The following is a 121,896-nucleotide window of genomic DNA, read 5'->3' on the forward strand; positions in this document are numbered from 1 at the left end:
TCTTTTTTTTCTTTATTTTGATTTGTAAACTAAAAAATATTTTTTTAATTTTTACTTTAAAAAAATCTTTATGAATTAGTTATTATAATTTGTCCAAGTTGTAATCAAAGGCGTTAAAATTTACAAAAGTAACTAACATTTTGCATTACATGGTTAATTTAGAAAAACTTAAACGCAAACATAATTTCTCAAAACGATAGGAATTAATTTGTAAAGTATTTTTACGTAAAGAACAAAATATATAACTTTTTTATGTAAGGTCTAAGATAAAAATGAGGTATAAGGACCAAATTTTAATTTAAGATTTTTGTTCATCACGTGTACCACTTTTATAAAATAATTAAATAAGAAAATACACATGTCAATATGCTATTATGTCTATCTTTGTAATTTCAATATAAAAGTAAAAATTGTTACAATCGTATGTCTGATAAAACAAAAACACGCTTTTTGAGGAGATGCCTTGCAGAAATAGGAATAGTTAGTAAGTTATGCAAATAGTAAGAAATTAATGGAGTTCATTGTCCAAACGGTGACTGCTTCTCTAACGGTTAATAACACAAATTAAACTACCAAAAACTATAAATACTTCACGTAATTATCAAAATTCCGAATTTAAAAAATGAAAAGATTAAAATCAAAATCTCATAATATGTAAAAATTACAAAAATATATTTAAGCTTTTTCTCAAGAGAAGAAATTTGTGTTAATTAGGAATGATCATCGCACCATTTCAAATTTAGAATCTTCATTCGCTCACATATTACGTACTAGAAATGGACCACAGCACTATTAATGTGATGAATGGTAGATGAAAATAGATCGAACAGTATTGTGAGGTGGGCCTGTTAAACATAAATTTGGCGAGTGTGAACATGAGAATTTTAAGCTTTGCTTCTCCCCTTTTACTGCTAATTTTTCTTCCCCTAAAGAATAAATTCGGGGTTGAACAGTAGTAGGTTCCAGCCTCCAGAAAACAAAGAGGAGCTTCTCATGTTAGTTTGGATGGTCCAAGCTTTTCCCTGTTACATATGTGATAATGATATGATTATAGTTTTTTCTTTTCGTGGCTGTTAAATTTACTGTCAAGACTCCTTGTTTTGCCCCCTTCCAACAAAAGTGCTTCTGCGGTGGTAACTAGCGTAGGTTGCAACTGTTGCTTGGGATCCTGAATTTGTGTGCCGCTCATATATATTTTTGTATTGCATTCATTGCGAACATTAAACTAAGCTCCTTACATTGACCCTGGAAATTTAAACGACCCAAATAGACCTACCTATATGGGTATGGGGCATGTAGTTATATAATGGTATTACACTGCGATAATCAACCATGATTTCAACGTCAATTCGACGATCCTAAATTTTCTGACCATTTTATTATTCAGAAGATTTAAGATTTTGGGTCCTTAACCAATGACCACATTCTCAAGTTCAGAACTCAAATGTGCATTATGCATACATACGTAACACATGTCATAACAGCGCATAAGGTGCTGAATGCAAACAGTCCCTAGAAAGAGCCATCTGAACCCCATCGAAAAACATTGGGTGGATTTGCTTCACGTTAAAATTTAATCATATACGCATTTTGCAAAACTAGCTACGCATGCACAAGTTTTTACTTCCCCGAAATGCAACATTACAGCCAACCAAAAAGAAACCAAGAACATCCACGTTGCGTGTCAACAAGTTATTCTTAGCTGTACGTGCTACGGTCAATACTATTCAAAGCTTTTCCCCCACTTTACAAATCTGTGGTCAATCTGAGGGTACATTTCTCATGTCATTTAATCATATATTCATATGACAAAGAACCAATGGTTTGTATTACCTACTTACAATTGAAAATTACGAGTCCCATTTCTAAGATATCCATTTTCACGGGTCAACTTCTTCGTATAGTAGGGGATTGATTAAAAAAATACAGAGAAGAAGAAACTAAAAGTAAAAAATTAAAGAGTTTAATGCTGCATTATTATTATAAAAAATTCTATACCATTAATCAATTGAAGTACATAATACGTATAATTTTTAAATTTACTGTTGTCAAAATTAATTTTGCTCATTTAACGATTTATGATTCGATAACATTATCTTTTCCAATTAAATTCAAAATGAAAAAATGTAAATAGAGAATCTGCTTTTACCTTTATTTAGTCCTGTCAATGAAAAGTAGAATAATAATATAACACAAGATCTGCAACGATTTCTACATGTATATTTCATTACATGTGCAATACATCAAAGATATTGTTGAATTTTGACCACGATGCCACAGCAAAAGCAGAGGAGGCATATCTCCTCTGCAACTTGCAGTACGAAGAACAGATAATTAGCAGCAATGAGGAAGAGGGGTTGGTCACAAAACTAAAGTGGAAGAAAGTGAAAACACAAGCTGCTTGAGAGACAAGAAATGTATGTGGCCCTTCAAGTGAAAAATTGGAAAAGGGCTAACACATTTTAACTTTAAGTTAAAATAATTTAATATATGTAACCCAGAAAAGGACAAAACTTAAAAATACATAACCAAAGGAAAGCACACACCGACGGGTGACCTTACTGCTGCCACAATGAACCCTCAAAGCCACAAAGAATCACACTTTCTGAGTCTTGCATTGAAATCTGATCCCCAATAAAATACCCCCCACAATCCCTGTCATCATAAATGCCGTGACACCAAGGGTGAGAATAGGGCCACCCATCAACCGGGTCAAAAAACACCAACTCGTTACTCGGGTCGGGTAGTTCAAAACTCGTTCCCAGACTCGGAAGCTCCACTATTTCATCCAACTCCTCCGGAGTGGACGGGTCGCCGGAGCCAGAAGACACCGCTAATGACGAAGACGAAGAAGAAGACTGCGACAGCGACGAAGACGACGATGAAGAAGAAGAAGAAGACAAATGCGACGTCGTTTGGGGATCAAAAACATCCATGGCGGCGGCTTTAGCGGCTGCGGCTTGAACATCTCGAGGCGAGTTAGAGTCGGGTCGAGGCAACGAAGCCGCGAGTTCGGGGAAGTTAAGGATAGCGGAGTTGCCTTTAATAGTGAGCGCCGCGACGTCATGGGCACGCGCTGCCATCTCCGGGGTGGCGAAGGTGCCGAGCCAGATCCGGTTCTTCTTTCGGGGCTCGCGGATTTCGGATACCCACTTTCCCCAGGCCCGCATCCGTACGCCTCTGTAAACCGGGTGTTTGCTGGTGCTATCTCGGGCTCGCCTGGGCTTCTTTTGATCCGGGCCCGGTAACTGGGCCTCCATGGATGAGTGCTTATGAGACTCGATAGTGACGATTGGTAAACATGGTTGCGATGATGATGATGGTGAGCTTGGTAGCTCAGCCATTACGTTCACTCAGTTTGTAGCTTGACAATGAGTTGTATATGTCTCTCCTTTTGGTTTTGGTTTAGATTGGATTACTGAATGCTACTGTTTAAAATTTGTATGTGTAGTTTGATTAGAATGAAGATGAGAGGTAGTGTGAATGAAGAAAGTTGACGAGGTAGACGAGAGTGATGACTGATGGAGGGAGAAGGAGTTGGGGGGGTTTTAGTAGAGGGAGAGATATGAAAGAGAAACGTGGGGCTTTATTTGTATGTGACCCCCACACGAATGGCTCTGCCTTGAAACACCCATCATGCCTTAATGAGGGAGCATGCATATGCATATGAAATACTACTATAGCACATAATGGTACATGCACATCTTCAAAGATCTAAGAGAGAATTTATGACAACCCAAAAAAGAGGTTTCTTTTATTTTATTTTTCTAATGAGGGGTGTGTGTGTGAGAGAGAGAGAGACAGGGAGATAAACCAAACCCTAGGGTGGGTGTGGGTGAGTTGAAAGGTGGCGAGGGAAGGAAACAACAAGGGCCAGGTGCCCTTAATAGCTTGACCATTGTCATAACAAACACAGCCTGGCAGAGGAGGAGATGGGAATTTTCCTTGAACGCTGACATGCCCTAATAATGCCTGCGCATGCCTTTCCTCTATGTTCTACTTCCATTCCTCTAAATTCATCTTTCCAATTTTCTTTTACCCTCCTATCATTGTCCCATGCTCTTTTTGTTTTCCTTCTACTTCTCCCTATAATAATTCTAAGTATATTGTTTAGTAAATTAATACTTCCAACTTTCTATTCAAACTATATTAATAATGTTAAATGCTGTCTTCTTTCTTGTCTCTTTTTATAATTAGATTTTTTTTATTTTTAAAAAATATAATTTCACTATATCTAGTCTCATTATAAATACTTATTTTTGTTAAATTTAATTCAGATTCTCATTAAATTTGTTCATTAAGATCAAATTAAAAATTATCTTACAAAAATACTACTAATTTTTAAAAAAAAATATGATTTATAAAAAAAATCAGATTAGTATTCACTCATGAAAAATAATTATTTAATTAATATATTTGAATGTGTTGTTTGACAATTTTTTTATTTTTATTGTTATTATTCAATATGTTATATGTGAATTGATATGACTAATTTGCCCTCTGGTCGGGGGTTGTTTCTAGTTTCTGTTGAAGTTACCTTGGTTTTGTCATCTTGCGAAGGAAGGCTGGGAGAAATAATGTAAAAGGCACGGCTACTGTCACTATATTCACATTGTCACCCACCTGACAGCAAGAGATAAGGGACTAGTTTTCACTTTTCAGTGAGCTTGGAAAAAAACGTTGGCGTTTTCATTTGTTGTATTGAGTTCACGTCTGCTGAGGCTTAGGTTTGTTTATCTATTTTTCTTGGAAAGCATGACAGAACAAGAACAAAATCTACTGTTTGGTTTTATCGTTTCACTAATAGCTGAATTCCGAATAATATAGAATCTAAGCTTTAAAATAATTGGCCCCAGCTTTCGAAAAATCCAACAATTCACCTAGCTCTTTTTTGGATATTTTCCATCTACTTTGTTAGTATGTACGGAGGGTCTGTCTAAATATGTCATAAGTTAATAAAGTTAAAAAAATTATATTTATATCAAATTTTTTAAAAGAGATTTAAGATGAAATTATTTATTTCATTAAATAATTCACACAAAATGAATCGTGATTCTTTATGAGTTAAAAGTATTCTATAACCTTTTAGAAACGGTCACAAGTTCAGCTAAACGGAATTTTCTAGCATTAAATTAAGGAAAAGGGAGAGAAACTTTGTGATTGAGGAGTTGGTGATATAATTGATGAGCAAAATTAAGACCCTTTTTCTATTTGTTTCTGGAAATCTTAATTAGGGTGAATGGTGATTATGATTGATACTTGATAGAGTTGACGGATATTCCACGTTGTTGTTCCCCATCCGTTTCCCTGTATCCGAACTCCGAAGTTCCAACAATAACGTTGATTCTATGCTCACAAATAGCAATCCACGAATTCATTGCGTGTTTGCTTGTCATGAGATTGGCGGAGATGCCGATTACTAGAGAAGCTTTTTTTTATCTTAAGCCAAGCACAAACATTAGATTAAATTACATTAAATTAAATTGAGCGATGAAATGATATATGACATACAATATTGATGTTTATACAATGTATACTAAAGTTTTATACCAGTGAAATATTTTATTATGGAGTATATTATTAATACAAACTCAAATATTGTACATTAATTATTTAACTTTTATTAAAAATATGTTAACAAAACTTAGGCTAAGATTAAATTATTAACCAATATCATTCTTTTAAGTATTACTTTTGCAATAATGGTCTTGTTGTTGACAAAAGTTTAGTGCAAATATTTTTTAAGTGTAACTCGATTTCTCCTTCCGTTGCACTCTTGGATGCCATTTGAATAGAGGAGAGAGAAGTAACATCTTCTGTTTGGTTGGGGGAGAGGTTAGAGAGGAGGGATTTTTTTTAAGTGTAAAAAAAAACCCATTTTAAAGTGAAGAAAGAAAGAGGAAAATAGGAGGAACTGTTTCATTTTAAAATTTTAAAATATATTATAATAAAAACTATATATTTTTTTTATAACTGCTTTTGATACAATTAAATTACATTTTCATTTTTTATCTCCTATTTTAATCTATTTAAATATTAAATATATTATCATTCGATTTTTTTATTTTATATTTCAGCCTTTAAATTTGAAGTACCTATGCAGAACAAATCATATTAAAAATAATTACTGCATTTTGTTTAATGATTTGTTTAACACGTGTTCCAGTATTAAAAAATAATTTATATATAATAAAATTTTATTAAAAATTATAAGACGTCATAAAATTTAATGAATTAATAATATTAAATGTTTACAATTGTTAATATCTTTTTTTATTTTGTAACACATTTTTAATACAGATTAAAAAAATATTTATTTAATATTACATTCTGATTTGTCATACCTTAATTTTTATATTTATTTTATAATTTTATTAATCTTAAAAACTAAATTTAATCATCTACAAATAATTTTCTTTTATAAAAAAAATACTGTTATTATATTAAAGTTATAAAAATATAATTAATATTCTTTTATAATAAAATTTTATTATTATTAACTGCTTATTCTCTACTATAAAAAGTTGAGGTTAACAAAATTATTTTTATTATTTTATTTATTTTTCATGATATTACTTATATACTAATATATGTTACATATTTAATTTCAAAATACTGGACTAACTGAACTTGTTTATTCTCTCTTTTTAAATAGAGTTTTTTAGTTTTTAAAATTAAAAAATAGAAAAACTTATTTGTTAATGTAAGTTTTAAAAACTATTTTTAAAAATAATTTTTTTTTAGTTTTTAAAATTAAATAACAGAATTATTTTTTAGGTTTTTTTATTTTTGTTTTTCTGTTTTTTTTTTCTAAAATTAACAAAAGTCTAACTAAAACAGTTTTAAAAACTAAATTTTCAAATAAAATTTATTTTATTTTATTTTTTAAAAAAATTTATAAAATTATTTTAAAAATTAAAAATTAAAACTAAATCAAACAAACCCTCACTTTATTTTAAAAAGGCTAGCACAAATAATCACGAATTTAGATGGCAAAGAAAACTCTCACTTTGTTTTTATTTGTACAGGTTTAAATTTTTTTAAGTTGTCTAAAATATTACAGAATAATTTTTCCACTCTAAGAAAATGTCATAGTGTCTAAGGATTTATTGGATAGTTATAATTGAGTAAAATTACTTACCATTTAAGTTTATATAATAATCTTCTGCTCTTTAGATTAAGTTTTTTATGTTGATCTCCTCAAGACATAGTGAACGTCTTATAATATCAAAATACATTTGTAAAATAACATAAGTTTTTCACTTATTAGTTAGTTAATTCTTGTATTTCGGGAACCTTTGAAAAAAAAATTTATCTACTAGAAAGAGAACACCAAAAAGTTTTTTATATGACAACACCAAAATCTTTGTTTCCATACTATTTGACATTTTTTTAAGCCAGAGAATTTGGTATCTTTATTAGGAAATAAGCAAAAGAATTCTCCAATTTAAAAAATAGAATACTCACATACTCAACAGCTTTTTGACTAACTGCGAGATGATAAATAATTAAATAACTAACTAATTATTGATTATAAACAATTAACTCACTATTAAATTATCTACCACACTTTTAAAATTGAATCAGTAATTAAATGGATAAAGGCACTGAACCGAGTAACAATTAAGTATACACGTTTAATATTATATAATATATTTAATAATAATAAATTAATATAAATCATGTAAAATTTTGAATGACATAAAAAGATCATATTATCTTTTAAATGATTTAAAAATAATAATCTATAAATATATTTCATATATGAATTATTAATTTTGAATTAAAATATTCAAAAAGAAAAAGAAAAACAAAAGAATATTTTTTGTTCTTCTGAATTTACCGGTTGAACCAATTTTTTGGCTTAACTTCTACCAATTTTAAACGGTTTGTGACCTTGCTCCTCCAATTTTTTCTGGTTATCTAAACTTGTGACCCAATGACTCCATTTCGATTTTTAAAACGACAATTATCTAACAATTTTCAGAATATTTTACCTTTTTCATTGTCCGCTAATTCATCGAAATTTATTCTGTTGTGTGAAATGAGGTATCCTTCCATCAATAATAAGAAAATAATATTTTTAAAAGATAGAAAATAAAGTTTATCCCTTCTTCTAATAAAACTTCTTGAACATATATAATTAAAAATTGAATCTTGATTAACTTACTTTGTAGATATAACTATTTGGTAATTCTATTGGATGTTATCTTTAATTGAATGAACCCAATGACTTTTTGTTGCATTGCTCCTTGTCGTAGTCTTGTAGAACCATATGATCAAAACCACAAAAATGGCCACGAGATTCATAAATTCAAGTTCTTTTAATGCAGTTACGTATTATCTCATTTTATCAGACATACCAAACAAAAACATTAATTTCTTTATTTTTTAAATAAATATTTGTTCTCAACAATAAAATGTCAAACGTGCTATAATATTTATAAATATTACTAAAATAACATTTATCTAATTTTTTGGTTACAACATTTAACTTACTAAATTAATTGTAGAAATTTTTAAAATGAAAATTTCCACACATTTGTACTTTTTATTGATTCGTCTTTTTTTAATAGTAAAATATTTTAAATTTATACGTTTTAATATTTGTTTGTATTTATAAATATACGTGCAATAGATGAGATAGTTACAACTTAAAATTACAACCAACTAAATCCAAACTCTAGTAAAGTGCTCGATCGTCTAATTGTTTCCTGAACAATTTATTGCGCTAGTAATCATTTGATTCAATTCATCATATCGTTATCGATATTCTTACTATTCATTTATTAATTTAATCTATAAACATAATGAATGTGGCATAAATTAATGTTTAACAATTAATACAAATATCTAAACAGTAATCAGGTTGGTACGTTAATAATTCTTTGAATAAACTTTCTATAGAAGAGGCACTGGTTCCGGCACGAACAGTGTAGACATTAAAGGTTGAAAAACCACGAAACTTCTTTTATGTTGGGAGCTATTAATGTTATGTATGTACTTAATAAGAACTTGTAAGAGGTTGGAGGTGAATAACTACTTCGACAAAGAGAACGACTCAATTTTACCCAAGTTTCTATCTTATTTAACTCCCTTTGTCACTGGATTTAGGGTCAAGAAATAATGTGAATCTATTAGAATTGGAAAATATTTTTTGGGAAACATGTAAACGTATATTCTCTTTCTTTTTTTTTTGTTATTAGATTAGTATTGTGATATAAAATATAAAAATACGATATAAATGCTTAAGGACAATTGTTCAAATAACAAAACTCGGTAGACAGCTATAGTTACCATTGGTACGAAACCAGCCGTACAATTTGGAGCACTTTCTTACGGCATGAGTTTGAAACATTTATGCCTAAACCATTAATGCTTCTTTTATAGGTAAAGGGAGAGGCCTAATAGCCCCTAAAACAGCTACTATTGTACCACTCTCGTAAGGACAGAAAATGCTCAATGATTATCTTCATGTAAAAATAAATAAATTTGAATCTATAATGATTCGTAAACAAATAATTTAATAGCAATATAAGAAGTAGATTAGATTTTTTTAAATGTATTATTAATATAACAGTAAAATTAGCATTATAAAATAAAAAATTAAATAAAAATAGTAAAAGATAATTACACAGAATTTAATCAAAAGTCAAAATTTTTATAAAGATATGCTAAACACAAACCAAATTGTAGAAATAGACATAAGCAAACTAAACTAAAACAAGTGTAGAATGTAAAATGTTGAAAGGTAAATATGCAGAATGTAAATGTATGACTCATTAGCAACAACGAACAACGACAATTGTGTGTCTCCAGGGTGTCTCCAGGGAGCTGGTGTTTGGCGTGATGTAGAGTTTTAGTGTGCGAAAATTTTTAGGTGCGGTGTCTGGATGCAAAAAATCATTCTCTATAGAATAAAACTCTGAGGTATTTATAGGCAGGCAGATCACTACTGTCCACTTTCTTTTACGAGTACTTTCTTAGTAATTGTCTTCTGTGCATGCTTACTTCCAACTGTTGCTGCCTATTATCCACATTTGCTTATGATCATGCTGGCAGTTGAGGCTCTTTCCATAATTACTATCGCCCATGATCTTTCTTCATGTTGTTGGATCTTCATTTGATGGTAACTATTGATAACCATTTCTGACCTTTGCATTAACCTTTCGAATCCTATCATGACTCTTACGGACTTTTCTATTTTTTGAGCAGTTCTGGGAGAAATCAAATAAGCTCATTTAGCTTTGTGGACTTGGAGTAATTTTACTTTTAGTTTTTATTTTTTGACTAAGTTTGGAGGGACTTAGAGCTCTTTTTTTGTCTCGTGAACTTTGAATATTTCTCATTCCTATTTTTCAAGCAACTCTGGAGGAAATATGAAGCTCAATCAAATTTGTGGATATAGAATATTTTCTAATCGTTTCCTGATTTTTGAGCAACTCTGGAAGGAATTTGAAGCTCTGTTAGGTTTGTGAACTTAGAATATTTTCTCTACTCATTCTTATTTTTCGAGCAACTTTGGAGGGAATCTGGAGCTCAACCAGATTTATAGACTTAGAATATTTTATAACCGCTTCTTGGTTTTTGAACAATTCTGGAGAAGATCTAGAGCTCTGTCAGGTTTGTAAACTTAAAATATTTTCTGGCTACTTTTTGTTTTTTGAGCAATTTTTGTGTCAGAAACTTAAAAACTATCAAAAACTCCTTGAAAGACTTTCAATTTTGAAGACTTAGAATATTTTTCTGTTATTCCTATTTTTTAAACAGTTTTGGGTGTAAAGGACTTGAAAACTCCTCAAAATATCTCAAAAAGCCTTTAGTTTTGTAGAGTTAGATTAATTTCTTACCAGTCCTGTTTTTTGAGCAATTTTGATTGTAAAGAATTTAAATTTTTTTTGTAAATATCTTGAAAAGTATATCTTCCAATATGATTTTATAACTTAACAATTTTTTCTTGCCTCAAACAAAGTGACAAGAATTCAACCATTTAATTTAAATTTAAAATTCAAAATGGAGTCTAAATTTGAGTGAAGTTTACTAAATTTGTTTAAGTAAATTGTATATTTTTTGTGGTTCCGAACATGCAAATTCCTGTTTAGAAGAAATAAGAACTTTTTTGTGTAGAGATGTCAACAAAAACAAAAGCTTTTTCACTCTCTTTGTCATTATTATTATTATTATTATTATTATTATTATTAGTCTCTTTCAGTTCACCTCAATATGCGTATTCAAATTCTAAAAAGGGATAGCAATTTTCATTCATGTCAATGTTTCACGTCTCTATCACATCTCTGAAAAAAAAAATATTGAACCTGAAATTATATGCCATAGAATTTGAAAGTCTGTTATCGAAGAGGTAAACTCCGCTAAAGATAGGAAGGAAGGCAAGTGACAAAGGGAGAAGACCAGCAATAGCACTTGGCAGCTCTTATGAATCACAAAATGTTGCAAAATTCATTTAAATGAATTAAATTTGCTTAAATAAATTTATATGTTTCACTTAAATTTATCTTCTAATTTTGATTTTACTTAAATAAATTTCAATTAAATGATATAATTCTACCACAACAGAATAAGATCCATATCCATAAAAAAAGTTAGGAATATATTTTTTGAACATCTTAATGGGACACATTTAAGTATTTCTTTATTTTTTAATGTTGAATTTTTTAAAGATTTGCATATATAAAAAACAAGTGAAAATAAAAATAATTATATACAATATTTTATGTGGTATTAATTTTTAATGATCTATAAATAATGAAAATTTTAATTTTAAAAAAATAATGAAGAAAATTTAATAAAAAGAGGAGAGAAAAAAATTATGGCTCTTTGTTTCTGTTTTGATTTTTAATTTTTAAAAATTATATTTTAAAAAACTGTTTTAAGAAGAAAATGAAAATAAAACTTGTTTATTAATTTTGCTAAGAAAATAAAAAAAAAACTTAAACCAAAACACTTTAGAAGCAAATTTTGTTTTTAATTTAAAAAAACAAAAAAAAATTTAAAAATAAGTTTTAAAAACTTGATTGACAAGCAAGTTTTTATTATTTTTATTTAAAAAACTGTAATTAAAAAGAAAAAGAAACTCACTCTTATTTTCTTTCCTTTTCTAGTAGCTATTATTTTGAAGAAAATATTATGTCATAGTTATATAATTAGGCCATGTCGCCAAATAGCCTGGCTATTAGACACTGACAGTTGAAAGGAGAATGGCCGTTAAACTGGATAGAGTAAGAAGTTGAAGTGTGCTGTTGCCAGTTACTAATTAATAGCAGGAGCCATCCAATTTTTGTTCTTAAAATAATAGTTTGGAATGTTAATATATCATGTTACCACCCAATCTTCCCATAATGGGCTATATTGTAAGACAAAATCAAATGTTGAGAGTCCAAATGTAAAACATACATGCACATTCACTTACCTGTCTAATAATTTTTTTATTTCATAAAATAAATAGCAAATAAAAAATTCACACTTATGAGCTTCTTCAAGCTAATCCTTAACATAATTAATATAAATTATTTATCTGACAAATTAACTAAGAGAAACTAAAAAACAAAATAGAAAAAATCAGTGGGCACAATTTCCTGGGCCTTAACTGAGGAATGTGGATGGGCCCAAAACATATGTATTAAATGAATGGAGCCACATGCTATTGATTGTTATTCATTTATCTTCTAATTAATTTGTTTTTTATGCATAGAATCTGACTACCTCATCTTGCTCACGTGCATTTCAGGTGCCACCCATACTCCTCAGTTTCGAACCTCTTGTGACTTGGGGTACTACTGGTTATCACATTTTTTATTTTTGTTGCTTTCTTTTCGATTTTCGTCTAATAATATATTGTTTTTTAAAATTTTACTTCATAATATGATACACGATAAAGGACGTAAATTTCCCAAGAAAACAAGTTATTATATTGTTCCTTTAAAATTTTAAAATGCCATTCTATTTTTTTAAGAGTTAATTTATCATTAAATTGGTGCCTCAATGGTTTAAAACAAAATAATAACAAATAACTAAAAATACATTAATGTATTTTTGGTTTTTAAAAAGATAATTTTTTTTTTAAAAAAAGGAAACAAACATATCCTTAATATTTATGTTTTGTTAGGGCATTGTTACAAGTTTACTGTACTGTTAATTTGTGACTTACGTAAAAATGTTAGTTTTAAAATTTAGTATTAAGTCTAAGTAATTAATAATATTATAATTTTGTTAAAAATACTTATTACATTTTTATAAATTTAATATAAAAATAATTTTTTAGTAATTTTTATATTTTTATATACTTAAATTAAATTATAAAAATTTAATGTAATAAAATATTATAATTTTACATTTTTTAGAAACAATATATTGTGTAACTTTACAAAAATATTTATTTTTTGGTATATATATATAGATGAATTCAACTCCAATATATTCATTCGACTAGATTTGTTCCTGTTCAGGTTCATAATTCGTGTTATTGAAGACTGAATTTTGACATGTGTTTTATCCAAATAGTCAAAAAACTTTTGTCAGAATTTAATTTTTGGAGAAACAAATTCCATTTAGGATTTTTTTTTTTGAAATTTGGTTTTTTATTTTTATATAATAAAATAGTTGTTGTGTATTTTTTTATATACTTATATATTGTGAAATTTAATAAATATTTACTTAATTTTAAATAATAAAATAAGTTTAATTATTTGAATTATATATTTTTATATTATGTGAAAATGAATATTTATATTATGTTAATTTGTGTGAAATAATATTTATATATTTATGTTATGTGAAATAATAAAGAATATTATGTTGATATATTTTATTGAATACGTAAATTTATGTTATGATTTTTAATATTAGTATGATAATATTATTTTGAATAAGTATTTGATTTAAAAAAAAAATAAAATTTGTATATCAAATGAATAAAAATAATAAAGAATATAAGGGTATATATTTTTTGAGTATTAATATGATAAAAAAAATTAATATTTTATTAAATAAAATAAAATTTGTATATAAGATGAATAAAAATAATGAAGAATATTTTGTTTACATGTTTTTTAAAATTATGGTTATAATATTTGGATATAAAATTTATTATTAATATTAATAAAATGAATAAAGAATATGATGTAGATATATATATATATATATATATATATATATATATATATATATATAAAAGAAATAATAATTTATTAAATATTTAATAAAAAAAATACTTAACACAATATTGATAACAACATTCATTAGTGATTTTTACTATCACTATCTTTGTAATGATGTCCAATTCTACAATTAGGGCAACATCTGTTACGTGCTGAGTTACATTATTGTAGTTGTTGCTATGAAAATTCAAGATGAACTTGTGGAGAATTTTCAAGGTCTAGTTGTTGGAATGTTGCTAAAGAACTACCAGATTTATTAGCAAAATCTAGTTGGTAAAGAGACTGCATGTAACTCTGTGCTGAAAATAGAGTTGTAAAATAAACTTCAAATAAATTTATAAAAAAATCCTCTCAAATTGTTGCAAACGAATGTCTTCTGTCCATTATGTTTGCATCTGGCGTGATATTCAGTGAAAGAATTGATGTAGTCTCGTAATACGACGGTGTAGAAATCATACCGGTGGCAAATGTTATGATAGTCCTTAACTGTTGGTGGCTCCTCCTTGGATCTTGTAGTAGTGGTGGCATAGATAGAAAATAGATGGAATTGACAATGTACTATTCCATGTAATTTTTGTGTGACACAATGGGCCTGACATTAGATGACCTGTTAATGTCAGGTCACGTCTGTTCCACACATTGATCCATCGAGCATGTCTTGTGATCTAATTTTTATCCTATCTTTCTCTCATGTTAATTGTGTGAAGATCATCCAAATTATTGGATGGAGAAGGGACTTCTTGTAAGAGCCAAAACTGTAATTTGACTCTATCTGATTAGTGTTATTCAACAATAACAAAACAAAGGATGACGGTACATGAAGTCCACATTTGGACATCTCTGTATTCTTACATAGGCATTGATGTTTGCAACTCTTGATATGACGCCCATAAAAACTACAAATAAATTTAATTTTATTAATTAAGATAATATGTAAAACAAAATAAAACAAGAAAAAAATTAAAATTTTAGTTATGAAGATTTACCTGATTAGCTTGAATGTGGTCAAACATTATTAGGTTTATTCCGAAAGTTGAGGACTCTACACTCGCTCCACCTGCACACCAGAGGGTATGTTGGTGGATTACTGAAAATTGGTGCAATATATGGCATTTGATACTATGCTTAGGACATTAACAGTGATGCACAACCACCCATTGTTTTGCTCTCGACTTTTGTGGCCCTGCAAATTTTCATGTACAACATAGTTAAACAAGCAGACCGCCAATTATATCTTTTAGTTTTTCTAAGATTAGTTAATAAAGCTAAATATATAAGATGAACTTTGTTGCTTGTTTTGTCAGATATCAAAACACCTCCAATCAAACCCAATATATATGCCCTAACATAGGTGTGAACTTGCTCTTCAAATGGTTCATCTGGTAATGGCAAAATGTTGTCTCTCAATCATTTCAGTTTTACCATAGAGCCAATAAGTATCTCTCCCTTAACTGACATGATGCCAAGATATATGTCACACGCATCCTCCCAGTCAAACATTGTTGGACCAATGACTGGTAATCCATCAACTCTTAGCCCGAGTTAAAGTGCAACATCCTCTAGGGTTATGATGCACTCCCCAGTTGAAAAATGAAATGTGTGAGTTTTAGTTCTCCACCTCTCGACCAAAGTTGTCACCAATGTTTGATCCACTTTAAGATGCCTTAGCTTTGTAACCCCAGCAAAACCAAGTTGTTCAAGAATAAGAACAATTACGGGGTTGGGTTCTGGCATTGAAGAACAGGCTATTGTGAGTCTCTTTGATCCTTTTAGCGAAGACGAAGATAAAATTATGTCACAATAGCAGGATGATGAAGAAGACTCCCTCCCACTTCCAAATATTTTACCATCACAACCATTAGCAGTATACAACCCATCTCCACATTTTCTAGACTTCTCTAGTCAAATACATGAACATGACTCTGAGTTTGGCCATGTCCTTGATCGTGAAATGGTAGTGTATCTATCAGGTACACTATTTATTGGCCAACGCTTCCTGACAAAAGAACAATGCAAGGTGCCATAAACAAATTTCATATTGTGAATCACTGCACTTACAAGGTGAATATGTTAAGCACAACTAGGCTTGTTGTGGAATGCGTTCACAAGAACTGTGAGTGGAGATGTCGAGTTATATTGCGCACCAAAGAGCAACACTGAAAAATAATGAAGCTTGAAAGGTGCCATACATGTGTTTTCCCACTCATTTCACAGGATTATAACAAGTTGGGATCACGAATGATTTCTCAAACTATTTGTGAAATTATTGAGCTGATTCATCTACACTCATCGCAACTATCATAGTCCACATAAAGTCTATGATGGGTTACATAATCAGCTACATAAAGGGATGGCTGAAAAAACAACATGCATTGAAAATATCTTTGTAAATTGGGAGGAGTCATACCACAAGTTACCTCAATGCAACTGTATGTTCCGGGCTTCATCTGGAAATTGGGTACACAATCAACATACCATAGTGACTTGTTGGATGAGGGAAATGTGTTCTTCAAGAGGTTGTTTTGGACCTTCAAGTCATACATTGATGGTTTTGCCTTCTGCAAAACCAATTGTTCAAATGGATGGAACATTTTTGTATGGCAAATATAAAGAGACTTTATTAGTGGCATTTGCACAAGATGACCCCAACAACATAATTTCTACTGTGGTTGAAGATGAAACCAGTGATGTATAGTTCTTTTTTTTTTAGAAAATTAAGGAGGTATGTAACCCCGCAAGAGAGGTTGTGCCTCATTTCAGATCGTCATGAGGCCATAAGAAGTACATACTCCAGAAATGGAAGTGGTTGGACGGAAAACAATTCTGTCTATGTCTATTGCATTAAACACATTGTACAAAACTTCATGCGATGATTCAAAAACGTTGCACTTAAGAAAGATGTCGTCAATATGGGTAATTTTAATTTTTTTATGTACTCTATATTATCATTAATATTTTATACACTTACTTAGCTAGTTATATTAATTTAATTTGTAATCTTTTTTTCAGCATATAGAATGACTGAACTAAGATTCTTTTACTATTACAACAAAGTAAAAGATGATAATTCTGCAGCTGCACAATGGTTGGATAACATCCTAAGAGAAAAATAGACGCTGACATGGGACAACGGATGATGCTGGAGACACATGACAACAAACCTAGAAGAGTCAATTAATTCAGTCTTGGAAAAAAAATCAGAAATCTTCCAATTTGCTCCATGGTCATGGCGACATACACCTATTGCAACAAGTTCTTCATTGAGAGAGGCAAGGAAGTAGATGCAATGATTAATGCTAAACATATGTACTTGGAGGTTACAACTAAAGCAATTCAAGATGCACAGTCAAAGACGAATACTCATAGAGTCATCACCTTTGACAGAACAAGCACTAAATTTTTAGTCGAAGAAATGCAACATCCAAGACAAGTTCGATTATAGTACAGTTAGATGAAATGTGGTGTGATTATGGCAAGTTCTAAAAAGTTCACATCTCATACTCGCATGTACTTGTTTCATGCTTACACGCACACCACAACTTTAATATTTACATATCTCCCGTGTATATCTTACAACAAGTTTCTAAGGTATACAAAGGTCAGTTTGGAGAACGCAGACACGAAGGCTATTGGCCAACTTACATTGGCCCAATTTTGTGTCCAAATCCAGAATTGAAAGAAATTTCAAATGGTCGACCCAAGTCCAGCGGGATAAAAACAGAGATGGACATTAAAGAATAACAAAATTATGCAAAAAATTGTTCCTATTGTCACACCCCTAGTCACACAAGGAAGATATGTCCAAACATTGGTCATGCATCTAGTTTTCGCCATTGATTTCTTTTGTTGTAACGGATTATAAAAAAAAAAAAAAACCTAACTTGAGAGGATGTTGCATTAATATATGTCATAGTTTTACTTCCCACGTTACCGCCCCTCGAATCATTTTTGCATATTAATATTAAAAATTCCCACATTGCATTTAAAATGAAATACTTATTCAAAATAATATTGTCATATTAATATTAAAAATTCATAACACAAATTTACATATTCAATAAAATATATTAACATAATATTCTTTATTATTTCACATAATATAAATATATAAATATTATTTCACACAAATTAACATAATATAAATATTCATTTTCACATAATATAAATATAATTTAAATAATAAAACTTGTTTTATTATTTAAAATTAACTAAATATTTTAAATATTTATTAAATTTCATAATATATAAATATATAAACATACAAAATACATAAAAAAATATTTTATTATATAAAAATAAAACTAAATTTCAAAAAAAAAAAATCCAGACCAGAATTCAGTTCCTCGAAAACCAAATTCCAATAGAGAAAATTTGGCTATTTGGACAAAACACATGTTCGGTCTCTAGGGATACAAATTCTGAACCTATACAGGAAACAGGTCTAGTTGGATAAATATATTGGGGCTGAGTCCATCTATATATATATTTATTTTTTTAATATTTTTTTTGTAAAAAATTCACATTTTGCTAATTTTTTTAATAAATTGTTAAATCTAACCATGGAAGAAAAACTAACTCATATACATTGTTACATATATGTCTCTTTCATCATCATAAACATGATGTGATGTCTTTATTTCTGTGAGAGATGTTTAAGTTTATATGATTTGATTCTACTTAAGGCATTGAGCTTGAAAATATATATAAAACAAATCTTAAAGACATGTCCACAAAACATTCTATTATGTTGGAATATGAATTATGATACTGATTTCTTAATATAACTTTTATAAATATTTTGGTATTGTTTTTCTTTCTCATCGTTTGTTATAAAGTAAAACAATTTAAACTAAAGATTGAACCAATAAGGGCTTAGCAGTTGGAGAGCAACACCTTCAATTTCAAGCCAAAAAGTGAGCGGAAGCGAACATGAATGAATCCTTTTAACAAAAATTTTATTAGTAATGCAGAAAACTGAAATATAAATCCTCTGTCGTATGAAAGGATCTCAGGAGTTGAACATTTTCTACTATTTGAAAAGCTGGGAAGGGAACGAAAGTAAGAATTGCACAACATTTATAGCAGAAGTATTGATACTGATAAACTGTAGAAAGAATCACCAAATGGTAAAAATAGCAAGTATATAGATGATAACAAGTATTCAAAAACATAGGAGAGAAAAGATTAGAACGAGATCAAGACTAAGAACAAGAAAACGATGGAAGAACACCGTCAAGACCATAAACAAGAAAACAAGACCAAGACCAAGACCAAGATCAAAATCAAAAGTTCACGACCAACAGCGAGAGCAAGAAAATGAGACGAAGAACAATATCAAGAGCAAGAGCAACAAAACCAGACCAAGAGTAGGAACAAGAAACCAAGATTAAGATAAAAAAATAATACATGAAAACAAACTAGACCAAGAACAAGAAAGGACGAGATCAGGAACAAGATCAAGAATAAAAACTTGAACACAAATGAAAGTAAGAACAAGACCAATAGCAAGAACAAGAAAAACAAGATCGAGATAAGAAATACGAGGAAGAGCAAGAAACGAGATCAAGATCAACACCAAGAGTAAGAACAAGAAAACAATATGAAGAATAAGAACATGAACACGAACAAAAGAAAGAATAAAAAACAAGATCAAGAACAAGATTAAGAAAAAGAAAGATTAAAAAACATGATCACGAATGAAACAGAAACAAGACCAAGACCAAGATCAATAACACAAGTCTAAGAATAAAAGCAAGACTGAGAGCAAGAACAAGAATAAGGAAACAAGAAAGAGCACGAACAAGAAAATGAAAGGGAGAACGATGTCAAAAAATCAAGAGCAAAAACAAGAAAACGAGAAAAAGATCAAGGCTAAGAGCAAGAAAAAGAAAACAAGATCAAGATACAAGAAAAGCAAGAAACGAGATCAAGATCAACAACAAGAACAAGAAAACAAGATCAAGATACAAAAGAGAACATGAACACAAATGAAAGCAAGAACAAGACCAAGATCAAGAATACAAGTCTATGACTAAGAACAAGAAAAACATGGAAGAGCAAGAACAAGAAAATAAGATCAAGAATAAGAATAAGAAAGCAAGGAAGAGCAATAAAACAGAAGAGACCCAATGCTTCCTCAACCCACTCCATTCCTCAACCCACAAATTATTCCTCAGCATATTAGTAGGATATTTTCTGTTATGTTGCTGTAAATATCAGAAGCTTCTAGTTAGTATTAGCTGTATATTATAACAATATTCCTTTATTTTGTAGCTATATTTGTTTTGTCCTTGCTGATGCATATCCTCTTGTATATATATTATCCACGTTGGGATTATCAATAGTGCGAATATTCATCATTCTATTTTGTCCTTGCACATTTGTCCTTTTATCTTATATGGTATCAGAGATCACTCCTGGAGCTCTGCTAATATCCTTTTTTTTGCTGACATGGCAGCCTCTATTTTTGAATCTGGGTCCCCTCACAGTGATTACACCTTAGACCCACCTTTTATTGACCCTAGCCAGAATCCATCAAGTCCCTTTTACATACACCCTAGTGAGAACTCCTCCTTTGTCTTAGTCTCTCCTGTTCTCTCCGGTGGTAACTACCACTCTTGGTCTCGTTCCTTTCGCATGACCCTCATTTCTAAAAACAAAATGGGGTTACTCACTGGTTCTATTCCTATTCCAAGTCCTGATGATCCTACTTATTCTCCATGGGAGTGCTGCAACACATTGTTAATGTCATGGCTCATAAATTCTGTCACCCCTTCGATTGCACAAAGCATCATTTATTTGGACCGTGCTGTTGATGTCTGGAATGACTTACGAGAACGTTTTTCTCAAAGCAATCTTTTGCGTATTACCGAGCTCCAAGAGGAGATTTATGCATCGAAACAAGTCTCACTCACTGTCACAGATTTTTTTACTACTCTGAAGGCATATTGGGAGGAACTTGATAATTTCTGCCCTCTTCCACCTTGTGATTGTCAAACTCGTGTCTACCATCAACAAGATTTTATTATCCGATTTCTCAAGGGTCTTGATGATAGATTCAATGTTGTTCGTTCCTAAATTTTACTAATGGATCCTCTACCCTCTGTTAACAGAGTCTTTTCCATGGTCATTCAAAATGAACAACAACATGCTACTATCGTTTCTCCTTTAGATACGCCCAATGACTTTGCTAATAATATTGTTTCCTCCTTAGCAAATGTCACCGAAGCCCGTTCCTTTCAAGGCAAAATTCGCGGTGCTGGAGGTGGTAGACCAAGTGGCAGAGGCGGTGGTGGCCAAACCCAACAATCCAAATCTTCAAAAGTGTGTGTTTATTGTAAGAGAACAGGACACACCGTTGATATTTGCTATAGCAAACACGGTTATCCTCCCGGACATCCACGATATCTGGGTCGACCACGTTTCTACAACTCCAATGCTGATTCTTTTTCTCCTGGTGGCTCTTCCTCTGTCAACTATACTGCCATACATGGATCAAGTCTTAACTTTACCCAGGCCCAATACCAGCATTTGATGTCTCTAATCCAACAAGCCACAGGTGGTGCCAACAGAAATGAGCCTCATTCTTCCACTCGGGCCAATCTCATTCAAAAAGGCCCAAATACTCTTTCTAGTCCCAGTGGTAACACGCCTTTTTATTTTTTGTAGTTTCACACCACAAATCTCTCATGTCCTCTCTTTTATTTCATTACATAATTCTTCGTCTTGGATTGTGGATTCTGGAGCAACAGATCACATTAGTTGTTCTCTCAAAAATTTTCAAGTTTTTTTAAAAATAAAACCCATTAACATTCATCTACCCGTCTCTTCTGTTTGGGAATTTCATGTTCAAAGTAACTTGTCCTATATTGCGATAATCAAAATGCCCTCCATATTGCTGCCAATCCAATTTTTCATGAACGCACAAAACATTTGGAAATTGATTGTCATCTCGTTCGTGAGAAAGCTCAGTCTGGTATCATGCGATTGCTACCCGTTTCATCCTCCAACCAACTTGCTGACATGTTTACAAAGGCCCTTCCTCCGCGCTTAATCACTGTTAATTTATCCAAGCTAGAGTTGCTTGATATTCACTCACCTCCAACTTGTGGGGGGTAAAACAGAAGAGACTCAGTGCTTCCTTAGCCCACAAATTATTCCTCAACATATTTGTAGGATATTTTCTGATATGTTGCTGTAAATATCAGAAGCTTCAAGTTAGTATTAGCTGTATATTATAACAATATTCCTTTATTTTGTAACTATGTTTGTTTTGTCCTTGCTGATGCATATCCTCTTGTATACATATTGCCCACGTTGAAATTATCAACAGTGCGAATATTCATCATCCTATTCTGTCCTTGCACATTTGTCCTATTATCTTATAAGTAAGAAACAAGACCAAGATCAAGAACAAAAGACCAAGGTGAAGAGAACAAGAATAAGAAAACAAGAAAGAGCAAGAACAAAACACGAATACAAATGAAAGCAAGTACTGTTAGAAATTGCTTCAGGGCTGAATATGCCCACGTGCAGTTTTTTCTTTTGTTTTGTTTCAGTTGTTAATTTGTTATCCTAGTCTTTAAGAAGTAGTTATTTTTTGTGGCTTTATTCTAGGATCATGGTGTTAGTGGGAAGTTTCTTTTTTATTCTTTAAATTGAATGTTTCAGAAGTGAATAATATAAGTTTAGTTATTCCATTCCTCTGTTGTAAAACTCATTCGCTGTTTCTCTGTTTTGTTAAAACACTTAGTATTGTAAACCTACAATTGGTATCAAAGAGCCTTATTCTTGAGAGACATGAGAGAGAAAAATCTGAGTATTTTCAAGTGAGTTGAGTGCCACCAAACACCACATCTCAACACTAGAATGTCAAGCATGGAAGGAGATTCAAGTTTCTCAGCAATTGCACCACCAGTCTTCGATGGTGAAAATTATCAAATCTGGGCAGTACGAATGGAAACCTACCTAGAGGCTTTGGATATATGGGAGGCAATTGAAGAAGACTATGAAGTCCCTATGCTGCCTAACAATCCAACCATGGCTCAAATCAAGAATCATAAGGACAGAAAAACCAGAAAATCCAAGGCAAAGACGTGCCTCTTTGCTGCAGTCTCATCAGCAGTTTTCACTCGAATCATGTCTCTAAAGTCAGCCAAAGCCATATGGGATTATCTCAAAGCAGAATATGAAGGAGATGATCGAATCAAAGGCATGAAGGTGCTGAATCTCATTAGACACTTTGAATTGCAGAAGATGAAGGAGTCAGAAACCATCAAGGAATATTCTGAAAGGCTTTTGAGCATAGCAAACAGAGTAAGACTACTTGGTTCTAAATTTAATGACTCTCGTATTGTTGAAAAAATTCTAGTTACTGTACCTGAAAGATTTGAGGCTACCATAACCACGCTGGAAAACACCAAGGATCTATCCAAGATCACCTTGGCAGAGTTGCTGAATTCCTTACAGGCACAAGAACAACGAAGGGCCATGAGAGAAGAAGGCTTTGTTGAGGAAGCCTTGCATGCCAAATATGAAGATGGTGGGAGAAACAAAAAGAAGAAGAAAAGGAACCAGCAAGCAAACGAAGAAGGTGCTATCAGCAATGAAAGCAAAGCAGGAAGCTTAAAGGGAAAGTATCCTCCTTGCAAGCATTGCAACAAGATGGGCCATTCTCCATTCAAGTGTTAGAGAAGACCTGACGCTAAGTGCACCAAGTGCAATCAACTTGGGCATGAAGCTGTCATATGCAAGAACCAAACTCAGAAGCAGGAAGAAGATGCTCAAATTGCAAATGAAGAGGAGGAAGATCAACTTTTTGTTGCAACCTGTTTTTCAAGCAATTCTTCAAGCGAATCTTGGCTGATTGATAGTGGATGCACCAATCACATGACTTATGACAAGGAACTCTTCAAGGAGCTGCAGCCTTCAAAAATTTCAAAGGTCAGGATAGGTCATGGCGGTTATATTCTAGTAAAAGGAATAGGAACCATTGCCATTGCAACACATTTAGGTACTAAAACAATTTCTGATGTGTTATATGTACATGACCTAGACCAAAACTTGTTAAGTGTTGGTCAGCTATTAGAGAAAGGTTTTAAAGTATTTTTTGAAGATAATTAATGCTTAATCAAGGATACTACAGGTCAAGATCTGTTTAAGGTGAAAATGAGAGGCAAAAGCTTCTCACTAGATCCAACTCAGGAGGAGCACGTAGTTTTTTCAGCAAAAGAAAATGTTGCTGAGTTATTGCACAAGAGGCTTGGGCATTATCACTATCAAGGGCTTCTCAAATTACAAAAATCTAAAATGGTAAGGGACTTACCTGATTTCGAAGTAATCTCTACAGATTGTCATGCTTGTCAATATGGGAAGCAACACAGACTTCCATTCCCAACAGCCACTTGGAGAGCCACAACGAAGTTGCAGCTAATTCACACTTATGTGGGAGGGCCTCAAAGGACTCTTTCCCTTAAAGGTAGTCGTTATTACATTATTTTTGTAGACGATCTAACCCGCATATGCTGGATTTATTTTCTAAAATTCAAATCACAGGTTGGGAACGTTTTTTGGAAGTTCAAAGCAAAGGTGAAAAATGAGAGTGGCTGTAAAATTCAGACTTTAAGGTCTGATAATGGCACAGAGTACACTTCACATCAATTTAATTCATTTTGTGAGGAAGCAGGAATTGAACGTCAACTTACAGCTCCTTATACTCCAGAACAAAATGGAGTCAGCGAGAGAAGAAACATATTTATTATTGAGATGGCTAGATGCATGTTGCATGAAAAAAATATGCCAAAGAAATTCTGGGCAGAGGCAGCAAATACAGCTGTGTTCTTGCAAAATAGACTTCCCACAAAGGCAATGAATAATAAAACTCCTTTTGAAGCATGGTATGGGTACAAACCTCAAATGCATTTTATTAAAGTGTTTGGTTGTCTTTATTTTACTTATGTTCCCCAGGTTAAACGAGATAAACTAGACAAAAAGGCTGTTGCAGGAATTTTCATTGGTTATAGTGCAATGTCAAAGGCTTATAAAGTCTTCCAATTTGAAACTGAAACTGAAACTGTAACTATCAGTAGAGATGTGCACTTCATAAAAAATGAAGAGTGGGACTGGAAAGATTCAAAAAATTCTATGCCAAAGACAAGCTCGTGGCTAGATGAAAGGGAGGATGATCCACCTGTCAGAGGCACTCGATTGCTCTCTGAAATATATCAAAGATGCAATGTTGCAGTATGCGAACCTGCTAATCATGAAGAAGCTCTCAAAGACCCCAAATGGAAAAATGCAATGAAGGAGGAGCTGTTTATGATTGAGAAGAACAAAACTTGGGAGCTTGTTGATAAACCCCAAGGCAGAAAGGTAATTGGGGTGAAATGGGTATTTAGAACCAAATTAAATGCTGATGGTTCAATCAATAAGCATAAAGCAAGGCTTGTAGTTAAGGGGTATGCATAGATTTTTTGTGTTGATTATTCTGACACATTTGCACCAGTTGCTAGGCTTGATGCAATCAGGCTACTTCTTGCTATTTATGCACAATTTGGCTGGAAAGTGCATCAGATGGATGTCAAATCAGCATTCCTTAATGGGATCCTTGAAGAGAAAATTTATGTTGAGCAACCGGAAGGTTTCATTGTGGAAGGCAAAGAAGACAAAGTCTATCAATTACATAAAGCTCTTTACGGCCTAAAACAGCCCCCAAGAGCTTGGTATAGTCGAATAGATGATTATTTGCTTGGTCTTGGTTTTAAAAAAAGTCTTTCAGAATCCACACTTTATGTTAAACACAATAGCAATGATATTCTTGTTATTTCTCTTTATGTGGATGACCTCTTGATTACTGGGAGCAATACAAAGCTTATTGATGAGTTTAAACTAGATATGATGCAGGCATTTGAAATGACTGATCTTGGTCTGATGACATATTTTCTTGGAATGGAGATTAATCAAGGAAAAGACCAGGTTTTCATTTGTCAAAAGAAGTATGCAAAGGAGATTCTGAAAAAATTTAAAATGGAGAATTGCAAAGAGACAAATACTCCCATGAATCAAAAGGAGAAGCTATGCAAGGAAGATGGTACAAATAAAGCAAATGAAGGACATTTTAGAAGTTTAATTGGTTGCTTGATGTATCTTACAGCAACTCGTCCTGACATTATGAATGCTGTAAATATTTTGTCTCGGTTTATGCACTGTGCAAGTGAACTCCATTTCCAGGCTGCAAAAAGAGTGATTCGATATGTGAAAGGCACAAGTGGTTTTGGTGTTAAATTCATAAGGAGCAAGGAGTTTAACCTGGTTGGTTTCTCTGATAGTGACTGGGGAGGTTCTGTTGATGATATGAGGAGCACTTCAGGCTACTGTTTTACAATTGGATCTGCTGTTTTCTCGTGGAACTCGAAGAAGCAAGAAACTGTGGCTTAATCCACTGCTGAGGCAGGGTTCGTTGCTGCAACAACTGCTGTTAATCAAGCTGTATGGCTGAGGAAGATTTTAATTGATCTTAATCTAGAGCAGAAAGAAAGTACAAAGATTTTTGTAGACAATCAAGCTGCTATTGCCATTTCCCAAAATCCTGTGTTTCATGAAAAAACGAAGCATTTCAACATTAAATTGTTTTTCTTAAGAGAAGTGCAGAAAGATGGAGTTGTAACTTTAATTTACTGTAAATCTGAAGATCAATTGGGAGATTTCTTTACCAAACCACTTCCAGTTAACAAATTCAAGCTTCTAAGGCAAAAAGTTGGTGTTTGTAGCCCCTAAAGCAAGGAAGAGTGTTAGAAATTGCTTCAGGGCTGAATATGCCCACTTGCAGTTTTTTCTTTTGTTTTGTTTCAGTTGTTATTTGTTATCCTAGTCTTTAAGAAGTAGTTATTTTTTGTGGCTTTATTCTAGGATCATGGTGTTAGTGGGAAGTTTCTTTTTTATTCTTTAAATTGAATGTTTCAGAAGTGAATAATATAAGTTTAGTTATTCCATTCCTCCGCTGTAAAACTCATTCGCTGTTTCTCTGTTTTGTTAAAACACTTAGTATTGTAAACCTACAAGTACAATATCAAGACCAACGTACAGCAAGAGCAAGAAAACGAGACTGAGATCAAGGCGAAAAGCAAGAGCAAGAAAACGAGACCGAGATCAAGGCTAAGAGCAAGATCAGGAAAACAAGACCAAGATCGACAAGAAGAACACAGATAAAACCTATAAGGCCAAGAAAACAAGACCAAGAGACCGATAATAAGTTTAGGACTATGACCTTTCAAGAACACATGACCAAGACTGAGAACAAAACCAAGATACCACGAACAAAATGATGCTAAATACGTGAAATTTCATGCAAAATCAGAGCACACATAAACCATAATTGAGTATTCAATTAACAAATCCTGGGTCTGAAACAAAGCTATCGCGACGTAAATTTTTACAGCAGAATATCACCAGAAAGTATTCTTTGAATTGTGCTGTGACATTGTCATCATTGCCATAACGCAAATAAACAAAGAAGAAAAGACCCCAACCAAAGATTATGCAAAACATACGATATAATATCTGCAACGATATCAACCAAAGATTAACGATGCTATGCACCATCATGCTACATATGCTACATTTTTGCTCACCTGTTTACACTCATACGTATACTTTGTACGCTTTATAATCAACGCATAATTCGTTATATTTTATTATAAAGTTTATATCTCCTTTCAAACGCATATAACCATTATTTTATTACAACAAAAGGTTAAAATAATTATTTGCACATAAGCAAAATTTCAAATGAAATAACGTGTATCAGTGATTAGATAGAAAAAAATAAGAAAAGAAAATAATGATTGATTGATATTGTATCAACTATGTTAACTGTATTTTTTAACAGAAATATGAATTTAAAAAGAAATATGAATTTTATTCAAAATAGGAACTTATATGTATAAAAAATGAGAATGCATTGACGTAAAAATGACAGTACATGCGAAAGTTATCTCTTTTAAAAAAAATTGTTTAAATACAACAATGCGTTGTTATTAATAAATAAATATATAACACAAATACCAAACAATATATTATTTTTAAAATATCACATGAATAAAATATTATTTAGAACTAAATTCAAAACCAAATTTTAAGTTTTTTTCATCATTCGCTTCTTTCACACATTCTTTCTTATTTTAGAAATATATTTTTAAAATTTGAATTACCTCATTCAATACAAATGACATTTAATTGAATGAGATTGGGTCGTATTTGATATTCCTTTTAAATCAATCAAAACCAATTTGCAATATTTTTTTACTGGATTGAATGGTTTTTTCCCCCTCAAAACCAATCTAATCTGATATGTGAACATTCTTAACAATGATCACTAAAATTAATAATTTAGGAGTGGATGACATGTAGCTCAATTTTTCTTAATAAAGGTTCTACCTGAGTTTGAATTGATTTTATTAAATTCAAACATATTTTGATGAGATAGAAAAAGAAAGATATTAAATAAAATACAATACTTTTTTTTTCTTTGATCTTGTTATTAGACATCACTTACAAGATTTGGACAGTCTTTAAGATACAATGTCACTTTTAATGTTATTTTTTCATTAAAGCAAAACATTTTCCTAAAAATCAATGCGGATCTTTAATGCCTAACTTTTCTATAAGCAAATGTCAAACTCAGCCTAAACAAAGACATTATTACTTTTAAATATTTTAACATGCCATTTTGTAATAAAATGGCACAGCTGTACGAAATGCCATTTTATTATTGCTAGATGTTGAGCCATCATGTTAACAAGAATTATTGATTTTGTAATAATTAATACAAAAAATATATTTACAATGGGTTCTAACTGGTGACAGTGTAAAAGGTTATACTGATACAGCAAAATTAAACTCATTTTTAATGCTTTTTTGGCAAATGCAACAAATTGTGAGTGTTTTTATTATAAGGGTTTTCAAGTGAGTCCAAATCAAGAATTCAAATTATTCACATATATTTAAGTACAATAGAAGCTAGCATGCATGTAGCTGAAATACTAAAACATGGACTTGAGAAAAGTAAACTGTTAATAGCCTGGTAGCTCAAACTATGCAACCAAAGAAAAATGAACAATCAACACAACCATGTTGCCAAATATTTGAAGCATATCTCATCCATTATGATACTTGAACCACTTCCCTTTTTGTGTTACCAAGCTCTACAAGTAAAGTCAATAGAGCTTCACTCATTTCACGAGCACCAGGTTCACTAGGACTTTTCTTCTTTGAAGAATACACCATCCAGGCATGATCAAGTTTCATGCTTGGCCTTACAACAAATGATCCTGGAACTTCAGCATCACGGCACGTCACTAGGCCATCACTCTTTTCTCCATATCTGAGCTGCAAGTGGAGAGCACAAACAGCCATAGCCGCGGATAAAGGAATCAACACAGGAACTTGGTGTCCTGATTCAGCAAATGAATGAGACTCCTCAGTCCAAAATTTTGGTAGAAGGCGCCAGGGAAGTTCTGCATGAGCTATCTGGGTCATTGTTGCAAGAACACCAGGAGCAATGCTTGCTTCAGAGTGGAAGGAGATAAGAGGAAGATCCCGGGGGAGCTGGTGCTTCATGATAAACTCCTTGCGCCTCTCATATGTGAGATCCTCCAGGGCCCGTATGTCGCCCTAAAAGTATGTATAATTCGCACACAATGAACAACAAAAAGGGAAAGCAAAGGTTGTCCTTGTGGAATTTGGATTTAATACTTTGAACTTGAATTATGTCTATTAACTGAAAAAGGGACCGAAGTCATATGCAGTTAGGACACGTTAAGATCACGGCACCAAAATGTGAGGAAGTTGAAGCAAAATGCAACATTTGATTTGGTACAGAGAATCTCTGTATAGTAGGAACAACAGCATATTCTACAACCATAATCAGCAACTAGCTTATATCATATTTCTCCTAGAAGGGCAGATATAGCCCCAACTCCCTGCACTAACATCAAGTTTCATTGCGTCTAAAGCGAAACAGTTTCCTTTTCTGCTATCATTTTTAGGTAATAAAGTAAGCAATCAGTACTCTCAAATCCACAAATAAATTTTATAGCATTGGAAATGGTACCTTAATTATTTTGCATATTATAAGTTCCAATATCCTCCGGGTTTCTTTGTCACCAATTTGGCCTTCACGAAGAATATCAGAAGCTATAGGGGTGCCACCATATGGACTCTGTACCAGAGCCAAACCAGCAACTTTGTCCTTCAGGTCAGACCAGTATATAGATACTGCAGCTGCAGCATCAATCCCACCCTTACTGTGTCCAAGTAGCATAACAGGCTTGCCAAAACCCCAGTAAATCTCCTCAATGTATAGCTTCAGTTCCAAGGCATTGTGTTCTACTGATGCCTTAGAAGAGAAACAAGAATATATTGGAAAGTCAGACTCCAGAAGAACACATTTTTTATGGTGAATAAAGGAAAAGAAAAAGAGACCTCTGAAAAGAAGTTCAAGGGGGAAAAAGTGTTTTACAGTAGAACTGAAAGTTAAATGCATCACAGCGAAAAACAACTACAGAATCAGGTTCTGTAATGTGAAATGAAACTTGTGTGCTTTGCTTAAATCGGTTGAATATATTTTTTTTGGGAAGAAAATCGGTTTACTAATGATCAATTACCTCACTATGAACTTTTGCAATATGGCAAGCTAGGCCCATCTTTGAAAAGAACCTCTTAATGGCAACAAAATACAAGGGTCCATGGTTGCTAAAAAGACCTGTAACATGTGAAGCTTCTAATCTTAGGATGGAAATATATGTTTATCTCAACCGCAGAGGTAGATGACATGGATATTGACATACCTGGAATCAACAGATAAACAAACGAACTAGGTAGATAGTGCTCACCATTCCTGTAGAATAAAACCCAAAGAGAGTGTGTGTTAACAAACACTCCCCCCAAAAGAAAAACAGATTAACAAGTAACCTACTAAATTTTGATCGACTGTGGGAATAGGAAGCATAATTTTAAAATGACAGAATGATATAGATCATCCTTATTTTACTTTTTGTTCAAAAATTGTGAAATATAATTACATGAAAAAACAAAACAAGCAATACCAAAAAATTGTATAATGGGAAACTTAAAGAAGTAATCAAATGTACTAACTTAAAATGGGGAATAAGCTAAACTTCTATCCAGAGTTCAACCGTACGAGAAACGGCATATGAAAAAATGGCAAGAAAATCATGGTCTTAATAATGTTAATGAGAATTACAGAAAGATATAGTCCAGTGACACCGGTCTATTTCAACATAAACCTTATAATAAAATGGGGACCTTATGTCAGAAAGCAATTCCAAGAATCTTGAAGTTCCATCCTGTACTAGAGGCATTCCAGGAGTATGCTGCAGCCACCCAATATCATCAGAAGAACCTCGCAAGGTTTTCACCACACGAGATGTAGTTCTGTGAGTGCCAATATTTATTAATCATCATTTCATAGCAGTATTCAGTAACACAACCACCAAAAAAATATCTATACAGTTAACTTTTTCTGGCTAAAAGATGTGAATCACAACAAATAGGCTATCAAGAATTAAGAGAATTTGTAAAAGAAGCAAACTATTTTTTTTTTAAATATATCATTCCTACTAGTTTGCAGAACAAACCTACTTGTTTTACCAATGAACATTAAGTTGGGCACATTTAATGCATGAAAAAGAATATCTCCAGGAGACCATTCCCAAACTCCAAACATACTGTATACCGAATAATGGGAGTGTCAAACTGCACAAATATGAGGATAATACAACAGCAATGACATAATTACAAAATGTTGGTTTGCAAAGAATTATCAAAGAATGAACAATTAGTCCCAATATTTAGGTGAAATTAAAAATAAATAAATAAATTGATCGATCGAATTCATTTAATTTGAACATTTAATCTGATGATTAAAATTCATTAGCAGAGTTCATTAGTAGTGTTGTTAAGCATGGAAAATAAAAGGTTATAACCTTTTTAATAAAAAGGAAGGAACAGATGCAGAGATAGAACTGGCATATAGAATTGAAGATCTCGAATCTTCAAGCAGTTCTTTACTATTGCTAAAGGCTCTTCTTTCACAGATTCCATGGTTTTCACCTTCATTTTGAGGAGGTTGCAAAGAGGTGCTTCTTGTACATCCTGTTGAACAGTGAACTGAAGAGGTGACCACTGGAATAACTCCAAAATTTTCTCTGTGCCTAACTATGTCTTTAAGTACCAGATCCTCTGCAGTATTGTCATAAAATGATGATAGGAAAATCATAGCTTTCTATATTTGGGTAATACACCTCAATTAAAAAGAGAATGATACAATGCAAGCATGTATGCGAAATAACTCACCTATAAATTGTATAAATCGGTCACTAATATAACTTGTCAACCTCAAAAGATTGATGAGTATGTCATCCATGAATTAGCATAATCCAATCATATGGTTACCATAGGCCTGAAATGAGGAGCCACGTCACTGACATATACATCAGTGTCACAAATGATCAAGCTAAAGCCAGAAACAATTCCATCTTATGATCTCTGATAAAATTTAACAACGAATTAGAAAAGCTAAATACTATGAGTATGACTATGATTTGTTAAATATTTTTTCTATTGGCTAAAGAAAAACAATTCATAACGATGAACAGTGAACTACCCTGTCTATATTTTCTTTTAAAGAAGCATAGATTGATCCAAGTAATCATAGCCAGATCTTAAAGGAGAAGACAAAAGGAATGAAGCACTGATAGAGTGGCTTACGGTTACCAAGTTACAACATATGGTTGGAACTTTTTGAAGCCTGGCAATAGAAGTGGCAGCACCCTGCAAATACAGACACAAATTTTCTCCAAAGTTAAGATCAACGATGAATTTTTATATATATAATAATATAAACAGAGTAGGGGGCGATAAACGGATAGCCATGTGATTTCAGCAATGCGTGATCGTTACCCAGTTGCTTTAGTATATCAATATCTGTTGAACATTTGACTAAACCTCAAAAATTAGTTTAAGGAAGGAATGAGAATTATCCAAATGAATCAAATTTATTAAAAGTATTTTTATTATATCGTCTTCAGACCAGGACATTTATCAGTGACAAGTATTAAGACTAAATAGATTTGATTTTAATAAATATTAGAAATGAAGCTAGTTTAAGTCACTCTCAAAAATATATTTTTAACTAAAGTGGCTCATCTAAAAATTCCTCGTTGTGGTTGACCCAATATTAGTTTTCTTTTTATAGCATGCAATATAAACACATATAAGTACCAAATTTTGTTGTCAATTTTTGATTCACAATAGAATGGAGCAATCCACTGTATCTTCTTTTGGCTGATTTTCTGAAATTGAGGGACACTTTGACTGTGAGTCAGGTATACCATGAAATGTGTAAGTTAAAAGCAGCTACTGTTTCTATCCAAAAGTACAGGATAATGGTAACAACGAGATTGGAGCGTGGGACCCTGAAAGTTTTCAATCTCACTGCTCAACTCAACACCAATGGATAGGATAGAAATGATTGCATTTGCAGCCTTCCCTCTGAAGAAGGACGGGACACGTGGCGTGGAGTGTTGGAAGCAAAATCGTCGGCCATGCACCATTGACCTTTCGGAATTTCGTGAGGAGAATCACGCAGTTAATGTGACCGCTGGTTTCTGTTACATGTGGCGATGAACATGCTAACGATGAGAGAAAAATTTACACGTTACCTCTATGCATAGTGACTCAGAACAACACACTATTTTGATTAAATAAACTACTTTATATCCAATAGTGTGATAGTAATGGTGATAAGTTGGTAACTTGCCCATATTTTTATGATTAATATGATCTCATTTGTGGGTATTTTTAAGACAGAGAGTAGATAAGTGTTTGTTCTAAGTTTATAAAAAACTGTGATTTGAAATAATCTGTATAACTACATTATACATGTATTACAGCCAAACATACTTAGGCCATAGGAACAAGATAAAAAAAATAAGACTATCAACAATATCATTCTAAAATAAAACTAAAATCAATCCCTAAGTCAGAGCTATAAATGCGTCTGCAGTAAAAAGTAAGAAGCAAAGATTATTTTCATTCCTTCCTAGCCATTACAACAAAGGGAAAAATATAGCACTAAAGAGATCAAACTCACTGAGATGAAAAATAGAAAAAGGATGTGAAGATCTAAAACTCCATCTATTAGATACAACTATTTATCGACTTGCTCTGCTATCATATTTATATTCTTGAGATCTTTGGCATGTTGAGCGAATTTAGCCTTTCACTACCACATTATGTACTAAAAAATTTTAAACTACTAATTCAAGCTCTTTTTTAAATTCTTTTTAGTGTGACGGGGGAGGGGTTATTGGTTAATCATGGATTTCTTTTATGCATTGAGGAGAAATACGTACAGCGTTATAAAATATACAACAGAACAAGCTAAGACTGAACACAAATTCCTAGCTCATACTATATTCACAAATTCCCTCTACAGCTCCAGAAGCCACGTCCCTCATAATTAAGCACCTTTTTCTTTTCACAAGCTCTTGTCAGATGTGCTTCTGCTAGAGTTCAGAGGGCTCGCATGCATCATCGTCTTACGTTTTACATTTATTTGAAACACTCTATTATACCAAACTGAATGAAGGGTCATGTGGAAGAGGTCATACTTGGAGGGTTTTGTATGCCAGAAAAAATGTTTCTGAACCTTTCTGACCCCAAGTTGCAACTTGATATACTTCTCTTGAGGCACTAAAAGAAGTATCTGTTTCAAATTGGGAATATCTTTTTCTGCAAGGATTAGTGAGAATGCATCCCAATTTAAAACCTCAAAAAAGGGTGGCACGAAATTGTCAGATATAATCACAGGCACACACTCATAAAATATGGCTTCAACCACCCGTGGACTGTTGACCTCATACCCTTTAGGGCATATACAGTATTTGCTGTTTTTCATGTGCTGTATGTAATTCATTTTACTTGCAACACCAGGAGGCATTGGGCCATATATCTTCATATCAGGGTCTCTTCCCTTCCAGTGCTTCAGCAATATTGGACGCAAATAACCGTGCATATTTCCAGCATAGAAAGCAAGAACGGGTCTTTGATGCGGAGGCTTTCCTCCCAGATCTCTCTGAGGATTTCTTGCTGACCGGACATAAGCTTCTGGAAGAGAAACATCCCTTCCTATTTTAAAGCCTTGAGTTACATCAGCATTGCAAAGGGCTTTTATGCAGTATTCCATATGGTGCCTTGTTTCGTATGGAGCCTGCATCAGTCCAGTTGTTAGTCTTCTTGCCATATAAATAAAAGCATAGTGTTAGGCAACACACACACTCTGCTGATCATGCAAACTACATAACACAACTAAAGATGATGTAGTTAGGCAAATAAGATCTCCTTGAAGCGAATATGTCCCATTAAGGCATTAAAGAGGCATCCAAATCAATTATCATAAATAAAAGATGTAGGAAGGTTGGAAAAGTACATGGTTATTGTGCAAGTGGAATTAAGGAAAAAAGAAAGGAGCTTGCAGCATACCCAATCATGACAAGCAACAAGAAAATGGTCAGCACCACCAGTTCTGTTGAAGTATTTGTATTTTGCAGAAATTTTATCAGTATACTCCTTCAAATATCGACGGAGATTAGTCCGATTGTGAGAGTTACGTACATAAAGGGAGTACTCTAACATACGTGAACTGAATGGCATATAAAATAGGTGAGCCTTTGCAGGATCCTTCACAACAAAATGCTTATTTTCCTCCATCAATTTCATAAACCAACCTTCCGAGGCATATAGCCCCTTAAGTATAGGTTGATGAAAGATGGGTTTATTTCCATCCATGTATATGTAGACCTTGAGCGTCCGTTCCATGAGTTCATAACTCCTGCAAATTCAACAACCAAAAAGTCAAGTGATCATGAACAGTCGTAATAGTAGCTCCGACATAAGTCACATAGAAGGACAAAGAAAAGGCATGTAGGAGCAAATAAGTGAAGCCCAATGTCATACTTAGAGAAAATATTAAGATGACAATGTGATTAAGGTACATTTCAGAATTACCATACCATTAAGGGGAGGTGCCAGAGCCACATGTTTAAAGGAACAAATAGAAGAAGCAGGTGTATGAAAAACATGGTTGAGTCAGAATATATGCATGTCAATGAAGGACTTATTTTACTTGAGTTCATATTTCCTTTAACAGCTCCATCAGCTTACCTTTTGAACATAGAAAGGTTTCGAAAGAGAGGAGCATAAAGTTCTTTGTCATGGGTCACTATAGGAGCATGCTCAATTTCTGACCTTGCAGCAAGAATTTCCAGGTCAAGTTTGGATGACCACCTTGGTCTCTGCAACCAAAAATAGAACTCCATATTGAAATAACCACAACAATTACTTGTCCATTAGTTATAATTGACAGAGATATCAATATTATTAATACCATTGCACGAGAAGAAGCACGGCGGCGCACTAGTAGATGGTTCATCTCTTGAATCAACATTCTTGATTTAGGCGGCATCTCACACCTCATCTTTCTCCTAGGAATACTTGCTGAGATATTGTTATCTAAGGTCAAAATATCACTTTTCTGGGGAGAATTTCTAAGACGAGTAGAAGAAGTTGTACTGTATGAGGCAGGAGAACTTACTTTATCATGTTCACTTGAACCCATATAACTATTTTTCATTTGAGGTAATGTAAATGTTCCCCTTTTTGTACCAACACTTTCCAACTCCAACTTATCATTTTTTCCAACATCTTTCTTCTTAGGCAAACTATGAACATCATTTTTATCTACTCTCAATTTAGAAACATCATCAGAGCCCTTTCTCTCCGAGAGAAAATTACTCTTTCGATCATTGTGTATTCTTTTTCTCTTACTGTGCCAAATTTCAGTTTGAACAATAGGAATATGCACTTTTTTAACTCTTGCAATAAAGGTAGAAGAATTAGAAAACTTTGAAACATTGCCCGTCGGTGGATTCCAATTCCAAACAGTGAAATACTTTGGTGTTGAATGTAATGATGGAAGTCTAACTTTATCATCTAAAGATGCATACTTCTCAGGCACTGAAGACCAAGAAGCATTTCCATTTCCATTTCCATGTGGAACCAATATTGACTGAAATAGTAAATAATTGACAGCGAGTACCCCCGACAGAAAGAGCAATCTCCGGTTACCCATATGACATCACTCATGAAAATATTGAAACAGGTTAACCATTTAATAACTGGGATGACACCAAAATTACTTTAATCCAATCATTCTTCGAAAATTAACTTCAATCTCCCCAACACTTGCAAATCACAGAAGTTCAGACAAAAAGCTCGAAAGAGAAATCAAAGGGTCCTATAAGCAAAATGGAACATTAGATAATTAGAGAATTTGCAGGCAGATCAAGTAGTTAAGAAAACAAGAAATGGGAAAAGAAACAAGTGGGGTCTAAATTTTCACTATTTCTTAAATGGAGAAGCTCAATCAGCAAGAATGATGCATAATCTAAGAATGAAGGAAAGGGACAGCATGAAGCAGTAAACAGTACTAACCTCAGTACAGTGAAGAGTTATGCTTCAAGCTTCTTTTTTTTTTTTCTGTCCCACCTTCTTGCTGCTATCCTTAACTTTGTCAGGGGAACGAAACGAAGAAGCTCTCTGTCCCTCGCGCATAAGAGATTGAAGTTACAAACTTTCGAGCATCTTCGTAGTTAATAATTTCGAAATAAGGTCCCCCAAATGGACAAAAAGTTGTTAACTCCAATAAAAGCAATTGAATTCTTGTGAACGTGGAATAAAAGTAATAGTTTCAATTAAAGTTAAATTGTTTGATAATTTATATTTTTTTAAATCTAAAATTTATTTTTAGACTATATATATTATTTTAAAAGCATATAATTTTTAAGGATAAAAATAATACAGTTTTTATATAAAACAAAATAAAAACTATCATATGTTCAATAATTAAAGTGTATTTAAGTAAAAAAATAATAATGTATTAATTTTTATTTTATTGTAGTTTTAATTATTCTAATGATTTATTTTATTGCAACTTTTGTGTTATTAGAAGTGGGGTTAGGTTTTGAAAATGGTTAAATTAGACTTTAAAAAATTTACGATAAGTAAATAAATAATAATTAAGTTTTAGATTTAAAAAATAAATTAAGTTTATTTATTTAAAGTTTAGCTCAATTTATTGTTATATGTCTCTACAACGCATAAGCGTGTTTAATTCTGAGTGAATTTAGGAATTATGAATGAAAATATAAGCATGCAGTGGAAGTTGTTAAAATACACTAACTCAATTTATTTAAATTAATTCACGATAATTAAGTTTTGAATGAATTATTTTATTATGGTTATTTTTATGATTAGTTAAAAAACGATAACTTAGCTCACATCATTGTATAAAGTTAAGCTTGTTTGTTCTTTTTATTAAAAACGAATGACCAGGTAAAAAGAACAAAATTACTAACATTTGCATCATAAATTATGCGGCAAATTTATTAAAATATTGTAAATTAAAAAACAATTTATTATTTTATAGGAAATCTGAAACAATTTCTCAATCTGGGATGATTTTGCCACGTTGGATCAAAATTTCGCCAAACGGCTGGCGAAAATATTAATTTTTGAATTGTTTAATACCTATTTCGCCAGAAAAAGAACGAAATAAGACTTCTTAGAGCAGTTAAATTAAAACCGCTCTTATAGGTCTATTTAAGAGAGCGGTTCAATTTGAACCGCTCTCATAACCCATTTTTGAGAGCGGTTCAAATGGAACCGCTCTCATAACCCATTTTTGAGCTATATACAGTAACTCGTATCCTGAATTTTGCCAACCGAATTGCGAAATGTAAGTACAATTTCGCATATTTGATGGCAAAAATTTTGTTTTAATATATTTTTAAATTAATTTCGTTACCGGACTGGCGAAACAAATAGCCTCTTCTTCATTTTCGTTGGTGAAATTGCACACTCCGATTTCAGGGTTTGAGCACTATATATATCTCCAACCCTTCTCTCATTTTCATCGGAAGGACATATTAGAAGAAAATCTCAGGTATGTGTTATTTAATAATTTTATTATTTAATTTTGAATGTATAATTTTAGTTATATTTAATTAATGAGTATTGTTTATTTTATTTATGTTAATTATTGTAAAGTTTAAATATTAAATAAAGTTTATTTGAATAAAATGCAGGATGAGTGGGATTGTTATTATTATATATTGGAATGGTAGAATCTATGAAGAAAATGAAGGAGTAAGTTTTGAAGGAAGTAAAAAGGTAATTCAAATAAAACGAGGAATAAGTTATGAAACATTGAAAAGAAAAATTCATGTGAAACTCAATCTTAATCATAATCAAGTGATTTCTAGATTAATTTCTCATTTTTTGATTGATGAAAATATTAGACAGTATACAACTTTGGATATATGTGATGATGAAGATATTGATTGTATAATAAGTGCATTTCAACAACAATCTAGTAGAAATATTATTGAGTTATATGTAGATATTGCTGTTGGTGGAAGTTCATCAATGTCCTTATAGACGATGAATTTAAATTTATCACTTTCACAACAAAATGATAGGACCCTTGTGAGTCGTGATTATAATGAAGGTAAAATTATTTTTGTTCTAATGTCTTTTATTTAATATATGTAATTGATTGAATTAAAACTGATAAATTTGTTGCAATAAAGGAGTTAGGAATGATGCTGATGAAGATAATGAACACTCAGATTATGAGAGTTACACTGATGGAGATGATGAAGCAGAAATTTCATTAGGCAATTCTTCTTCTACTGATGTTGAAGGCGAGTTTAATTCTAACTTACATATACAAGTAACCAAAAATATATCTGTAGTAGTGGACATCTTTCTTTCCGCTTCTGATACCGTGGGATAACCATCTGCAAGTAATTGACCATAAAAACATGAAGCCAAACAAATAACAGTATAGAACACCTACAAATGCGTAGTGCTAGCAATAACAATACCAACTTACCTAACACCGTACGGAAGATAAGGACGACTATAGGGAGGATTGATAGGTGCTATATGGAGAAATCTATCCCAAGCCCAAATCACAATTAACGCGGTCAGTCCTCCAATAGCAACACGATCAATGTTGGTGGCCATGCATAGCTCTCGGTACAAATAACCTAGAACTGCAGAACCCCAATTATATTGACCGGTCAACTCAAAATCTTCAAGCAAAGGCAAGTACCTCACAGATATCCTACTGCTAGAGTGATCAGGAAGCATGAACCCTCCAATAAGCCTCAATATATATGCCCTAGCAAACCGAGTGATCTGCAGTGGAGTCTGATTATGCATGGCAATATGAGTGAAGTGTTCGTCCAACCAGCTCATCTTCAAGAAACTCTCTACAAAAGCCTCTGATCCTGGTCTCATACCTAGGCTGTCTTCCACAATCTGAGCTCAATCACCCCCAGTGGGTGCTATAACAGGTCTCTCATCTATGCGTAATCCTAATATAATAGCAACATCCTAAAGGGTAATAGTACACTCTCCAGGGGGCATGTGGAAGGTGTGCGTCTCGGGCCTCCACCTCTCTACTAATGCAGTAATCAATCCCACGTCTACAGGAAGCTTAGACAAGTTAGCCACTCCAACAAAACTCGCTAATTCCAGATGTAGAATAATTTCTTCCGGAATACCTTCTAATCCACCGGGAATATTTGGACTCTTCCTAACTCTCAATGTCGAGTGATCACGTTCATCCCAAATATGCTCAGAAACATGAATACTCTGAAACCGAAGAAGTGATAGATCTTCTGACCCGGGATTAATAACCCTACTTTGTTGTGAAGATGATGCCATCTATACAAAAAAAAAAAAAAATATTAGTCAAAAAATTTCATTCAATAATAATAATAATTTATATTTTACTAACATATTAATAATACATAAATTTTATATAAATACAATTTTAAAATTTTACTTCAATATAAGTGTAAAAATTATTTATTACAATCAAACTAAGTATAAATTATTATATTTAGTTTTATATATTTATTTTATTTAACTCAATTTTTATTATTCTGTATTTTAATAAATATCTATAATAATTCCTGTAAACAAATTTTATAAATCTTAATTTAACCTATCTTCTTAACAATTAATTATAATTTTATATTTTAATTAACTATATCACATTTCATTTTTTCTAAAAACATATTAATCTATATATAAATAAATAAAAAACTATTTAAATTTTAAATTCTTTTTTACTAATCTTTAATAAACTTTCAGCATATTCTTCACTCACCCCTACTTAATTACCAAATCACTTACATACGTAGAGTTTAAAAATATTACAATATTATTATCAGATTTTCTAATTAACAAAATCAAATTAAACATAATATATAAATGCATGTTGTTATAATTCCATACCTCTTAAATTCGTAGCAGTATTTGATCCTTCACAGCAAATCAAAACAAATTTTGAAACTTCGACGATGATAGAGAAGGAGAGACGGAGAAAATGGACGACGAAAGAGGAGCAGAGACGGAGAACATGTAAATGGAAAGGAAGGAGGACGACGGTCAAAAGCGGTTTCGCTAATTGCAGTGCGAAATGAGCTTTCGCCAGTAGCAGTGCGAATCATCTTAGATGTTGCCACGTGTATCAAAAGCCCCCCTAGCCGTCCATTTTAAATCTAAGAGAGCGGTTCTAGCAGAACCGCTCTCTAATATGCACTTCTGAGAGCGATTAGAGCAAAACCGCTCTCTAAAATTGACTTATGAGAGCGGTTCAGAAGCAACCGCTCTCTTAAATGGACTTATGAGAGCGGTTCGAAAGGAACCGCTCTCTAAAATAGACCTATGAGAGCAGTTTTAATTTAACCGCTCTAAGAAGTCTTATTTCGTTCTTTTTCTGGCGAAATAGGTATTAAACAATTCAAAAATTAATACTTTCGCCAGCCGTTTGGAGAAATTTTGATCCAACGTGGCAAAATCACCCCAGATTGGGAAATTGTTTCAGATTTCCTATAAAATAATAAATTATTTTTTAATTTACAATATTTTAATAAATTTGCCAAATTATGCTAAATTCATGTTTTAATTGTTGACTGTGTACATGTTTCAAGGCTATTAATTGTAATTTTTCATTAAATTCATTTTTTATTAACTAAAACTCAAATACACATTTTATTAGAAACAAGCATGCTAAATATTTAAATTAATTTTTGAATGATATTTTAATAGAAAACTAAAAAACCAAGTATTTACTTAAAACAATTTATAATATTTTTTATAAAATTTAAAAACATTATTAAAAAATTATTAGTCCATTTGTTTTAAATTTAAGTAAAATAATTTAAATTATGAAATTATTTTTATTTAAATGAATTTCAATAATAAATTTCATAAACCAAGTAGCATTCGAGATATGCTTTTAATATTTTTATTTTTAACTAAAATTTACATAATAATAAAAAATATTAAATAGAGCATAATTGAAATTTATATACATTAAAAAAAAAAAATTTCTAGTGTATAACAAATGTTTCTCTATCTTACACTGGTTTGATGGGAGGGAGATACAACAGCTGGGTAGGGATGATTGCTGGGGTGCTGAAAGCATAAAAACGACGTCGCTCTGCTAATTTACGAAATTAGTGAGGAATGGCTCACGTGAGGTGACAGCACAGAACGTAGAGAAGAGTGAACTGAAAAATGCGAAGCGCTTTATCTCATTCTTCTCCATGGCACTGAAGCTCCCGCACACTTACACGTTTCCCATCTTCGACCCAAACCCAAACCCAAACCCGCGTCCATCATTGGAGCTCCGATTCTCCCGCTCCAACAACGCCAAACCCCACCCGGAAACCCGCTTCCAGTCACCCAATGTCAACCGGTCACCCCGTCCATCACGACCCGGAAAATACTCCAAGAACCCGCCAAAACCCGTTGTCGACCCGCAATCGCACCCAGCGTTCCGGTTTTCGAACATACCCAAATCGAGACCGAGATCGGTAACCGGAGCACCGGAAAATGTGAAGATTAGCGAAGACGGACTCTCCTACGTGATTGAGGGTGCACCGTTCGAGTTCAAGTATAGCTACACCGAAACCCCTAAGGTTAAGCCAATTAAAATGCGCGAAGCACCGTTCGTCCCTTTCGGACCCACCACAATGCCCCGACCCTGGACCGGGCGGGCCCCAACCCCCCCGAGCAAGAAGAAGCTGAAGGAGTTCGATTCCTTCGTGCTTCCGCCACCGCACAAGAAAGGGGTAAAACCGGTTCAGTCGCCCGGTCCGTTTTTGCCGGGGACTAGCCCTAGGTATGTGAAGACGAGGGAGGAGATTTTGGGGGAACCCTTGACGCCGGAGGAAATCACTGACTTGGTTAAATCCTGCATCAAAACCCAACGCCAACTCCATATTGGTTCGTTGCTACTGTTTTTTGCACACTTTTTTAATGTCAGAGGTGGAAATTTAACCGTTTCTGTGGATTTGGTTTTTGTGTTGTAGGTAGAGATGGGTTGACGCATAACATGTTGGATAATATACATGCTCATTGGAAGCGGCGGAGGGTCTGTAAGATCAGGTGCTTAGGAGTGTGTACGGTTGATATGGATAATGTTTGCCAGCAATTAGAGGTTGGTTTTTTTTCGCTTTTAATCTCTTCTTCTTGGATGCTTTACGATTGCACTAATAGGCTATTACTAATTTACCTTATTTCAAAAGGCGTTTCCTTTTTTATATTATAAATGGTATGAAGTAAAACAATCAAATTGTAAAAGCCACGTCATGTTAGAGAAACTCTCAATTGTGCCTTTATCGTTTACTGATCTTCGGAACACTCCTTTGTTCATTGACAACTACTTTTCTTTGGTTTCTCTTGATGATATAGACCTCTTTACTTTGTTTCTATTTCTTTAATATGGTAAGTGGCTTAACTTAACATGGTTTTGTGTATTGGCTATGTCCCAGACATTCTTTGTTAGAAAGAAGTCAATCATGTTTGATTGTTGGATTATGTTTTTTGTGTATTCTCATTTCCTTGCATATCCCCAATTAACACTCCTGGGGTTGATGAAGAAAGGGATGAGGGGGATGGGGGAAAGATGATGATTGGGGAAATGCAAGATTTGTGGGGAAATGGAAATGTGCAAATAACTTTGGCCTTCATTGTTTACTTTTCTCACGTTATCTGATTTTCCAGGAGAGGACAGGGGGAAAAATCATACACAGAAAGGGTGGTGTTTTGTACCTTTTCCGAGGCAGAAACTACAATTATAGAACTCGCCCACATTTTCCTCTTATGTTGTGGAAACCTGTGCCTCCAGTATATCCTAGGTTGATTCAGCGAGTTCCTGAAGGTCTGACGCTAGAAGAAGCCACTGAAATGCGTCAAAAAGGAAGCACATTGATTCCCATATGCAAGCTAGGTACCTTTTTAAAATTGTTCATTACAGTTTACAATGAAAAAAAAATCAGTGTTCTTCTGGCAAATTGGCATCTAGCTGTCTTTGTCCTTTTTTTTCCTGATAAACATACTCTTTTTAATGCATTGGCTAATTTTTCTTGTTACAGGAAAAAATGGTGTTTATTGTAACCTAGCAAACAATGTCAGAGAGGCTTTTGAAGAGTGTGAACTAGTGCGAATAAACTGTCAAGGACTAAATAGAAGTGACTATCGAAAGATTGGAGCAAAACTAAGGGTATACCCAAATTTTCATCCTGCGTTGAAGATCATGTGGACTCAATTTTTGTTCTTTTCATTTGGTTTTATTATTTTATGCTAATTAATGAGGATGCTATTAATCTTTCTTTCACATCTATTCTTCTAACTGTAGGATCTTGTTCCATGCACATTACTTTCATTTGAACATGAGCACATACTTATGTGGAGAGGACCAAATTGGAAGTCTGCTTTACCAGATCTCAGACATGACTGCAAGGCCGATAAAATTCAAGTTGAAGATAAAAATTATGAAACACAGCCATCTGAAGCCCTAGAATTCTCAGCACCGTTTTTCCAGAAGAATTCAGTTGAGCTTGCTAGCACTTTATCTCAGGATTGCATTTCCTCGAGTTCCAGTGACGTGACTTCGGATGAGGTTGAGGTGCCATATCCCAATGAAAATGGCAAGCAAGCTATGTCTGTAGTTACTGAAATTGCTTCACCTGCAAAATCCTATGAAGTTGAACACACAAATAATGCCACAGGCTCCTATGGTGAGCCAGAACCTTGCACATGCACCAGTCCAAGAATGACTATGTTGAACCATGCTGAATGCTCCTCAAATGCTATGAATGATAGCCATGGAGCTGAGGGTATAGTGGATAGCGAAAGCTGCAGTGATGATCTCTCTGCTTCAATTTTAGGATCCGGTTCAATGCTAGGAAGTAGTGACAGTTATATTAATGGCATGGTTGATACTTGTGCTGATAAGTTGCTAGATGGTTCGGGAGCAGCAGATATTAGTCAGTCATCAAAGTCAGCTGCTCCTTGTATGAAAGAAATTTTGTTATTGTTGGAACAAGCTGTTGAGAAAGGCAGCGCAGTTGTTTTAGATGAAGATTCTTTGGATGCGGATAGTATTTTTCAAACCACAGTTGCGTTTGCGAAATCAGCTCCACCTGGACCAGTTTTTAGGAAACACGGAAAGGTTGTGGCTAAAAAAAGCGGCAAGCAAGAAGGACCAACTTTGGAGACTAAAAAAACAACCCCTGTTTCCATGAAACAGAAAAAAGAGAAGAGTACTAAAATTCCAAGAGAGAATTTTCATGACCAATTGCTGAATGTTGTACCACAAGGAACATTAGGAGTTGACGAACTTGCCAAACTTTTAACATGATACTGGCTGGCATTACATTACATTTTTTTTATCAGAATCGTACCTAGTGCATTTGTTAACAATAGAATGATGAATTTTGTTCCGCCCTCTGTCCTTTGCACTGCTGTTGTTACTTTGCATGGTGTTATTCTTGCATTATCTCAATATGGTTTCTCGTTGCGATTATTTTATTATCGACCTACCATTTAGGCTATGGCTAGATGTCCAGTGATGTGAGAAATAAAATGAAATGTAACGGCGTGGTATGGAAAGACGTGGGATAAACTTATCATTATCATCGTTTGGTAGGCACATGGAATGGTTAAGAGATTATTGAAAGATATGACCCATGCCTCTGAAATTAGAATAAGAAAAAAATGGTAGTATAAGGTATTGAATGAAGTTGATTTCATTGTATTATTATCTATTATTTTATCTTATTTAATAATTCGATTAATACTAACTAATATCGTTCCATTTTATTCTACCTTAAAAGAAATGTTACAATCCAAATTATTTTTTTTGACAATGCAAGCAAGAAACAATTGAACCCCCTCCCCCAATAAAAAGAAAAGCAAAAGAAACCTAGAAGAATTGTTCATTCTATTTTGTTGAGGATTTTAAACAGTAGCTGCCGGCTTCCCGTTTGATGTCTCTAGGTCTCGTTTCACTCCCTCTCTTATGATATTCTTCCAGAACCAATGGTTTTCAAAAAGAAGGTAAATCTCCTCAATTGGAACTTGTTTGGTTTCCGGCAATAGGAAGAGGATAAAGCAACTCATGATGATAATTAAGCCCGCAAACAGTAAGAAGATCCCATATCTGAGGTGGCAAAGTGACATGAGGAACAGTTGTGCAACGAGGGCCGTGAAGATCATGTTGACACACACCACAACACTCTGTGCAGATGACCTTATCTCTAATGGGAAGAGCTCACTGGGAACCAACCACCCAAGGGGTCCCCAAGATCTTCCGTATGCTAAAACAAACAAGAAAATCACTATAACAAGGAAGACACTGATGCCTTTTGAAAGTTCTTTGCCATGTCCAAAATCCACAGCCAAAACCACACCCGTTGCAATCTGCAAATCAATCAAAAAGTCCAATAAGCAATAGTTAGCATTGTATGTTCCATGAAACTCAAGGACAATAATAGCATAAAAAGTAGTTACCATGCAGCATATCATTTCAAAACCAGCTTCCAGAAAGAATGCTCTTCTACCAAACTTGTCAACCAAAAACATTGAGATCACAGTGGCAACAAGGAGAGCCCCATTGGTAATAAACGATGAAAACAAAGAAGCATTAGCACCAAACCCCAAGCTCTGGAAAATGACAGGTGCATAGAAGAGAATGGAGTTATTGCCAGTTAGCTGCTGGAATGCTGGAATCCCTAAAGCACCTATTATCAGTTGAGGCCTATACTTCCTCTTCAGGAGTGTCTTGAATGGGCTCTTCACCGCTTGCGCTTCTTCACTTGCTTCCTTGAGATCTTCAAATTCAGCATCAACGTTCTTGGTACCTCTAACTCTCTCCAATACTTTTCTTGCTTCATCCAACTTACCTTGTTCTACAAGACTGTTAGGTGTCTCAGCACACAAAAGACCTCCAATAAGCATCAGAATTGCTGGAACAGCTGCCAAACCCAACGATATCCTCCATCCATGGGGATGGACTTTGTCAGTAAAGTAATTCACTATGTTTGCAATTAAGATTCCAGCACAGGTTGTGAACTGAAACAGTTGGTTCACTGCTCCTCGGTTCTTAGCTGGAGCCATTTCCGAAAGATACAAGGGAACAGCCTACACAATTAGATATAGCCGTAAGAACAATATTTTCTATAATTCAAAATTTTCACTTTAGTCTCCTTGCAAAAAAAACCCATTCACTTTTAAATCGATAGTAAAAAATAAATTTTAAAAAAGTCTAAAATGGATAACTTATAAATCAATCGATGATTAAAATGAAAATTTTATTAAGTTGGAGACTAAAATGAGTATTACAATGGGAGGACTGAAATGGGGTGTTCACTCATTTTGGAACATTTTATAAACTTACTTGGTTGCCAAACCCAATGCCACCACCAAGAAGGACCCTTCCAATGATTAGCATAGCAATGTTCTGTGCTGCTGCATTGAGGATTGCCCCGGCCAAGAAGCTAAGGGCTCCCACTATGATACTGGCCTTTCTTCCCTTCTTTCTTGTTAAGTAAGAAGCAAAGAATGTCATGATCAATGCAGAGAAGTAGAGAGATGATGTGAACAGTGTCAGGACTTGGTTGTCATATTTACAGTAATCTGTCTCTTTCAGATGCATGTGCTTCCTTCTGTACACTTCTGGGAAGAACTCCTTCAGGAAATCATCCATTGAAGTCACACCACCTAACACGTGACAACATCATGAGTAAAGTTCTCGTCATACTTTATACTTTGCAGAATTATGAATATCATTCGGGAATAAGGTTAAACCATCCGATAATTCATGGCAAGAAAAAGGCAGGTGAAATCATTAATGCTTTTGAATATGAAACTTTATAAAGCAAAAATTCACTATTTCTTTTCATGCTGGGAAAGGTACTATAAAAATTATTTTTTTTTGCAATAATTTATTAGCATGTGGTATGCCAGCCAAAACTAAGCGCACCCATTATTTACTTTCAATTTTATCCTCCGTTTAGTCGAGAGAAAAGAAAATAAAAAGAAGAAAAATTAAAATTTGAATTGAAGAATATTTTCAAAATTGAATTTGTTAGTTTTAAAATGTCAACTTTGATGCATTTGCTAATCTGCTTGCTATGGCATAGGACGTAACCTAACCAGTTTTACACTTCAGCAAAGACGCTTGTGAATTTTCTAATTTCTAATAACATCAATAACAACGAAAAGAAACGTACAAACCAATCCAGAAATCTTTTAAAGAATATTTTAAAAATACAGGTATCGTGAACCCAAAGAAGTACGAAATTCCAGCAGAGATTCCCGGCAAAGTTTTCTAGTAAAATAGACATGATAAGGAATATCCAATAAGTAACCAACCAAAACACTGAACCTAAACGTAAAAAATTATAGATCGTTTCAATTGCTGCAAACGGCAAAGATCATATGGTCTTTTCTCTTTTGTCTTCGTATACGTCCAACCTTTTTGCCTATTCCCAAAATATGCCAAAAACTCAAGATGCCATATTATGTATACACACTAGCGGTGTTTCATTATCATTTTCGTTTGACCAAAAAAAATCATTTCTGCAATAAAAATAAAACGATGACAACATATTTTTTTTAATAATTTTCATAACGAAACTTCGATTTCTTTTTGAAAAAATTAGAGTGACGTACATTAAACATCGAATAATAATTTAATATCAATATCTAAAAATCATAAAGAAACATGAGTATCTTAATCTCTGAAACCATCTAATATAATGTCTGTCTATAACCTCCATTTCCTCGAATTTTAATGTTTTAAAATGAAAACATCTGCAAAGGAGGCAAGAGATCGATTATCGTTGATACAGATTCGATCACGGTAACAAACAAGCTCACAATCTACAAGCGACATCAACAACACCTATTATTTTTAAGGTTTATAATTATAATAAAATGTATTCAGCCGTCAAATTTGAAATCAACGTTTTTAAAATATTCTCTTTCTTTTAAAATAATTATAAAAACAAAATAAAGGAGTCGTGAGCATCAGATCGATGAGTTTACAAAAATGTTGAGAAGCGATGGCAGAGAATTTTCAGAAATGAAGCAAAAATTGAGGAGCAACAAGACAGACCTGAAACACCGAGATCATAGCCAAAAAGAGAACCACCAAGAGCTCCAACAACACATGTGAAGGCGAAATAGTAAGTGAAATTGTGTTCATAAAGATGAGCCCTTTTCCCTGGTCCTGCATCTGTCACCCCGCCACCTGCCATTGCTCTTTTCTCTGTAAAAGGGGCTCTGTCAGTGTTTCAGAAAAAGAGAAACAACCAAATCAGTTTTGCTCCTCAGGGACTTATATAAGTGTAAGAGTCAACGCCACCTAGGTCACACAACTCTATCTTTTTTAAATCTCTAAATGCTCCGAAATATAAACTTAAAAAAACAACACATTGCTTATGATTTTGTTTTTTCAATTTTAAATGGATAATTCTTTAAAATAAAGGATAATATCAAATGACACCCTTCGTGCGTTAGAAATGGAAGGAAAGGATAGTTACAAATAACAACTTACCTTCATACTGCTGAAATCTCGTAAATTGAATTGATGTGTAACCAAAAGTAGAAAGACAACTTGCACTCAATAAAAGATATTATTGTTGAGTTAAAGATTCGGATTCTTTATAGTTTTATTTTGACATTTAATTTTGTTCGTAATAAAAATATTAGTGAATTGAGTTAAACTTGTAAATATCTTGATCTTAAAATAGTTACTAAAATTTTTCAAAAGACTAGTGTATAAGTATGGATAGAGATCAAAAAAAGAAAAGAGTCAGAAATGAATGCGGTTTGTTTGACTAATCCAATTAAAATGGGCAATCTTATCTGGTCGTATGAATAGGTTGAAGCTTTGTGCCAACTTGTGAATGAAAAAATACATCATTTGTCTAATAGGGTGGCTATAATTGTCAACAATGATAGATGTATTATTTATTTTACTTTAAAATTGTCAACCGTTGTCGAATGTGATGTATTTCAATAAAGAATGCCTTCGACTCAAATCATTAAAAAATTGGTTAGTTTAAGTTTATTAGGATATTAATGAAATTTGATTATGTCTGAGCTGTTACTTCTCAAGTGCAATGTACATTTCAAAAGATAAAGTATGAGGTGAAAATGATTAATTAAAGAATTAACGATATATATATATAATAGATTATAAAGTTATTAAAAATGTACCCATTTTTTAATCAATTATTATTATTATTTTCAAAATATAATTTTATATTTTAGTAAACCGAATCTTAGTTTATAATTGATAAAAATGATAAATTTTAAGGATAAAAAAAAATTGACTTTTTTTTAGTCTAAATATATAATTTGAGTACTAATTCTTGAGTAAAATCAATTTTGAAATTTTTTTCAAATGAAAATGCTTTTAGAAATTAGCTTTTTAATATTATTTGAAAAATTATATTACATTTTTTTATTTTTAAATATAATATGAATTCAAATTTTAATTTTTTCATATATTTTTTAATTTCAATATTTATCATTTTATTTTATTTTATATGATAAAACATAATATTAATAATTACATTATTTTTTTAATTTTATTTTGATTTTCTTTTTAATTTTTTTTATTTTGATCTCGTAACTTACTTACTAAAGTGATTTAAACAAGATAACTTTCAAAAAAACTTTAACATTATTAGACAATGATTGTTCATCTTCTTTGAACATAGCGTATGGCAATTTTTTTTAAGCCTTTTTTTATTTTTTTTGTTTATCCTCTCATCTATATTTTTATAACGTATTTTTCTTATCCTTATAACTTGATTAAAATAAGAACTTGTTTGTTTTTTTTAAATAATTTTTTATTTTTAAAATTAAAAAATAGAAAAACTTACTTGTTAATATAAGTTTTAAAAATTATTTTTAAAAATTAATTTTTATTTTTAGTTTTTAAAACTGAAAAACAAGATTACTGTTTATGTGTTTTTATTGTTATTTTTTGTTTTTCTTTCTAAAACTAACAAAAGTTTATCTTAAAACAGTTTTAACAATTAAATTATCAAACAATTTTTAAAAATAATAATTTTATAAAATTGTTTTAAAATATAATTTTTAAAAATTAAAAATCAAAACTAAATTAAACAAGTCTTAAATTTCTCTTTTTTTCCTTTTTTTTTTATCTTTTACCCTTTTGAAATTTGACTCAGTGATCTCATTTTTTAATATATATATATATGTTGCATCTTAGGAGTTATAGGAAATTATGACAAACAAGTAATTGAGACATTGAAAAAGAGAAAACAAGGGGGAAAAAATACTTTTATAGGAATTTAAATTTACAGAAAACAAGGTTATAAAAGACTAAACAAATGATAAAAGAATGAGGATGAAAGTGGAGAAAAATAAATAATAAAAATTTTTATAAAATTTTCAGAATTTAAATGGAAAAAAAAAGATGAATAATTATTTTATGGGTTTTGTTAAGATGGGAAACTAATAATAATAAAATTTTATTAGAAAGAAAAGTATTTATTATATTTTTATAACTTCAATACAATAATTATATACTTTTTTTATAAAAAAAAAATTATTTATGGATGCTTAAATTCAGCCCTAAGGATTGAAGTTAATAAAACTCTTATTTTATAACAAAATTAATTTTTTATAAAAAGAAATTGTTTAAAATATTTTTATAAGAAAAAAATAAAAGATCAAATCAAAACATAACCAAGAATTATGAAATTAATTTATTAATTTTGTCTTTTATTTATTTTGATTTAATCACATACTTGTTTTCCAAATCAAATTTGTTTTATAAGGCTCAGATATAATTAACTTTTTACCTTACAAATATGCTATATAATTAATTTAAGTTAATTTAAAACTTTATCTAATTTAATTTTTAATAAGTTTATATTAATATAATGCATAAAATATGATTTAATGTTAAAAATATATTTAATTATCACTTTTTATTAATGATTGAATCGTAGTTAAAATAATGAATCTTTAGTTAATATCTTTATTGATTAAATCATCAATTCGACTATAAAGATATTCATTCTTCTTACCGTAATTTCCCTTTTTCATTTGGAAGTTTTGGTCAGAAATCACTATTCCTTATTAATTTTCCTTTCTTCTCGTTACAATTTTACCATATGACTATAATAGGATAATATATTTTATTTTTAAAATAAATCCTTTCAGAAATATTTATGATATTTTAATAAAGAGAATAAGACATATAAGTAAAAATTATAAAGATAATTATTTAGTTTAACAAAAAAAAACTTTCTTAAATTCATTTAGCTTTTCAGGTAAATGAATTAAAGTACGCTTGGTATGTTTGGTACATAAGCATTAAAAAGAAAAGGACAAAACCAAAAATAGGTTTTATTATTAAAAAAATAAATTAATAAAAATCACCGTAAAGATAATTTTTGAAATAATAATTAAAAAAAATGGTTGTTTTTTTTCCCTCCCTAACAAGCAATCATATATTCATTAGTCATATGATAAAGTATGTAATTAGCCATATTACTGTTTGAAAAGGCGTATATAACTATTATAGCTAAAGAAAACACGTATTTATATAATTATTTTATACAAAGAGAGGTGTGAGATTAGATAATTGATATATGAAAGAGATAAAAACAAAAACAATACTATAAAAAATGTTATATAAATAAAATAACTTTTAATAAAATAAATCAATACTTTTCGGTAGGGGGTATTGGGGGTCAACAAAATTCTATTAACTCGACCAATCTAACTCCACTCATTAAAAAATAAATGAATCAGTTTGTAACGTTAAAACTTAACACAATTAGAGAACCCGTTAATGTATAAAACAACTCAACTTTATAATGTTAAATGTGTATAAAACATTAATAAAGAAGTATTTGAAGAATAAACTTTTCTTTTTAATCACTCAATACAACAACAAATAAACTTTATCTAACATAATTATTAAATAAAAGATAATATTCATTTTATTAAACAACCTACACTCACCTTTAAGTCTTAATGATAAGAGAGATTTAGAAAAAGAGTTGTTATTATTTTTCTTTTCATATATTGATTAATTAAATTAAAAAAATGTTTAGAGGGAATCAATAACAAATTTCATTTAATAATAATAAAAATATCAGAAAGAGATCATGAGAAGATGGTAAACCGATATCATTCATAAAAGTGTGAAATCTTCCATGAAGAGTAAACTAGCAGGTCATACAATTTATTGCCAGGGTTTCGCTTCCCAGACCTAAAACATGGCTTGAGAAGGAAAAATTACAAATATGGCAATTTCAATTTTTCTTGCATTCCCATTTCAAATGTCGTTTCCAGAGGCAGAGTTAATTAAATCGGGATAAGTTTTAAGTTAATATCAATCAATTCCCTTTAGGCATTAATTAAAGAATCAAAATAACTTTTTTTTATCAAAAAGATTCATTTTTTAAGTTCTTGATTAATGTCCTCAAGGTAGTTGTTAGCAAGACTCAAGTGTTAAATCCAACAACGTCTCTGGTTCAATTTCTTGGCATCTTATAAATGGCCAACTGAATTCTCTTGATTTGCATCTCCAACAATTTTCTTCCAGAACCAGTGCTTCTCAAACAACAAGTGAATCTCCTCAATTGGAACTTGTTTGGTTTCCGGCAAGAAGAAGAAGACAAAGCAGCTCATAAGGAACACCAAGCCCCCAAACAGCAAGAAGATTCCATATTTAAGGTGGCAAAGTGATACGAGGAAGAATTGTGCCACAATTGCAGTGAAGGCCATGTTAACACACACCACAACACTTTGTGCAGCTGACCTTATCTCTAATGGGAAAAGCTCACTGGGAACCAACCATCCCAAGGGACCCCAAGATCTTCCATATGCCAACACAAACAAGAAAATCACAATAACCAAAAAGATACCAACCCCAAATGACAATTCTTTGCCTTTGCCAAAACAAAGAGCCAAAACAATTGCTGTGGCAACCTGCAGATGAAAATGATCCAATTAGATAAGAAATTAATAAATAGTAAGTTTTTATTAAAAATTGTAATATTTAACCGTATTATTAAATTCTGTAATTTTTAATAAAAATTTACTATATATACATTTTTATCACATGCAATTTTGTGCAGGTTAGAAAAATTGAAGCAATTTATTTAAGTAGATAAGCTGGTGTGAAAGGGTAGTTACCATGCAGCAAAACATTTGAGCGCCAGATTCCAAAAAGAAAACTCTCCTACCAAACTTGTCAACATAGAACATTGAGATCAAGGTGGCAATAACAAGTGCCACACTAGTAATAACAGATGAATATAGAGCTGCCCCAGAGCCAAAGCCTACAGTCTGGAAAATGACAGGAGCATAGAAGAGGATGGAGTTGTTGCCAGTTAGCTGTTGGAATGCAGGAATAGCCACGGCACCAATTATTAATTGGGGTCTGTTCTTTCTTAGAAGGAGGTTTTGGAATGGGTTCTTGATGGCCTGTGCTTCTTTGCTAGCATTAACAAGATCTTCAAATTCAGCATCAACATTGGGGGTACCCCTAACTCTCTCCAAAACCCTTCTTCCCTCCTCCAATTTGCCTTGTTCCACAAGACTGTTAGGTGTCTCAGGACACAACAAACCACCCAAAAACATGACAATTGCAGGAACTGTAGCTAAACCAAGAGACAACCTCCATCCCCATGGATGAAGTTTCTCGGTACCATAATTCACAAGGTTAGCAACCAAAATTCCCAAGCAAGTTGTGAGTTGGAATAGTTGGTTCACTGCTCCTCTGACTTTTGCAGGAGCCATTTCAGATAGGTACAAGGGAACAGCCTAAACAACAATAAGAAAAATGCATAACAAAGATTAACTCAAGTTTTCATCACGAACATAACATATATAATTTTGGAGCAGCATTAGTTGAACTTACTTGGTTACCAAATCCAATGCCTATGCCAAGAAGGATTCTCCCAATGATCAACATTGCAATGTTCTTGGCAAAAGCATTTAGGACAGCTCCTACAAAGAAGCTTACGGAGCCAACAATGATACTAGCCCTCCTTCCTTTGTTTTTTGTTAGGCTAGAAGCACCGAAAGTGGCAATAAGGGCCGCAAAGTACAGAGAGGAAGTAAAAAGTGTCAATATTTGATCATCATATTTACAATAATTTGTTTCCTGCAGATGTGAATGCTTCCTCTCATACACTTGGGGGAAGAATTCTTTCAGGAAATCATCCATGGAAGTAACTCCACCTGAGAGAATAATTCATCAATATCTATATCATGTTTATAAACCAACGTTAACCTCTTAGAAGCTGTAAAATTCTCATTTTCTTCTTCACATGAAAAAAGGCTCTCCATATCATTTTTAGAATTTGATCATGATACATACTTTGATGTCTTGGTTTATTATAACATACAATCGTATTCATTTGACAATGTGAGCATGGTCAATTCAAATGATATCATTGTGAAGGACATAATCACCTGAAACACCAAGATCATATCCAAAGAGAGAGCCACCAAGAGCTCCAACGATGCATGAAAAAATGAAGTACCAAGTAATCTTGTACTCGTAGAGATGAGCTCTCTTGAGAGATCCTGCATCAACAAATCCTCCACCTGCCATTTTTTGATACGTATTCTTCTTGTCTCCCTCTTGAGTGATGCCAAAAGGAAAGGCAGAAAGTATACAAGTGTTAACAAAAACCACTTTTCGGGCTTTATATAATAGAGTCAATTCAACAATCACACTCACCATAAGATATCTAATTCGACTTTTAACCAAAAGCACCCTAAAAAAAGTATAGGACAGAAAGAGATATGGTAAGGAAACAACAGTCTATCATTTTAGCATGAAAAGTGTTAATTTTGGAGTCACATGATATCAGAAAGGGAAAAAAGGGAGGGTTCAGTTATGAAACGTAATTTTTGCAGTTGAGTAAAAAAGAGATATTGATTCACAGAAACAATCATTACCGAAATTTAATTGTCATCTAACAGTTAATGGTTTGCTTGTTTGGCCACCACCACACATCAAATATTGTCTATTTGGCAGTCTATCATTCAAAATAAGCCAACTCCGCCGAGATTTTAATTGTGTAATTTTTTTAATTATCATGAAATTTATATTAGTAAGATGTTTATTCGTTATTCATATAATTTTTTAATTTAATTATTTAATATTATAGATATTTCTATAATACAATATAAATTTATAACATATAATTGAATTTTGTTAGTTTTGATAAATTAAATACTTATTTTTTATAATATTTTTTTAACATGTGTCTAAATACATGTATTAAAAAAATGTTTTTTTTCAGCAAAAATTGTTTTCATAAATAAGAATAAAGATAACATGTATATAAGTATATTGGGCTTTTCAAAGTGGCCCTAAAATAATTGTGTAAAAACGTGAGGCAACTAATGAAGTGTTCAAAATTTTACCACGGCTTTGCTTCCCAAAGCGAAGCCATGCATTCTTTCCCTCCTACACTTTTCAAAGCCAGTTCCGGTGTTTATGGTCACAATACAAAAGAGCAAGAAACAAAAATATCCAACATGTCATGAGATTAGCGAGTAAGAAATGTTTTATGGGTGTATAAATTAATGTTATTTAATAATTAAATGAAAGGGCATGTTACTTGATAATTAAATGAAGGGATATTACCTTAACAATTGAATAAAGGAATGACTTCTGAGGAGTCTCTTATGTTTTAATTGCTTAAGGGAGAAAATTATTATATATATTGCAAGAAAATGAAACAGAATTTATGATGTATCTATTGTTACATATATACGTCTATATTACTTCTTTTTAAATGACTTTTGTTTAAAATATTTTCTTTTCTCTTATAGTAAGGTTATTTCACATAACTTTTTTTTAAAAATTATAATAACAATAGACATATAGGTATAACAATAACATTCTTCTGACTTTATTTATTTTTTGAACATTTTTTGTGTTGAATCTTTTTCTAAACTTTATGTGTCTGTTTCTTATCAACATTTTAGCACGGCTGTACGTGAAACCCACATTAAAAATATTTTTTTAAAATAAAATGAGTTAAATATACATTGAAAGAATTAACAGTTCTAAAAAAAAGTAAATAATAATAAACTGATTTTATACTATGGCCCACAAAATGTGTTAATTTTTTACAAAAGATATATAAAAATTATCTTATTTATCTTATATCTCGTTCCAATTGTTTAAATTTTACTAATTAGTATTATAAAAGCAAAAACTCTTAAATTTTAAATTCTTCTTTTATAACTCAAGATTAACATTAATTTTTTTCATGTCATATACAAAGAATTATGTGCAAATCCTTTTTTTTAAGGACATTTTTGTCATCTTTTATAATATAATTTTTGTTAGTAACCTTTATTAATATAAAATTAAATTAATTTTCTACAATCTCAATTTTTTCACGCATTATATATTCAATCACTTTTTCTCACTGTGACTTGTAAGTTTAATTCTTTTATAATTTGTACAATTTTAAATATCACCCTTATAATTCAATGATCGTACAAAAAAAAAATAATACTAATAATAATAATAATAAAAGGAATCTCACATATGTGCAAAAAATAAAAGCTTAAATTTCTCATTTTTTCCCCCATAAAAAACAATTAGTAAAATTGAACTAGGATATTACAATAAAAAGAATGCTAACAACACAATTTCTAAGATATTTTTTATAAGGCACTGTTATTAAGTGAATTTCATGTGAATCTTGCTAGAGCTGGGAAATCAAATGAAGTTCACTCAAAACAAGGAGTTTGTAGGAAAGAGTCTCCAAAAACATGTTACTAGTATTTCTGGATACAAATCTTCAGCTGCGAGCAGAGGCTGGAGGATTGCCATTTGCTACTGTACCCAAAACTGCACTGCCCTCTGGACTGGCTTGGGTTTGGTCTTCATTTGCATGCCTCACAAACTCCTCAGGAGTCATGTGAGAACCATGACATGCACAAACAATCCTGATTTGATTGGTGCTGGATTTGTAAGTAACACCAGATATTGTCCTACCATTTGGGCCTGATCCTGTGGTGGATACCCAAGGTAGGTTTGGACAGGAACCACCCCCGCTAAATTTCACATCTGCAGCAACACCTAGCTTAATAATGGAAAAATCAATTGAGGAGCCTTCTCCTGTTGACTGGTCTAATGCATTTTTTGCTGTGAGGTTTGTGATACTTACTATCACATCTTCAGGCTGAGAGGAGGAGCTTTCTTCAGCGACATGATGCTGTTTTGAGTGTATTCCATCTCCTTTGGACATTTCTGATGTTCTTACTTCAGATGGCATAGCCTCAAATGTGTTATGTGAGATTCCGCATATGGCAGCTGTATTCACATATAACAGTAAAATGCCATTTCCAATAAAAGCAAGTACAAGCACAATGATAAACAGGAACCTTGAAAGTGGTGTTGGGTATCAAAATATGCAGAGATACTTGTAGTAATTACAATCTTATATTAAACCATTGCATTGCGTGAACAGACAGACAAATGTAGATGCAATTAGCTTCTTTGACCTTTGTTTTACATTCCGGTTTTCTATTGGTTTTTTTGGAATTTTAAAGTTTTGCTTAACAAGCTCAATGTTTAAGATATGCGTGCATGAGTCCACATTTATGTGTCTGTGTGTATTCCAAAACAAAAAATGTATCATACCCCCTAATTCATGTAATCTTGGAAGTTACAGTGGGAAAGATTATTAACATAATATTCCATCCATATCATGATTACCTGTGTTTGGTGGACCACTCCCAGTAAAAGAAGGATGTGGTTGTTGAGATACAGTAACCCCACCCCATGTGTTGTCCTTACCCAACTTCGAAAGCTGAACAGAAGAATAGCCAAACATCACTGGCAAGCTTCCATTGCTCACAGGCTGGGCTCCTGAAAGTTCACCAGTTGCAGTGGACATTGCATGCATTGCCCCAGATATCTGAGGGTTTGGTGCATGAACAGAGTTGGGATCTTTCATTGACAATGGATAAGGCGCATTCATCATATTTACTTGTTGGACAGAGAAAGAAGAACCATAAGTTAAATTTGCATGCTTAAAATCTTTTCCTGATGAACCAGTAAATCTTTTCTCCCCATTCAAGTCAGTGGCACTTGAGACAGCAACTCCACGAATATCTTTTGGTACATCAGAAGAAGCACCAACCCTAATGAATTGCTTGGGACCATCAACGTCACACAGTATAGGCATAGAGTTAGAGTTCTCAGTTTCAGAATCTGCAACATCTTCATTTTCAGCTGTTAAGCCATCTCCTGTCACAGAAATGTGTGATGTTCTTGTGTGAACATCAATTTCATGCTTCTTGCGATGCTTTATCTCATCGAAAGACATTTTTCGTTTGATTCCTGTTTCTAACTGTTTATCATCCTCAATCTGAACAGGTTTGTTACTGTTTGCAACCCAAAATCCTCTCCCGTTTAAATTTAAAGAAGCATTCTCTTCCTTCAGTTCCTTGGCCTTTGAAAGGTCACTAAAGAAATTCTTGTGAGGTTTTGAGATATCAATTTTTTTATTGTCATTAGTTGAATTTGGTTTCTGAGGACCAGCATCAAATATGGTCTTGAAGTCATCAACCATTTTGCCCCTTCTAACAGCCTTTTTTGCTCTTGTATCTGAGGAGCTACCATTCTTGGGTTTGATAGATGAGCCACCACAAGATAGACCCAAACTGAGCTCAAGTCCATTCTCATCCTCCATATTGTAATACTTAAGCCAATCAAAACAAGTCAGGCATAATTTCTTCCCAGTTTGATTATCAAATGTCTCATGATGCCACCTTCTTACAATGAGTAACTATCCTAAAATGGCTGCATTCAGTTTGAAAGCAAATAAGGTAAGCCATATCAAATATCCATTGCATCATCAGACTCATACAATGAAAATAACAACATAATTATCATTTTCATTTGTGCTAATGGACATACAACACAACTCATTTCTATCTCTATAGCACAGGTGAGATTTCATTTACAAAAACTTCATGGTTTTAAATTGTGGAGCACGTGTTGCCACAAGGACTGCATTTGTGATTCTTTTACAGTCGAAAACCACCAAAAACAAAATGCAAAATCCATTGACTTCAGACAACTTTGAAATCAATCACAAATCTAAGGGGAACAGATACAGCACAATGACATTGACAAGGATATGGAAAACACCAAATAAAGCAACCATTTTGGTCTCTGCTTCTCTCTACAAAGTACAAATTATAAGATAAAGTAAAACCAAAATAAGCTCACAAAATCCAAACAGTCAGTCGAAATTAGAAAAGGCAGGGAGACTCACCTCAATTCAGGGTCATAATTTTCCTTCCTTCGTTGAAGTGATACTTGAATGAAAGAAAGATCGAAGCATAAGGTAATTGGACTGGGAAAGCTCTTTTATTTTCTCATAAATTCGAAAACATGGGTTTCCTAATTCATGGCTCGAAAGTTAAGGGAAAATGGGGTGGGGCTCAGTTTCCTAGCTTGTTCTGTGTGCATATTTGGGGAAGAAAATTGAAAGGAAAAATGCGAAACTGATAATAAATAAATAAACAAACAAATAAATAAACAAGGATAAAAAAATGAAGAAGGGATGTATCAGGAAAAGCACAGAGAATTTGAATCTGAGAAGAGAGATACTGTAATTGGTAGAGAGGCAAAGATGATCAAACCCTAAGTGTCAGTCAAGTACATCTTAGGAGTGCTTGAGAAATGAGAAGTGAGAGAACACAGACACAATAATTTACAATAATTTGTAAAGAAGGAAATAAATAAATAAACGTTCTTCTGGAACAATTAATATTTATTTTCTTTCGGAAGAAAAACACCTTGCGCATGTGTTTCTCGTGTTAACGTTTTTTTTTTTTTAAATTTGGTCAATTTTGCTCTTAATTACATCATTTCGGAATTAAATAAATTCTGTTTAATTGTTTATATTAATTATTAAATTTGACTTGGTCAAATTTTTTTAGATTGAATTATTATAGAGAAAAGATATTTATTTATTTTCTTAAAATTTAGTTTATAATCAAAATATATATTTAAATATTGACATTAACTCATAGTCACCGTGCATATAAAGTTTTGTTTTATGTAGTCTGGTATAATTTTAATATTAGTACGATTTTATGTAATAGTTATGTAATTTTGCAATACATTTTTAAAAAATTTGTATATTAATATATTTTTAATGTAAAAAAATATGTAAATATATTTTTAGGCTTTTAAATAAAATTTATGTAAATTTTATCATTATTTTTTTTATTTTTAGAGGGTTTGAATTATTTTATCGATATAACATAGTATCTTCAATAATTATTTTGAAGTGATCAAATTCATATTAATTATTTTACTTAATTATAATAATGATAATTTTTAAATAAATTAAATTTTATAATGATTAAAAATTAAAAATTAAGATCTTATTAAATTATATTTATAAAAATATAAAATTCATTTCGTCTTATAAAGTTTTGTCTTCGTCTGATGGATGCAAATACATATATGAGTGATATAAATATAGATACTAATATGTGTATATATAAAAATAACTTCATAATATACGAATATTTATCTTTTATAATTTATTAAAAAAAAATTAGACTTGAATCATTCTCAGAGTTTTAATCATTATTTAATATACTTTTTGTACTAATATATTTATTTTAATTCACTAAAAGCATTTTTTTTTATTTTAATACTAATTATTTCAAGTATGTAAGATAATAAATAAGTAAAATATTATTCATTTTTAAGCTTGAACATAATTGTAGGTAAAAATTTAAGCTTTGAATTACTGGAAAAATAATGTGAAATGACATTACTAAATATGAAATACTCTAAATATATATATAATTGATTGCACCTACTTATTATTTTATGCATTAAATTTTGAAATATATAAAGTTATTTTTATATGGAGAAAGATCTTCTTACTAAATCTAAAAACTCTTACACCCAATTTGAACATTTTATTTAACTTACATCTAATTATCAGTGAAATAATAAATTATAATTCGTTAGATTTAAGTTAAATGAAAATTCAGATTTAGTGTTAAGAGTTTTTAGACTTAACCAGTGTAAAAAGATCTTTCCTGTTTTTATATATGTAACTTCACTTACTTATTACTCTATGCATTAAATTTTAAAATGTGTAAAGTCATTTCTATATATAAATTCACCTACTTATTATTCTATGCATTAAAGTCATTCTTATTGACTGCATTTACTTATTATTTTATATATTAAAATTTAAAACGTATTACTTATAAATTAAAATAATATTTTATTCATACTTATTATCTTCTAATTATATTTAAAGAATGCTTATTAGAATTTATTATTATAGTTATATTAAGTTACAAACGGCAACATAAATATTCATACTATAAATTGTTTTAAATTATTGTTTATTAAAATTAATTATAATTTTTTTATAATTTATAAATTAAAATTATATATAATTTGTACTTATTATCTTTTAATTGTATTGAAGGACATTTTATTAGAATTGATGATTATATTATTTTAAAAACAACAATAACAAAATTGTTGTGAATAACTTTTAAGAAAAAGAAAATAATTAAATAGAAAAAAATATCTATAAATTTTTTTAGTTACATTTTAATTAAAAAATTATATCTTTACGTTTAAGTTATTAATTTATCAATTTATTTTTAATGATATTAATTTAAATTATTTTATTAATTAGTTTAATATAATCTTTATTTTATTATCTACTTCAAACACTAAAATATAATTTAAATTAATAATAAAATTATATCTTTACTTTGAGTTATATTTAAATTTGAATGATATTAATTTAAATTATTTTATTAATTAGTTTAATGTAATTTTTATTTTATTAGAATTGATAGTTATATAATGTTACAAATTAAAATAACAAAAACACTGTAAATTATATTTAATAAAAAAATATTAAAATTTATTATAAATAAAATAATTTAAAAACATTCTATGTCAAATATTGAAATAAGAAAAAAAATATTAATTAAATTGTATAAAAATATTTTTGAAAATATTTTAATATAGATAAAAACATAACTTTTATTATATTAATTTTTTACTTTTTGACTTTTTATATATTTCTAGTATTTCATTTGTACTTATATAAGTCACATTTACATAACTTTCAAACACTTGCTTACTATTTTTTTTATTATCTTTCTTTTTCTTTATATTTTGTAATCATGTCAACTGTAAAAAATTACTTATTCACGGTAAGTATATGTGTTCTTGATATTGATATTTTTATTTTATTTCACTAAATTATGTTATATATTTTTAATTAATTTTTTGAGTAATCATAGAGTTATATTATTTTTAAATAATATCATGTATTGAAACTTATTTTTAACTGATTAATTTGTATCAAATATATAATAATTTTCTTATATTCATCACAAATAATTGTTTATTTATATATTTTTCATGCTTTTATAGGAAAACAACAAGTTCCAATGAAGATAAATATTATAGGTAATATTTCTATTTTTACATCAAGATCTACATTCTTCTTAAGTTAGAAAATTTCAAAAACATATCTAAAATTTTAACAATGGCAAAATCAAAGAGTGATATGATGAATTTAATCTCTCTTATAGTGTGTTCTTATTTAATTTTTAAACTAATTTTTTAATTAATTTTAAGAACAACATAATTAGTTATATTATAACTTTAAATGATATATTACTTAAAAATAGTTTGTATCATATTTTTTGCCTCATTGTAAGAAAATATTTTTTTCACAGGTACAAATTTTAAATGTGAATTATGTTACAAAGATGCTAAGTACCCAATGACAAGGTAATTAATTTATTGATATAGTTATAACACTATGTATTTTAATTTCTAAATTTTAAAATTAAAACAAATTAAATTATATATTATTACCTTAATTTATATACATCACGTGTTTCATCTTGAACTTGATGTTAAAGAATCTAAGAATTCAATTATATTTATTTTATTTGATGAAATTCTTAAATAATTAGTACAAATAAAGTTAAAAGATCTTATTACAACATCTAAAATTGTAATCAAATATGTTAAGTTTTAACTTATTTGAAAATATAATCAATTAATGAATTGTATAAATAAAATATATTAAAAAAATAAATATTTTTATGTGATACTTTTTTTAAGGGAGATAGTAAAGGGTTGAAATTGCCTCATAACTTTGAAAGATTATTGACACTTCACATATTTTTTAAATAAAAATAAGTATTTACTTTGAAAGTTGTGAAAGACAAATTTTCACTACAAATAAAATTTCGGTCAATAGTGAATATAATATAAAAAATTAAATTTCAATTTCATTATTTTCATTTATAATATTTATAATATGATGATGAATAACTTTATTTTCATTGTTTAATATTTACAAATTGAGAAAAAAGAAACTTTAGACAATATAAATATGAAAATAAAAGAAAATAACTTAGTAATAAGTTATTCACCTATATCTCCAATTTTAGGAATACTAAATTTACCAAAAAGAATGAGAAGATTAATGTATAAATCATAAATTTGTAGTATATTGTTCAAATTTCTTAAATCATATAATAATTTATATTCGATATTTTTTTGTAGGTCGCAACTTGAGAAAGACGAAGTAAAAAATTGTAAACAAAAAATAATAATAAAAAATTTAGAAAATTGAATAATTTTTATTCTAATATTATATAAATACTTTTAAGTTGTGTAAAATTTGAAAAGTAAAATATTGCCAAACATTTTCATCTTTTATAAAATATTTTTATTATCTTATTATATATCTCTGTCTTATCTTATTACTCTCTGTGCATTTATAACAAAATTTATAAAAGTTATGGTTGTTAAAATTTAGAAGGTATAAAGTCACTTTTATATTTTACACATACTCATTATTCTATAGATTATACATGCTTATTACTCTATGTATTTATAATATAATTTATGTTTATTAAAATTTAGAATGTTTAGAGTCATTTCGATGTATAAATAATAACTTTATATTATTTTATATATTTATAACAAAATTTATAAACGAATCCACTATAAATTGTATTAAATGAAAATTAATTAAAATTATATTTGATTCATATTTATTATCTTTGAATTATATTTAAGAAAAGTCTATTAGAATTGATGATTATATTATGTTAAAAACGATAATAACAAAACTGTTGTGAATAACATTTAATACGAAATTATTAAAATATTTTATATAAAATATTTAAAAATTTACTTTCAAATAAAATTGTACCTGGTAAACAAAGATATTTTTACAAAATTTAATAAAATTCTTAAGTTACTTTTTGATTAAAAATAAAATTGTATCAGATGAATAAAGATATTTTTTTTTAAAATAATAAAATTCTTAAACTACCTTTTATTTAAAAATAAAATTGTATCTTTGCTTTAATTTCTATTCAAATTTTAGTGATATTGATTTAAATTATTTTATTAATTAATTTAACATATTATATATTTAAATATATACTTCTAACTCTAAAAATGTACTTTAAATTAATAATAAGATAAATATTAATGTTTAAAATATTCTCTATATTAACATTTTGTTAACAATTTTAAACTATAATTATAAATAAACAATTTATTATATAAATTTAGGTTAAAAAATATAAACAAATGCATAAATAAAAAATTGTAGAGTATTTTATTTAAACTTTATAACTCATTAATTTTTTTTATATTTAATAAGTTATTGTTATAATTATTTATTTTAAAATTTTATAATAACGAATACTTTAAAAATTTTATCATATATATTTTTTAATCTATCAAATATTTCAAATCAATATAATTAATTTTAAAAAATACTAAATTATACACATTTTAATTTTACAGTACTGTTCTAATATATATGATATTTTTATAAATAAATTTATTTATATAAAAGTAAAAAAAATTAAAATATTTTAATTTGCATACATTACCATATAGGTTTTTTATGTATTTATGTTGAAATTATTATTATTGTCATTTTTAATGAAATTATGATGGTAATAAATTTTTTTTATTTATACCTTACTTAATCAACATATTCCTTTTAGTCTAGTATTTTAATTTTATTTATTTTTATCTGTTAATAAATAATTAAAATTAAAAATATTAAAAATATGTATTATATTATTATCAATTTATTATATATCATAATTTTATAAATTAATTTTTTCCTCATAATTATTAAAAAATATAATTTTTAAGTAGTAAATAAAATATTTGTTAATATTATCATTAAATATTTTTAAAAATTTAGAGAATCTTAAATTTTTTGACTATTTTGATATTTATTTATATATCTTTTAAAATTTATTATAATTATTACCGTATGAAATTTATTTATTATATTCTATTTTAAAATAACTAATAATATGTATCACAATATATATATATATATATATATATATATATAATTTACTTATTTATTAGTTTAATTTTGTTCATTTTATCATTTTTAAATTGATAAATAATTTTAAATAATTATTTCACATTTTAAAATTAATTTGATTCTTTATTTCATTTAAAGAATTATTATAAAATTATATTCATAAATTTATTGGTATTAATATTATAAACTATAATGATATTTGTTGATTTATTTATTAAATATAATTTGAGTATATATGTATAGAGTTTATGATAACCACTCTTATAATTCATATTATATCATACAAATAATAAATTAAATATATTATATCATAATTTTTTATTATAAATTAAATATATAATTGAGATAGAAACATTCTAACAATTAGTAAGAAAGAAAAATACATTCTCACGTCGATCAAAATTTTAAGTATATCTTCTCAAGCCAATGGAGGATTCACTTAAACAAATTTTTGAGAGCACAACATCTAAATTTTCAATAACAAATGCGAGATGAAAAATATCTTTACGAGAGAGTCGTGTTTACTCCTTTAAATGACATTATTAATAATATTAATAATTATTTTATAAATATGATTGAAGGGTCAATAAAATATTATAGAAACTCTGATGAGATTGACAAAACAACTGATAAAATTACGGAACAAAAGCTTATATATCTCATATAATTCTTGAATATTTTAAATTTTAATGAATTCTTCCATTGTTTGCAACTCAAAGAAGAAATGTCAATTATGCTACTTATAAACATCAATCTCGCATTAGAAATGTGCAATGAAATAAAACCTCTTATCATGCATTTAGGAGAGTGGATAATTGAAGCAAAAATAATTATAAGAAGCAAAATTGTTGCCAAAATACTTATTTCGCGTATATTTTTTACAACAAGTAACTCCAAGTGACCTTTTATTTTAAGAAAAAAAAATTTCCAATAAAAGTGAGTTATGTGTGACAATAAACAAAAGTTAAAGATAATCATTAAATTATGTTGAATTATATTTACCAAAACTTATATTTAGTCATTGTTAGTTATACGTTGCAATGTTTAAAGTAACGTCAATAAAAAGAATAATAATTCTTAGTATTGAAAATTATGATAAATATATAGGGTATACAAAAAATGTTATGTATAGAGAAGTATTTCATAATATTTCTCAGTATAATTATATTTAACATAATAATTTTTTAGTATATATATATATATTTTATATTTTAAAATAAATTTATTTAATAAAAATAAAATAAATCCATGCAACGCATGAACATATTTACTAGTTAGTACAAATATTTACTTCTTTTGAATGTTAAGAGGAGAGGAAAAGAGAAGAAAAAAGTTAATAGGGTTCAACTAACTTTAAAAGCTAACCAAGGGTGAATAGATTTTTCTAAATTTTTGACATCTTGTTAGTTGTTTTGGATTAATATTTAGGGTTTAGAAATTAATTTTGAGTTTTTTCTTTTTTCACTATCTTATACTATTTCACGATTATGATTTTATTTTATTTTTTAAAATATATTAGTTTTTAAAGTGAGAATTCTTCATAAAAAATTATAAAAATAAATTTAAATTATAATAATATTTTGTATTTTTTTAAATTAAAGAATAAAACATATTAAAGACAATAATGTCATTTACTATTAAACTATACTTTACCATTTTCTCTCAATATTAAACAAATAGTTTAACTTTTCTTCATCTTTTTTTTTCTTCCCTCTTTTTCTTTTCAAACTCTAATTTTCTTTCTCTCTCCAAATATTTAAACAAAGTTTTAGTCAAGTAAAATCTACTGATATCCCTTGTAATTGAGAGAGTTTGATATTTTCTCTTACATGTAAAATGATTCTAATCATTAATTTTATATTGATAGATGATGGAGTTAATAGTTTAATTGAAAAATATGTTAATATTTTTTTTTATCATTAAGACATTAGAAAAATCACATCTGTTAATCTAAAAATCTCAATAAAATATAAAATATCTTCTCAAGTTTATGGATACTACGTCAATTATTTTTTAGTTAATTTTATGATGAATAAAAAGAAAAAATTATTTGACACAGAACCATTTAAAAAATATAATAATAGGAGCAATAACTTAAAAAAATAATTCAATATGTTTACATAAATAAAAAACAACAATAAGTCTAATTGATTAATTTTTTGATAAAATTTGTTGTATCATTGTAATTGAGGGGGTTTAGTATTGTTTTTTAATTTTTATACGTGGAATAATTATGACTATTAATTTTATATTAATAAATAATAGAGTTAGAAATTTAGTTAAAAAAGATGTTAATCTGTAACACATTAAAGAAATTACAGCCATTAATTTAAAAAAACTATAGAATACTCTATAAAATTTATGAGCACCACCGCAAGCACCTAATTTTTCATGATAACTCTATAAAGTAAAAATAGTCTTATTTATTTGTTTTAAAGATATTGTATATATTTTTAAAATAATGCTAAAGCTTTATATTATTTATTGACCCTAATTTTTTTATATTTTATTAAATATTAAAAAATATAAATATTGTTTCCACTTGTAGTCTAAATATAATATAATATAATATAATATGAATGTAATTAATGTTTTAAAAACATATTATACATTTAATATTTTCTTTATAAAATTTGTAATATTATTTTTATCTAAATGGTCACTTTAAAAAATAAAGAACAAAATTTAAGCTATTTATTGAAAATTTATAATTAAGATTCATACAATATATTTTATTATATATAACCCTGTACATAATTATTAAATTTTAAAAATTTTTATATTAGACATTACTAATACAAATAATACATTATTAATTACTTAATATATATTATAGATATGATTTTTATATTAGTTATTATAAAGATTAATATTTTTGCTGAAATGACAGTGTAAAAAAATTATAGATTTTTTATGTATTTGAATCAAAATTTTTAATCAATTACTATGACTTTTTATTTTAAAGGCGACAAATTATAAAATAAAATGTCTTTGTAAGTAAAAAAAGTTATTTATTATAAAATAAGTATGTGATATATAAAAAAGAGATATTTATTTGTCCAACATTTGGGTCATACTAATTGTTTGCACCATATTATTTACATGAATTTTTTAATCCTAACTAGATGATTTAATTTTTGACCAAACTAAAACCAGAAAATAGTCAATACATGTAATTATGCACAAGTTGCATCCAATCCAACCCTAAAAAATTGACAGGGAAAAAGAATAAACAATTACACAAATGGAACAATTTGGGAAGTAACCTTTGTACTAATAGCTTTGGGTTCTAAGTTATTCTATTCTTGTGTTGTGCTTCTCTCCCTCTCCTTCTCCTCATCCACCACAAAGCCAACAGCCAAAACTCAAACAATAGCCTCACTCACAAAAAAATGGTGAGAGTGATTCCCATGGCTTCTTCGATTCGACCCACTCTCTCCTCACTTAGGTTTTCATCACCTTCTTCTCTCTCTCTCTTCAACCCTTCTCCTCTTCTCTCTTCCTTCAATCTTCCCACTGGTAACTTCCTCTCTTCGCTAAACTTGCTTTCAATACACTGCACATGCTCCTAATTCACTCACACCATATAAGCTTAATTTTCATACCTATATGTCAATTGAACTCGATTTTATACCCTCGGTAATTCCAAAAATTGAAAATGTTTTTAATATGTGAAAACTTGATTACACTTACGAAGTAATCTTGTTTCTTCCGCTAATTTTTGTGGATTTGTTATTGGGTACGCATGTATGTTTAATTAGCCTCAGTTTCTGAATAATTTTGGACACCCTTCAATCCCAATGATGAATATATTTGAATTGACCTCAATTTCTTGTTTTTGGGGCAGTGTCTCAATCCCCTAGTTTTGGCCTGAAAGCATCTAGGATGTTCAGACAAGATGGTAAATCCATGAGAGTGATGGCATCAGGGAACGTGTCCCAATCAGTCACAGCTGCTTCACAAGAAAATGTACTTGAATGGGTGAAGCAGGATAAGAGAAGAATGCTCCATGTTGTATATCGTGTTGGGGATTTGGACAGGACCATAAAGTATTTTGACATTATATTGATTGCAAATTGCTTGTCTAGAGTAGAATCAACTTTGTGGAGTGCTTATTTACGCTTTGGTGATTTCAGGTTTTATACCGAATGCCTGGGAATGAAGCTCCTCAGAAAGCGGGACATACCGGAAGAGAGATACACTAATGCCTTCCTTGGATATGGGCCCGAAGACTCACACTTTGTTATTGAACTGACATACAGTAAGGGTCTCATTGTGTTGATGTTCCTCTTGAGATGTGCAAAACCAAATCTACTTGATGACTTTTCTTGATAGTTTAAGGACTTTGGCACTTCATGAAGTAAGGTACACCTGTGTGTGCATAGAAAGCTTTCAATCAATATTCATTTTTCATTTAACAACATTTCAGATTATGGGGTTGACAAGTATGATATTGGAACTGGATTTGGCCATTTTGGTATTGCTGTTGATGATGTAAGTTTTCCATACTTTAGTATGCACTACTGTCCTTTATTAACTTCTTTGTGAGGCGTGTTCATTTCTGGGGGGTTGGTGGCCTTTATTCTCAATCTCATGTGACCAGTCAAATTGCGTCTTTATTCTCTTGAGATGGGGTGTGGAGTGGAGGTGCAGTTTTGGTTGTTATTTAGGATTTCCTCTCCATTGTCCTTCTGACAAACATATATGCTGAATTTCTTTGTCTGTATGATTATTTATTAGGTTGCAAAAGCAGTGGAGCTAATAAGAGCTAAGGGTGGCAAAATAACTAGAGAGCCTGGTCCTGTCAAGGGAGGCCGTTCAGTAATTGCATTTATTGAAGATCCTGATGGTTACAAATTTGAACTTCTGGAAAGAGGTCCTACTCCTGAACCTTTGTGTCAAGTAATGCTTCGAGTGGGTGATCTCAATCGTTCCATAGAATTTTATGAGAAGGTCAGGGTTAATGCTATTTTATGTTGGTTTAGACTTAAAAGTTTTCTTATTTCCTTTACTTAACATTAAGATATTCTTGTGGCTGCTTACTGTTTAGGCATTTGGTATGGAGCTGCTTCGTACACGAGATAATCCAGATTACAAGGTACTACGGCTTCCTTTGTTATGTATTCTTTTCTGTGAATAAATGTAAGTCAACATAATGGCTCCAACATTATCCATTAGTGAACAAATTGAAAGGCCTTTATATGATATATAATTATTTGTATGCTGGATACCTTTATAAGGCTTAGGAATCCATCTTGCTTGCTCTATTGGCCCCAAAATAGTTTCCCAATGCCTTATTTCAAACTTTGGGCTTATGCTTGCCTTTGTTTCACTTGTGATTCCTTCTTTTGGGCAGTATACCATAGCAATGTTGGGATATGGTCCAGAAGATAAAAGTACTGTTCTGGAGTTGACTTACAATTATGGAGTCACTGAATATGATAAAGGAAACGCTTATGCTCAGGTAAGTAGATGTTCCTCTCCTCTCTGATTCTTCTTTTCTTGGAATCTGTTGAAGAAGTTTTCATTGTTGCAATTATGATATCAAATTTTATTTTGTGTTAACATAAAATGATAAAAATAACTTCAGTTTTCATTTTTTTTTCACCCATTTGAAATGCTTGTTACCTTGTATTTTTGTATCCACACATACCAATTTCATAGATCTAATTTTTTTATACAATCATGGCAATGAGGTTTAAACCTATGACCTTACGCAAACTATCCAAGTTGCCAGTAGCTCAATCTTAGCTGTGTGTTTCATACCTCTAATTTAAAGATAGTTCTTTTGTTAATTTTCTCCCCCCTTTCCCCAGCATCAGTGTAAGTGACTGATGTGAGTCTGCTCTCAAGTCTCTAGATTCTGGAATATTCATGTTAGTTAGTACAGCTATCATAGTTTTGTACAGTTGTTAGATTCTGTTTAGTGAGGAATCCATTGAACTCATGTTTTATCAGAGTGTATAATAAGCTCCACCTCTTGTATTCAACTTTTGAGAAATAACAACATCCTATTTCTCTGAAAACTCTCTCTCTTACTCTCTAATCTATTACTGTAATACCCCTTTACAGATTGCAATAGGCACAGATGATGTGTACAAAACTGCAGAAGCGGTTAAACTAGCTGGAGGAAAGGTTACTCGGGAACCTGGACCATTACCTGGTATCAACACAAAAATTACTGCATGCTTGGATCCTGATGGTTGGAAGACGGTATGTTTCATTGATCTTTATTATTTAACGTCTCCCCAAGGCTTAAGCTGGAAATTGAAAACTCATGAACGGTTTTATATCTAATACATCTCTGCATGCAAGAGCTTGAACCTTGGATGACACAACTCAATTTTCCCTTGTGGATATTCAACGCATACATAAAAGAATGAGGATTACAAGGATCAAACTGTTGATTACTAGGTGATAAAGGCTTTAATACCATATCAAAGATGAACTGATTCGTGTATCTTTGAGATGTTAGATATAAAATCATTCGTGTATCTTTACCCAACAGCTTAAGCCTGAGGTTGGTTCACGTGAAATAACTAGTAAATGTAGTAATATTTTGAGATGGTAGGAAGTATCTTGGTATCAAACTTGATCTTGTGTTAAAACTTCTCCATTTCTCCCTTTTTTTGAACAAATTAATTGGATTTTGTGTTGTGATTGTGATTACCCGTACTTGCTAGCTTAGTTAGAATTCATCCTCTATGATCAGTGCCACAATTTTTGCTAGTGTTCGATATCTTTAGCTTGTGTTGTCTTTTGCGTTCAATTAACATCACAAGAGGTGGAAGGTTTGTTTTCCGTCTGCTTTGGCTTGTGGAGTGACATCTTAATAATTCATGTTGTTTAGAAAAAATTTAGGCTTCAACTGTATAGAGTGTAAGCATGCATTTTTCATCGTGTGTATATATCTTATTTAGTACTACTTTCATTTGTATATTCGGAGATCTAGCTTGTTCATGTTTATTAATTCTTAGTAATCAAGCATTTTTAACTTACTAGTTTTCCCACTTCTAATGTGCAGGTTTTTGTAGATAATGTTGATTTTCTTAAGGAGTTGGAGTAGAGAATTTAGGTAGGTAATCACAGCAATCTTGTAAGATCTGTATCAAAATCTCCGTCAAAGAATCGGTATTCTTTGAAGAAAAATGCTTACATCAGAGAGTGTATCATATTCAAATCCGATTTTGTAGATAATGTAATAATGGCCATTGAAGCAAATATCTTTATCTATATACAATGAAACAAGCTTGAGAAACATGTCTTTTACGTCCATTTTCTTTTCTTTCGCGATTTTGGCTGTAGGGTAGACGTAGTTGTTCACTCTGGATACTTCAGAAGTGTATCATGGAACGTTATTCCTTTACTTATTTTGAGTTTGTTTTTGACACGGGTGTTTGTGGATTAAATTGATCAATTTAGAAAAAATATCCAAATTAAATTAGACCAACTGATATATCCACTTTGATTTCCGCTTGATTTATATGTTCATCAACTGTCATCTGTCTCTACTACCGTCTGTTGACTATCAAGTTTCTTAGCTGATATGTTTGTTAACTATTCCTACTAAGCTTGTTGATTGGAGATCTGTTAGTTAAACAATTAACATTTTGAAGATGACCCATATTCCGATTAATTTTTTTATTTAAGTTCAAGTAAATGACTTATGCGTGTTTGTTTCTCCATTGAGTTTCTTTGAAAAATAATTTTATGACTTCTATAAGTAAATTTTAGTTTGTTTCGATAAGTTTTTTTATATGGTTTATTAAAATAAATTCTTTTTAATTTATTTTAAAAAATTTTATTGTTAAATTTATGCCATAAATTATTATTCAAAAATAATTTATTAAATAGGTAGTATATTTAAATGTATCCTTTAACCTTTATCGGTTAGAGTTGATTTTTTTTTCCCTTTAATAACTACGACTAAGATTTATGCATTGAAAATTGCCTAATTTACGTTAGGCATGTAAAACAAACAAGTTATTAATCAAAATTTTGGATTGAATAAAGAACAAGTTATAAATAATATTTTTATAATATGTAATTAAGTTATAAATAATATTTTTATACTATATAATTAAGTTATTTTTAAAATGTTTCATTGAATTCTTATTTTTTTATAATTAGGGCTAAGAAAATTAAAATAAAAAAATATTTATTAAAAATTATGGGAAAAAGATGTATTTATTATATTTTAAAATACCTTTTTTTTTTTACTTTTATTTCCTTAATCAATCCTTAAGACACTGGTTAACATTTGTTAAATAATATTTTACAAAATCTGAATCTAATAAAAACTTTTAAAATTTCAAAAATTAAAATGTTCAACTTATAAATATTAAAAATTAATTTAAGAATTTAATTTTAAGGACCTCCTAACTATGAGCACTAATTAAGAAATTAATAAGAAAAATTTATTAAATATTTAAAAATATATATTATATTTTAAATTTATAATAAATATTTAAAAAATATTAGCAACATATTTTTTATTAGTGACTAAAATTTATCAAAAGCTAAAAATATAAACATAAATATTAATTTAAAAATAACAAGAAAATAAGAATTACCTAATTTTTGTGTTAAGTGTGTATTGTATTATTCTAAATTTAAAATACTTATATTTGACTAATTTTAAATGATTTTAAATAGTCTGGCTATAATATCTATAAACTTAAAAGAGTATTTCATACTTTATTTTAATTAATAAATATGATTTTTTAATATTTTAAAAATAAGAAAGTATTAACATTTTTTAAATTAAATTACTAATTTTACTGTTTATTAATATATAATTAATAATTAAATTATTTTTTATAAAAAATATACCAAACTCTCTTATTAATGGTCAAAATTATTTTTCGTGTAAGAAAAAATATCAAATCCTCTCGGTGGGTGTAGCTATAATTTTACCGTTTAAATAACATGCGGGAAATAAATTTTGGTAAAAATGTTAAAGAAAAAAATAAATTTTGTGAAAATGCGACTTGAAACGTAGTATTTATCGTTAAGACAGCTCTTAAACCCCAAAGCAAAGCACGGCGGAGGAGAGATTCAATGGGCGAAAATGAAACCCAAAAGCAGAACAACAAAAAGCGGAAGCAAGCTTTCCCTTACGGCAACTACAAGAGTTACTATGGCTATCGCGTAATCTTCCTCTCCCTTCTTTTCATTTTTCTCTGTTAAATTCTCTTTTTTTTGGGGGGTAAAAACTAGTTTCATAGAATGATCTAAAGTTAGGTATATAGAGGATGCATTGCGTTTTATTGAGTTTAACGTCATCCATCTTTCATGTTTTGAATCTGTTTCAGATTGGTCAAGGCGTGGATGAAGATCCTCGCTTGAAAGTGTTGAGGAAGGACTGGTTTGAAGGCAAGGAGTGTCTTGATATTGGTTGCAACAATGGCATTATCACCATTCAGATTGGTATTTTTCTTCTTTTTTCTTCAATACAGTCGTTCAACAAATAATATTCTCCATTTTCCTGTTTCGAAGATTCGCGCTTTAAGTGAACTGTTGGAAGAGCATATAAAAATAATTTATAACTCTCATAAAATTTTTTACTTATTTCAATGATTTTTTTTTATTTAACTTGTCAAAATAAGCTCTTTTCAACTTATTCTAATTAGTTTGGCGATCAAATTTATGTCATAAACCCTCGTACGATTGCCTATTGAATAAGTATAAAATTAAGTGTTACCGCAAATGGGTGTAACTTTGACTGTTGCTGCAAATGAAATAGTTATTTCAGTTTGATGCTCATTGCGGTTATACTTACACCCCGCCCACAGAAGGAACAAGTTCATTTTATGTTAACACAGTTTCATTTGTAAAGATAAAATTTCTATCATGCTGATCTAAATGTTGTCCCTTTATTTTCCCCAACAGCACAGAAATTTTGCTGCCGGAGCATTCTTGGAATTGACATTGATTCTGGTAAGATCTTATCTGTTCTAATTTCTATGGTGAATGGTATTCTTTAAGTTTAAAATGAGCTTTGTTCTGTATGTGTTTCTAATTGTGCAGCCTAAATTTATGCAAAATTACCATACTTCCAATATGTTTATGCTTGAAGTGAAACTATGTTGTTTTCTCCTTTTCTTGTTATCTTTGAAAACAAGAACAAAGTGAAAACAATGTAGCTATTTTTGTAATTATTCATAAAATCAGTCAATTGGAAACAGAAAACATTTCCTTTAGGCCATAAAGTTATGATTTGAATCTTTAGAATGCTTAACAGTCATGTTAATTCAGAGAACTCAAGCTATTAATAAAACCTCCTTGTAGTATTATATATGCAGCATGGGCAAATATGTGTTATACTTCTTTTAGCAAGTAGCTAAGATTTGATAAATCAGCATACAATGAAACACTCAGTTTTTGAAAAATCAAATTTATCATGTATCTCCATAAAAAGGAGGGTGTGAAGTGCTCTGAATTTAGTTTCTGGAGTCCTATTGGATTATTATCAGGAACTTGGTGAAGTTGTTTTGAATTATGCGAATGTCTTTCATAATTTCATTCTTTTAATTGAATGTTAACTCCTCAACATTTGTTCTTCACACTTGACTATAACTTCTTTTAATTGATTTTTTTTCTTCTGGTTAATTTGCTAGATCGAGTTGAGGATGCGCATTGGAATCTCAGGAAGACTGTTAGATTGAAATCTTCTGGGAATAAACATGTGAAGACCTCCGAACTTCAGGACAAGGACCATACAGCCGATTCAGGGAACCGTGCAGTTTTGTCCAATGTTGATACAAAGGAGATTTCAACAGAACATTCTTCTTTGGTGCAGATTGATCTGTTTAATATAGTTTCATTTAAACGAGAAAATTTTGTCCAAAGTCGTCACCCACCAGGAAAGCACTATGATACAATTCTTTGGTAAGGCACCTTTTTTTTTGTTTTTTCCCCTGTTTCACTAAATAAAACATACATTTTGGGATAACACTTTTATAGGGATGAAGGTAGAAATTTGTCATCCCTTATGCCTCATAGGAAAAGTCCTATTCAAATTTTTTGTCTTTCATTTTGTGGTTCTTACTAGTACTTTTTAAAATTGACTTCCTTAGGATAGGTGATTCTTTTGCTATCTATTATAGATGTGGATTGAACCTAACTCAATCTTAAAAGTTAGCTCAAGGGATGAATTGTTTACATCTTATTTGGAATATTTTGACTATATTCTTAACTGATGTGATATATTTTATTTGAACACCCAATTCCGCACTTTCAAGATTGGACATTTGTAATGTGAAGTTTGCATGACTAGACATCCGTAGATAGCCCAACATCAAGATTAGATAGGCTTTGGTACCATATTAAAAATGGATTAGGCATAACTCAATCCCAAAAATTAGGGCAAAAAGGGAGGGTTGCTTAAGTCTTATGAGGAGTATTTTGGCTATATTCCTAACCAATTTAAGACATTTTAACATTATTGAAATGCATTATCTTCATATTATAGTTTTGCCAATGACCAGATATTCTTGAAACTTTATTTTTAAAGCATGAGTGCACTTGCCATTTTATTCACCGATCATTTATATTTTCAATTATTAAGCTGCAGCAAGGAATGAATCCTCACTGTGGCTTGACTTGGATCCTGCTATAAAAATATTATTTGAATAATTTGAATATGCTTATTTTAAATTGTCTTCAACATGCTTGCATATGCTAAAGTAAAATATATCTTCTGCCATGCAGTTTGAGTGTAACAAAGTGGATACATCTAAATTGGGGGGATGATGGCTTGCTTACTTTATTTTCAGAGATTTGGAAACTGCTCCGACCAGTAAGTATTATATCCTTCTACCTCCTCATTATTTTTCTTTGTAATGTTGAAGTCTTGACCTCTGAATATTAGTGTTGCAAATGAAAAAGAAAAAGGCATGATATATTTGGACCTATCTAATGAGAGAAGTGATTTATGGTGAGATAAACATCAGATTAAAATATATGGCTGCAAATGATCTCTTCTAAGCAACCTACCTCCCCCCCTTTTCGATTTATCTTTGTAATCATGGATGTTTTCTTCTTCATCTTCTGAGTAGGGTGGCATTTTGGTGCTGGAACCTCAGCCATGGAAGTCATATGAAAGCAATCGTCATGTCTCAGAGGTAATAATTAGCTGACCTTTACTGCAATTATCTTGTACCCATTCATTTTGTTAATTTCCTACATGGTCTGGAATCATTTTCTGAAATCTTAATCTATGCTGTTTGGAGATTTGCTTATGAAACTTCAAATCTTTGGGCTTATCTAGTTATACAAAAGGTATTTTGCTTTTGCTTTCACTTAGTTTTCTGTTGTTTCTAGTGTTTCCTATACCAACCTTTGAAAAACATTGACAAAGGAAACAGAATGAATGGAAAAAAATAAAAAATAAAATATATATATTCTCACAATAAACAGGCTCTTAGCTTTTATGTTAGTGGAACAACTAATGCATTATCAATTTGCTTAAACTTCAATTATGCTTTTAACTTTCTTATTTCTAGCTAGATTTCTGATAGGAACTAAGTATGTTTGTGGAATTTACACCAAAACCTCAGGGAAACCCCCTGATAGTACAGCAGAAAAATAAGAATAGCAGAAAAGCAATGATGTTTAAAAATGGAAACTTCCCCTAGGCAGCAGCCACCTCCCAATCACTTCCTAGATAATTCCCCCCTCTCTCCTTTGATCAATCTACCTTATATCCCTCCCTCAGCCGCTCTCTCCCTCCTCCACGTCATTCAATTTGTTATTCTGTTAGAATCTTCTCTGACAGTCTCCTTGCTCATAATTCCCTTTTTACCCCTCCTTCTCTGATATGTTTTGAGAAGATGCCCAATTGGTCTGGACCCAACAATTTCACTTAAAATAAGAAAGCAAATATCGAAACATTTTATGATTAAATCATTTTTTTTCTCATTATGCAGACGACTGCTGCCAATTACCGTAGTATTATGATTCGTCCCAATCAATTTCAGGAATTACTACTAGATAAGGTTTGTTTATTGAACATTTCTTTTGACATACTGCTTTCCTTTTTAAAGTTTGTCCAATTGATAACAATTAACTAGCATTCCTATTGCATTGCCTATTTATTATGATTTTATATAGAGTCTAATGGCCGATATTTAACTTATCACAGATTGGATTTAGAACAGTGGAAGATATCACTGCAGGTTTGACAGGTAGCAAGACTGGTTTCAATAGACCAATTTTGGTTTTTCGCAAATGATCTATGCATGAAGTCAGGTGCAGAGTCAATGTTTGTCATTCTATCCATAGAGAAGCAGGTGTTATGTATTTTGAGATCAAGAGTGGTTCTTGTACACAGCAATCTTGCATGCAATGTAGCTACTGTTAACAATGAGGTCTTAATGTGCATAGTAAATAGCAGCAGCGAAGCAAATTTTGAGTTGAAGGGGCTTTAATGTATAGAACGAAAATGCATACTACACCTTTTGTGTATTTTGCGTAGTATATCAGTTTGATTCTCACATAATGTAGGTTATTATAATTAACGATGACCAAGTAATGTATTTGTTTTGCTCATATTTGCAACTTACAGGTACCACAAACTGAAATTGTTTAATTGAATTTTATCTCCAAAATTAAATGTAATTTGTACCCCTTTTGTCACTAATATTCTAATAATGACCAAACGAGTTTACCTATTTCCTGGTAAGAAAAGGATTGTGCCAATTTAGGTGATTTTTGTTTATGCAAGTGATGTGTGCAGTAATATTCAATCTAACCCGACGTTATGCTTTTGAACCTTGTACTATAACAGCATCATTTGGGGAGGATAGATTTTTGGGCAATGGTTTTTGAAAGTTTAGAAGTTTTTTTATTAATATTTAATTTTGTAAAGTGTTATTTATTTTAACTTTTTATCCAAAAATGATAATAAAAAGAAGTAAACAGTGAAATAATTTTTTAGGTAAAGTTAGGGGATTGATGATAAACTTTTAAGAATATCGTTATTAGGTATTGAGATATGAGTTTATAACTAGAAACTAGAAGAAATAGAATTGATTTTCCAGTCTTGACCAATTTCTTTTAGTTCTTGATATCGGTTCCTGGCTCCCCGCTTTATTATTCCCATTACGGTTTTTAATTCGGTCTTAACTGCGTTGTGAAAGCTAATGTTAATGGCTTTTATGGAGCTTTTAAAAGTGAGAGTAACGCCCAATTCGTTTCTGGAATAAATTCGCTAGACTTAAGTTTGTTCTCTATAGATTGCAAATGTTGGACATTTTACCTAATGGATAAAATGGCTTTTATGTTTATAATCTTGAGAGTAAATATGTTTTTTTAAGAATCAAAGTGCTCTCAATATTTTTACATATTCACTCTCTTTTTTTGGTGGACACATTTCTTTTCGGTGGACTTTACAGATTTACCTTTGAACGTATATACACGGGTATCTGAATCGTTGTATGCACTCATTGTGTTCTGTCAGTGTTTGTGCATTTACATGAACGTGCACGTGCGTTTCAGAGAACGGGGAGAGAAGCTTATGAACGTTCAAGGAATGTAATCAAAACAATTGTTTAAACACATTCTTCAATACAATTATCATCATTGGTGAATTTTTTTAAAAAAATAAAGTTATTTTAAAAAAATTAATTTACAAGATTAACTTTTTAAAAATTTGCATCACAAGAAATACGTTAAAAAAAAGAGTTCATAGCATTATTGGATGTGGAATTGGACACTCGTAAGTAATTATAAAGGCAACAGAATATACTCTGGAAAACCCCAAAAGTCAAACAAAGTATTGAGCAACAGTGTACCAACATGGGACCACAGTAACCCCCCAAAAAAGAAAAATGCTTTACTCAAATTTCTAAAACGAGGGTCCAAGTGAATTATGATCATAATTGCCATATTACTTTTACTTTCTACGTTTTCTTCATTTGACCTGACTTGATAACGCTCGTCATTACTCATTATGGCATTTGAGGCCGAGTGCACTGATTCCTCATATATCCACATACACCTTTGTGTTCAATTTTCCTCCTCACTAAGCATCACCAATGGCAGGCACACAAAACTCAAAGATATTGCATCCCTTTTTTGATGAACAAAGGCAATGCAAAAGCAACCTCTACCCCATGTTCTTTACCGTTGAATTCAACGTGCAAAAGCAAAAGAATGCAAGGCCTAACACAGGCAATGCTAATTGCTTTGCACCAAATGAAGCTGAAGCCTCATCTGAATCAGACTCGTGCAGCGAAGAAGGTGGTGATGTATCTGATGAAGCAGCCAGTTTGTATGAGTTGTTGCGCGGTGGAAAAGCAAAGATGAAAATTCAACAGCTAGCTGCAATGGTTGGAGTTGACACCACGGAACCAGGGATTGTGTTAACTGAAGTAGTGAGAGTTCTCAAGCACTTAAAGACAATGAACCAATACTACACAACCGCTTGAATGAGGCAAAGAATTTTAGTTCTTCTCCAATGATATATGGGGTTGACGCTTTTCTTCTTGTTCATAAGTGGCTTACTTGTGTAATACTAATATCTATATATGTTCTTTCTACAAATTATCAGTAAGAGGATTTCTCTTTGGACCATGTTTACTTTCTTTTAATTCGTTAATTTAATCCCAATTAGATAATACGAAAGTCCTTTATCTTTGAATTTTTTTTATGTAAAGGAAATAGCTTGTCATTGATGGAAAACTGTCTTGAATATGTCATTAAGTTTGGGCATGATTGAGAGTTTGGATAAGAAAGAGGAGAAAAAAAAAAAGAAAAAGAATGCTTAAGAGTATGATTAATGGAACCATGATTAAAGTTCAAAGAATAACGTCAGTAATACACTCTTTTTAATATACTTATTTATGAGTTAAAATTTATTCAAAATTATAAAAATAATGTAAGTTTTACTTCTTTTTTTTCATTTTAATTTAATATTTTTTTTATATTTTTATAATTTTTAATAAATTTTGGCCAAGTAACAATGAATGGGTTAAAAATAGTGTGTTAGAGGGTGTATTACTAATATTCTTCAAGTTTTAAACATAAGGAGAGGAAAATATTTTACTGTTACGGATGATCTTAGAGTATGTGAGTGGGCTAGTTTTTACTAGTGTTTCCAATTAAGGGTGTGTCAATTCCATCATTTTGAACTGTTAGTGAAAGCTCAGACATTCGCCAAAGGTTTGTAAACAAAAGATGCTATTGTAGCTGTTCTGAATCCAGTGCTCACAAGAACTGGTTGTATTGTAACTGCCAAGAAAGGGTGTGCAAGTTCTTTGAATGGGTGAAGCCATGAAACTGCAATCATAGAGTCTATGTTAAGGAAGGATTTGGACACACAAGAAGCATTGTTAGAACTGGGGAATGGGACTTTTGTGGAAGGTTATGCTAGGGTTGGGGTTCAACTTCTAAAACAAAAAGGATGCAAACCTTGAATCGTTGTGTATTCATTTTTGCAGCCATGTCATTATTTCTGTTTGTGTGTGTGTTTTTCCAACTCTCAAGTACTAGTGCCTATAATGTCCATTAGTTAATGGACCAAAGTGTGTTATGATGCACAACAGGCATAATAAACAACAACTGACACCAACATTTCATGTGATAATAAGTCTAGTAAATAAGATTCAGATTACCAAACTAAGATCTTGGCGAAGTATACAATAACAAAAAAGAAAAAAAACGAAGAAATCACTGGTATCCTTGTCATATGCTTGCCGAATTACAAAAGTATACCAAGACATACCTTTGATCCAGTTATATATCCACCCAAAATATTAAAGTATTCCAAGACAAAACACTGTCGTTGTTCCCTTTTAAATATTCAGCTACGCATAAGACTCCCAAAAATACACGCACAATAGGCCTTAATTTAGGTTGCAATAACGACATTTGTCACAATATTCTTTCAACTTGACCCATATGAGTTGCATTTGTGACATTGCTTGCGGCATGAACTTGGCCCGTAGTAGCTTTGTTTCTTCCTCCTCGATGTAGAAGTTTCTCGTTTGATCCCCTTAGCTTCATCCTTACTCTAGCTTACATAGACTGCATTTTCCTTTTCTCTCAAGATCTTTGCAACATGGAAAAAAATTACTCTAAAATTATAAGAAATCATTGATTTTATTCTTTAAAATTATAGGCACTATTCAATTTAGTCTTCTTCAAGTTATGAAATAGTTAAAGGATGTAAGATTTTTTTAAAAAATAATTTTAGGACTAAAACTTCTTTATTATAATTTTAAAAACTAAATTAAATGATGCTATAATTTAAAAAACTCAAATGGCCATTTTATTATAATTTTAAGGACTATTTTTCCCCCCAAACTTTTAACAATTAAGTAGATTATCCTTCGGACATGCTATTCGTAAATGATATAGTGTTGATCAAGAATTCGAAAGAAGCAGTTAATGTTAAACATGAGGTATCGAAAGAGACTTTAAAATTTAAGTATTTTTATTTGAGTCATTACAAGAAAAACGTTATTTACAGACGGTCATTACATCCGCCTCTAATACAGATAGCTTTACAAACAGATTTGTGAATTTTTTTTTAAATTTTTTTTTGAAAAATCTGTTTGTATTACAAACGGATAAAAATTTGTCTATAATGGCCGTATATAGTTTGCCCGCCATTTAGCGCGAAATAATATAGATAGGAATTACAAATGAAATTTTCTGTCTGTAATTTAAAAATGGGAGAAAAATTTGAAGCGAGAGTTACAGACAGAAAAATTCGTCTATAAATATTGTTCTTTTGACCAACTTTTCATCTGGCGATTTACAGACGGATTTTTTCGTCTGTAACTAGACTTGACGAATTTATAGATAGAAAAATCTGTCTGTAAATAAACCTTTAAAATGCACCGTTTCATTAAACCATTTATAGACAAATTTTTTTGTTTGTAATGTGTGAAATCCTTAAAACTGCTTGCTCTCTCTCTAGGAACTTCAGTTTTTTTGGCTTTTGCGAGTAATTAAAACATCCTTTTGAAAGATAATTTACATCATTGTGTTCCTGGTACGATACTTTAACTTTTAATAGATTTAATTTTTTTTTATTTTTGATGTATTTTAGAGACTTAAAATTTCTAAGAGAGAATTGTAGAATTGGAGATTGTATGACTGGAAGAAGGGCGTAGATGTCCTTCTCCGAACCTAATTATTGTGTGCTGTAAGATTGTTTGTATTTGCAGAGTTTGTAGAATATGCCTGTTGTGAAGTTATAAAAGGATGTGCTTTAGAACGGTTTAGGATTGTAATATGTATGTTTTTGATGCATTGATTAATAAATTGTTACATAATATATAGATTATGTGTAAAGAAAATTTAGATTTTTATATTAAGTACGTGTAAACAAATGTAAGAAAATATTCATATATTAAGAGATATTCTGCCAAAATTTACATTAGAGATTTGTTGTATTAAGTATAAACAAATATAAGAAAATATTCATATATTAGAGGAGATTTTGCCGAAATTTATATTAAAAATTTGTTATATCAAGTGTAAATAAATATAAGAAAATATTCATATATTAGAATTGATTATATAAAATGATGAAGAAATTAAAGGTGTTAATCACAAAATATAAGTTGGGTGGTTAAAATGAAGAAAAACATAAAAAATTATTTGTTACGATAAAGTTACTAGAACCTATCAAATTAAAAACAAAGTTTTACTGTGTTACAATGCAATTAATTATTTTTTATGAAAGTGAATGCTAAACCTTAAATAAACAACATGAAAAAAAAAGTAAAAGTGACATAAATAAGAATGTTAAAATGAATGAGTGGACATACGAGTAAAAATATAATATAAAATGACAGTATACAAAATAATACGTGAGTAATACCTATAATAAAAAAACTTATCTAAAATAATTTGGTTACATATAAAAAAAACTTTTAGATACACCGTTAAGAAAAGTGAATTGCATGACTCATAGTTTAGAAAAAAGAGATTAAGAGAGACTTAAAAGAATATTAGACAAAATTATTAAAATTATTAAAATCTTTTGATTAATCATATTTTTAAAAATTTAATTTTTGACTTAACACAACACTGTCATGTGATTTATATAATTGACAATTTTTTTTAATTAAGTGGATAAATATCTAAATTTTATAAACTAAAATGATTGATTTTTAATAATTTTAAAATTAAATTGATAAATATCTATAATTTCAAAGGTTAAAGTGATTACTTTCATATTTTGAGACTAAAATTATGTATTATTTTATATTTAATTGTTAGTCTTTCGATTCTTCCCCCAGGCCTCTTTGTTGTGCGTAAGATTACCACGTTCAATTGTTCCCAATGTCGTTGACACCGTTTCATGAAATACTTATAGTATCTCTGTCTGGTTGAGAGTCAAAAGTATTATCGTGCCATAGTTTGGACGTTCAGTCTCAGACATTTGTTCTGAAATTCCAACCTTCAAAGTTCAATCTCACCTGATTTTATCCAAACAATTAATGATTTAAATAATAACTATGTTTCACACGGGATGATTACCCCTCCATGGATGTGAAAGCCGTGCAGTGTTTTACATCATCCTTATATTGAGGGTGACATAAAAGTTGCCGGTAATCTTGTTTATCAATGGAACCCAAAGTATCATCTACCCCAAGAAGGAACCCAAACTTGGCGGTCATGTCTATTGACTTTTAAAATTTTGATCATAGAATCAAAGAAAACAGATATATAGCAACGGAAATGCAACATGTAAATCTTTCCTCTTACACAAAATTGATCACAAAATCCAAGCTCATCGAACTTGAACTTATTTTTACAAGTTTTAAAACACTTGAGGATCGTGAAATAACCTGTCACCTATACAAGGATATGGTATCGTGGGACCTTCAAATTGAAGTTCACAAAAAGACAATTCAATGTTTTGGCTCGACAATCAAAAACAGAAAACCTATATTAGCACAAAAAGCTTTACAAACTTTACTCGTAGGTGACACTTTGCATGCACTAAACACTTAAGTAAAAACAGATCGATTCTTCTATCACTTGTCAGCTGTAGCAGCAGATTAAATCTAAATGATTACATATTTAGGTCAGCACGAGGATTCAAGATTCTTAAGTTGAAGCACTATTCTTGGTAGCTCCCTTTTCTCTTGTAGATGTCAATGACTACTTTCAATAACTAGTGAATTCACATTGACTCAAGCTCAGTGATACTGGTATGGCAGTATCCATATTTCCTTAATGCATTCTCACCCAGACCCAGTGTGTGGTTACGCTGAATTATTCATCAGAAGTAGCAACATCATGAAGTGAAGTCTGTCATATTTCATCCTTCAGACAATATTGATGGGAAAAATAAATCCTGCAAAAGTAAAAAGTATGAGCTGATAATTGAGTACATCCCATTTGCAGGGTTAAATTCATTTACCAGTAACCACAGGAACATGAAATAAAACTAGATTGTACACTTTCATCCCAACTTCTCAAGAATGATGGTACAAATTAACCTGGGCAAGCGTCAAATTTGCACTACCAACAAGTATAGAAGTGCTTCTTGACCATCACAGTTGTATTATCAAAAGAAAATGAAGCCATAAAATGTTGACAAAAATCAAAGACAAACTGACACAGGAAATATCCGATCATTCCAACTACTTATAATTATATCAACTGCTATGCCACACCAATCTTTTAACCACACAAACCTTGATAACTAAGTTGCCACATCCCCCATTTAACACACCAACACATAATCATGCAAGTTTAAAATGGATGGCATGCCACCAAGAACTACGTTTGAAAACTCATAAGAGATCATTATTTCAGTGAACTTTCAGCCATAATGTTTGCTTCTGTATCAGAATAATTTATACTGTTGATAACCTGGTGAATAACAAGAAAGTGCAACTAACCATCATGAAAGGTAAATCATTTCATCTAAACATGTTATGTTGGCAATAAAAATGTAAATTTACTGTCTTTTTTATAGACAGCGAATATAACAAGGTAAAAATAAATGAGAAACAAAGAATATCAAAAACTGTGATCAAAGATATCTACATAAAAGAAACTGAAAATACATTTGCAATTTATAATATTGACAAACAATTTAAAGTTTTAAACTAAATTGTATTGCCACTTATTGTATGGCACAGGGTTAATTATCATCAAGTAGCATATTGGGGTATCGGGGCTACTTCACACATTATCGTTACATGAATACACAAGATTGCAGTATGCCGTATTTGACATCTATGTACAGCACAGGAGCCAAGCCTGAGAAGTCTGTATTTTATACCACACAATTGTTTGTAGTCACCTCAGGAAAGAAGAAGCAACACTAAAGGGCCTCAAAATAGGAGCTATGCAATCCATCAATTTTATAGCACATTTGCAATCTCTGTGAATTGGGCACTTCAATATTCTTGACCAAACACTTGGGGAAAAGATACAAGGAATCTTCTCCATAGGTTCATGACTGGAAATACAACAAAATACAAACGGTCAAGGATAAGTATTACAAAGTAAAGCACACAGTATCACAAGAATGCAGGATAGAAGTTATGGACCAGAAAATTACCATATTTGGCATTCATTTGGCAGAAGGCATGCGCTGCAGAGATGACATCCAGCTACTTGATGGTCCAATTTTACTGCCTTGCCCATGTCCAGAGTTGGAGGCTTCAGCAGAGAAGGCTGGCTTCAAGGAGTTCCTTTTTGAAGCACCAGCAGGGGAATATGAAGTAGAGGGCATATTTGCTTCACCAAAAATCTGCAAAAAAATAATAAAATTGAATAATGCTAGGTAAACAATGACCTATTCAATTTTAGAAAATATAGGGTGCAATTGTAGAACTGTGACTTCAGTGTTGCATTACAGCCACAGCAAGAAAACTGAAAATTTTCAAGATAACTTACATTTTTGTCAAGTGGATTCTCAGAACTTAAATTTCTACTGACTGGTGATTTAAACTGAATTTTAACACCAGAACCAGTAGCATCGCCTGTTCCAAAGCGCTCTTTAACATGCCCTGAATATGCATTATGACTTGCCAATCAGGAAATAAAATTAACATTTATTTAAGTAGAAAAATAAATGCTACTTCATCTATCTTCAAAGACTTCCTAAATTAAGGGTGATACACTGAAAAGGATTCTACCGTGCTGGTTACCAAAACAAATTATTTATATCCCCTTCACGTTGATTTTTTTTATTCTTTTTCGCATCCTACATAAGTATATTTCTTGACAGGAAACACCTAAACATGATATTACTTATTTAAGATGCACCAACCTTGATGGTTGTCAATATCCATTGGCATTGCACGACTGTTACTTGCTCCTGGAACTGGCTGTGATACAACAAAATTAAATATTGTCATGAGCATAGGAAGATTCATGTTGCAAAACAATCAGTAACCCCCCACTCAAAACATATATGAAGAATATGGCCCAAAAATCAAATGTACTTACAGATAAGGGAGGTTGCACTATATTCTTTTGTGATTGCTGGTACTTTAAAATGGTCCAATCAAAAACAAAATCAAATTCATAACCTGACATGCATCAAGATGAAGAGTGTTAGAATATGTGAAAAATATCTAATAGTATCTTATATTATATCTTATCTTAGAATAATTTAGAGCATCTTAGATTATCTCTTGTGATTAGTTTCCATATTTCCTTATTATCTCCTAAGATTGGTTTCTATATCTCCATTACCGCATGATTTGTTTAATTATTTTCTCATATCAAATCAACTCAATATCAATCTCAGTATATTCAGTCTTTTTATCTCCTTTTCCTCCCCCTATACCTAAACCCTATGATTTGAACAAATTTCTTATATTTTTATTTTAAAGAAAAATAATCCCTTCCCCTTGATCTTTCAGAATGATATCTTGTTGAACTTGAATCCTAATGTTTTATTTAAAGACGCTTTTCCAAAAGCAAAACAACACAATTGGAATTTATTTAATTTCATATTATTCAAAATATGAAAAAAAGTTATCACCTTCTCGAGCAAATAAGTCCCTAAAGAGGCGCTTCAAGAATCCATAATCTGGTCGCTGATCAAATGTCAAAGAGTGGCAGTAATGGAAGTACGAAGCAAACTCTACTGGATGTGATTTGCATAGTACCTTGGAAAATAACAAAGAAGTAAGTACATCATTCTGTTTTTTTTTTTTTTTGTGGGGGGGGGGGGGGAGAGGGGGAGGGAGAATCTTCACAAGATTGATAAATGTCCAAACACTTACCTCAATAGGAGTTGATAATTTCTTCTGACATATTTTATCATACTTTTGTTTCTTTGTAGCAGCCTTTAAACCCTGCCAAGGAAGGCTAAACCCAAACATAACCATTTAAATATTAGAACATTTCATTATATCATCTCATTAAATAAAGATTGCAGAAAAAATACTTATAGAGGAAAAGCAGGTAGCAGAATGTTATACCTTCCTCTGAGGAAGTACAGAAGTACATATCCTAGTGATTCCAAATCATCCCGTCGACTTTGCTCTACAAAAAATATAGCAAATGAAAAACAATGAAATTTATTCTGGCTTAATGGGTTAATATCTTCTTCTAACTTACCAATTCCAAGGTGAGTATTGCAACTTGCATAACAATGAAATTTATTCTGGCTTAATGGGTTAATATCTTCTTCTAACTTACCAATTCCAAGGTGAGTATTGCAACTTGCATAACGTGCAGTCCCCGTTAAGTTTTTGTTCTCCCTGTGTGTCTCAATCATTAGCAATATTCCAGGGTACTTGCAGGGGATCAGAAAGATGATACATAAAAAGTAAAGGAATCTTCTATACAAAAATATTAGAACATATTCCTGATAGCTGATTAAGAAATTGGTCAGAATATGAAAATAGTTCGAAATTAGAAAAGTGAAAATTACAAGATATATACACTGAAATAAAAAAAAAAAAGAACTAACTTGATTCTAAAGAAGTACCTGTAAGGGATGTGGCGATTGGTTGTGGAATCCCGATATCGTTTAGCAAGCCCAAAATCAATTATGTAAACCTGACAAGAACAGCAAAATTACGGATATATGGAACCTTAATAAATACCAACAAATAGTTTAAGGACAACTACAACATACTATAAATAAAGGGAAAGAGCAATAACAAGATTGAAGATGGTTACCTGGTTGGCCTTACGACCAAGTCCCATGAGAAAGTTATCGGGCTTAATATCCCTATGTAAAAATCCTTTAGAATGCACATATTCTATTCTAGTTATCTGTCCAAAAGAAGAAAAAAAGAACGAGTTAATACTTAATATCAATTGTAGGACTAAAAGAGAAAAGTGAAGTATGACAAGAAGGATAAGGGAGGGTGTTCAGTTCAGCGCAACATATAGAAAGTCGATAAAGTAAATTTGCAGGCAACGTGATATTTAAATTACATTAGAAAACTGGTAATTCATTCGATACACTTATGATATAAGCATCCACTTTGGTGAATATCCGTGGAAGCACCAACATAAATTTACCCTCAAAAGCAAAGTGGGGTGGTTTACCCCGGCTTACCATTTGATCAGCCAACATTAATACAGTCTTCAATGAAAACTTCCTTCCACAATACACAAAAAGATCCTCAAGACTCGGCCCAAGCAAGTCAAGAACAAGCACGTTATCCTCCCCGTCCACGCCAGACCATTTTATGCTCGGAATGCCACCTGCATTGCAAAAGTTTCACAATATTCAAAATCTTATAATTCACCAACCTCCAGACACCCTCCACCTCCCTATACCAATAACACACACAAAAGAAAGCACAATGAAAAAGCTAAATATTGCAAAATGCATACTTCCTCCTTGAAGAATATAGTAGAGCTTTGCCTCATAAAGCAGTTGCGGATGCTTTGTTTTACTGTTCTCCTGAAAAACCCGAGAGAGAGAGAGAGAGAAAGTCAGTATTATAAAAACGTAAAGTTCAATTTCGGTGGATTAAGAACACAGCTGGCAACAATCTAAACAAGAAGTGTCAATTCATGCATAATACGTAAACTCGCACATGCAACTTCAATCAGACAATCGCAGAGCGTTAGCGAAATAGCACAGAATCAGAAGCAAACATGAAAATCCCAAGCAAATAGCAATACACAGAGACTTACGATCTTGACGGCAACGATCTCGAAGGTATCAATATGCGTAGCTGCAGCAGAACGGGAATTCAAGGACGAACGATCAGAACATAAAAACCTATAATTAGCGGTTAATACGAAATAGATATCAGAAGAAAGACCGAGAAAAGTCACCGAGGTAGATTTCGCCGAAGGATCCACTTCCGATCTTGCGACCGAGCTTGAACTTGGCGCCAACGATGCGTTCCATGTTTGGAAGGTTCGAGAAGCAAGTGAGAGTAGGATTAAGGAATTTAGCGCAGCATGAAAGCAAAGAGAGTGGTTGCTGATTTTGAACACTGAATCGGAAGAGAAATCAAAGGCGCACACACAACAGAGAGAAGAGAAGAGAAGAGAAGAGAAGAGGATGAAGGGTCATATAGAGAAAATGCAGAAAGGAGGCGGGGGTATTTATGTCCTTTGAAGAGTTGTTAGTATGTTCACAAGACTGCCTAGGGGTGTAGCCTTTCTTTCTCTCGTCCCTGTTTGACTATTGTGTCATATGTGGGGTCAACGAACCTCTACCTTAGCATTACCACATCACTGCTTTTTTAATAAAATAATAATATTGGATTCGTTTATAATGGCACATTGCCACGGTGGAAACTCGAGAGAAACGTTTCGGTGAATTATTTCTTTTTAATATTTATCATTTTCTGATTTTTTTAATATTTTGTTTGCCAGTCCTTTTGATGATTTGCATATCACGACGGTTGTACTTCAACTGCTACTTTCATTGCGTAAAAATTAAAGGTATATAGTGTGATTATTTTTAATTTTTTAATAAGTTTAAAATTAAATATTTTATTATTTAAACAAAGCTAAATTAAAGTGATAATTTTTAAAAATTAAATTAATAATAAACATTTAAATTTCAAAATAAAAAATAAAAAATGAATATTCAGTATTAAAAAATTACATAATATTCTAAAGAAAAATACTAACTTTTAAAATAATATTTAAAATCACTTTCGTCTGATCAATTAATTAATTATTTCTCTTCGTGTCTATCAATTATATAATTGATGATTCATAATCGTCTTGCTTTTTCTCGTCAAAGCAATCACTTCTCAGGGAAACTTAATAAAAGAATAAACAAGAGACAATAAAATACCAGCCATGAGATAAATGCCACTTCTAGGGTGAAACAACACGCAAAAAACTAGTTTTAAATATGAGAGAGCTGTCCATCGCAAGATGAATTTGACAACGAGGGGAAAAAAAACATCACACGCTCAAGAGAATGAAATCCAATAGATAATTTCAGGGTGTTTGTAGTTCGGTTTAATTTAATTTCTATTTAAAAACATATTTTTAAAAATAATATTCGACTTGGTCTTGTTTAATTTGAATATAATATTAATTAGATCAAATTAAATTAATATTTTATATTTTAGCTTGAATTGATTTATTTAATTTATTTATAAATAAATAAACTTATGTTTTAATATTTTAGCAACTTATTCTATGACATTCGCGATCACACTCAATTATGGAGTTAAAAGTGTGTATTATTATTCAAGTTTCATATTAAAATTTTTGGAAAAAAATTAGAGACAGAAAAGTTTTAATGAATATATATACAAATCTAATATAATTTTCTCACCACAACAACATATATTATTTTGAATATATTAAAAATTTGGATAGTTATATATTAAAAGAAAATTTACAATTTTATTTATACAAAAATTGTACGAGAGGAATAGCAATTTTCTTCATGCAAACATTGTAAAATAGTAAAATTACATTGTAAATTCGTAAATATATGTAACTAGAATCACGTTAAATTTACATTTTTTTAATGTGTTTACAGGAACAAAGAATGAGAAAATTCTTCACCTCTTTTTATAACAATTAGTATTGGAGATAATGGTGTACAGTGAAACATTAATGAAGAGAAACAGTTAACAATGCAGTGTTTGAAGAAAAAAAGTCTTGCAGATTAATAGATTTTGCAATAAATGAAGGATCAGAAACTTACAATAAAGTGAAGGTATGTGAAATTTTAAATGAACAATAAGAATGTTGGGCTATTTATTATTCATCAAAGTTCTGAATTTTCTCACCACAACTTTTATCTATACAAAAATTTCATGAACATTTTCTTCCTTATTAGATAGAGAAAATATCAAATATCTTCTGATGGTTCCAAAACATTAAGGTTCAGTTAATTTCTCTAGTAGTCCAGTAAAACAGAATAAAATAAAATCAACTATGACCACTAGTTATGAGATATGTTACATAGTCTCGATTCCTGTAAGATTAATTTTAATGGTTTCCAACGTGAAACCAATAAAATCCTAAATGTATTTACTTTTTAATTCCAATTCGTTATTTAAAAAATATTAGTAGGATATAATATTACTCTAAATCCATGGATCTGTATTTTATTTACTTTATATTTAGACCATAATTGATTTTTTATAAAAGAAAATATTATTCAGATTAAAAGAATACACCTACGTGGTTGGACTCCTCTTCTCGCAAAAAAATTATTTTCATATACACAACTCAAAAGTAATATATTTCGCGTAGAAAATCAAACACATATTACCTGAACCAATTATTTACTAACAGGCAAATTTAAATATATTAGTCTATTTAAAGTAATTTTTTTAAATTAATTTAGACTTAAGATTTATATAAGCTAATCTAATCTAACCCATTTTTAACAGTGAGAACGATGAAAAAAATTCGTTTAGTTTTAAGTTTAATAGTTTTTAAAATAATGAATGATGCAAAAATAATTTTCCGAGTTAAGAAATTATGATTTGAACTCTGGATATTAAAAATAACATCTGCAGAGAGCATAATATTTTTATTCTGTCACCGACTATTTATAAATAAATAAAAAAATTATTCATGCATATCAATTTGGCAAGACAAATTTTGTGATGGAGATGACGGGATCTAATTCTAAACATTGTATGCGCTTTCAAAAGGCATATAATCTTCGAAGCTTCGGATTTGATTTTTAATGGGACAGAACATATGACATGCACGGGAAGCACATAACTTCTCTGCACTCTGCAGGTAATTTAAAGAAGACAAAGTAATTTGGATTATAATTTGACTCATAAATAAATTTCTTAACTCTTTTTTGGTATGAGTTGAATCACACAATTTAGAGCCCGTAACCCCGTTGATATACGGAACAAACAATAGTTGACTCATGCCTTTATTAATTCATTTTAAATATGCTCCTCTAAAACAACTTTTTACACGATAATCCATATGATATAAGCAAAATTTAAAAATTATATCTCAACCATCAGCTTCTTTTCCTGGCTAAATTTGAAGTTTGACATTCATAAGTGGTTCCAAAACAGAAAAATCCTTGGTTCAATAATACAAGCGTCAGTTTCAACTAGCGCATTGCGACACATCATTCAAATACCACTAGACATTCAAGGCCACAAGTAAAGTCGAATGCAAAAAATAGGAGACTGGGTCTGAAAAATACATGCATTGATTATGAATAAATGACGTGCACAACCACTCTTAAATATAAACAAACAAATAAAAAAATATCTGTAGTCCCACCAATCATACATTGGTTTTATCAATCATACCTTAGTTTCATTGATCTTGCTCCGCGTAGCCCCAGCTTCTATCATGACTCTTCATCTCAGTGTTGTTTAACTCTTCAAATGCTTAAAAACAGCTCAAGTGCATATTTGCAATATCCACTTCCCAAAGGGAGTAATAAATAATGTTTGGGTACCTATAAAACATTAAGGAACCAGCTAACTATAGGCACACCATTTTGGCAATGATTTCAAAAAATGGCTCTAATACTGACCAATAAACTCCCACGCCAAACTATTTGATAAATCCTAAACCTTACTCGATTTAAATTTATATTTTTAATTGGATTTTTTGTTTTTATAATTTAAACTAATTAATCTGGTAATCAAATATAAAAATGAATTTTTTTTTTCTTGAAAAGTAGAAGAATTCACCGTACAACAGTTTTATAATAGTAATTGAAGACGCAATTAGACCCAAATTTAATGGGTATTCATAAAAATAATATAAAATAAGTATTATTTTTATCTATGAAATAAAATCAAGTTGGCACATAACGCAGGGGTACTTGCTCTAGTTCAAGGGAGGCCAAGATCTTAACTGAGCCCAATCAGCAACTCGCACGAAAAACTCAGCGACTCGAGGGAGAGACGAAAGATGGAGAAGATGATCGCAGTGGGTGTGGTATGGGGCGCCACAAACGCTATGATGCACCGGGGTGCGCTTCTCTGGGAAGAAGCTCTGAAATCCTCTGCAAAGCCACATCCACACTCAACTCTCGCCCAAAAATTCCTCATTTCTCTGGGAAACTGGATGAAGCTTCTCTCCATATGGCAATATTCGATTCCTTTCCTCATCAACCTCTCCGCCTCCGCTACCTTCTTCTACATTCTCTCCGACGCCCCTCTTTCCCTCGCCGTTCCCGTCACCAATGCCACCACTTTCGCCGCTACCGCCATCTTCGCCATTCTCCTCGGCGAACACACCCACCTCCCCCGCGCTTTCTTCGGTACTGCACTTATCGTCCTCGGCCTTTGCTTATGCATCAATTCCTAGCCCTAGCTTTTCCCCAATCTCTATTTTTAAGTTTATTTTTTAAAATTTATTGTGTACTCTGGTTGGTGACGATTATGAGATTCCTATTCCATTCCATTACGTGCCTAGGGTTGATTCACTTTGCAAATTCCTCTATTTTGTTGCATAGCTTGATTTGCTTTGTTACTTGGCTGGCTGTGTGAAATTTTATTATTCCATAAATAAGATAATTCAGCGTTATTCAGTACATAGTGAGCAAGAATGGAATCACCAAGAATGTGACGAACATCAAACAAATGTGAAACTGACATGAAATTAGAAAAACGAAAAACACTTCAGCTTGTGTGCTATTATGCCATGCCTCCAGACCTTATGTTCTAGAACATTCTGGAGGCATGTGTCCGTTGAATCTCTTGGTGTCTGTGCAGTAGTCATAGATCATGTAATTCTTTTTCACCCAATTCAAGTGCTCCATCTGGGTGTGACTGAGCTGCTTGTATCTCGGAGATGTCCACCAATTTGCAGGGACATTGGAGGCACACTGATTAATGCTGATTGCTCCTTTCCACTTGCAAGCCCTTGCTCTGAATCGATGAAATCTGGCTTTGAATGGCGCATTGTGCCAGTCCGTCTTGACGAGCCCGCCTCTGGTTGCCCAGTTGTCCGCGTTCCACAGGCTGGTATAAACCCTCATTCCTTGCTTGTTTGGATATGCAATGCCATCTTGTTCATAGTTTCGAAAAACCCGAATTGGAAGACTATCAACATACCACCTGAGGTATGTTGATATAATGTAATGGATCATACAATTAGATTAGTATAGTTCTTTGTCATGGAACTGAGAAAATGAATAACCTTTTGTTGTGGTAGAATTTATCAACTTACACAATTTCTGTGGGATTCCAGTGAATGGTGTAATTGTGAAAATCAGCAGTTGGGTCAAACCAGAGGTAAAATTGTTGTTCTCTGCTTCCTTTTCCTTGTGTATATATGTTAGTATGGACAGTGTATGGTTGTCCTGTACTGTTGCCTAAGAATTCAAAATCTATCTCATCGTGCTGGCTTCCTGTAGAGGATAACTATACAAATATTGGGTAAGAAGCATTAGCACTTAATTCACTAATGGAAGTCTGATAGATTTGCTTGTTCCGAAGTGCATATTTGGGTTTTTATGAGATGTCTTAGGTCCAGTGAACTTACATAGTAGGCTGTAACTATTCCGGCAGAATTACCAGGTACCAGCTTGATTAGCATTTCAATGCTTCCAAATAAGAATGATCGCTTTGATTGAGCAGCTGATCCTGAAATCCAAAGACAACTCATGTTTCCAGTTTAGCTAATAACAGGTCAATGCATTTTTTTTATTATTTATGTTACAGCAGTTTGTATTATGTTAATTACAAGTCCTGTCTAAAGTGTTCTATGAACATATTAACGTTGATGCTCTGGTATTTAGACATAGAATGTTATCGGTTTAGACCATAGTATCATTCTCCCACTAATATTCAATCGCAACATATTGAAAATCCGATAAAATTGTTATTTTATTTATTATTTCCTATCTCTTGGATGCAAAATTTCTCCCACCTAAAGGACACGAGTCAATTGGAATAAAAATCGATGCATGTTAAGCATAAGTGTTTCACCTGAGGTTTTGTCCAACACAAGATGAAGGTCTTCACCCAGAATTGACGCATGTTGAACACCCCAAGTAAGGTACATGCTCTTGGAAAAGTTGGCATCCACTAGGACGAAATTAGGTACGATTGCACAAATTAGCAAACCTACCAACATTTTTTCAAATTTGGCCATGCTAACTCCTATGGCTATGAACAACCTGTTGTCTTTTGTTTGTCGTTCTATAAAGTTGAGAGCTTGGACGATTTATCTTTGGTTGGTGATGTCTTTATAGAAGTTCCAACGAACAATACGACATTCTTATGATGAACTCGGCGTGATTATCATGCATTAAATTGGTATGAAACTCTGAATATATATTGGCCTGTTCATATGATTTGTCATTTTGATATTATTATTTTTTAGAACGGGGAGCCTACAGAATTTATGTCAGGTTTCATAAATAAGTTGGCTCCCAATAGCGTACAAGTGTTTGAAATCTATTGCGATTCGTTTTGTGTTATTTTAAAAAATATATATATATTTTCCAGCTACCACTGGCTTGTCTATAATTTGAATAATTTTTTTTTCAGAATAAAACGTTATATTAAACTGATGTAATAAATCGGGAGCCAAAATAATTTGAAATACGGATGGTATTTTGATGCGTACGCGGGATTCATGAGAAGCTGGTGGGTGCTTTGTGAAACAAGCCTGAATGCCCGATGTACCTGGAACGCGGGGGAAGCATAATATCGTGTGCAAAAGTAGTAGAATGGGATCATAGCTATCAATATTCAGTAATGGGCTAAGGAGGAAAGATATCAGGAATTTTTTTGTTTTTGTTTTAAAGGAGCCAAGGAGTAACAGTGTCCCTTTGGGGGCGTGCATGTCTGATTTAGGATGATTAATGTTTGGCCTTATAAATTTATGACACATCAGTATATTAAGTTCTAACTAAATGATCAAAACAATCAATATTGATAATCGTGCAGTATACATCAATACCTCCCGATAATGAACATATATGGAAAGCCACATCAAATATTCTATTGGCACTAGTCTAGTTCAACCCTTGACAAATCAGAATTAGATACAACTATGCTTGGGATATCATAAATTTGGCACTCGGATTTAGAGGTTGGAAACCGCTACCGAAGGTATAAATTTGAACGTTGGTATAATTGTTCCATTCATCTTCAAAATCTCCATTAAACTGTTACAACATCCACCCATAATTTGTGCCAAGAGGAGTCCATATTTACCTGAAAAAGAAGCACCAAACCCAAAGCCTCTTTTCGCTGAAGTCATGGCGGCACAACCATCTGGAACCTGTACCTTGCCACCATCCACACTCTCTTCTACCATCACTCAAACTCACATCTATTGCACCATGACCCAGCCTGGTCGAATCCCCAACCCAACACCCACCGTTGTTGGTTACATACCACCATTTCTCAGTGTATCATGCATGCATAGATAAAAAAAAAATATCATAAATCCATCCTAACCGTTTATTTAAAACCACCGGTTGATATTGACGAAGAACATCATGGACCACAATTTGCATAGACGGCACCGTTCATTTGAATTTGTAATTCGGCAAGTAGATTGTACTGTGCAAAAGAGTTCCAACTTCTTTTAAAGATGTTTCTGTTTTTCCCTTGCTTGATCGTACAAATGAAGAATTTCACGATTTTTTTTAAGAATTCAACGAAACAACAAAAAAAGCAAAATATTTAATGCTGAAAAATAGAGCTTGTTTTATTGTATGTGCACCCACATTGCCTTGCCAGGCAATCCACGGTGGACGACAAAGAGCAAGTAGTACCCAGGAGGAGCAATGACACTAGATGGAGGTGCCACCAACCTAACCCTGTAAAACCCTTCAAAATCTGCGACCAAATCCTCAATTCGGAGAAACAAAAGCCTCTGTCCCATTGAAAACCCATGAGTAGTGAAGGGTGGGGAATACATGGACACCTTAATGTCATTCTTGGTCAACCCATCTGCATCTTCCACTGAGAACACCGTCTCAAAGATGCCCCCATAACTCAACTCTTTCTCTGAAACATCCTCATTAATCTGTGGCCTATACTTGTCAAAGTCCGTGTCCAAATAAGGAGGAGAGAAAGCCTCAACTCTAGTCTCAGTTGGGAACTTATCCACGTCCCTATATGTATCATGAGTGTTGCTTCCAGAAACCCAAATTTTGCCACTAGGAAGCACTGCTGAAGTAGAATGGTACATTCTTGCTATTTGGCTTGGTTTGAGCACCTTAAACCTCAACCCCTTAGGCTTCTCAGGGCTATACAACACGGGCGTGTAGTTAGGGCTATCAGCATCCCACCATGCGGCGGTGCCCACTTGTGCACCATTGATGAACAATAGTTGTCCATTGGGGAGAACCAAAGCGTCTCCCATTGTTCTCCCTGAAGGCATTAACTCGGAGTCCCACTCAGGAGATTCATCTGTGATGATCATCCTGTTGTTCATCAACAAATGCAATTAACGAGTTAGAAGTAAATAAAAGGTTTTTATTTATTAATGTATTTTTTTGATAATTAAAACGAAAATTTGTATTACCTGTTGCAATCTTGAAGAGCTGGGAGGAAGATTTTCTTTGTCTCGGCGAAGTAGAAGGCGTCGGGGATGTTGCCGCCGCAAACGATGACTTCGGCGTTGACGGTATCAGCATTAAGATCGATTGGGAGTAGGGCAGACATGCCGGAGGCAGGGTAGTTGCGTGATCCACCGGGTAAGACTGGGAAGGTACGAACGATTTTGTGAGTGTTGGGATTTAGGAGTATAGAGCGATTGTTGGCGAAGATGAAGAGGTTTCCGTCGGTGGAAAGGTGAACAAAAGGGTAGAGATTGTTCTCGTCAAAATCTGAGGTTTCATATAAGAATGGAAAGAAAAAGGGTTTCTGGCTTGATAAACCTTCCATTGGAACAAACTCATAGCTAAAGCTTTTGCGCCCTCCTACCAATATGAAGTCTCCGTTCGGAAGGATTTGTTGAGTCGCATACCTGTTCATAAATTTACGTATTAATTTCATGTACAGTATTTCAAATTAATAAAATTCTGCGATCTTATTATCTCAATGCGAGAGAAATTGAGTGGTTTTAACAAGGATAATGAATCTTATTTTTTTTAAAATGAATTTAATACATAAAATATTGAACAATAAAATAACATTGTTAACATGGCACAAGAAGCAACTCAGCATCTATTCAAGAATAATGTTTAGTAGAATGTGTTTGTTTAAAGAAATTCATAATAGATGTGATAGGTAATGTGATATGATAGTAAACAGATAAAAAAAAATATTTATATTGTTGAGTATATTTATAAAGGGTTAGTTTAAGTTAGTTATAAGTAAATAATTTCATCTAGTAAAATCAAAATATTATATTAAAAGTTATATTAATGTTTTATAAATAAAATTTTATTAATTTACTTTAAATAATTATTTACCCACAGTTAAAATAATTCAGACAAATCCATTCATAAATAAGTAGAAATGGTGTTTGAACAAAGGTAGAAACCGTAGCAACATCCTATGATGTCCTTTGTTTTAAAAGTTTTATTGTAATGTGTAAAAAGAAAGAAAATTATAAAAAAAAAGCGATTTGATAGAAATGAAACTGGTGCTATTAATGGTGCATGTACGTACCATCTGTCTTGTGACAATACGTTGTCGTATTCTCTCCATCCACAATCTTGGCAATTAGGACCCATGAATCTTACGCTTCTCGCTCCGTCTGCAAAACCACCAGCATTCACGAAGGTACCATCAGGTGCAACCCCTCCGCAGGAACACCATGGATCTCCCTCATTTATCTGCATGCCCCCATCATCATAAATTCTTAATTATATATATACCATTTAGAAGGTAGGTGTTAAATGAAAAAAGAAAAATAAAATGATTGTACAAACCTTGATTGGCCTAACTTTGTTTGTCTCAATATCGTATTCCACTACGTGAGCAAAACAATCGAGTTTGTCTTCATTAGTCTTGAAATCTTTGTAGGGAAGGCATGGCACGCCATCTGGTAATCTGATTCTGGACATACGGTACACTTTGGCATCAAAAACGATGATCTTGTTTGTGGACAACAAGTTGATATGCATGGCTGATACCCCTGCATTTTCAGAAATCAATTCCCAATGCCCAGTGGAATATATTTCGAAATCACCCTTGTTTTCTAGAGCAGGTGGATCTACTTGTATGAAGGAAATGTTTTGAGGTGGGTTGAAACTCTTGGGAGCATGAGGTTTTTTGTGCTTATTCTTCTTACTTTTGGCTTCGGCCACGACAGAGAACAAAAGAGTGAGAATGAAAAGAACCTTGTGCAATTGGGACATTTATTATTGTTGGAAATATATAAATGAAATGTTTGATGAGGATTCTTAACGAACGAAGGATTTGAAACCAGACACACCTCCACAGAGGCTTTGCTAAAGCCAATAATCCTGCATGGGTGTGGCTTTCTGGGTGTCTGGTTCTTTAGGATTGAATATTGATTGGTTTTGTCTAATTAGTTTCACATGCAAACATTGGCTTTAATATGTCTTTGGTAGGATGAGTCAAGGCATTTGCCAGAATAGCAATCGCCATGTTTACAGGAGATGCGCTAAAAAACTAACCGTCCTTTCCTTTCACACCAACAAAAATATCCAACTTAATTCTGGCATGCAGATAGTATTAGTAGCTAATGTTTTCAAATATTTCTATGTAACGTGTGTGTACAAAAACTTATATAGACAACTTGTTTAATTTAAATGTTAGTTTGAGAATTCTTACACAAGTCAATTAAGTCTATAAAATTTTAAAAATAATCTGATATTTTACTGAAGAATTTTAAAATATAAACAAATATTCATAATAAAATCATATATTTACAAACAGTTACTTTAATTAAAATATAATATACATAATTATGAAAATATTACATAATTTAATAATTAAATTAATAAAATTTAATAATTATAAGTGAAGTAAATAAAATATATACACACAACCCATCGAGTCAGAATTTTTTACGAGAAAGTAAGAGGAATGAATTTTAATTATTAAATTTTATCATAAATAGTCAAAATTAAAACATATAAACCGTGTAAATATTTTAAAATGTTATATAATCCTTTTTTTAAAGTGATTATGTAATTTGTCAAATTTTGATTATTCATAAATATTTATATAATCTGAATTTATATCTTTCACTCTCACATAAAAATTAACTATTTTTATTAGATAAATAAATAGATAAAAGAAAGATAAAATTATGTTTTACTTAAATTTAGGTTATTTAATGAAAGAATTAAATTAATTTTTTTTAAACTCATCTAAATTTCGAGCCAAATTAGTTAATTAGATAAATAAATATATAATATCTTGTTGAACAAAATGTGTATGGACTACTTTTCAAGAAAACACTTTTTCAGATACCATTTCCCTTCAAAAACTTCCATCACTGTGTTTCCAAAATAGTAACTGAGATGAAAGCACGCTTCAACATGAGCTTCCCGGCGGCTGCTACACAAAGGATTTTAATGTCTACATTAATTTTTTTTATTCTATAATTTTACAAGTGTTTATCATTATAATTGTACTCTATTTTAATTTTAATTCGTATAATTTTATTTCATTTAAATTTTGATCTCTCCGGACTAAATATCAGTTCAAACAATGGTATCTTACACATAACACCCGTGCTTTATGTATCGATCACTAATATTAGAGAACAAACTTAAACTATTAAAATTATAAAATAATTAGAAATGTACTTAAACCTTAAATAAAATATCTATTATTGGAATGAAGATGGAGAGTGTCATAAACAGGAAGATACCCAGCCATTATGATTGTGTTTGTTTTATCTAATGGCATAAATCCACATGAAGTGATTTCTTTTAATTACTAATTTGTCTTGATTACTAATTCTTTTCACTGGTTGACACTAATACAGCTGTTTTTCCATCATTTGCCTTTGGAAGTTGATTCATTGATAGCTTTATTAACGCCGTACATATATATATAGAGTACGGCGAATTGCAAAAATAGCCAACTTTATGTTAGCATTGATTGTTATCTCTATCACCATAAACACCATAAACAAGTATCAAGGACTGATGCATAATCCAGCTCTTCTTGTGCCATTGACAAGACAATTGTCCCCCAAGGCTACCTTGATCTTGTAACTAATCACTCATACATTTAATTTCTTTAACTTCAATTATAAACACTCCAAGAGTGTTAACATTTCTCATTTTTTATTACATCATATGTATTATATGGCTTAAATATAATTTTAGTTTTTTATTTTTATAAAATTTTAATTCTAGTCTAATTTTTTAATTAAACGCTTTTATGAGTTAATAAAAAAAATTAACATATAAAACAAAAAATTTACACAATAATTTTTTAATTATTTTATTAAAAAATTATTTCATTTTAAAAAACTAATTAGTAAAAAATAAAATCAATTTTTTTTTCTAAAAAAGAGTATATCATATTTAAGCTGTATTATAGTTATCATTTTAGCTCTTGTTTTAACATCTCTCTGGAGATAAACACGCCAAAGAAATCTATCTAACATTTTCCTTTTATATAGTCATCTACATGTATCGCTTGGAGTGTTCGACCAAACGGGCATAGCTTTCTTTAAGTCTTTCTCAGTGGCCAGTTTTACTTAATCCATATATATATTCAGATACACGCCTTGAGTCTAGAGAAGAAAAGTATATACTTATGTCGAGTTTGTCTAAGTTAATTATCCCATTTTAATAGGAGGAAAAAAAAACTCATTAACACACTTTTATTAGTATATTTTTAATTATTAATTAAAAATTATAAAATTTTATCAACTAGTTTCCTGAAAAAATTAACCTAAATCAAGAGTGTTTTAAAAAAGTGTGTCAGCGTGTGTTTTTACCATTTCTCTTTAATAGATTAATAAATTAAAATATTATATTAAAATTTATATCAATTCATAAAATCTTACTATTAATTTTATCTAAGTTGAGATTATTTATCCCATTTATGTCAGGACGTTTCTCTCATGAAATTTGCATCAGTTCCTTCCTCTTCGTCCTCGCACAATGCGTCATATATATAGCCTGATAACCAGTAATTAAATTAAAAAAATAATGCCGAGTTCATGAATGAAATAGCTATGTTAACTACTGGAAATGCTAAAATAAAAAGTAATTAAGGACTATAGAGCTACTAATGAAATAGCTATTCAACTTCTCATTTCTTTGAGAATTTATGCAAAAGGGAAGTCTTGCATTAATTTATATGCAGAGTCAGTCTATTTTCCATTACCCAAGATATCATCTCCGGAACTAAAACAAACACATATATGTTGTTTTGTTCATTTTTGTGCTTTTGCAATTCTAAATTGTAAATAAAAAGCATTACATTTCCAATGGCAGATCAAAGAGATAATCTGAGCTCCAAATCTGGTTCTTGAGTGTCACTTGATTCAGAATTGAGACTGATAGAGCCTACGGAACCACTTCTACGCTTCATGGTATCTATGTCTTGCGAGTCCTAGTTATATGGACGGAAAAAGAAAGGCATAATTAATAAGATCAATTTGAATTTACAAATAAACTTTTGGGTGCCAAATACATTTTTATGAGGAGTATCAAGCTAGTTGCACCGCATGTTGAAAAAAATAAAAATCTTACATTTAGGTTTATAAAAGGTCGAGTTATGTTAGGTTGAACAGATGACTGGCTCTCCAAGATGGCGTTGGCTTGTTCCCATCTAGTTAATTTCACGTATCAGCAGGAAATTCATCATGAGTCATGACAATAAAACAAGAGGAGGAAAAATATCCAGCTTTTATGAGCACACTTTTTTTGCTCTCGTCAATGCCAAGGATCTAAATGCGACTAGAAGAGAGTTAAGTACCTTGCTGTATTATTCGTCTGAGAATCTCCATATCTGATGCTTTTTTTCTCATTATCGGATAGACCCATCTGCACTAGCCAACGAGTTTTGTCAAAATTTCAATATATTGGCAACATCTTATGAAAAAAGATTCCGAAAAGAAAAGAAAAAAGGAAATTGCTTCTGCCATCTTGTAACAAATAGATGTAAACTACTATAATGACGAATAAAATGTAACATGATTCCAAAGACAGTTTTGACCCTTCTCATCACTTTCTATAATGATTTTGATCATTATTCAGCTAGCAGAACGCACAGATTCATCCCACTATCTCCTAGGGTTAGTACTTAGTACTACCCTTGATAGTAGTAGAGCAAAACAATAGGCACTTCACTTCAAACTCAACCAAATATAGAGAGGAGAGTTAGTTCAGAATTAAAAGATTGCTAAGGTTGCATATCATGAGTTATAAGACTACAATGGACACAAAAATAACGATCTTGATTTCTTGGAGGCGGTGCAGTTATATATACTAAAGGTTACTTAATTGTAGTGAGAGGTGAAAATATGTGGGGGAAATGTTTACCCATCACAAAGAATGAAAATTAATTGATAATATATATCATACATTTGATTTAAGCAAAAACATAAAAGCAATTGGCATTTAAGAGAAGGCAAAATTACACCTACCGCAATGTTGGGTTGGAAGCCATATGAAGCTGTGTAAGGTGTAGAAGACGAAGAGTAAGCAAAAGATGATGAAGGAACAGATGAATATGCTATTTGCACTCTTGGATCTTCCTGCAGCATGTTGCGTGCGCGACAAAACTCCGTTGAATTTCACAAATTAAAGAAAAAAGATCTTATCTTTCATAGAGAGAAATTAAAGAAGAAAAGAGAGGTTAATTTACGTTGTTGAAATTAGATGGGTAAGGATGAAAGCCATTGGTGATTTGACCATGTAATCTGATTTTCTCCAATTGAGCAACTCCGAGTCCTCTCTGTGGTTGCTTTGGTTTGTCTGGGTTGTTCTTCCTTCCTTTTCTTGATGATGATGATGTTGAAGAATTAGAAGAACCGCTTTCTCTTTCATTACCCATGTTTGGTTCTCCAAAATAACTGCTTCCCATGCTCGTGCTTCTGTAATTTTGATGGAGAGAGAGAGAGAGTTGTGTTTTGCAAATCCCTGAAAGAAGTGGTTTCAATTGCTGAAAAATTGCTGGGAAATTAGAGATCTTGAGTGGTGTTTTTAAACTGCCAACACCTAATGAAGTATGTGTATTGCATCGCTGGATCAGATTGTGTGTAGATTTCGATGTTTATATACACTACATGACTTAGATCTTCTTCTTTGCTTTATCTCTCCTCCTATCCTCTTGGCTCAAGATATTCTTTTATTCTCACAGGTCACACCTTTTAATTTTATTATTACTATTATTGTATTAATAATCATTATATCATTCATTCATTTTTCTATCCTTTTATTATATACTCCTTCTGTCTCATGCCAAATATCATTTAGTATTGATATACATACTTTCATTAAAAGCGTTCAAATTATTATAATATTTAAGTCATAAATAATTATAAAATTAATTTAGTAGTTCATTGAAAAATAAATACGATTATCATTGAAAAGTCAACAATATTTTATTAATTAATATTCTAAAACTATAAATAATTTAAGAAATAAAAAATATTTTAGTGACATGTAATATGAGACTGAGAAAATAAATTAAAAAATAAAAATTCACTTTAATAATCTTTACAACTTTAAAAATAAAAATTTACCTTTAATTAAAAAATACTTTTAACACAGGTAAAAAAACTTAAAAAATATATCTTAATAATGACAATATTTATACAATTATATAATATGTTTTCTTCATATATATTTTTTCTTTCACATTTTTCAATTTTTTAAATCTCTCATTAAATATACACGCATGTGGAATGTATACCAATCATTTTCCATTTCTGAAAGCGATTTGTCCCCATTCGATATATTAAATAAGCTGTGATGATAAACAATGTGTGGCCACGCGCCATATGGTAGGCGGTGTGCATATGTATAACCTTAATTTTTTTTCATATATCAATTTTTAAATTTTTCCTTCATTTTTTATATTATAATATTACTCATCAAATTTGTGTTTTTCTTCTACTTTTATCTTCATCTTTCGTATGTGTACATTACAAATGGTATGAAAAAAATTATTTTCATTTGTTGAAATAATAATATTTGATTCACATTTAAATGTAACAATTAATTTGACGTGACAAAGAACAAAAATGTTATTAAAAATTTTCTTTCCATTAAAAAAAAATTGGTAGTGTATCTTACGCTAAGCATGCAGAGAATGGCTAAAACTTGTACTGTGACTGGAAGCTATTTAATTAACTAATTGTATCTGGTTCTGATTTTTATGATGGTTTTTTAAGGGACTTGTATATGTGATTATTTTAATTACACTGATTGATGTAGATGACAAAGCTTTGAGTGGGTTCCACTTTGCATGTGGTTTCCTAGTTCACGGTCAATTTGTCTCAGCTGATAATACACTAAACTGAGAAGCCACAGCTGTAAATTCCATAAGCAAATCGTGTTTGAATCAAAGATTCCAATTTATTTCATTTTTTAGCCTTGTTGCTAGATCATCTTACAACATTTTGAAATAACTGTTTTAATATTAAATAAATTAAGTAGATAATATCTTTAAAGACATAAAAAAAAAGTTTACTTTTATTAGTATAATTAAAATGTTTTAAGAAGAAAGATTAAAAATATTTAGAATTATCCATTGAAAAAAATGCAGTGCATCCACAAGGAGTAGTTCAATTAGAAATATAAACTAAAATTATGAGAAAAATTAAGATTATACTTAATTAATGTTTTTAATTTAAAGAAAAAATATTTTTTTATGGAGTTACGTTTATGTTATTTATTAGATCTAAAAGCAGTAAGGATAGTAGTTATAGTTAATACATAAGGAAGAATTGACCTAGAGAATTAATATATATGATTATATTAATAATGTGGTTATAATTAAGTGTTGACAGAGGAAATCTAATTGAGCTGTTTCACGCATGATTTGTGGGGCATATTTTATGAGTTGTTTGTGTGGTGGAAAGTGAGAATCCTCCAATTTGTTAGCCAGACATGTGAACCCATTCAAATTACAAGAAACCCCACTAATTAATCCCCACCAAAAGCATGTCATTAGTTACTTAAGCAGAAGACAGACTGTGTACATATATAAAGTGTTAATAGCTTTATATAATCTGGTTTATGCTTCCTTTTCTTTCTCCTACCTCTTCTTCCTTAGTGTGTTTAGTGCATTCTAACTTTTTTAAATTTTTATCGTTTATTTGAGTCAATTTAATGAGAGTGAAATTAATACTACATCAAACACATGTCTATGTAGAGGCAAGAGATCAAGAATATTAAAAGATCATATTAATCACAATGAATTTAAATTAGTGTTTTCTAAACTTTGATTGTACAAGAATTTATATGTTGAGGGAGAATCATGAAATTTAAGGCCAATATAAAAAATAATTTCATAAGAGATGAATCATAGAAATTAAATAATAAAATAAATCTCGTCCAAAATTACTCACTTTTAGTGGCCAAGAAACCAAAATTACTTACACGTGCAATGAAGAGCACTTGAGCATCCAAAAAGTATATTTCTATCAATAAATAAGGCATGGGAAGTTATAATTATATTATATTTTTGGATTGGAGAGAAGAGAACAAGATCTAAAGTGGAAAGGGAGTGAGGCAGAGAAAGGAAATTTATTTATTTATTTATTTATTTTCTTTACTTTTATTCAAATTCTTTCTTTTCTTTCCATTTCATCGTGCCTGGTAAGGGTTTTTTATTTAGCCTGATTTGGATAATGTAATTATAATTTATATGCTTAATTCTTTTTATGATTTGTTTGACCATTCATGATTCTTCAATTAGATGCTCATGCATGTATCAATTAAAAATTGATTAGCATAATTTGTAAGTTTGTGTTAGACACAACAATCTTGGCTAGATACAGAAGCAGAGATCGAAATAGTTGTTGTTCCATTCTTAGAATCGTTTTTCTTTTCTGGAATTGAAAGATGAGGAGTGATATTTAAAGGTAACGCTTTTTTTTATAATAAAAAATCATCGCATTTTAATGTTATATAGAGTGTGTCAAAGTTTAAGTTGTATATTTTGTATTTCCTTACAAAAAAAAGTTGTAATTTGATTTTATAAAATACTTATGCTTTCGAAAGAAGAGTTTTGTCCTACAATTATCTTGAATAAAATTGTTTCTAATCAAGGATACATTTAATCTAGAAAAAAAAAAAAACCTAATAAATTGAACGAGTTGAATTTTTACTTTTTTTTTTACCTTTGTCATTATCAGATCCAAACAATTGAACTCCAATGAAAATAGTTTTTTTCATGGTAGATTTTCTTGCTTGTTTGTTATATAAAAAATTGTTTATTTTTCTATTAATAGATTTAACAAATTTTAATAGTACTTCACTTATTTAATATTTATTAAAATAAAAATAAAAAACTTTTACATTATGATTTTATGTAAAAAATTAATATAAGACAATTCGTTTTCAAATTTTTGATAAACTTCGGCTTAATTAGTAATTTGACTACCCAAAAAGTAAATCAAATGTATATATTACCACATGAGATGTGATTCTCTTTCATAAAACCAAAATATCTTCTGTACATAATTTTTTTTGTAAACACTTTCCTTATTAGTATATATTCAATCCATTTCTTAACTACTAATAAAATCACACCGGTTAATAATTAGTATTTTTTTATTTTTAGTAAAAATGAACATTTTTTAGCACTTCTTTTTGCTGTCAAAACTACTAATAGAATTATGAACTTAATTATACGACTTAGAGTTTTTATATCTTAGGTCCTTAATTAGTATTTGAAATTAATTATTAAAAAATCTTTATAATTTCATATGAATAAAGCTTATCGTTTTCAGATTATTTTTAATATTAAGCACACTGTTTTATGTATTTATAAAGAAGAAATTGCATTTGTATAATTTTGTGTATCATAAAAGGAGAGAAGTGTGTGATGAAATAATTGATTTGAACCAAATATATATATATATATATATATAAAAGGTGTTATTAAAAGAATATTACATATGTGTTAATTGATCTTTGGAAATAAGGAAATCTAGTTTTATTTGTTTATTTATTTTATATTATGATCATTGTAATTAATTTAAATATTTATCTATTAAATGATATTAAATAAACATTTGATTTAATTATTTATTCAAAATACATTTATGGGTTTAAATGAAATTGGCTATACAATAATATTAAATATAATATATAATCAATTTAAATAATATATTTAAATCTTATCTTAATTAAATATAAACAAATACCCTCAAGTGGAACAGCAAAATATGCCGTTACCTTTAAATAATCAAAATTATAATGAGACTGTTTAAAAATCATAAAATAAACAATAAAATAAATACCTTGAATAATAATATTAGAGTATAACTAGACAATCTATTATTTTCAAGTAAAATAAATTATTGTTGAGAAATTAATATATTTTTAGGTAAATCATTTCCATATATTTATTTTTGTAAATTAAATATATATATTTTTATTTAAAATTTGTATTCCTATGTGAGATGTTAATTTACTTTTAAAAGAGTTTCAAATTCAATGTAATACAAATACTAACTTTGAATATTAAATTACTTTTTTTAATATAAAATTTATATATATATATATAGACAGAATCTTTTTACACTACGCACTAGTATAAATATAAAAACTTTTATATTTAATTTAAATTTTTTATTTAACGAATTATAATTTATTACTTCACTGTTCATTAGATATAAGTTAAATGAAAAGTTTAAATTTAGTGTAAGAACTTTTAGACTTATACCAGTATAATATATATAACTTTTTATTAGTTATACAAATTTTTAATGGTGAAATTAATAAAATACAGATTTGTGGACACATGCAGTCTTCCAGGTGCATTATTCCACACGATTCGCAAGCAAAACGATCCCATGGAAAACGCTGTGTACTAATAAATAGAAGCCAAACAAAAGCTCTCATTCCAAATCCACACAAAATCGCTACAATCTCATATTATATTAGATTCTCGATTTCTCTTTTTCAAAATAATATCATTCAGATACATTACACACACGGGGACTTGAGCCTACCTCTCGTAATGGTTAAGACTTGAGAATATTGAAGAGGTTTGGGCACAGAATGCAGCTCCTTCTGTCACAAAACTTTTGCACTTCGAAATAAAAAAGCTATGAAAACAGAATCTTCTAAGTTTCTTTACAAGATTTTCGATCCATTAACAAATCTGTCTAGGTTGCATGTCTGATGATCAGATACTTAAATGTAATGCTGACTCCTTTAATATGCAGTCTTAATCATTTATTTTTGTAGGGTTATTTTTCAAACATCGAATGTTTATGGTTCTACGGTGTGGAACAAAGATATCTGTTAAGATATTTGCATATTTTTTTACATAAAATTCTAAATATAAATACATAAATTAAAAAAATAATTAAAGTGTATCGACATTATATTTTTTATATTATTATTTAATCATGAATTGTTTTATTGGCGTGAATTAGAAACCGAATAAGGCATGTAACTTTATAAAAAAGAAATATGTACGGGGATTATCTCATTCTCATAAATAAAGACTCAAACTGACTGTATAACACTTAGCATATATTCCAATTATAAAACAATAAACTAATAGTATTCAATCTCTTTCTTTTCATTTTAAAATCTAAACTAACAGTTTAAGATATATTTAGAAGAACTTATGAAAAATAATTTATGATTCTTTATTTTAATAAACTTCTTTATATAATTTATCAATATAAGTTGTTTTTAATTTATTTCAATAAAATTTAACATTAAATTTACAATGTAAGTCATTGTTTTAAAAAGATTTTATTGCATAAGTGCTTAAATTTCAAATGCACCCTTAATTAAGCAAATGCACCCTCAGTTGCTTTACACATTTGCTTAATTATTTTTGTATAGCAGAAAATTAACTTAATTGATGTCGCTTTGTATAAATATGGTATAGCTTATATGCAACTGGCAAATGCATGCCTTGTTTGAATCTATTTTATAAAACCAAAGCTGACGAGTTTGCTGTCACAAGTGTTCACAGATTTTGAGCCACTTTGGATTTTCAAATAATGAAGTACCCTCACCCTGAACCTGTTTTAAAATTGCATTATTGATCTCTGTCCAATTAAAAACCTGTGGCCATCTTATGACTTAGATCTATTGCTTAAGATGCTTAAGAAATATTTTGATACCCACGGAATACATGTTTTGCTTAGGTGGAAGATTTTCTTAGAATATAAAATTACAAGAAGCCTCTATATGGACCAAATATATATATATAAACTAGGATTGTGCATAGGCACAACTGGAATGGGACCTTGGAAACTACAAGGAAATGATCCTTGCCACATGCGGAGAGGAACTGCGAAATTCAACACTTGGCATGCCTTTGGATATGGATTATGGAACCCCTTATTATAAAAAGTTCAGTTCATAAGGCCCCACTGAGATTACTTGAAAATGTGACAGTATTAATAATGTGATTGGTCCTTCTTGTCTCCTACTCCTATATAAGTATATATATTTATTAATTCAGAAAAACCAACATCCCAAGTGCTTTATGATCTATCTTAGATATGGTATGATACAATTGATTACGATCATATCAGGCATGATTGTATCTGATCTTTCATTTCATTTGCTATGTGCACTGCATTCATTAGAGACTGAGTAGTGTCTTGTTTTAAATTTCTTATGCATCAATCATATGATAAAGGAGACCTTTAAGGTATATATATTTCCATCCATCCAGTGAAGGGGCATCAGAATAAGATTCCTTTTTTACTTTAATTTAATTTTGGTTTGATATATACTGGAAAGATTCAATGGAACAGGTATATTGGTTACTGGCATAATCTTTCAGGAGAGTTGTAGTGTACCTTTCGGAGTTATCAATGACAGATTTTCATAGTAATGATCATATTTAAGTCACACTGAATTTATGTCTTGTAGAAATCTCAAGTTCGAACATTAATAGCTTGCCGGGTAATTTTGAATTGGTACATTGGTTTGGAAAGATCCAGTTATTATATAAACAATATCTTTTTAAAATTTGTCAAGTCTTCATTTTCCCTATGCATAGGTATGCATATTTATCTAAGGAATAAATGCCTTAAATTCGATCGTTTTCTTTTTCAATCAAACAAAAATCAGGGATTTTAAAATAAATACAATTAGTTAATGCATATGTAAGTCTTGACTCATCAAGAGTCAGCCATAATTAATGAGTCATCGATGGCATATATAGTTCCTCTGCTTCTCACGTGTCATTGAGATTTCTTCTCAGATTAATTTGGCTTTTTTTGAACAAAAGAGAGTATCTGAACTTAAAGTTTTGTTTAAAGAACAGAGTTGGTGCTTACATTATATTAATTTAGTGCAATCTCAAGGAAACCGATGATGTCATTCCCCTTCATCTTTAAATTATTATCTGAGTTTCACACATGCTCATCGATTATTTTATAAATTATGAGGCTGTTGAATTAATCCGTAGATTTACCTTTTGGTACCCAACAAAACCAATGCATACTTCCCATAAAGTATAAAGATTTGCTTCCATGCATGCATGTGATCACGCATTATTAAATTTTCTAGCTTCCCATATCTTGTCGTGCTATTCTTTATGCCGTTTCTCTTTTATTGCATTCCATTGCATATATTAAGAATGTGTCCGTGGGAGTAAAAATAAAATTTTCTAAAGTAGAAAGAGAATGAGAATTACATCAAATATATAATCGAAAACAGTTAATTAATTGCTTCTTAAATCCAATTAGGGGGATTAGGTGAATCTGTGAAAACCGAACCTATACTGTAGGGGAGATGCCTATAAAGCTTACTCCATCGATAGCATCGAATGCATATTTAATATAGCTTTTAATACATTCTCACCATATTTTAAAATAATTTGTGAATTTTTTAACCAAAGAACAATGATTAGCAGGGTTCTAGAGCTAGAAATATGAAGTGAAGGGCGAGAAATGAAATACCCAAGTACTTAATGTTAAAGGAAAAATACCACCAAATTAAAGAAATATGTGAAAATTTAATTACTATTCTAAGACTATCAATTAAGTATAAGAAATTAAATACCCAAGTACTCAACATTCCCTTACCTCTTTCTATGCTCTTCTCCTCCCTTGAAGTAAGCAAATCAAGTGTTAGAACTTAGAAATGGAGACTTTCATCAAATTTGAAGGGAATATATTTATCAAGGAAGAGAGTAAGAATATCTCTTGCAATTCGAAGTGATTCTCAAATTTTGGCTTGTTATAAAGTATGAGTCTCACCTCGTTTAATATACTTTTTAATCTGTAAGGCACCACGGCACTTTTGTGAACCCTTTTAACTGCACTAGACTTTTTCCTAGGAAATTTCTAGATTTAACTTCTAAACATATTTTAGCAAGATGTTTGATATACATTCTTTTAGATTTTTCGTTTTCATCTTTCCACAAATTGAGCCATAATAATTCATGTAAAAGCAAGCTCCACATTAACTACTGGGCTATAAATTTACGTTTTAACAACAAACTCTCTACCACTTTGTGGGCAAAAGATAAGCAAGTTTATATCAATATCAATTTGGGCATTTTAAGTCTATATGGGCTGGCCCGTCATTAACAAAATGCTTATAAGAAAAAAAAGGGAAAACTAATAAGCTGCTTCTCAATCTTAGCTTAAAAAGCCCTTCTGAAGTTTTAATTTTATCTGTCTAATCGTAAATGTATTTTTTACAGGAAAAAGTTATGACACTGTCCAAAGAGGAAAGGTGATAGTAATTACATTCATATTTATAAATATTAAAATAAAAAATATGCACTTATTAGTATTATTTGGTCTCATGCAATGCTTTTGCAATTTGAATCGGGCCAAAATTGTGATTGAGTAAAACTTTGAAAAAGATGAAATGTACGCTAAACTACGATTGTTACCCTGTTAAAACGAAAGTTTCGTTCACGACCAAACAAAAAATAAGCGAAAGCTTCGTTAATATGAGCCTCTGGAACGTAATATTAATAACAGACATTGTTAGATGAAATATATAATTAAGTATTTAATATATTGAAATTCTAAATATTATTTAATAAATTTTTAATCTTTGTTGTTTATAGTTAGTTTCACTTGATCCCTTTTACCCTCAGTCAACTTGGCCTGATTCCCTTTGGTCAATTCAGCCTGGTTTTGCCTCTGAATGGTTTTATTGTTAGATGTAGTTTATCTATTATACACTTAGAGGAATAGTATATTTAATTGTAACAAATTAGAGCTAAGGATTTTAAGTTGAGGAAGAATATTAAATAATATGAAAAAATATTCAATAATATATTGATTATATTGAGTATAAAACCACTATGTTTGGGATGAAGAACATGTGATATTAAAATTAATGATTATAAGGTCAAGCCACCTTTTTTTCTTGTGCGGGTGGGCCATTTTATTTTTCTCCAATTAGCCACGTCCATTATATTGAAATACTCAAATATGGTCAACTCAACATCAATGCACCAGAAAATGAATTTTCCGACAACTATAGACATTTCATAATTAGCAAAGTATACTTTAGTAAAAGGCAAACCAAATATATATATAAACTCGAACTTATACTAAATTTTAATAGTATAAAAATTAATTAATTAAATGATTAAAAATTATCTAAAAAATATATAAAAAATATAATAATAATAAAAAATAAATTTTTAACCGTTAAATTATTTAATTTATATCGTTAAAATTTAGTATAAATTTTTTATACCTACACTATAATGTGAATAGATCATATTTCATATATATATATATATATATAAATTCAAATTTGTCACTTTTTTTATTTGTTTTCAGAGAATTGTATAAAAACACTCTAATTTATTTTTTTGAATTTTACTGTTTATTGTACAAACTTTTAAAAATGAAATAAAAGTAAAGTAGCAATTTTATAATAAAAATAAAAAACAGAAAATTAAAAAAAAATTATTAAATAAAAAGCCCCTCATTTTCCTTGTTAAAATGTTAAGTCGCACTTTCTGGCCCACACAGGTAAACGTTCATGGTTTAATTTTTAAAAACATTAATGAGAGCAGCCGAATGGTTATAAGTTTGGATATATATATATATAATAACTTGTGATATACTACAATGGTTAAGCACGATAAAAACAATTGTTAATTCCCTCGCCGAACAAAAATATAATAATGAGAAGAAGAAAATGGCATACAAATACATATGTATAAAGAAAGAAAGTGTGCTGTTTTTTGTTCTTACCTTACCATGACAAACAAAATGGTCTCTTACATTAAACGTTGAGAGAGGGAGACAAGTTACTAGAGAAACAAAATTTACATACTAAGGTAACCTTAGTGACTGTAATTGAAGTATGGGAGCGTCTAAATCAAGATATAGACGTCTACAACAAACCTAATATATTGTCATCAATATATTATGTCCATTAAAAAGTTTAGGACACCCCAATCTCGTATATAGAATTATACATAAGCAAGCAAGTTGGTATTATATGCTTAAAGTTGGTCTTCAATCTTCAATCTTTCCAAATCAGCAGACAAAAGCATATAGCATTGCACTAGTTCCGACTTTTGCACTTTTCCATGGCTCTAGGTGCTGCAGGATTCACAGTTTAGATTAGTGTAACAATAAATATAGAGGGACCATAAACTCAATAGTAGCAATTCAGGGACAGTCAGCAGTGGAGTTCAATTGCGTTCTATGATCAAACCAGTATTCTGTTTTCCAATTTGAATATGAGAGAATATTGATGAGTTTCATGTTTTCTCAATTATAAAATAAAATATAATTGAAGGAGAGATTATAACAGAATTATTATAATAAATATTGCCCATACCTAACCCAATTGCTTCAGAACTTTTCATTATCCTCAGCCTCTTGCAAGATTCAGTGAACATCCTAAAAGAATAATAAGATCGTTTTAGACATTTTCTTGAACAAAAAGAAATGAAATAAAATGAAATACTAATCAATATGTCCTTTTTTAATTCTGATATTCTAAAGTCAAAATAATGTCTAACTATCAACTCAGTCAAATTTCTCCTAGAAATTAAACCAGAAAATGCACTTACTCCCAGGGAACATCACCAACTAGCATCAAATCACCATCCTTGTCTTCATAGGTAAGAACGTATTCTGAACCATGAAGGAGATCCATCAATCTACTCTCACTTAAATTTTCTCGACTAGAAACCCCATAAGAGCCACATTGACCTGAACTTGTCAATAAAAACATCTTCAGAATATGTCATAAAAATCACAGGCACATTCAGTCATGTGATTCTATGTCGTTGAAACACTACAACATTGAAACAGATAAATGTTAAGAAATTCATGCCACCAACAGTTAGTACTATCAAAACATCATGTGCATGTGCGTTGAGCCAACTATTTATTTATAACATTTGGTTTCATCATATTTTCCTTTTCCAATGTAATTAATTATACCAAGCCCTTTTTCGTCAGTAAAGAAATGATTGAACGATTCCTAGCACTCCACATGGTTCCATTATAACAAGCTCGAGCCTGAGATATGAAATAGTTTTTAGTCCTGGTTTACTCATCATAAGATCTAAATAGTTGTGGGCTATTAATAGGTTATATTCTATAATTTTTTTCGGATTAAAATCAAATGTGTTGCAAAGTATGATTACAAGAACAATTACAACAAATATTTGTGGTTAGCCTAAGAGCAAGTGTCAAGACACACACAGAAGGCAAGAAGGTGATAACAACTCACTGATTGTAAAACAACTAAACATCTTTTCGAGTGCCAAAGAAAGTTCCCTGTAAGTGCTAAAACTATTCAGATCCACTTTCCTCTGGTATGGGGCGCCTTCCATGCTGACTTTTACATAAAGGCATCCAGACTTGGCTTCTGTATCAGCATCATTCTTTTGAGGCTGAGTAGCCATTGAGTTCTTCCTGAAAGAAGAACGGATTGGTGGCCATCCCACAACTTGCGCCCTGAAGAATAAATTACAATACACAATTTAGGCTTGATGGTTGATGCAAAGAACCCAACTTTAGAAAAACTTTAAATTTTAAGGCCAGTGATTATAAATCAAAACAAAGGACTCTAGCTGAAAGAGTTCTGTATCCTCATATACAGACAAAAATCAAAGAGCACAGAAGCAAAGGAAAAATCTTTCGGCACCAGAATGCAAAGAAAATCATAATTGGCAGAGTTCAAATCCCGAACAGATACAAAAACAAATAAACAAATTAAATCATAGACAACCAAGACACAAGAAAATTTACAAAACAACCGAAGTAACTTAATGATGATGTTGACAAACATAGAAAGAAAATCCTCTAATTACATAGAATATACAAGTACTAAGATCTAGATGCTAACATGAGAATTAGCTTAGTTAGTTCATTACTGTTTAAATTTCAACTGACTAAAATAGAAAAGAGAAACCAATAAACCCTTTTCCTTATCCCTCCACGCACCCCAACTACTCAACAACAAAAGAAACATCACGTTTACAAGTTTTTGTAAACACACAGAAAAACAATAAAATGAATCACTTCGATGTAGAAGGAAGAAGGTAGTACTTTGCAGATGGAGCAGTAATATGGGACTTCTTCTCATGCAATGGTTGGTTTGGAGAGTGTGGAACAGTTTCCTTGACAAGGGTTGGTTGGTTGGTGCATTCAGTTGCAGCAGTGAGAGTGAGAGAGTTGGGAGATCCAGCATCAATGGCATCAGAGAAACCCCTCTTAGCCCCAGAAACCACAGTCTTAAGTACATCATCCCTCTCTGGTGACTCACACCCTGGCAACCCAAGTCTCAGCTCAGTAGCCTTCAGGTTCAACTCTTCACACCCTTTCATTGAAGGAACCTCAACATACCCATGTTCCAATGCCTCAGACATCAAATAACACTGATACTTTCAGAACACAAAACAGGAAGGAAAGAAGAAGAGAAAGAGCAGCAGAAAAGAATATATGATATTGAAGAATCACAACTCAAAAGTGGAAAAAGATATGTTAATGAAACTTCTCTGTAGCTTTTGGGTTCTTCTCTCTGTTCTGTTTCTTTCTTTCTATATAACCTCTCTGTGCTCTGTTAAGTACTTGCATTGAAGGGATACAAAACATAAAAAGACAGGGAATTTAGAACATTAATTAAACAAAGAACGAGGATGTGGTTTGCAAAAGAAAATACGGAACTGTTTCTGCTTTATTCTGCATTTTCCTTTTATATATTCTTTGAAGGTCGTGTTCCTTTTTAGTTTTTTATAAATTTGTGTGAATCTTTTTGTGGCCAACTACTCCGACAAGCCACAGAAAGCACCCCGGATACTTTGCTTATTTTATCTCCTTTTTTCTCTTTTTTTTTTCTTATTAAAAATCATGTATGTTGCATGAATATTAACAGTTAATAAGAAGAGCTGTATAAAAATGTAAAACGTTATTATAATTTACTATCAAATAATCATGTTTTTTTTTTTCACAATTAGTCAAAATATATTGGGTTAAATTGATGAAAAGGAAGAAGAATTATTGTACAGAAAGATTTTGGGTTGTTTCTCTTATAAAAAGATATAATCATTTCTGTAAACTATTACGGTCTATTTTATATCTTTTGTTATTTTATTATTATTTTAGAAATTTGAGATTGTTTTATTTATCATATTTTTCACTAATCAAATAGTATCACTGTGAGATTGTTGAAAGTTAAAAAAAAAATAACATAGGTAAAATATAAATAAATATATTTTGTTAAAATATAATAAATCATATATTAATTAGAAAAATTACCATATGCATATGTAATATTAAACAACAAAAATAAGAAATGGAGAGAGTTATAACTTTTGTTAAATTAATACAGGAAGAAAATAATATACTTTGTATAAAAAAAGAATAAAGTAGCTGATGAAAAGTACGTAGAAAACTAAGTATAATTTAATGTTTTGTTGGCATGCTTTGTAGAATGTGCTAATTAAGATTAGACTTTGGAAGGATGAAAGGTGAGGGTGGAAAGCGGAGCAAGGAATCAAAGAAAACGATGGAACGAACAGTGTCTGTGAAAAAGCCACATTTTCATGCGCCTCAGATGAATTAAAATATTAAAAATCAGTGACCATTGCAAGCTCCAGATTTTCTTGGCTTATTTGCTGCTTTGCTTTCTTGGATTCTCCTGAGAAAGAAAAACAAAAGTTGGAGATGCGTTGCTTTGCAGAGGCCAAGAAAGATTAATTTTTATGAACACCAAATACAACAAAAGTGACAACTAAAAGAAAATAAGATATCTTCCCAAAATCATAAAAAACAATAATAGTAAGCAAACAAAAATAAAAAAAGGGAAATCGAATTATTCACAAAGGATGATCAATAAAAATCAAATTTATGAATTGTTTCTTCTTTATACGAATATTGTGCAGCAACAA

At 30.9% G+C, this 121,896-nt stretch overlaps 16 protein-coding genes across 29 annotated transcripts; 4 read left to right on the plus strand and 12 right to left on the minus strand.

Moving 5' to 3' along the window:
* Positions 1-2,360: 2,360 nt before the first annotated feature.
* On the minus strand, positions 2,361-3,548 carry LOC113855319 (ethylene-responsive transcription factor TINY-like). The gene has a single exon (XM_027486913.1). It carries the CDS (start codon positions 3,342-3,344, stop codon positions 2,559-2,561), a length of 786 nt encoding a protein of 261 aa, XP_027342714.1. The 5' UTR covers positions 3,345-3,548; the 3' UTR covers positions 2,361-2,558.
* Positions 3,549-29,263: 25,715 nt separating this feature from the next.
* LOC113855363 lies at positions 29,264-33,406 on the minus strand. 3 transcript variants are annotated; one of them, XM_027486984.1, is made up of 10 exons: positions 33,153-33,241; positions 32,967-33,023; positions 32,547-32,652; positions 32,177-32,432; positions 31,842-31,946; positions 31,497-31,625; positions 31,019-31,068; positions 30,836-30,933; positions 30,283-30,567; positions 29,264-29,843 (listed from the first exon to the last, which is right to left on the minus strand). In XM_027486984.1, exons 6-10 carry the CDS (start codon positions 31,550-31,552, stop codon positions 29,334-29,336), a joined length of 999 nt encoding a protein of 332 aa, XP_027342785.1. In that variant the 5' UTR covers positions 31,553-31,625; positions 31,842-31,946; positions 32,177-32,432; positions 32,547-32,652; positions 32,967-33,023; positions 33,153-33,241; the 3' UTR covers positions 29,264-29,333. The 3 variants fall into 3 exon arrangements, with proteins under 3 accessions (XP_027342785.1, XP_027342786.1, XP_027342787.1); XM_027486985.1 differs by having other exon boundaries at positions 31,497-31,564; positions 32,967-33,406; XM_027486986.1 differs by having other exon boundaries at positions 31,478-31,564; positions 32,967-33,406.
* Positions 33,407-34,508: 1,102 nt separating this feature from the next.
* LOC113854928 (probable glycosyltransferase At5g03795) lies at positions 34,509-37,929 on the minus strand. Of its 2 annotated transcripts, XM_027486265.1 has the most exons (6): positions 37,746-37,927; positions 36,847-37,548; positions 36,640-36,749; positions 36,417-36,547; positions 35,736-36,084; positions 34,571-35,463 (listed from the first exon to the last, which is right to left on the minus strand). In XM_027486265.1, the coding sequence occupies exons 3-6, from the start codon at positions 36,727-36,729 to the stop codon at positions 34,732-34,734; spliced, it is 1,302 nt and encodes a 433-aa protein (XP_027342066.1). In that variant the 5' UTR covers positions 36,730-36,749; positions 36,847-37,548; positions 37,746-37,927; the 3' UTR covers positions 34,571-34,731. The 2 variants fall into 2 exon arrangements, with proteins under 2 accessions (XP_027342065.1, XP_027342066.1); XM_027486264.1 differs by having other exon boundaries at positions 34,509-35,463; positions 36,640-37,548; positions 37,746-37,929.
* A 2,103-nt stretch (positions 37,930-40,032) lies between these two features.
* Positions 40,033-40,616, minus strand: LOC113855779 (protein MAINTENANCE OF MERISTEMS-like). Its single transcript, XM_027487412.1, has 2 exons — positions 40,207-40,616; positions 40,033-40,111 (listed from the first exon to the last, which is right to left on the minus strand). Exons 1-2 carry the CDS (start codon positions 40,614-40,616, stop codon positions 40,033-40,035), a joined length of 489 nt encoding a protein of 162 aa, XP_027343213.1.
* Positions 40,617-42,726: 2,110 nt separating this feature from the next.
* LOC113854431 (CRS2-associated factor 1, chloroplastic-like) lies at positions 42,727-46,172 on the plus strand. Its single transcript, XM_027485398.1, has 5 exons — positions 42,727-43,619; positions 43,706-43,833; positions 44,400-44,625; positions 44,771-44,898; positions 45,034-46,172. The coding sequence occupies exons 1-5, from the start codon at positions 42,938-42,940 to the stop codon at positions 46,036-46,038; spliced, it is 2,169 nt and encodes a 722-aa protein (XP_027341199.1). The 5' UTR covers positions 42,727-42,937; the 3' UTR covers positions 46,039-46,172.
* A 235-nt stretch (positions 46,173-46,407) lies between these two features.
* Positions 46,408-50,118, minus strand: LOC113855284 (sugar transport protein 14-like). 2 transcript variants are annotated; one of them, XM_027486861.1, is made up of 4 exons: positions 49,798-49,994; positions 48,076-48,398; positions 47,190-47,819; positions 46,408-47,099 (listed from the first exon to the last, which is right to left on the minus strand). In XM_027486861.1, exons 1-4 carry the CDS (start codon positions 49,937-49,939, stop codon positions 46,638-46,640), a joined length of 1,557 nt encoding a protein of 518 aa, XP_027342662.1. In that variant the 5' UTR covers positions 49,940-49,994; the 3' UTR covers positions 46,408-46,637. The 2 variants fall into 2 exon arrangements, with proteins under 2 accessions (XP_027342662.1, XP_027342661.1); XM_027486860.1 differs by having other exon boundaries at positions 46,479-47,819; positions 49,798-50,118.
* A 4,106-nt stretch (positions 50,119-54,224) lies between these two features.
* LOC113855780 (sugar transport protein 14-like) lies at positions 54,225-56,298 on the minus strand. Its single transcript, XM_027487413.1, has 4 exons — positions 56,157-56,298; positions 55,600-55,922; positions 54,873-55,502; positions 54,225-54,665 (listed from the first exon to the last, which is right to left on the minus strand). The coding sequence occupies exons 1-4, from the start codon at positions 56,296-56,298 to the stop codon at positions 54,225-54,227; spliced, it is 1,536 nt and encodes a 511-aa protein (XP_027343214.1).
* Positions 56,299-58,264: 1,966 nt separating this feature from the next.
* LOC113854559 (ninja-family protein mc410-like) lies at positions 58,265-61,443 on the minus strand. 2 transcript variants are annotated; one of them, XM_027485614.1, is made up of 4 exons: positions 61,001-61,443; positions 59,434-60,522; positions 58,883-59,028; positions 58,265-58,798 (listed from the first exon to the last, which is right to left on the minus strand). In XM_027485614.1, exons 2-4 carry the CDS (start codon positions 60,410-60,412, stop codon positions 58,514-58,516), a joined length of 1,410 nt encoding a protein of 469 aa, XP_027341415.1. In that variant the 5' UTR covers positions 60,413-60,522; positions 61,001-61,443; the 3' UTR covers positions 58,265-58,513. The 2 variants fall into 2 exon arrangements, with proteins under 2 accessions (XP_027341415.1, XP_027341413.1); XM_027485612.1 differs by having other exon boundaries at positions 58,314-59,028; positions 61,001-61,187; positions 61,339-61,415.
* Positions 61,444-70,372: 8,929 nt separating this feature from the next.
* Positions 70,373-74,581, plus strand: LOC113853894 (probable lactoylglutathione lyase, chloroplastic). Of its 2 annotated transcripts, none has more exons than XM_027484586.1 (9): positions 70,373-70,633; positions 70,962-71,163; positions 71,251-71,375; positions 71,544-71,608; positions 71,855-72,067; positions 72,165-72,212; positions 72,471-72,578; positions 73,187-73,327; positions 74,139-74,581. In XM_027484586.1, exons 1-9 carry the CDS (start codon positions 70,507-70,509, stop codon positions 74,178-74,180), a joined length of 1,071 nt encoding a protein of 356 aa, XP_027340387.1. In that variant the 5' UTR covers positions 70,373-70,506; the 3' UTR covers positions 74,181-74,581. The 2 variants fall into 2 exon arrangements, 1 of the variants encoding a protein (XP_027340387.1); XR_003502706.1 differs by having other exon boundaries at positions 70,395-70,633; positions 73,187-73,634; positions 74,139-74,376.
* Positions 74,582-76,151: 1,570 nt separating this feature from the next.
* On the plus strand, positions 76,152-80,750 carry LOC113855370 (probable RNA methyltransferase At5g51130). 2 transcript variants are annotated; one of them, XM_027486993.1, is made up of 9 exons: positions 76,161-76,264; positions 76,429-76,543; positions 77,006-77,053; positions 77,734-78,004; positions 78,827-78,914; positions 79,174-79,239; positions 79,386-79,396; positions 80,044-80,112; positions 80,259-80,662. In XM_027486993.1, exons 1-8 carry the CDS (start codon positions 76,175-76,177, stop codon positions 80,072-80,074), a joined length of 720 nt encoding a protein of 239 aa, XP_027342794.1. In that variant the 5' UTR covers positions 76,161-76,174; the 3' UTR covers positions 80,075-80,112; positions 80,259-80,662. The 2 variants fall into 2 exon arrangements, with proteins under 2 accessions (XP_027342793.1, XP_027342794.1); XM_027486992.1 differs by lacking the exon at positions 79,386-79,396 and having other exon boundaries at positions 76,152-76,264; positions 80,259-80,750.
* A 5,998-nt stretch (positions 80,751-86,748) lies between these two features.
* LOC113856241 (casein kinase 1-like protein 3) lies at positions 86,749-92,675 on the minus strand. Of its 7 annotated transcripts, none has more exons than XR_003502880.1 (16): positions 92,338-92,560; positions 92,207-92,247; positions 91,901-91,970; positions 91,620-91,768; positions 91,235-91,330; positions 91,041-91,111; positions 90,749-90,810; positions 90,529-90,592; positions 90,331-90,415; positions 90,087-90,213; positions 89,546-89,628; positions 89,367-89,424; positions 88,991-89,103; positions 88,653-88,844; positions 88,392-88,550; positions 86,752-87,434 (listed from the first exon to the last, which is right to left on the minus strand). XR_003502880.1 is itself a non-coding variant. In XM_027487979.1 (15 exons), the coding sequence occupies exons 4-14, from the start codon at positions 91,635-91,637 to the stop codon at positions 88,665-88,667; spliced, it is 957 nt and encodes a 318-aa protein (XP_027343780.1). In that variant the 5' UTR covers positions 91,638-91,768; positions 91,901-91,970; positions 92,207-92,247; positions 92,338-92,590; the 3' UTR covers positions 86,749-88,550; positions 88,653-88,664. The 7 variants fall into 7 exon arrangements, 3 of the variants coding, with proteins under 3 accessions (XP_027343780.1, XP_027343778.1, XP_027343779.1); XR_003502879.1 differs by having other exon boundaries at positions 88,371-88,550; positions 89,367-89,420; positions 92,351-92,545; XR_003502877.1 differs by having other exon boundaries at positions 86,754-87,434; positions 92,351-92,653.
* Positions 92,676-96,331: 3,656 nt separating this feature from the next.
* LOC113856243 (transmembrane protein 234 homolog) lies at positions 96,332-96,833 on the plus strand. Its single transcript, XM_027487982.1, has one exon. The coding sequence runs from the start codon at positions 96,404-96,406 to the stop codon at positions 96,800-96,802; it is 399 nt and encodes a 132-aa protein (XP_027343783.1). The 5' UTR covers positions 96,332-96,403; the 3' UTR covers positions 96,803-96,833.
* Positions 96,834-97,139: 306 nt separating this feature from the next.
* LOC113856242 (probable xyloglucan endotransglucosylase/hydrolase protein 26) lies at positions 97,140-98,593 on the minus strand. The gene is made up of 4 exons (XM_027487981.1): positions 98,428-98,593; positions 97,982-98,082; positions 97,667-97,860; positions 97,140-97,554 (listed from the first exon to the last, which is right to left on the minus strand). The coding sequence occupies exons 1-4, from the start codon at positions 98,591-98,593 to the stop codon at positions 97,152-97,154; spliced, it is 864 nt and encodes a 287-aa protein (XP_027343782.1). The 3' UTR covers positions 97,140-97,151.
* A 1,569-nt stretch (positions 98,594-100,162) lies between these two features.
* On the minus strand, positions 100,163-102,767 carry LOC113855781 (aldehyde oxidase GLOX1-like). Its single transcript, XM_027487414.1, has 4 exons — positions 102,339-102,767; positions 102,076-102,242; positions 100,985-101,428; positions 100,163-100,883 (listed from the first exon to the last, which is right to left on the minus strand). The coding sequence occupies exons 1-4, from the start codon at positions 102,765-102,767 to the stop codon at positions 100,163-100,165; spliced, it is 1,761 nt and encodes a 586-aa protein (XP_027343215.1).
* A 2,865-nt stretch (positions 102,768-105,632) lies between these two features.
* Positions 105,633-107,670, minus strand: LOC113856195 (protein SPEAR1-like). The gene is made up of 5 exons (XM_027487915.1): positions 107,215-107,670; positions 106,994-107,104; positions 106,324-106,391; positions 106,098-106,176; positions 105,633-105,957 (listed from the first exon to the last, which is right to left on the minus strand). The coding sequence occupies exons 1-5, from the start codon at positions 107,431-107,433 to the stop codon at positions 105,841-105,843; spliced, it is 594 nt and encodes a 197-aa protein (XP_027343716.1). The 5' UTR covers positions 107,434-107,670; the 3' UTR covers positions 105,633-105,840.
* Positions 107,671-117,785: 10,115 nt separating this feature from the next.
* On the minus strand, positions 117,786-120,614 carry LOC113853764 (auxin-responsive protein IAA27-like). The gene is made up of 5 exons (XM_027484365.1): positions 120,056-120,614; positions 119,235-119,461; positions 118,567-118,708; positions 118,332-118,393; positions 117,786-118,090 (listed from the first exon to the last, which is right to left on the minus strand). Exons 1-5 carry the CDS (start codon positions 120,373-120,375, stop codon positions 118,053-118,055), a joined length of 789 nt encoding a protein of 262 aa, XP_027340166.1. The 5' UTR covers positions 120,376-120,614; the 3' UTR covers positions 117,786-118,052.
* Between the last annotated feature and the right edge of the window lie 1,282 nt (positions 120,615-121,896).

This window comes from Abrus precatorius, unplaced genomic scaffold (genome assembly GCF_003935025.1).
Source record: "Abrus precatorius isolate BTA unplaced genomic scaffold, Abrus_2018 Scaffold11, whole genome shotgun sequence".
Classification (NCBI taxonomy): domain Eukaryota; kingdom Viridiplantae; phylum Streptophyta; class Magnoliopsida; order Fabales; family Fabaceae; genus Abrus; species Abrus precatorius.

Coding starts and splice junctions, on each gene's coding strand:
- LOC113855319 (XM_027486913.1), bottom strand. CDS start 3,344: ATGGCTGAGCTACCAAGCTCACCATCATCATCATCGCAACCATGTTTA.
- LOC113855363 (XM_027486985.1), bottom strand. CDS start 31,552: ATGCCTCTAGTACAGGATGGAACTTCAAGATTCTTGGAATTGCTTTCT. Junction 30,568..30,835: donor TTGCAAAAGTTCATAGTGAG/GTAATTGATCAT, acceptor TTCTCTTCTAAG/GCATCAGTAGAACACAATGC. Junction 29,844..30,282: donor TAATATGCAAAATAATTAAG/GTACCATTTCCA, acceptor ACATACTTTTAG/GGCGACATACGGGCCCTGGA.
- LOC113854928 (XM_027486264.1), bottom strand. CDS start 37,383: ATGGGTAACCGGAGATTGCTCTTTCTGTCGGGGGTACTCGCTGTCAAT. Junction 36,548..36,639: donor GTGCTTCTTCTCGTGCAATG/GTATTAATAATA, acceptor TTTTGGTTGCAG/AGACCAAGGTGGTCATCCAA. Junction 35,464..35,735: donor TTGTTGCTTGTCATGATTGG/GTATGCTGCAAG, acceptor GGACTGATGCAG/GCTCCATACGAAACAAGGCA.
- LOC113855779 (XM_027487412.1), bottom strand. CDS start 40,616: ATGAGACCAGGATCAGAGGCTTTTGTAGAGAGTTTCTTGAAGATGAGC. Junction 40,112..40,206: donor TATCTTCCGTACGGTGTTAG/GTAAGTTGGTAT, acceptor AATTACTTGCAG/ATGGTTATCCCACGGTATCA.
- LOC113854431 (XM_027485398.1), top strand. CDS start 42,938: ATGGCACTGAAGCTCCCGCACACTTACACGTTTCCCATCTTCGACCCA. Junction 43,620..43,705: donor CCAACGCCAACTCCATATTG/GTTCGTTGCTAC, acceptor TTTGTGTTGTAG/GTAGAGATGGGTTGACGCAT. Junction 43,834..44,399: donor ATGTTTGCCAGCAATTAGAG/GTTGGTTTTTTT, acceptor CTGATTTTCCAG/GAGAGGACAGGGGGAAAAAT.
- LOC113855284 (XM_027486860.1), bottom strand. CDS start 49,939: ATGGCAGGTGGCGGGGTGACAGATGCAGGACCAGGGAAAAGGGCTCAT. Junction 48,399..49,797: donor CTATGATCTCGGTGTTTCAG/GTCTGTCTTGTT, acceptor GTCACGTGTTAG/GTGGTGTGACTTCAATGGAT. Junction 47,820..48,075: donor GCATTGGGTTTGGCAACCAA/GTAAGTTTATAA, acceptor CTAATTGTGTAG/GCTGTTCCCTTGTATCTTTC.
- LOC113855780 (XM_027487413.1), bottom strand. CDS start 56,298: ATGGCAGGTGGAGGATTTGTTGATGCAGGATCTCTCAAGAGAGCTCAT. Junction 55,503..55,599: donor GCATTGGATTTGGTAACCAA/GTAAGTTCAACT, acceptor ATTGTTGTTTAG/GCTGTTCCCTTGTACCTATC. Junction 54,666..54,872: donor CTCAAATGTTTTGCTGCATG/GTAACTACCCTT, acceptor TTTCATCTGCAG/GTTGCCACAGCAATTGTTTT.
- LOC113854559 (XM_027485612.1), bottom strand. CDS start 60,412: ATGGAGGATGAGAATGGACTTGAGCTCAGTTTGGGTCTATCTTGTGGT. Junction 59,029..59,433: donor GAGTGGTCCACCAAACACAG/GTAATCATGATA, acceptor ATGTGAATACAG/CTGCCATATGCGGAATCTCA.
- LOC113853894 (XM_027484586.1), top strand. CDS start 70,507: ATGGTGAGAGTGATTCCCATGGCTTCTTCGATTCGACCCACTCTCTCC. Junction 70,634..70,961: donor TTCCTTCAATCTTCCCACTG/GTAACTTCCTCT, acceptor TTTTTGGGGCAG/TGTCTCAATCCCCTAGTTTT. Junction 71,376..71,543: donor TGTTATTGAACTGACATACA/GTAAGGGTCTCA, acceptor ACAACATTTCAG/ATTATGGGGTTGACAAGTAT.
- LOC113855370 (XM_027486992.1), top strand. CDS start 76,175: ATGGGCGAAAATGAAACCCAAAAGCAGAACAACAAAAAGCGGAAGCAA. Junction 77,054..77,733: donor TGGAATTGACATTGATTCTG/GTAAGATCTTAT, acceptor TTAATTTGCTAG/ATCGAGTTGAGGATGCGCAT. Junction 78,915..79,173: donor TTTGGAAACTGCTCCGACCA/GTAAGTATTATA, acceptor TCTTCTGAGTAG/GGTGGCATTTTGGTGCTGGA.
- LOC113856241 (XM_027487977.1), bottom strand. CDS start 92,426: ATGGAACGCATCGTTGGCGCCAAGTTCAAGCTCGGTCGCAAGATCGGA. Junction 90,593..90,748: donor CAATACTCACCTTGGAATTG/GTAAGTTAGAAG, acceptor TATTTTTTGTAG/AGCAAAGTCGACGGGATGAT. Junction 90,214..90,330: donor AATTATCAACTCCTATTGAG/GTAAGTGTTTGG, acceptor TTATTTTCCAAG/GTACTATGCAAATCACATCC.
- LOC113856243 (XM_027487982.1), top strand. CDS start 96,404: ATGGAGAAGATGATCGCAGTGGGTGTGGTATGGGGCGCCACAAACGCT.
- LOC113856242 (XM_027487981.1), bottom strand. CDS start 98,593: ATGGCCAAATTTGAAAAAATGTTGGTAGGTTTGCTAATTTGTGCAATC. Junction 98,083..98,427: donor TGTGTTGGACAAAACCTCAG/GTGAAACACTTA, acceptor TTTGGATTTCAG/GATCAGCTGCTCAATCAAAG. Junction 97,861..97,981: donor GAATAGTTACAGCCTACTAT/GTAAGTTCACTG, acceptor ATATTTGTATAG/TTATCCTCTACAGGAAGCCA.
- LOC113855781 (XM_027487414.1), bottom strand. CDS start 102,767: ATGTCCCAATTGCACAAGGTTCTTTTCATTCTCACTCTTTTGTTCTCT. Junction 101,429..102,075: donor GTATTGTCACAAGACAGATG/GTACGTACATGC, acceptor ATTTATGAACAG/GTATGCGACTCAACAAATCC. Junction 100,884..100,984: donor GCTCTTCAAGATTGCAACAG/GTAATACAAATT, acceptor GATGAACAACAG/GATGATCATCACAGATGAAT.
- LOC113856195 (XM_027487915.1), bottom strand. CDS start 107,433: ATGGGAAGCAGTTATTTTGGAGAACCAAACATGGGTAATGAAAGAGAA. Junction 107,105..107,214: donor ACCCATCTAATTTCAACAAC/GTAAATTAACCT, acceptor AACATGCTGCAG/GAAGATCCAAGAGTGCAAAT. Junction 105,958..106,097: donor GACCTTTTATAAACCTAAAT/GTAAGATTTTTA, acceptor CCATATAACTAG/GACTCGCAAGACATAGATAC.
- LOC113853764 (XM_027484365.1), bottom strand. CDS start 120,375: ATGTCTGAGGCATTGGAACATGGGTATGTTGAGGTTCCTTCAATGAAA. Junction 118,394..118,566: donor GTTGGTGATGTTCCCTGGGA/GTAAGTGCATTT, acceptor TTATTCTTTTAG/GATGTTCACTGAATCTTGCA. Junction 118,091..118,331: donor TTCTGAAGCAATTGGGTTAG/GTATGGGCAATA, acceptor TGAATCCTGCAG/CACCTAGAGCCATGGAAAAG.